The 116,957-nt window shown below is 47.4% G+C and overlaps 8 protein-coding genes, 2 long non-coding RNA genes and 1 other non-coding gene across 19 annotated transcripts; 5 read left to right on the forward strand and 6 right to left on the reverse strand.

Moving 5' to 3' along the window:
* Positions 1 to 8,109: 8,109 nt before the first annotated feature.
* NPR1 (natriuretic peptide receptor 1) lies at positions 8,110 to 22,366 on the reverse strand. The gene is made up of 22 exons (XM_019955136.2): positions 21,184 to 22,366; positions 20,306 to 20,505; positions 19,778 to 19,891; positions 19,233 to 19,368; positions 18,828 to 18,919; positions 18,096 to 18,231; positions 17,644 to 17,728; positions 16,540 to 16,660; positions 15,430 to 15,504; positions 15,195 to 15,272; positions 14,688 to 14,792; positions 14,363 to 14,434; positions 14,099 to 14,255; positions 13,668 to 13,823; positions 13,259 to 13,427; positions 12,162 to 12,308; positions 11,954 to 12,077; positions 11,728 to 11,796; positions 11,064 to 11,238; positions 10,734 to 10,832; positions 9,262 to 9,353; positions 8,110 to 9,109 (listed from the first exon to the last, which is right to left on the reverse strand). Exons 1-22 carry the CDS (start codon positions 21,893 to 21,895, stop codon positions 9,047 to 9,049), a joined length of 3,177 nt encoding a protein of 1,058 aa, XP_019810695.2. The 5' UTR covers positions 21,896 to 22,366; the 3' UTR covers positions 8,110 to 9,046.
* Positions 22,367 to 33,495: 11,129 nt separating this feature from the next.
* Positions 33,496 to 33,567, reverse strand: TRNAM-CAU (transfer RNA methionine (anticodon CAU)). Its single transcript has one exon. It is a non-coding gene; the product is annotated as a tRNA-Met (tRNA).
* Positions 33,568 to 33,779: 212 nt separating this feature from the next.
* On the forward strand, positions 33,780 to 44,386 carry ILF2 (interleukin enhancer binding factor 2). Its single transcript, XM_019955150.2, has 14 exons — positions 33,780 to 33,908; positions 34,614 to 34,673; positions 34,884 to 34,926; positions 38,644 to 38,748; positions 39,130 to 39,207; positions 39,506 to 39,608; positions 40,097 to 40,162; positions 41,363 to 41,479; positions 41,935 to 42,013; positions 42,661 to 42,748; positions 43,160 to 43,221; positions 43,300 to 43,414; positions 43,623 to 43,713; positions 43,854 to 44,386. Exons 1-14 carry the CDS (start codon positions 33,904 to 33,906, stop codon positions 44,012 to 44,014), a joined length of 1,173 nt encoding a protein of 390 aa, XP_019810709.1. The 5' UTR covers positions 33,780 to 33,903; the 3' UTR covers positions 44,015 to 44,386.
* Positions 44,387 to 44,568: 182 nt separating this feature from the next.
* On the reverse strand, positions 44,569 to 46,284 carry SNAPIN (SNAP associated protein). Its single transcript, XM_019955162.2, has 4 exons — positions 46,093 to 46,284; positions 45,783 to 45,829; positions 45,433 to 45,551; positions 44,569 to 45,183 (listed from the first exon to the last, which is right to left on the reverse strand). Exons 1-4 carry the CDS (start codon positions 46,233 to 46,235, stop codon positions 45,082 to 45,084), a joined length of 411 nt encoding a protein of 136 aa, XP_019810721.1. The 5' UTR covers positions 46,236 to 46,284; the 3' UTR covers positions 44,569 to 45,081.
* Positions 46,285 to 46,325: 41 nt separating this feature from the next.
* LOC139182118 (uncharacterized) lies at positions 46,326 to 58,202 on the forward strand. The gene is made up of 2 exons (XR_011565683.1): positions 46,326 to 46,714; positions 57,084 to 58,202. It is a non-coding gene; the product is annotated as an uncharacterized lncRNA (long non-coding RNA).
* A 4,786-nt stretch (positions 58,203 to 62,988) lies between these two features.
* CHTOP (chromatin target of PRMT1) lies at positions 62,989 to 72,488 on the reverse strand. Of its 4 annotated transcripts, XM_019955174.2 has the most exons (7): positions 72,195 to 72,485; positions 70,980 to 71,061; positions 69,515 to 69,668; positions 68,818 to 68,901; positions 66,830 to 67,016; positions 65,871 to 66,008; positions 62,989 to 64,222 (listed from the first exon to the last, which is right to left on the reverse strand). In XM_019955174.2, exons 2-7 carry the CDS (start codon positions 71,042 to 71,044, stop codon positions 64,017 to 64,019), a joined length of 834 nt encoding a protein of 277 aa, XP_019810733.1. In that variant the 5' UTR covers positions 71,045 to 71,061; positions 72,195 to 72,485; the 3' UTR covers positions 62,989 to 64,016. The 4 variants fall into 4 exon arrangements, with proteins under 4 accessions (XP_019810733.1, XP_019810762.1, XP_019810751.1 ...); XM_019955203.2 differs by lacking the exon at positions 68,818 to 68,901 and having other exon boundaries at positions 66,830 to 67,013; positions 72,195 to 72,483; XM_019955192.2 differs by lacking the exon at positions 68,818 to 68,901 and having other exon boundaries at positions 72,195 to 72,483.
* Positions 72,489 to 73,703: 1,215 nt separating this feature from the next.
* S100A1 (S100 calcium binding protein A1) lies at positions 73,704 to 77,365 on the reverse strand. The gene is made up of 3 exons (XM_019955222.2): positions 77,217 to 77,365; positions 75,178 to 75,330; positions 73,704 to 74,006 (listed from the first exon to the last, which is right to left on the reverse strand). Exons 2-3 carry the CDS (start codon positions 75,316 to 75,318, stop codon positions 73,863 to 73,865), a joined length of 285 nt encoding a protein of 94 aa, XP_019810781.1. The 5' UTR covers positions 75,319 to 75,330; positions 77,217 to 77,365; the 3' UTR covers positions 73,704 to 73,862.
* A 1,085-nt stretch (positions 77,366 to 78,450) lies between these two features.
* On the forward strand, positions 78,451 to 85,215 carry S100A13 (S100 calcium binding protein A13). Of its 2 annotated transcripts, none has more exons than XM_019955250.2 (3): positions 78,451 to 78,571; positions 79,512 to 79,705; positions 84,991 to 85,215. In XM_019955250.2, exons 2-3 carry the CDS (start codon positions 79,553 to 79,555, stop codon positions 85,132 to 85,134), a joined length of 297 nt encoding a protein of 98 aa, XP_019810809.1. In that variant the 5' UTR covers positions 78,451 to 78,571; positions 79,512 to 79,552; the 3' UTR covers positions 85,135 to 85,215. The 2 variants fall into 2 exon arrangements, with proteins under 2 accessions (XP_019810809.1, XP_019810802.1); XM_019955243.2 differs by lacking the exon at positions 78,451 to 78,571 and adding an exon at positions 79,058 to 79,349.
* Positions 85,216 to 88,154: 2,939 nt separating this feature from the next.
* Positions 88,155 to 90,371, forward strand: S100A14 (S100 calcium binding protein A14). Of its 2 annotated transcripts, none has more exons than XM_019955260.2 (4): positions 88,155 to 88,311; positions 88,687 to 88,794; positions 89,232 to 89,378; positions 89,601 to 90,371. In XM_019955260.2, the coding sequence occupies exons 2-4, from the start codon at positions 88,765 to 88,767 to the stop codon at positions 89,736 to 89,738; spliced, it is 315 nt and encodes a 104-aa protein (XP_019810819.1). In that variant the 5' UTR covers positions 88,155 to 88,311; positions 88,687 to 88,764; the 3' UTR covers positions 89,739 to 90,371. The 2 variants fall into 2 exon arrangements, with proteins under 2 accessions (XP_019810819.1, XP_019810827.1); XM_019955268.2 differs by having other exon boundaries at positions 88,158 to 88,269.
* A 576-nt stretch (positions 90,372 to 90,947) lies between these two features.
* Positions 90,948 to 98,402, forward strand: S100A16 (S100 calcium binding protein A16). 4 transcript variants are annotated; one of them, XM_019955288.2, is made up of 3 exons: positions 90,948 to 91,221; positions 97,181 to 97,358; positions 97,649 to 98,402. In XM_019955288.2, exons 2-3 carry the CDS (start codon positions 97,206 to 97,208, stop codon positions 97,805 to 97,807), a joined length of 312 nt encoding a protein of 103 aa, XP_019810847.1. In that variant the 5' UTR covers positions 90,948 to 91,221; positions 97,181 to 97,205; the 3' UTR covers positions 97,808 to 98,402. The 4 variants fall into 4 exon arrangements, with proteins under 4 accessions (XP_019810847.1, XP_019810837.1, XP_019810856.1 ...); XM_019955278.2 differs by lacking the exon at positions 90,948 to 91,221 and adding an exon at positions 91,393 to 91,594; XM_019955297.2 differs by lacking the exon at positions 90,948 to 91,221 and adding an exon at positions 96,344 to 96,470.
* LOC139182119 (uncharacterized) lies at positions 92,581 to 96,367 on the reverse strand. The gene is made up of 3 exons (XR_011565684.1): positions 96,293 to 96,367; positions 95,295 to 95,484; positions 92,581 to 93,448 (listed from the first exon to the last, which is right to left on the reverse strand). It is a non-coding gene; the product is annotated as an uncharacterized lncRNA (long non-coding RNA).
* Positions 98,403 to 116,957: the final 18,555 nt, after the last annotated feature.

Genomic DNA, 116,957 nt, shown 5'->3' on the forward strand with positions numbered 1-116,957 from the left:
TGACACTCAGTTGTGGATGTGACTGGTGATGGAAGTAAAGTCCAATGCTATAAACAATAATATTGCACAGGAACCTGGAATGTTAGGTCCATGAATCAAGGTAAATTAGAAGTGGTCAAACAGGAGATGGCAAGAGTGAACACTGACATTTTAGGAATCAGTGAACTAAAATGGACTGGATGGGCAAATTTAACTCAGGTGACTATTATATCTACTACTGTGGGCAAGAATCCCTTAGAAGAAATGGAGTAGCCCTCACTGTCAACAAAAGAGTCCGAAATGTAGTACTTGGGTGCAATCTCAAAAACGAAAGAATGATCTCTGTTCATTTCCAAGGCAAACCATTCAATATCACAGTAATCCAAGTCTATGCCCCAACCACTAACGTAAAAGAAGCTGAAGTCGAACAGTTCTATGAGACCTACAAGACCTTCTGGAACTAACACCAAAAAAGATGACCTTTTCATCATAGGGGACTAGAATGCAAAAGTAGGAAGTCAGGAGATATCTTGAGTAACAGGCAAATTTGGCCTTGGAATAAAAAATGAAGCAGGGCAAAAACTAACAGAATTTTGCCAAGGGAATGCACTGGTCATAGCAAACACCCTCTCCCAACAACACAAGAGCTGACTCTACACATGGACATCACCAGATGGTCAATATCGAAATCAGACTGATTATATTCTTTGCAGCCGAAGATGGAGAAGCTCTGTACAGTCAGCAAAAACAAGACCAGGAGCTGACTGTGGCTCAGGTCATGAATTCCTTATAGCAAAATTCAGACTTAAATTGAAGAAAGCAGGGAAAACCACTAGATCACTCAGGTATGACCTAAATCAAACCCCTTGCAATTGTACAGTGGAAGTGAGAAATAGATTCAAGGGATTAGGTCTGACAGAGTGCCTGAAGAACTATGGATGGGAGTTTGTAACATTGTACAGGAGGCAGTGATCAAGACCATCCCCAAGAAAAAGAAATGCAAAAAGGCAAAATGGCTGTCTGAGGAGGCCTTACAAATAGCTGAGAAAAGAAGAGAAGCAAAAGGCAAAGGAGAAGAGGAAAGATATATCCATCTAAATGCAGAGTTCCAAAGAATAGCAAGGAGAGATAAGAAAGCCTTCCTTAATGATCAATGCTAAGAAATAGAGGAAAACACTAGAATGGGAAAGACTAGAGACCTCTTTGGAGAAGGCAATGGCAACCCACTCCAGTACTCTTGCCTGGACAATTCCATGGATGGAGGAGCCTGGTAGGCTGTGGTTCATGGGGCCGCTAAGAGTCGGACATGACTGACTGTCTTCACTTTCACGCGTTGGAGAAGGAAATTGCAACCCACTCCAATGTTCTCACCTGGAGAATCCCAGTGAAGGGGGAGCCTGGTGGGCTGCCATCTAGGGTCGCACAGAGTTGGACACGACTGAAGCAACTTAGCAGCAGCAGCAGAGACCTCTTCAAGAAAATTAGAGATATCAAGGAAACATTTCATGCAAAGATGGACACAATAAAAGACAGAAATGGTATGAACCTAACAGAAGCAGAAAATATTAAGAAGAGGTGGCAAGAATACACAGAAGAACTATACAACAAAGATCTTCATGACCCAGATAACCGTGATGGTGTGATCACTCACCTAGAGCCAGGCAGCCTGGAGTGCAAAGTCAAGTGGGCCTTAGGAAGCATCTTTACGGAAAAAGCTAGTGGAGATGATGGAATTCCAGCTGAGTTATTTCAAATCCTAAAAGATGATGCTGTTAAAGTGTGGCACTCAGTGTGCCAGCAAATTTGGAAAACTCAGCAGTGGCCATAGGACTGGAAAAGGTCAATTTTCATTCCAATCCCAAAGAAAGGCAATGCCAAAGAATATTCAAACTACTGCATAATTGCACTCATCTCACACACTAGCAAAGTAATGCTCAAAATTCTCCAAGCCAGACTTCAACAGTATGTGAACCGAGAACTTCCAGATGTCTAAGCTGGATTTAGGAAAGGCAGAGGAATAATAGATCAACATTGGTTTGATCATAGGAAAAGCAAGAGAGTTACAGAAAAGCATCTATTTCTGCTTTATTGACTATGCCAAAGCTTTTGACTGTGTGGATCACAACAAACTGTGGAAAATTCCTCAAGAGATGGGAACACCAGACTACTTTACCTGCCTCCTGAGAAATCTGTTTGCAGGTCAGGAAGCAACAGTTAGAACCAGACATGGAACAATGGACTGATTCCAAATTGGGAAAGGAGTACATCAAGGCTGTATATTGTCACCCTGCTTATTTAACTTATATGAAGAGTACCTCACATGGAATGCTGGGCTGGATGAGCACAAGCTGGAATCAAGGTTGCCAGGGGAAATATCAATAACCTCAGATATGACACCACCCTTATGGCAGAAAGCAAAGAGGAACTAAAGAACCTCCTGATGAAAGTGAAAGAGGACAGTAAAAAAGCTGGCTTAAAACTCAACATTTAGAAAACTAAGATCATGGAATCCAGTTCCATCACTTGATGGTCAACAGATGGGGAAACAATGGAAACAGTGAGAGACTATTTTCCTGGGCTCCAAGATCACTGCAGATGGTGACTGCAGCCATGAAATTAAGAGATACTTACTCCTTGAAAGAAAAGCTATGACCAGCCTAGATAGCACAATAAAAAGCAGAGACATTACTTTGCCAACAAAGGTCCATTTAGTCAAAGCTATGGTTTTTCCAGTAGTCATGTATGGATGTGAGAATTGGACCATAAAGAAAGCTGAGCGCTGAAGAACTGATGCTTTTGAACTATAGTGTTGGAGAAGACTCTTGAGAGTCCCTTGGACTGCAAAGAGATCAAACCAGTCAATATTAAGGGAAATCAGTCCTGAATACTCATCGGAAAGACTGATGATGAAGCTGAAGCTCCAGTATTTTGGTCACCTGATGTGAAGAACTAACTCATTGGAAAAGACCCTGATGCTGGGAAAGATTGAAGTCAGGAGAAGGGGGTGACAGAGGATGAGATGGTTGGATGGCATCAGTGACTCAATGGACATGGGTTTGAGCACGCTCTGGGAGTTGGTAATGGACAGGGAAGCCTGGGTTGCTGCAGTCCATGGGGTCACAAAGAGTCGGACACGACAGCAATTGAACTGAACTGATTGTGCTCTCAGTGACATAACCCTCCTCTTCATCATCAACTATGTGAAATCTTTAGTAAAATAGGTATTTTTTATTTTGAAATTGCACAAAGAACAAGTTGGGAGAGACTTGATTAACAGTAGCAATGTCAGAAAAACTGTGGAGGTCGGGGGAGAGAGGGATATGTGTGGCCACAAGTTCCATAATAGCCCATCATGTGACAGGTGCTAGGAGGTGATAGTTCCCTGCTCTCTGTCCTCCTTAGACTTCCCCGGAGTGATTCTGCTCCAGACAGGGAGGTAGGCTGTCAAAGGGACATTGATGAACCAAGGTGAACACATAGGAGCTCACCCAGAATGGTACAGAGTTTAGAGTCATATTTTAGAGGAATCTCTAAAGAAACTAGTGATGTTATATTGCTGAGACTCCAATGGGGGGAAGGAGGGGGAGGAAGGGCAGTTAGGATTAGGGAGGCAGATTGTCTTTGGAAGAGAGAGGAGACTTTTACAGAGCTAGAAACCACAGTGCTAGGGCCAGTGGAAGAGGTAAGAGGCAGATTGGCCTTTCCATAAACATAAAGGGAATTTGTATTAAACATCCAACATCAAACAATTTATAACTCACACTGGAATGATGTTCATCAAATGTTACCAATAACTATTCAATGGCCAAGTTTTAATTTCTTCTCTGTACCTCTTTATAGAAGTATGTCATTTCTAGAAAACAATAAAGTCACAAGTTTTTGTTGTTGTTGTTGTTTGTTTTTGGCAGTGCTTGTGGGATCCTAGTTCCCCAACTGGGGATCGAACTAGGTTCTGAAGGTGAAAGTGCCAAACCCTAACCACTGGACCACCAGGGAACTCCAATCACTATCTCTTTTTTTTTTTTTAAGTCTCTATTAGATATATCTGGTCTTCAAAGTCACCGTTCAGCTACTCTATCCTTGCTTCTTCTCTCAACTATCACACAAGTGGGTTTATTAGACAAGCTCATCCTGAGCTCACAATTTATATAAAAACTCAGCTCGAGGCTCCGAAAAACAAAGGACCCTTCATCCAACAAGATGCGCCTTCCTTAGAAGGCAGCTGAAGGAGCATGGGCGTGCTTCCTTGTCTGTAAACACAAATTATTTCCTCAAAAGGAATTCTGTGATTGAAATATCTCCATCTTCTTATATCATGGAGAATATTCTAATCACAGCTGTTCAAAAATAGAATGGTCTTGGTTCCAAGTCCTTGAAAGTTTTCCAGTAGAACATGAAAGATACACAGACGTTTTTAAAAGGATTTCAGTCCCAGATAAGCGGTTGAAATGCATAACCTCTAGCTTTTCTTCTAAGATTTTTAGATCTTACCTCTCATTGAGGGGGTCTAATCATGTTGCATTTCACTTACAACCGTTCCTGGATATCAGTAACTCCTTACATTTATCATTATAGTTTGCATAATATAGACTTTTAATAATAGCAGCCAACTTAATGAGTTCCTATTACCTGCCCTTCAGTGTTCTAAGGATATGATGGGAAAAAACATAATCCTCCAGGCAACCCTATGGGGTAGGTCTTTTTTACGATCATTCCCATGTTAGAGCGACGGAGGATGAGATGATTGGATGGCATCACCGATTCAATGGACATGAACTTGGGCAAACTCCAGGAGATGGTGAGGAACAGGGAAGCCTGGCATGCTTGGAGTCACAAAGAGTTGGACATGATTTGGCGACTGAACAACAACCACGTTAGAGCAGAAAATTGAAGCTTAGAGAAGAAGTTTGCCCAAAGCTACTTGAATTATAGGTGGCAGAGGGTTGTCCCTCGAGGTCCCATGGTTAAGATTCCACCCTTCCTTTGCAGGGGGCACAGGTTCAATCCATGGTGGGGGAACTAAGATCCCACATGCCACACAGTGAGGCTAAAATATATATTTTAGGCGGAGCTGAAATTTGAATCCAGAATTAGTCTCTTAATCAGCATCATAATGCCTCTCACTTGTTAGAGGTTTGAGGTTGCTCCAGTTCTGAATCCTGAGTTCTATATTGTATGATGGCCTGGTCTTGGCCTGCTGGGAGTTTGGTGATAAGCTGACCTGATCACAGGACATTATCAATAGTCTATGTATGCCATGTGCAGTCCACATTTGAAAGCCTAAGGCAGACAGAAACAGTGGGATGGATCAGTCCAGAAGAGGTTTCATAGTGATTTTCAGATGCATCTGATTATGGAATCTTTGCTATGGAAAGGTTCTTACAGGGCAACCAGCCTGACCACTCACTCACGGGTGAAATTTGTGATAGGGAACTGGGTGGGTAGGTTTTATCCCCATCTGGACCCCCTCACTACACCTGCAGTTAGCACTACAGTTAAGTGGGTTCCTGCCCCACACCATCCCTCTTCTAAGGCCTTATCCTCCTCTCCAGCATCCAAATTTATCAGCATCTTGATGATAAACACCTCGCCTGGAATCTTTATTGAATTCCAGTTCAATGATATTAAACCTCCCGGAATAGCATTAGGTATTTTTTTAATGGTTGATTATTTTTGTATTTTGACAACTCTTGCAATTAAAAAGAAAAAAATGACTTTCAGGCTGCAAAACTGGCCTCTACTGCTAATTAGATTCCATGGATCGGTCCTGAAAGATACAAATCATTTTAAAAACATCATTACTAAACGTACTGCTATAATAAATAAACTACCCAAGCTCTTCGACCTAGAGAAAAGAGAGGATGGAGGGGGGCGTGGAGTGTGAAGATATTTGTCTTTTTCTGTCAGCTTTTGTTTTTCGGGTCCCAGGCTCTGGCACCGCTGGTTCCCTCTGCACACTGTCTACAGTGGGCCCTCCTACCCACAGCTGCACTCCCTCCCCTTCCAAGGGTGTCACGTGGGCTGATGAGATAATGTATGTGAAAGCCTTGGTCAACGGCAAGGCACAATCTAATGCCAATGATGACTGTTGTTATTATTCTTATCATACTCCAGGGAAACCCTTTTGCCTCCCACCCTCCCAGACCTACTCTGCAGGACAGCCGGCGAAACTCAAGCGAGGCTAGACAGCCCCTCCCACGTGGGCGGAGGTCCTGGCGCAAATCCGTCTCTCCTTCTAGCAGCGGGGGGGCGCTACTGCTTGCCTCAGACCCTACCCGCCTACCCGCCCCGCCACCTCCCCTCAGTAATGGCTTTCCCAGTCCTTCCTGGCTTCGGGGGCCTAACTCCGGAAGGAAATCTCCTCAGTTCCAGTGAAAGTTCTCGAGCTACTGAAGTTATCGACTCCCTTGGCCTGTCTTCACACCCACTCCCCCAGCCCCCTCCCCTCCAAGTGCCCGCAGCGGAGCCAGGCTGCCCCGGAAGGATCTGACCGGCAATTTCCTACAATTGTCTGACTGGGGCTCCTCAGTCTATCAGCTCCCCGCTTCCCTCCCCACCTCATCTCTTGCAGTCTCCCCTCCCCAAAGCCCCAGTCTCCTGGATATCCCAACCTCCACCCTGATCTGACTTCTTAGGCCCCACAGTTCTCTTTAGCATTTCCTCTCTCTTCTGGGATTGTCACTACCCTGGGGGAGGTGGAATGGGGGTTTGGGAGTCAACATGGCCTCCAGGGCCCATCAGGAAGTTGGATGTGCTGCCGTGTTACCAAGGCAACCACCCTTCTGTGTTAGGCCTTCCCAGAGCTATTTGTCCCCAGCTGAGGAGGGTGAGGATTTGACTGTGTTAGGTCCCTCTCCCAATAAATCAAATCTGACTGAGGCCAAAAATGGTGGGCAGGGAGCAAAGGATATTCTAGAAGGCTCATTAGACAAAGGGAGGACAATTTATCCTTTCTTCAGCCACTTGTGTATCAAGGAGCGCTGTCTCCAAGGCAGACCTCCAAGCTCTCCCTGGACCATCCTGACCTCCAGTGCCGCTGGGCGTGGACTCCAGGAAGAGGCTTGCAGAGGTCGGAGGAGGGGCCTGTCTGCACTTGATGGATGGTACTGAAGAAATGTCTGGCACTTTCTTTCCCCATGGGGGAGGTGAAACTGCAGCCACCTCTCCCCCGCATTCACATTCCTGCCTGCCTGCTCAGGAAGGGGGTGGGGTGGGTGGCCGGAGCAGAGAAAGGAGGGCCCTTAGCCCCACTGAGAGTTGTAAACTATCACTCACATTTGCCTGCACTGTCAGGGGAATGGATGGGCAGGTGGACAATTCCCACATTTCAACTGAGGTAAAAGGGGATCCCTATGTTCCCACCCCACCCTCCTTCTTGGCTCCCAGACCTCCTGGGGCAGGTGCCAGGACTGCCCATTCAGTCTGCACTCATTATATTCTTACTGTATGCTGGTCATTGGGTAATAGAGCAAATAAATAGAGATCTCAAAGTGTAGTCCACAGATACTGTGAGCCCCCAAGATCCTTTCAGGGGCTGTTGCTCAGTCAGTCAGTTCAGTCATGTCCAACTCTTTGCAACCCCATGGACTGTAGCCTGCTTTGCTCTTCTGTCCATGGAATTCTCCAGGCAAGAATACTGGAGTGGGTTGCCATTTCCTTCTTCATTTCAGGGGATGGATGAGGTCAAAAAGATTTTCATGGGAATTCTCTGACAGTGCAGTGGTTAGGACTTGGTGTTTTCACTGCTGTGGCCTGGGTTCAAGCCCTAGTTGAGGAAGTAGGATCCTGCAAACTGCGCGGCATTGCCAAAAAAAAAAAGTTTTTTTTCCCCATAATCCTACTAATTATATATTATTTTACCATTTTTGGCTGCAATGAAGAGCACACAGAATCTTAGTTCCCTGACTAGGGATGAAACCTGTGCCCCTGCATCAAGGGCATGGAGTCTTAACCACTGGATTTCCAGGGAAGTTTTTTATTTACCTTACTGACTGTGTTGTTATGTGCACTGATAAGGCTGGTGTCTTAGCATAAATCAAGGCAGTAGCACCAAACCAGTCATTGTCAAAAAAAAAACAAAAAACAAAAGCCAGTTTCTCTCAAGAATGTCATTGATAAAGCAGTAAAAAATTAACATGTGATGGGTTTATTAAAGTTATTTTAAATGAGTTAATAAAGACTGTTTTAACTTCTAATACAGAATATATCGATAGATAAAACCCACATAAAAGCTCTTTGGGGCCCTCAGTAATTCTTAAGGGTGTAAACAGATCCTGAGACCAACAGAGTCAGCACTGCTGGGGTCACTCATAGGCTGTTACACTGGCTCCTCAAAGTTGAAGGGAACTTTCTCACATATTAAATTGCCAGCTTGAGAAACGTCTTATTTAAAGCTGAGGGTAGAGAATATGGTTGTGTTTCTTGGCAACCCTGGCTCGAGAAAGGACACTGTCACTGGAATAAAGATTTTCATGGTCTCCACTCACAGGAGAAGCAAGGCATGCAAGCCCACAGCCCTCTGTACTTCCCTTTTTCCCCTATGTGCTGAATATCTTGTGTTGGGTCACGGGGGATTCAGGGTGCTTGTGGCCCATGTGGGCTAGGCCCAGATGTGGGCTTCCCCCAGCCCCTAGATCCATGTTTAGTCCCTTCTCCTATTTCCACTCAGGGGGTTCTTCCCCCCGCCCCCCCCCCCGCCCCCGCCCATAATAGTCACAGTGGGCACAGGGAGGGGCAGGAGGATTAAGGAATCCACATCCCACCTTGGCCTCGGCTGGGATAGGATGGAGAGTGAGTGTATGTGCCTACGTGTGTATGTGTGTGTGTGTGTGTGTGTTCCCTGGGCATGACTGTGAGTTTTGGTCCCGTCCTGTGGGCTCCAAGTTCTCCCCCATACCAGTCCTCTGTTAGAGGTAGTATCTGGTGTCTCCACTGGGGTCAGCACATCTGAGTTATTCAAGCCACTTGTTTGGCAATGTGGGGTTGCTGTGGACGGGCTGATGCTGGCATCTCTCTGTCATCTCCGGCCCAGGGAAGGGGGGAGTGGAAGGCCAGGAGGGGACCCAGGTCAGCCTCGGGTGCTACTCCCTCGCTCCCCCAGGAGCCAGTAGGTCCGAACTTTGCCTTTGCCCTGGAGGGAAAAAGAGGCCATTGCGGTGGGGAGTGATACATCCACTTTCCCAAATGGTGGGAATGGGGATGGTTGCTTGAGAAGGGGCCTGGAGGAAGGGGAGCCCTGCAGGGACCTCAAGGGGTCGTGAGGGCAGGGACTTTCTTTTCTACCTTCATTTCTACATCCCCTCGAAGCTCCAGCTCGAAACCACCAAACTCCTCCAGGACAGCCTTGGTTTCAGAAGATAAGTGGATCTTCAGGGCTGGGTAGGATAAGGGAGGAGAAGGGAGACGAGAGATGCAAGAGTTGGGAGCAGGAGACTGGGGGCCGTGGGGCTAGAAAGATGCTTTCCCACCTTCCTTTAGCCCTGAAAGCCTCCTAATTCAGAGTCCCACCCATTCCACATGGTGTCTGACCACACAGGGCTTGCCCTAAGAATTCCAGAGCTGTGTTGTCCACCATGATAGACACTAGTTACATGTGGCTATTTAAATTGCAATTAAAATGAAATAGTTAAAATGCAATAAATAAATAAAATGCAATGCCTCAGAGGCTACCATATTGGACAACACAGCTTATAGTAGAGTGTAGAGGTCAAGGGCTCAGACACTGGAGCCTGCGCTGCCTAGTTCGAACCCGAGCTTGGACACTCGGCTGGGGAAGTAATATTAACTCTCTGTGCCTCATTTGCCTTGTCTACAAAATGCTGAGAGTGACAGGACCCATCTCAAAGTTTTCCTGAGTGGATTAAACTTAATGTTATTCATAAAGTATTTTAAAAGAATCTGGCACTTAGGAGGCACTGTACAATTGGTTGCTATCATCGTTTTTTAACTCAGCACCCTCACATTAGGGTTGAGGGAGCCCAGGCCTTGGAGAGGAGATCTGCGCAGGCTGCTGAGGTCAGGCCCAGGCCTCCTGACTACTGTTCCCCGCAGCCCTTCCTTGACTCCATAGCAAACTGGTCTAGGTAATCTTAGTATTCCAGGGCCTTGTATTCAGTAGTTGCTCAATAAATGGTGACTGAATTGAATTGTGTTGACTACAGCAGGAAGCAGATCAACAGGAAGCAAGCCTAAGGGAAGAGCTGCGAGCAAGCATTTATCAGATACTCATTGTGTTCCAGGGGTTGTGCTGTGTTTTTTATAACCCCAAGACATCATCCTTTTAAAGACAAACAGCTGAAGCTCAGACAAGCTGAACAACTATTACGTGCTAGTCATGTTATATGACTTTCTCAAATAACTCTTCTGAGGTAGATGTTTAATTCTCATTTTCCAGATAAGGAAAACAGGGGTTCAGGGAGGTGTAGCAAATTGACATGAAACATCAGTTGCAGAACTGAGATTCACACCCAAGTGGGCTTCTCTGAAGCCCTTTTGACCACACCCAAGAGGGCCCTAAAGGTAAGATTCCTGCTGGAAACTGTCAGACGTTGGTCTGGAAAGACTTTTCTGTCGTTTGGCAAAGGGAGCAGCTGGGACCTGCGTCTCTGATTAGACTCAAGGTGACCTGGCCAGGTTGAACCCTTATGAGATGGCAACTCAGGAAGAGAGAGAACAGGGAGTGGAAGGCATCCGCTGCCAGTCGGGCAACTACAGCCCCCCTGCCCTCCCTGTCCCACCCAGGGGACCCAGAGTACCTTCCCCATTAGACTCCATTCGTGAGGCAGTGTTGACTGTGTCCCCAAAGAGACAGTACCGGGGCATCTTCAGCCCCACCACGCCGGCACACACGGGTCCTGAAGGGAGTGAAAGCGCATGAGTTCAGGGGAGTAGGTGGGAGGAATGGAGGGTGACCTAGGTGGGGCCAGAGGGTGAGGCTAGAGTAGGGTGCCCCAGGAGAGGCAGCAGGTGGGATCCGTGGTCCGTGGGAGCCCAGGGGTGTGTGTAGGAGGAGGTGTAGGTGTATGCGCGTGTGTAGGGAGAGCTGGAGAGCGCTGGGGCTGGTCTCCCATCTTTCGCGGCCTCACCCGTGTGGATGCCGATGCGCAGGCGCAGCTGCTCCTGGGGCCGGTGGCGGATGCGGAAGGAGCGGACCGCGTCCAGCAGCGCCAGGGCCATGCGGGCCACCTCGCGGGCGTGCAGTCTCCCGTTCCGCACTGGGAGCCCGGACACCACCATGTAGGCGTCACCAATGGTCTCCACCTGTGAGGGTCACGAGAGAGAGCAGGACCTGAGGGCTCCAACTTTCTCTTCCCAGTGTGGGCCGTCACCCAGAGGGCACTGGCTCCTAATCCACCCGTCTACCAGCCGTTGTGTTTGCTCATCCTCCATACTCCGCCCGGTTTTTCTGGCGGTTCCTGGGTCTCCCCGTGACACCTCCTCGTGACACTGTCTTTGCTCACGTCCCTTGGTCTACTTTATCTCTCTCTCTCTTTTTTTTTTTTAGTTCCACCTGTTCATTGCCATCTCCCTCCACCCACCTCATGCGCGCATGCTCAGTCACGTGACCCCATGGACTGCCGCCCACCAGGCTCTTCTGTCCATGGACTTTTCCAGGCAAGAATACTAGAGTGGGTTGCCATTTCCCTCTTCAGGATAGTCTTCTCTCTTAAGGCTCTACGTCATTCTACCCTTCACTTTTCTGTAACCCTGTCCACAACTGTCTGCCTGTTCCTTCCCATCTTTACTCACCTTGTATACGTCAAAATTGTCTATGACGGCATCAAAGCAAGTGTACAGGTCGTTGAGCAGGGTCACCACCTGGAAGAAAAGAGAATCCACAAGGGGTGAGGAGTAAGGGACCCCACCTGGGCTCAGGTGGAAAATGCAGACCCAGAAGGCAGACCTGTGAGATGGAGATGAAAAGCCAGCACAGCACACCTGGCTGCTCTCACACCTGTATCTGTGCCTGACTCACCTGCATGGGCGTGCTCTCTGCTGATAGGGCTGTGAAACCCACGATGTCACTGAAGTAGATGGTGACACTGTCAAAGGCTTCGGCCTGGACCGTCTCCCCGCGCTTCAGCTGCTCAGCCACTGAGCTGAGGGGTCAGGGACAAGGCAGGATCAGAAGATGAGCCGGGGCCAGGGCAGGGCTGGCGGGGGCACCAAGCACAGGCACTCACTGAGGCAGAATCTGGTAGAGCAGGGCCTCAGCCTTGCGCTTCTCCTCCAGGTAGGCCTGGGTACGCTCCTCCACCAGCTCCTCTAGGTTGTTGGCGTACTGCTCCATGCGTGACAGCAGGTTGTCTAGGATATTGCTGCTGTTCTCCCTGGGGACGGGGGTGGCGGAGGGGGTGGTGGTGAGGGGGAGCAGCATGCCCAACCCTGCAGTGCCCACCCCAGGCTCTCACCCTACCCAGACTTAAGTTAACTTATACTGCAGCAGAGTCCCTGGAGATGGTCAGGGTTGGGGGGCACAGCAGGATGGGAGTGCAGGGGAAGAGGGTAAGAAGAAAGTCCAACTCATCCCTGAGTCCCCAGGGTCAAGTGTGAAGCTTCAGACGTATTGGCTCTTTTGCTCATATTGTTGAACACCAGTAGGCTAGAAGGAGGTGGAGGAGATAGAGGGCTTCCCAGGTGGTGCTAGTGATAAAGAACCCGTGTGCCAATGCAGGAGACCCAGGAGACGAGGGTTCGATCCCTGGGTCGGGAAGATCCCCTGGAGGAGGGCATGGCAACCCACTCCAGTATTCTTGCTGGGAAATCCCATGGACAGAGGAGCCTGGCAGGCTGTATAGTCCATAGGATCTCAAAGAGTCAGACACGACTGAAGTGACCTAGCACACATGCACACAGAGGAGGTAGAGAGGAACAGGGATCAATTGAGAAGAGAGTGAGGGCACAGACTAGCTAAGGGGTGTGCCTGGGGGACTGGCCCCCACAGAGCAACTGGGAAAGGGGATCAATGGGTGGATGGGAGCTCCCAGGGAGGACAGAGAGGCAAAGGGAGGAGGTTGAAGTCCATTTACTCTGCTTACCAGTGAAGACTGTGGAGAAGGGGCCAGGGAGGAGACTGGTATGAAAAGTGGGTGGCTGTGGGGACAACTGGGTCCTCTGGTATTCGCAAAGGGGGCTGAGGGGCTGTGGTGGGCTGGAGCAGGATATGTCTGGGGGGCTGTGCATGGGCTCTGCCACCACAGGGATAAGACTTAAGCGTGGGATACATGGTGGCTGCCATGGGTGGAGGAGGCTGGGACGACCCAGGACTAACGCCAGCGACCTGTTAAATTTTCGCAACATCAGGCGGATCTGCTGGAAGGGCGGCCGCTCCTGTGGGTCCTCAGCCCAGCAGCGCTGCATCAACTGCCCCAGTTCCTCCAGGTGACTCTGCAGGGCCAGGGAGGGCCGGAAGGGGGGCTGCTCGCCCCGAGTCACACGCTCGATGATCTCTGTGTGGTGGGGGGAGAGAGGATGAGAGATGGGTTCAACCTGGGGCCTGTTGAGTAACCAGGTGGGGAAGCCCAGGACCAGGGCAAGGGCCAGGGAAGCCCCGCAGGGACCTGGGCCAACCGTGCTCAGGGTCACTAGCCACAGTGGGGGAGAAGGGGGCTGCGTTTCCAGGGTTCCCTCTCTCTGGAGCTGGGGTCAGTGGAGTGTGGCGGCATTAGGGGAAAGTGTGGTCCTCTCACCTTTGGGACTGAGGTCCAAACCTTCCACGTGGAAGGCGCCGCTCCTCAGGGCAATCTCCTGAAGGATGATCCCAAAGCTGTACACATCACCAGCCTGGGAACCCCGGGCAGGGGGCGAGGCCATTCGCAGGAGCTCAGGGGCTGTCCACAACTTTTCTGTGGGTCAGAGGTCAGGAGTCACAGGGTGAAGGGCCCCAAAGCTAAGGGGTGACAGGAAACAAGGATGTGGCTGGGCTGATCTGAAGACAAAATGGGGTGCTAGCGCTAGAAGGGGCTTGAGACGACTTCGTCTGACTCGGCTTTCTACTGATGATGAATTGAACTGGGAGTCAGGAAAGGTGGGCCAGAGCCCATCACAGGCCAGGCCATCAGTCTCCCTATTGGGCTGTGCTAGCCGTAGGGGTTAGGGGTCAGAGTCATGCGGAGCTCACTGGCATAGAGTGTGTGTCCTTGCTCTGGCTCTGGATCCCGGAAGCTCTCCAGCCCGTAGTCGGTGATCTTGAGCACAAAGCGCCCGTCTACCACGCAGTTGGATGACTTGAGGTTCCCATGGGAGCAAATGGCTCCATTGTGTAAGAACAGCATACCCTGGGAAGTTCGGGGAGGCAGGGGTCTGAGTGGGACCTCCAACCAGGGCCAGAGAAGAGGCCCGCCTGGCCCCTCGCCCCACACCCAGTGTGCTCTACCCGACCTACCTTGACAATGTCATTGGTGAGCGAGTACCGGAACATCCAGTCCAGGGTGATGCTCTCATTTTCCAGGATGTCCTGCAGGACAGTGAGAGTCAGCCCTGTACCCTGCACGCACCCCCAGGAGGAGAAGTGCAGGGGTCCCGCTGACATAAACTGGCAGAACAGAACAAAGCTTCGTATTTACTCTAGTGCCACCACCCTCCCTCACTTCTATTTTACAGATGGGGAAAATAAAGGTCAGAAAAAAGGAGAGGCTTTCCCTTATGGTCAGTCAAGGGCGGACTCAGGGCTGGACCCAGGTGTCCTGACACTCCCTTGTCACCCTCACCTGTAGGCTCCCACGGGGACAGTATTCTGTGAGGATACAGATGTTGGGGGGATCAGTGCAGGCTCCCACAAACCTGGTCAAGTGTTCGTTTTGTACATCCCGCATCTGCAGGTGAGAGCCAGCATCAGAGCCTGGCAGAGACCTCACTCCTCACAAATCGCCCCTGCCCTCAGGGACCCCTCACTCTTCCTAAGTCCCAATGTATTCTCTCCAGACATTGTATGAGCTTCCTGTGATTCCCACTCCTGTTCGAAAGAACCTGTCCCCAGAATCTGCTCCCTACTCCCTCTGCTTCCTAAGCCCATCCAGCGGAGCCCCTAGGAAATCTCTAGTAGCCCTTCTCCCATCTGTGATTCTACTCACAATGTGCAAGGGCCCCTCCCACGGCTCTAGGGCCCACCCTTTCCTAGGATACGCTGAGGTCCCTCCATGCTGCTTCTGTGGGCCAACCTCCCCGCATCCCCAGATTTTTCCCCAGGCCACCGCCTCCCTCCCTCCGCACATTACATGCTTCAGCTCGAACAGGACTTCCCGTGTCAGCTCAATGCGTTTCCGGTTCACACGTTTCACAGCCACGAGGTTGCCCTGAGCAAGGAGTGGAGGTGGTCACTGTGAGGAAAGAGCCCAGCACTGGGAACCCCACTGCTCTGACAGCCCACCGCTGCCCTAGAACCCTCCCCAGTCCTTCATCAGAGCACAGCCCTGCCCCATCCGGAAGACCAATGGTCTTACCCAGACTTACCTTATAATACGCTGTCTTGGCAAAGATTTGGAGTTGGCCCTCTGTGGTTAGTAGGGAGCCATAATTGGAGCCTCTCTGAAGGGGTGGAGTGCAGGAGGGATGGTCAGCCAGAGGGCCTAGTTCTCCATCCTGGCTGGCTGAGCTCTGCTGCCTCATCCTGTTCCCCTACGTCAGCTCAGTGTGTGGAATTTCAGCTCATCCTGAAATCCTCATTTATTTACTTTTTAGAAAACAAAATTTATCGGAGCGTAGTTGCTTTACAGCGTTGTGTCGGTCTCTGCTGTACAGCAAAGTGAGTCAAATGTATGTACGCATCTGTCCCTTCTTTTTTAGATTTCTTTCCCATTTAGGTCACCACAGAGCATTGACTAGAAGTTCCCTGTGTGATACAGTAGGTTCTCATTATTTACTTTAAAAAAAATGTATTTTCACATATGCTATCACTGACCTGTGAGGGAGGCTCTGTGGATGTAATCATTATCTGAGATGGTACTTTGCCAACAAAGCTTCATCTAGTCAAGGCTATGGTTTTTCCTGTGGTCATGTATGGATGTGAGAGCTGGACTGTGAAGAAGGCTGAGTGCCAAAGAATTGATGCTTTTGAACTGTGGTGTTGGAGAAGACTCTTGAGAGTCCCTTGGACTGCAAGGAGATCCAACCAGTCCATCCTAAAGGAGACCAGTCCTGGGTGTTCTTTGGAAGGAATGATGCTAAAGCTGAAACTCCAGTACTTTGGCCACCTCATGTGAAGAGTTGACTCATTGGAAAAGACTCTGATGCTGGGAGGGATTAGGGGCAGGAGGAGAAGGGGACGACAGAGGATGACATGGCTGTATGGCATCACCGACTCGATGGACGTGAGTCTGAGTGAACTCCGGGAGTTGGTGATGGACAGGGAGGCCTGGAGTGCTGCGATTCATGGGGTTGCAAAGAGTCGGACACGACTGAGCGACTGATCTGATCTTATCTGAGAGAGGGTATGTGACTTGCCCAAGGTCACATAGCAAGTGAAGGCCGAGCTGGGATGAGAACCTTGCTCTCTACCCTAACTTGTCAGGTGCTGCCCCCGTACCCAGCTCAGCCCCGTCCCCCCAGTAGTGGAGCTCTTACCCCGCTCAGGGTCAGCCGGCTGCCTGCACTCCGGAGATGCCTCTCAAGGCTACTGGGCTGCAGGTCCTCCCAGCGCACACGCCACAGCTCTGAGGCCAGTTCCTTCTCCAGCTGCATCTTCCTGGGGCACGAAACCTGCACCTGAGCCCACGTCTGAGCCCCTGACCCAGGGCGGGGGTACTCAGCAGCCCCTCCTCAGAGCCCTGGGATCTCTGCAGGAGCTGAGAGATGGGTGGGGCAGTTACAGCCTCTCAGCTCCGAGTCAGGAGGCTTGGGTGAAATTCTGCCTCACTGGAGACCTTGGGGTAGTCATTTCTCTTCTCTGAGGCTCATGTTCACGTCTAAAAGTCCTCATGTGGAAACTGGGGATCTTGACGTTTATTTCAAAGCATTGTTATAAAAATGAAAAGAAATGTGTGTGGAAGTGCCTGGCACACAATTTATGCTCAACCAGCCCTGATTTTCTTCTCTCCCTCTTTGCTTCCCTCTGTCATCAACTTTTCCTGCACCTGTCAGCCTCCCACCAGAAGGCAGGAGTGAGTCTTCCTTCTCTCTTCTCTGCTCTGGGTGCAGCCCCTGGTACATGGCCAAGCCATCATCCTTGCTCAGCTAATATGGGTCCAACACATTGCTTCCCATCTGGTCTGTACAAACAGGAAGGGAGGATAGACCAGCCTCAGCCCAGAACCCACATACTATGATGCTCCAACAGATCTGCTCCTTCTTGGATCTCCCAGATCCTCCTTGGCCACTCCTATCTCTGGTCCCTCCTCAAGTCTCCTGCATTGGCAGGTGGGTTCTTTACCACTAGCACCACCTGGGAAGCCCTTTCCCCTCCTTCTTCATTGTAGGGCTTCTGCCCTTTCCCCTCCTTCTTCGTTGTAGGGCTTCTGCCCTTTCCCCTCCTTCTTCGTTGTAGGGCTTCTGCCCTTTCCCCTCCTTCTTCGTTGTAGGGCTTTTTAGTATCTTTTCTCCCCCATCTCCCTGGGCCTTGCTGTGCTGTCCCTACACCCCTCCCTCTCCACTCTTGGTCCCTGCCACCTCCTCTGCTACTGGTTCTCTGGGCCTTCCAGCCTCAGTCACCACCCTCATCCCCAGGCTCACCTGTATATGAAGAAGGAGACGATCAGGATGCTGAGAAGGGAGAGGCTCCCCACCAAAGCCAGCACCTCCAGGGTGGAGAAGTGGTCTACAGAGGAGGACCGAGTTGTAGCAAGAGAGATGTGAGATAGACATTGGAGAGGAGAAAGAAGAACTTTTTTATATATAATTTTTTTTTTGGCCACACTGCATGGCGTGCAGGCTCCTCTCCTGACTGGGATTTGAACCCATGCCTAAACTGGAAGCATGGAGTCCTAATCACTGGACTGCCAGGGAAGTCCCAGAACTTTTTAATATTTAATCAATGAACTCAGATAGTGGATGAAGGGACAAAAAAGGCAGGTGGAGTCTCTGCGGGAAACCCTCAGTGCCAGAGAGTAGCACCTCTTCGACTCCCTGAACAGGAAGCATGCAGTGTCTCCAGAATGGAGGCCAGGAAGGCAAGGGGCAGTCACCTTGGTTGCAGGCTGGGTCCTCATTGTCAAAGCCGCACTTGGGGACATCGGGAGGTGGATACCCCAGGGGCCAGTTCAGTTTGCACCCTGACATGGTCATCAGTTCTTGGGAAGTCCCATTGAAGTTCAGAACAACCTGTGGAGGGGCAGGAGTGGTGGGTGGGCAAGGGCCCTTGGTGAGGCCTCCTGTCCAGGGTAGCAGTCCTGCCCCTCACCTACCCCGTCTCCGCTGCCAGAGACTGTGTCTGCACTGTCAGCAGCTCACTGAGCCCCTGGCATGACTGGATACAGAGAGCCTCATACCCACGCCCCATGTTATCAGAATGGACAAACTTGAAAGTGACTTAAGCGCTTCTATATTCTATATAGAATCATAGGCCCACACTCAGGAAGTTTGTAATCTGGGACTGAAGCACCCAGAAAATAGGAAAAGGCAGTGTTTTCAGTCCACATTCCCAAGCCTAAACCATATACTCCTCCTTCTGAATATAGCCTGTCTCTGCTGGGAGGGGATCCTGCCTACCTTCAGAGAAATGGGGCTTGCTGAGGGCAGGGCTGTGTTCCCTTCTTACACATGGGGCTCCCCAAGGACAACACCTGAGTCCCTATCATTCTGGTTGTTCCTCCAGATTGGCTGGATCGCTTTTATCCAGGGTCCGCTCTTATGCAGGGAGGTAGGAAGGTGAGATGTCACTCCCAGTTGGCAGTGCCTTCTTGGGGGCACAACCTTACCCTGAAGGCGCCAGTGTTAGGATCCATATCCCAGAGGGAGAAGTCGGTCTCCCGGTCTCCATTGCTGTCCATTTTCAGGTATCCTGTCACACCTGGGGGTATGGAGGATGATGGCTGTGTTTTGAGAGTGGAAGTTCAGGGACTCCAGACCTCATCTCTATCTTTTGATCTTATCTGTCTTGCCCTCTGCATATATATATATATATATATATATATATATAAAAGAGATAGATGTGTCATCAGCAGGAATGATTAGTGTTGGGCACTTAAGAAGACTTCTTGATGACTCTAGGGAGATGGGGAAGAAAGCCTAAAGGCAGCTTGGAGGAGAGGAAGAGACTGGTGTGTGTAAGTGACTGCCTGGGGCCCCAGGGTAGCCCATTCCTGCCACCTGCAGTCCCTGACCTTGGAAGCTTCGGTTCCACATCCGCTGAGTGATGCCCTCCCCATCGGTGACAGCTCCCCCGTGTGCTAGAGTCTCCGTCACCGCCTGGATGTAGAGCAGGAGCCCATCGTGGAAGGACGCTGGGATGGTGTTCACCTGCAGGGGCAGGTAGAGCTGGGCTGCTGGGGGGAAGTATGAGGGGTGCAGAGTGGGGTGCTGTGGGGCAGGGAATGGGAGGTAATGGGAACTTGAAAGAGGATGGGCGAAAATAACCCCACCCATGTACGGACAGAGAGATTTCACTACTCATAAGACACATCTGTGTACACCTGCTAGGCACGTGGGGCAGGACGTATCGTCTTCATTTTACTGATAAAGATTTGAGGTTCAGAGGTTGAACAGTTGTCAGTGCCGCCCTCCATCATCAGGAGAGACAGGGGAGCAAAGGGAAGGGAAAGAAGGGCAGGCCTGGGGAGAGGAGGGAGGCTGAGAAAGCAGGGCAGAGACCAGCAGAGGGCTGTGGAGTGGAGATTTGGGGCCCACATCACCCAGGACCCCCTCCTACCAGGCCATCCTCCATGGTGAAGTTGAACTGCTCAAGGGCCAAGCGTTTTAGCTTCTGTAGGAATTCCAAGTACTCGGGATTATCCGGCTCTTTATATGTAATGATTTTGGCAGCCTGAGGAGGAGTCAGTGGAGAGGGGAGAGCTGGTTGGATGCTGACTCTGGTCCTCCCTATACCCTGAGTGCCCACCTCCCAGAGTTGCACCTCTGCTTAGCTCAAGGTCAGATAGGACCCCATGTCCTGCATGAGGTGCTGCCTGCATCAAAGCAGAGAATGTCGACGGGATGTGAACATTATCCTGCCTCAAGGGCATTCTCTCATATTTTTAGCCTCCTAGTTCTGAAGTCCTCCGACCCTCTATGTGCCCCTGGCCCCAGCCCCCTGCCCTTCTGTCACCTAACTCCCTCCGAGTGAGCATCAACAACTCCTTTTCTGGAATCCTTTCAGACACTGAGGCACCCAGGACCCGGAAGCGATGTGCCAGCAACCCAGAGCCCCACAGCCTGGGCTTCCAAGCTGAACCCTCACCCGAAAGGCCTGGTGGGCACTGACATCCTGCCCATCTCCTCTCTCCCAGGGCCTGCGGGGAGCAATGCCATGTGCACCTTGCAGGCTTTGCCCAAAGAGGTCCAGGTGGAAGAAAACATAGTCGTTCCCACTCAGGCCAGCTTCCAGGGCCAGAAGCATGAGGGCTCTGAAGGTATCTGGCGAGCTGCAGATGTAGATAACTGGGGAGAGAGAGAAGCCAGGGAAGCCAGGGTGTCAGGGAATGGAGGAGAAACTGAAGCTGGCGGGCCCAGGGGAGGAAGTTGAGACCCTGTAGTGGTTAAGTGGAACTCCTGGCTCAGTCAAGGCTGAGCAGGAGAAAGCCGAGGGAGAAGGTGGTGGGAGGGGGAGGAGGAAGGAGGCCAGATAGGGAGAGCAGGAATGGTGGAGCTGAAGGTGGGGAAGGTGAGGTGTGGAGCAGGGAGAGCAGAGGAGGGCCAGCTGGAGAGGGGACTGGAAGACGAGAGGGCATATGGGAGCTCCGGGAGGAGAAGCTGGAGGAGGGAAGGAGGCTGCTGGGAAAAGACGGGAAATAGGGGAGAAAAAGAGGGTTAGGAACTAAGCCGGGGCCCCACTAAGTGTCAAGGTGGTAGCTGGAGGCCTTTTTTACTTCTGTTAACTCCGGAGGAATCGGTGGGAAGGAGGCGAGGGAGTGGGGAGGTGAGAATACAGGCGAGCCTAGGAAGAAGAGAGGGGACCATGGAGAAAGACAGGGAAATAGAAACTCAGAGGTGGACGGGGCGGAGGAGGCCGAGGCAGGAATGAAGGGCCCAGAGGAGGAGACGTTTGGTGCAGACGGGAGAGAGTCCCGAGGAGGGCCTGGAGGTAAAGCGGCCAGGCGGGTGTGCCCTGCCTCTCACCTCGGCCTTTACGCCGCACGGTGCGCAGCAGCATGGTGTAGTGGTCGCGGTCTCCCTCGGCGAATTCCAGGTGGTCCACCGTGATGTTGAGGCGGTCGCGAACCCGCATGTACAGCCCCTCCACCACGAAGAAGCAGGGCTGGTCGTCACCGGGCTGGTAGGCGTAGAGCACGAGCGCCTGGCGCTCCCAGCCCAGCCGTCGGTGCAGCGCCGCCACGAAGTCGCCCAGCTTGGCGTGGCTGGGTCCCGCGCGGGTGGTCAGCGCGTACTCGTCCTTGGCTCCGAAGCCCACGGCTGGGGCGCCGGCGGTCAGCAGCGGCACCCGCCAGTGCGCGGTGAAGCGGCCCACGGGGGCGGCGGCGTACACACAGCCGGGGCCCAGGAACACCGCGGGGCTGTGCTCCCACTTGAGATCCACGGCGGCCAGGGGCGCGGCGGTGTCGGAGCAGACGCCCAGCGCGCTCTCACTGCTGCCCAGCACCGTGCGGACTGTCCAACCCGGCAGCAGGTCCGGCCTCGCCTTCACCCGGGCCAGGGCCAGCTCCACCGCCGGTCCCACGCGCGCCCAAGACCACGGGTACGAGGTGTTGGTCAGAGGCAGCACCACGGCCACCGTCAGGTTACCAGCGTAGCTGCCCGGGAGCAGTAGCAACGGCGGCAGGAGCAGAAGCAGGCGCAGGCGGGCGCCGGAGGGGCGCCCGGGGCGCGGCATGGCCTCAGCGGGCACCGTGGTGGGCGAGCGCTCCCACCATGGCCTCAAGCGTCCACTCCGGCTGAGCGGCCGGTACGGGCACCGGGAGCGCCCCTGTGGGAGGGAGGAGGGGCGGAGCGGGGGCGCTCACCCCGGAGCACGCTCCCCCTCTAGCTGCGACAGTCCGCGCCTGGAGCGCCAGGGGCGCGCGACCTAGGGGTGTGCCCAGGGCTCTGCGGAGCAGGTGGGTGCGAGGAGAGCGCGGGGGCCGAGAGGACCCGAGTGTGAACCACAGGGTGTCTGTGTGTATGTTAGGAGAGAGAAAAAGAGAGCGCGAGCGAGCGCTCGGTGGAGAAGGATGGGAGAGAGGGCTCCAGGGAGGATAAGGGGAGTGTGTTTGTGTGTGTGCGTGAGCGCTTGGCTCAGGGAGTGTGCCAGAAGGGGCGTCCGGCCGGCCCAAGTCTCCGACAGTCCGAGGGGAACTGGGGAGGACCCAAGCCAAGCTCCGAACCCTCCCTCCCGGCCGCTTCCCCTCCCAGACTCCGAGACCGTAGAACCAAGCCTGGATCTTTAACTCCTTCCTCCCCGCCCCGAAGTCGTGGACTCTCCAAGCCTCTCAACCCGCTCGGTTTCCTCTAGATCCTCTTCCCGCTTCTCGGCGGGCCAAATGTGTTTCCCCTCCGAGAAGTGGTACTCGCAGAAGGGGCTCCCTCACCGGGATGGGAAGAACAGAGATAAATGGAAGTAACAGAGTGCCTCTTGCGCCCCACCTTGTCCCTCTCCTCCTACTGGCTCCGTCTCGGAAGAAAAAGGTGCAGGTTTGGGATCTTAGCCGGAGAAGGTGTGAGTGTTTGGGTGTCAGGTTGTGGGGCAGGAGGGTGACGGTTTTTGGAAAAGAAATTAAAGTAGTCCAGGGTCCCGCGACCACTCTATCTAGGATGTCACCCACCTCCCAGCTTCCAGACTGAGCGGATTAGTGGAGAAAAAGGGCCAGGTGGAAGGGCGGAGTTAACTCTTTAGTTCCCAAAAGGCCGTTGGAACGGGAGGGAGAGGTGGTGGGTGGCCGCTGAAACCAAGAGGTGTGACCTCGGGGCCGCTACGGGCGTGTGCGTTTGGTTTCTCTTAAAAAGGATATTAAAGTGAGATTTGTCGGGACAGTGGCAGACAGTGTTGGAAATGACAAGCGGAGGCGTATACTGGGGAGTGTTTGGGGGGCCCTTGACGGCTGGGCCCGGGGCAGGACAGCTGTGGAATCAGTCTGCTCCCTAGTGGCCAGAAGAAGTCATTGGCGGTATTGCGCACCAACCTCTGAAAACTTCTGCCTCAGTTCAGTTCGGATCAGTCGCTCAGGACCAAAGATCAGCAAACTTCTGCACTGTAGACTTTCAAAGGACCTATTACATGTTAAGCACCAACTAGATGCTGAAGGCATAAATATGAAGATTGTCTGTGTGTATATTTGTCCTTGTTGTTGTTCAGTCACTAAGTCATGTCCCAGTGTTTGCCACCCCAGGGACTGAAGCACACCAGACTCCTCTGTCCTTGACTATTTCCTGTCCATTGAGTCGGTGATGCTATCTAACCATCTCATCTTCTGCCACCTCCTTCTCCTTTTTACTTTCAGTCTTTCCCAGCATCAGAGTCTTTCCCAGTGAGTAGGCTCTGCACATCAGGTGGCCAAAGTATTGGAGCTTCAGCTTCAGTCCTTCTGATGAAAAGTCAGGGTTGATTTCCTTTAGGATTGACTGGCTTGATCTTCTTGCTGTCCAGTGGGCTCTCAAGAGTGTTATCCAGCACCACGGTCTGAAAGCATCTGTTCTTCAGCGCTCAGCCTTCCTTATGCTCCAACTCTCACATCCATACATGACTACTGGAAAAACCATAATGTTGACTATATGGACCTTTGTTGGCAAAGTAATGTCTGTGCTTTTTAATGTGTTGTCTAGGTTTCATAGCTTTCCTTCCAAGGAGCAAGTGTCTTTTAATTTCATGGCTGCAGTCATTGTCCGCAGTGATTTTGGAGCCCAAGAAAATAAAATCTGTCACTGTTTCCACTTTTTCCCCTTCTATTTGCCATGATGTAATGGCACCAGATGCCATGATCTTAGTTTTAATCATGTTGAGTTTTAAGCCAACTTTTTCACTCTCCTCTTTCACCATCAGCAAGAGGTTCTTTAGTTCCTCTTCACTTCCTGCCATTAGAATCTTAGTATCTGCATATCTGAGGTTATCGATATTTCTCCTGGCAATCTTGATTCCAACTTGTGATTCTTCCAGCCTGGCATTTCACATGATGTACTCTGCATATAAGTTAAATAATCAGAGTGACAATATGCAGCCTTGCTGTACTCCTTTCTCAATTTTGAACCGGTTTTGCCTGATTCTAACTGTTGCTTCTTGATCTGCATTCAAGTTTCTCAGGAGACAGGTGAGGTGGTCTGGTATTCCCATCTCTTGAAGAATTTTCCACAGTTTACTGTAATCCACACAGTCAAATATTTTAGTGTAGTCAATGAAGCCAAAGCAGATGTTTTTCTGGAATTCTGTTGCTTTCTCTATGATCCAGTAAATGTTGGCAATTTGATCTTGGTTCCTTTGCCTTTTCTAAATCCAGTGTGTACATCTGGAGTTCTCCGTTCACATACTGCTGAAGCCTAGCTTGAAGAATTTTGAGCATAACCTTGCTATCATGTTGCTGCTGCTGCTGCTAAGTTGCTTCAATCGTGTCAGACTCTGTGCGACCCCATAGACGGCAGCCCACCAGGCTCCCCCGTCCCTGGGATTCTCCAGGCAAGAACACTGGAGTGGGTTGCCATTTCCTTCTCCAATGCAGGAAAGTGAAAAGTGAAAGTGAAGTCGATCAGTCGTGTCCGACTCCTAGCGACCCCATGGACTGCAGCCCACCAGGCTCCTCCATCCATGGGATTTTCCAGGCGAGAATACTGAGCACAATTGTATGGTAGTTTGAACATTCTTTGGCGATGGAATGAAAACTGATCTTTTCCAGTCCTGTGGCCACTGTTTAATTTTCCAAATTTGCTGACATCTTGAGTCCAACACTTTAACAGCATCATTTTTTAGGATTTGAAATAGCACAGCTGGAATCCCATCACTTCCACTAGCTTTGTCTGTAGTAATGCTTCCTAAGGCCCATTTGACTTCACACTCCGAGAAGTCCAGCTCTTGGTGAGTGACCACATCATCGTGGTTATCCTAGTTATTAAGACCTTTTTTGTATAGTTCTTCCATGTATTCTTGCCACCTCTTCATCTTTTCTGCTTCTGTTAGGTCTTTACTGTTTCTGTCCTTCATCATGCCCATCCTTGCATGAAAAGATGGCTTGATATCTCCAATTTTCTTGAAGAGGATCTCTAGTCTTTCCCATTTTATTGTTCTGCTCTATTTCTTTGCATTGTTCATTTAAGAAGACCTTATCTCTCCCTGCTATTCTCTGTACCTTTGCATTCAGTTGAGTTTATCTGTCCCTTTGTCCCTTGCTTTTTCGTGTCTCTTCTTTCAGTCATTTATAAAGCCTCCCCAGACAACCACTTTGCCTTCCTGCATTTCTTTTTCTTTGGGATAGTTTTGGTCACTGCCTCAAGTACATGTTACGAACCTCTGTTCATAATTCTTCAGGCACTCTATCAGATCTAATCCCTTGAAACTATTCGTCACCTCCACTCTATAATCCTAAGGGATTTGATTTAGCTCATACCTGAATGACCTAGTGGTGTTTCCTACTTTCTTCAAATCTGAATTTTGCAACAGGGAGCTCATGATCTGAGCCACAGTCAGCTCCTGGTCTTGTTTTTGCTGACTGTATAGAGCTTCTCCATCTTTGGCTGCAAGGAATATAATCAATCTGATTTTAGCATTGAGCATTGGTGATGTCCATGTGTAGAGTCATCTCTTGTGTTGTTGGAAAAGGGTGTTTGCTATGACCAGTGTGTTCTCTTGACAAAACTCTGTTAGCTTTTGCTCAGCTTCATTTTGTACTCCAAGGCCAACTGAAAGTGAAAGTATTAGTAGCTCAGTTGTGTCCAACTCTTTATGACCCCATGGACCATTATAACGCCCACCAAGCTCCTCTGTCCATGGAATTCTACAGGCAAGAAAACTGAAGTGGGCAGCCATACCCTTCTCAAGGGGATCTTCCCCACCCAGGACTCCTGCATTAAGGGCAGATTCTTTACTATCTGAGCAACCAGGGAAGCCACTCTGAGGCCACACTTACCTGTTATTCCCAGTATCTCTTGAATTCCTACTTTTACATTCCAATTCCCTATGATAAAAAGAACATCTTTTTTGGTGTTAGTTCTAGAAGTTCTTGTAGGTCTTCATAGAACCTGTCGACTTCAGCTTCTCTGGTGTCAGTGGTTGGGGCATAGACTTGGATTACCGTGATATTGAATGGTTTGCCTTGGAAACAAACAGACATCATTCTGTTGTTTTTGAGGTTGCCCCCAAGTACTGCATTTTGAACTCTTCTATTGACTATGAGGGTTACGCACTTCCTTTCTTCTAAGGGATTCTTGCCCACAGTAGTAGATATAATGATCATCTGAATTAAATTCGCCCATTCCCATTCATTTTAGTTCACTGATTCCTAAGATGTCAATGTTCAGTCTTGCTGTCTCCTGCCATCTTGACATCCAGTTTACCTTGATTCATGGACCTAACATTCCAGGTTCTTATGCAATATTGTTCTTTACAGCATCAGACTTTATTTTCACCACCAGACACATCCACAACTGAGTGTCGTTTCCACTTTGGCCCAGTAGCTGCATTCCTTCTGGAGCAATTAGTAATTGTCCTCCACTCTTCCCCAGTAGCATACTGGACACCTTCGACCTAGGAAGCTCATCTTCCAGTGTCATATCTTTTTGCCTATTCATACTGTTCATGAGGTTCTTGCAACAAGAATACTGGAAGGGGTTGCCATTTCCTCCTCCGGTGGACCACATTTTGTCAGAACTCTTCACTATGACCCGTCCGTCCTGGGTGGCCCTGCACAGCATGTCTCAGCTTCACTGAGTTATACAAGCCCCTTCACCACGACAAGGCTGTGATCCATGAAAGGGTTGGGAGGATGAGAAAGTTATTCTGTACAGAGAAAGAATTCTGAAGTATGTTTCCTACATATTTAGGAGAATTTTGAATATTGTTATGGTCTAGAGCAAACAGTAGCCCATAGGCCAACTTTTAGACGGCAGGCATGTTTTATCCCACTTGTTCTCTCTCTCTCTTGGAATTGACCAAGAATGTGGGCAATTAAATTACACACACACACACACACACACACACACACACACACACACACACACACACACTCGTGTATGTGTAATTTAATTGGCCCCCATTTTTATATCAGCAGGTGGCACATGAATATTTAGACTTCTGACTTGTCTTAAAATACTGCAGAGCTGGTGCATCTCTCTATGAACAATCATCTGAAACCAAGCATCCAGTATTTCTTCGAGATGAGTCTAGCTCATCACAGCTCCTATACACCATGTTGACTCATTTGCATCACTGGCTGCGGCACCAGTGTATGTTTTCAACCCTGATCTAAGATATAAGTTATATGGGTGTAAGAGTGACTGAGGAGGAGAGGCAAGACAAGGCTGCAGAGGGCAGATAATGCAAGCTTTGTGCAACAGGCAAAATGTCTTTGTCCTAAAGGGAGGGCTCCAGAAACTATAGAGGTGGAGAGCAGATAGGGAGATAAAAAAATAAAACAACTTTATTGAAGTATATCTGTTATACCATAAACTGTACATTTGTAACATATATTACAATTTGATGAGCTTGGACATACACGTATGCTGGTGAAACCATCACCACAACATCAAAGTAATACACGTTTTCATCACCTCCAAAAATGTCCTTGTGTCCTTTTGTGTGTGTGTGTGTGTGTGTGTGTGTGTGTATGTATAAGAACACCTAACATGAGATCTACCCTTTCAACAAAATTTGAAATGTATAATGTGGTCTTGTTCATTATAGGGCTATATAAGTAGAACCAATTGGAATTCAGGAAAAGATGACAGCATACAAATAACTGAAGTCTAGGCAACACTGACCCATTAGTTGAGAAGCTGAAAGGTTTTGGGGGGGAAGATGACAATTTTAGTTTATTGGTTTTGAGGTGCCTATAGATACCCAAGTGGAGGTATCCAATAAGCCATTGGAATAGTGGAACTGGAACTCAGGAGAACTAGACTAGAAATCTAACTTAGTAACTGAGCTTCCCTTTTACCCATGGTGGCTTAAATAATCTGTCCAACCCTCAAGCTGAGCTGAAGAGAACTAAAAAATGGTAGATGAAATGCTTTTGAAAATCAACAGTCTAGGAAGACAGTGAGAGCATGAGAGGACAGGAAAGCAGGAGACCAGCAGTAGGAGGCCTTTTCCCCCTGGAGTCATTTCCTGATCCAAAATTGGTGGCAGAAAATAGGCTACATGGGGCAAGTGAGGCAAAAGTTGGAGTCCAAATGTCCCCAAAGATGATCACCCGGGGAAACCATCTTCCTATTGAGGCTTAGGATCCTGAAAGGCTGCACTCTTAGGGGAAACCCAGGAGTAGGGGAAACCAGAAGTAAACAGAAAGTCCAGTCTTGAAATAGTCAAAAGCCCACAATTAAGAACCAATTGATGGGTTTAAGAGCAAGTTAGACTCAAGTGAGGAGTAAGTAATGAATTGGAAGAAAGCATAGAAGAAACCACTCAGAACAAAGCATGGACAAAAAAGGAATGAAAAATATAAAAGAGGAGGTTAGAGGGGAAAAAAAGAGGAGGTTGCAGACATAAAACATATCATGAGAAAGTCTGGCTCTCCTTTATTTGGAGCCAAGAAAGGAGGGAAATAATAGGGTAGAAGCAATATTTAAAGAGACGGTGGCCAAGAAGCTTAAAAAAATATATACATCAAGCCACAGATTCAAGAAGCTCAACAAACCTCAAGATTAAAAAGAATAATCCATACCTGGAACCATCAGAGTGAAACTGCAGGAAATGAAAGATTTGTCTCTCAGTCGTGTCTGACTCCTTGTGACCCCGTAGACTGCTGCACACCAGGCTTCCCTGTTCTTCACTGTCTCCTGTAGTTTGCTCAAACTCATGTTCCTTGAGTCGATGATGCTATCCAGCCATCTCATCCTCTGTCCCCACCTTCTCCTTCTGCCTTTAATCTTCCCCAGCATCAGGGTCTTTTCCAATGAGTCGACTCATGTCCGACTCTTTGCGACTCCATGGACTGCAAACTCCAAGCTTCCTAGTCCTTCACTGATTATGGTATTAGGATCATAATTAAATCCATTAGTGAGTACCTGGCATCACTTATTTGTCATTGAAAATATTTACTATATAATACAATTTGCTGGAGTGAGAGTGTAATTGAAAAAGTCTTGGTCTTACTTTTAAATCTAAACCAAATTAGTTGGTGTGTGACACTGTGATTGTTCAGTTGCTAACTCATGTCCAACTCTTCGCAACCCCATGAACTGCAGCACTCCAGGCTTCCCTGTCCTTCACTGTCTCCTGCTCAAATTCATGTCCATTGAGTCAGTGATGCTATCTGACCACCTCATCCTTTGCTTCCCTCTTCTCCTTTTGCCTTCAATCTTTCCCAACATCAGGGACTTTTCCAATGAGTCTGATCTCCACATCAGGAGGCTAAAATGTTGGAACTTCAACTTCAGTTTCAGTCATTCCAATGACTATTCAACATTAATTTCCTTTAGGATTGACTGGCTTGATCCCCTTGCAGTCCAAATGGACTCTCAAGAGTCTTCTCCCGTAGCACAATTTGAAAGCATCTATTCTTTGGTGCTCAGCCTTCTTTATGATCCAACTGTTAAATTCATATGACTACTGGAAAAACCATAGCTTTGGCTGTAGGGACCTTTGTCAGCAAAGTGATGTCTCTGGTTTTTAAAATGCTGTCTGGGTTTGTCATAGCTTCCCTTCCAAGAAGCAAGTGTCTTTTAATTTCATAACTGCAGTCACCGTCCCCAGTCATTTTGGAGCCTAAGAAAATAAAATCTGCTACTGTTTCCACTTTTCCCCCATCTATTGGCCATGAAATGATGGGACCAGATGCCATGATCTTTGTTTTTTGAATGCTGAGTTTTAAGCCAGCTTTTTCACTCTCCTCTTTCACCTTCATCTAGAGGCTCTTTAGTTCCTCTTCATTTTCTGCCATTAGAGTGGGGTCATTTGCATATCTGAGGTTATTGATATTTTTCCCGGCATTCTTTAAAATCTTTAAAGACAATCAGAAAAAAGAGGATTCGTTACTCTCAGAAGAGGAATCATTTGACTAATAATTCTTTATTCATAGCAAAAATGGAAGCCATAAATAGTAAAATAATATTGTAAATGTGCTGAAAGAAAATGACTTCCAATTTAGAATTACATATCTAGAGAAAATGTCCTTCGAAAACAAAGGTGAAATAAAGATGTGTTCAGAGAAGCTGAAAACAAGAAAGTTAGCCACCAGCAGAAGGGCACTAATTCTCAAGAAGGAGTATTATTCCATAGTGTTGTGGATACAGGAAGGACTAAAGAGCTTTAAAAATGGTAAATCTCAGTGACCATTGTCTTAGTAAGCATTAATGTCCTATGGGATTGAAAATATATATGGAATTTAAATTCTGTAAACATATACACCTACACTTACCCAATAGAAACAATTGAATCTCACAAGAATCTTGTACAAAAATGGTCATAGCAGCTTTATTCATAAAGGCTTCAAACTGGAAACAACCCAAATGTATTAGCCCGTGTCTCAGCCAGTCAGAGGTCCTGTATTCAACACAGGAGAATGGATAAACAAACTGTGGAATATTTATGCAATGGAATGCGACTCATAATAAAAGGGAACAAATTGCTGACAGACGCAAAACTTGAGAGGAATTTTGAAATGGGTCAAGCAAAAGAAGCTAGACAAAAAAAGAGTACATAGGATGAGAGCCCTTTTATGTGAACAACAGACAAAAGTAATCTCTGATAATAGAAATTAGAATAGCGATTGCCTCTCGGAGAAGGGCAAAGGGGTATCAGTTAATTTTTTGAGGTGATAAAAATGTTTTTTGTTAATCTGTGTGGTGGATACCTGGGCAAAACATATTACTCAAAATTAATCAAGCTGTAGACTTAAGATCTGTGCACTCTGCTGTAGTAAATAATCCACCAATATAGTACTTAAAGGAGTTACACAACAATATATACAATCCTGGAGGGAGTGATGGTGATAAACGGAATTAAATTATTCTTGCATTTTTCTCGAGGAGAGAAAAGATTTTATAAAATTAGACTTTGACAGTCGAGGAGGCGCGTCATAATTTTTAGGGTAACCGCTAGAAATGTAGAAAGAGTGGGAACTCTCAATTGACAGAAGCAGGGAAAGAATAATAAACAGTAATTAATGCAAAAGAAGGCAAGGAGGATAAACAGGATTATCAGATCAGATCAGATCAGATCAATCGCTCAGTCATGTCCGCCCCTTTGCGACCCCATGAATCGCAGCACGCCAGGCCTCCCTATCCATCACCAACTCCCGGAGTTCACTCAAACTCATGTCCATCGAGTCAGTGATGCCATCCAGCCATCTCATCCTCTGTCGTCCCCTTCTCCTCCTGCCCCCAATCCCTCCCAACATCAGAGTCTTTTCCAATGAGTCAACTCTTTGCATGAGGTGGCCAAAGTACTGGAGTTTCAGCTTTAGCATCATTCCTTCCAAAGAAATCCCAGGGCTGATCTCCTTCAGAATGGACTGGTTGGATCTCCTTGCAGTCCAAGGGACTCTCAACAGTCTTCTCCAACACCACAGTTCAAAAGCATCAATTCTTTGGCACTCAGCCTTCTTCACAGTCCAGCTCTCACATCCATACATGACCACAGGAAAAACCATAGCCTTGACTAGATGGACCTTTGTTGGCAAAGTAATGTCTCTGCTTTTGAATATGCTATCTAGGTTGGTCATAACTTTCCTTCCAAGGAGTAAGCGTCTTTTAATTTCATGGCTGCAGTCACCATCTGCAGTGATTTTGGAGCCCAGAAAAATAAAGTCTGACACTGTTTCCACTGTTTCCCCATCTATTTCCCATGAAGTGATGGGACCGGATGCCATGATCTTCGTTTTCTGAATGTTGAGCTTTAAGTCAACTTTTTCACTCTCCACTTTCACCTTCATCAAGAGATTTTTTAGTTCCTCTTCACTTTCAAGAAGAGATAAGAAAGCCTTCTTCAGCGATCAATGCAAAGAAATAGAGGAAAACAACAGAATGGGAAAGACTAGAGATCTCTTCAAGAAAATCAGAGATACCAAAGGAACATTTCATGCGCAGATGGGCTCGATAAAGGACAGAAATGGTATGGACCTAACAGAAGCAGAAGATATTAAGAAGAGATGGCAAGAATACACAGAAGAACTGGACAAAAAAGATCTTCACGACCCAGATAATCCCAATGGTGGGATCACTGACCTAGAGCCAGACATCCTGGAATGTGAAGTCAAGTGGGCCTCAGAAAGCATCACTACGAACAAAGCTAGTGGAGGTGATAGAATTCCAGTTGAGCTATTCCAAATCCTCAAAGATGATGCTGTGAAAGTGCTGCACTCAATATGCCAGCAAATTTGGAAAACTCAGCAGTGGCCACAGGACTGGAAAAGGGCAGTTTTCATTCCAATCCCAAAGAAAGGCAATGCCAAAGAAGGCTCAAACTACCGCACAATTGCACTCATCTCACACGCTAGTAAAGTAATGCTCAAAATTCTCCAAGCCAGGCTTCAGCAATATGTGAACCGTGAACTTCCTAATGTTCAAGCTGGTTTTCGGAAAGGCAGAGGAACCAGAGATCAAATTGCCAACATCCGCTGGAGTTCCAGAAAAACATCTATTTCTGCTTTATTGACTATGCCAAAGCCTTTGACTGTGTGGATCACAATAAACTGTGGAAAATTCTGAAAGAGATGGCAATAGCAGACCACCTGACCTGCCTCTTGAGAAACCTATATGCAGGTCAGGAAACAACAGTTCGAACTGGACATGCAACAACAGACTGGTTCCAAATAGGAAAAACAGGATTATAGGAAGGACAAAAAGCACATAGTAATATGAGTTGATGTAAATGCAACCACAGTATATCCATATACGTGGCTGTGAAACTTTGCATAAAGGTGGAATCCGCCAGAGAGGTTGTAGAATGAGGAAAAGGAGAAGAAACGACAAAAAACGGCAGACGGCTGGTCCTTCTCTCCTGTCGCTTCCCTTGCCCTCCTTTTCTGAGCTCTCTTTCCAAAGGCTGTCTCAGTTTCCCTTCTAGTCCCTTACCATCAGTACTTTCCCTCTCTGAGTCAATCAACATACATATTCATATCCGTTTCTTCTGCCTCAAGAGCCTCTGTGAACCACATCCAGACATGAAGTGTTCAGTCACCCAAAATCCCTTCCTACATGATTTCGCTTGCCTTTTCCATTTCACTCGCTGATGGCAAAAAACAGCTTTTAAAGGCTGCATTTTTGAGGGAGAAAAAAGTAGGATTATGGTAGTTCCATTTACTGAAGAGATTTAAAACAGAACTGTCCCAGGAGAAAAAGAAATAAGAAAAACACCACTAGCAGAGGATGGTTTCGATCCATCGACCTCTGGGTTATGGGCCCAGCACGCTTCCGCTGCGCCACTCTGCTGTCGCAGTTCTTTGTGCCCCAAGAATCATATAGAAAGGTCTCTGAATGCCAGCCATCCTAACTTCTTTACACAGCGCTCTCTAGTGTCTGCAAAAGGGCGTTAACGTCTAAACCGTTCTTATTGGCTAGTTACTGACATAGCAGGCCCTTTTCATTGGCTCAATAAACCGGTTTGCCAAAGTAAACCAATAGGCACAAGCAGCGGAGTACGGCGGGAGCCAATCGCGCTGGAGTTTATTGGGACACGCCGGCAAGCTGCCTCTCCAGTTGTCGGATCCCCAGAGGAAAGGGGCGGTTGGTGTGGCTTGGCCTCCATTGTTCGGGATCTAGGACGCCATGCGGTAAGGGTTGTGGGGTGCTTTGGAGATGTTTCGGGTATTCGACCGAAAACTTTAGGAAGTTGGTCCAAAGGAGTCGGCGGACTGGAAAGGGCCATGTACCTGGGGGTTGCACGGAAACCTGAGAACTCCGGGTCTAAGAGAGGGGGAGGTCGGGGGCAGCGGAGGCGGGGAAACTTGGCCGGGGATGGGGGGTGGGGCCCAGGAGTCTAGAGGCGGTTTCGATATTCGCTCTCTGGGGGGTTCAGATGACGGGGTGTCCTCAGGTTCCAGGAGGAGCACCCCCACACCTCCTGTTTAGACTGAGACGGCTGGAACGTGTCTCATTCATCCTCAATGCCAGGCGCTTGACATGCACGATACGCCTGATAGATGCTTTTACTACAAGAACGAATAAATAAGCAGTCACATTAGTCTCCGAAGTATTAGGGTTGGCGGGGCCCGGCGATTACGGGGTGTTTCTTGTAGGGCTCTCTGAGCCTCTTTAGTATTTAATGTGGTTTGATGTGATTCAGTTATCCAGTCATGGGGAGTGAGGCTGGACATTTGGAAGGTGTAGAAGTGTAAGTGAGAATGGGATCCTGTGGATTCCAAAGGGAAGTGCAGAGCGATAGAGGTAGGTTAACTTGAAACCATACGGCCGGTATCGAGGAGATTGCTTCAACGAGGTGAAAAGAAAGTTAAAATATGTTAATAATGCATTTCTAGGGGTGACAGAGGCCGAGGTCGTGGCGGGCGCTTTGGTTCCAGAGGAGGCCCAGGAGGAGGGTGAGTGCCAGTTTTTAGCATCTGTGCCCGTTGGTTTCCGTTTCAGTCATCTATAGTTCGGAGTGGAGTAATCTTACCTGCCTTGTTGAGATCCAGCTGTAGTTTAGAAGTATTCTTCTCATGCGCTCTTGATAAATGAGTTTGGCCCCATTATGTGAAGTCAGTTTGATTTATGTGGTGAGTAATCTGGATTGTTTTTCCGCTTTTTAGGTTCAGGCCCTTTGTGCCACATATTCCGTTTGACTTCTATTTGGTGAGTACCTTGGCCACTATTCAACTGTTGTTTCTTGGAACCTGGCGTCTCCCTGTTAATGAAGTCGTATGGTAGTTGGAGTAGAAAATGGGAGGTTTTGAGTCATCTGTGTTGCTTTGCATACAAAAACAGTGTAACCTGGGTGAGGAAGATAGTTCCTTCATACAATTGACAGTAACATGATTATAATCTTTGTTCTGAACAGTTAATTGTATCACTGCCTTCAGATCAGATCAGATCAGATCAGATCAGTCGCTCAGTCATGTCCGACTCTTTGCAACCCCATGAATCGCAGCACGCCAGGCCTCCCTGTCCATCACCAACTCCCGGAGTTCACTCAGACTCACGTCCATCGAGTCAGTGATGCCTTCCAGCCATCTCATCCTCTGTTGTCCCCTTTTCCTCCTGCCCCCAATCCCTCCCAGCATCAGTCTTTTCCAATGAGTCAACTCTTCACATGAGGTGGCCAAAGTACTGGAGTTTCAGCTTTAGCATCAGTCCTTCCAAAGAAATCCCAGGGCTGATCTCCTTCAGAATGGACTGGTTGGATCTCCTTGCAGTCCAAGGGACTCTCAAGAGTCTTCTCCAACACCAGTTCAAAAACATCAATTCTTCGGCGCTCAGCCTTCTTCACAGTCCAACTCTCACATCCAGACATGACCACAGGAAAAACCATATCCTTAACTAGACGAATCTTTGTTGGCAAAGTAATGTCTCTGCTTTTGAATATGCTATCTAGGTTGGTCATAACTTTCCTTCCAAGGAGCAAGCGTCTTTTAATTTCATGGCTGCAGTCACCATCTGCAGTGATTTTGGAGCCCAGAAAAATAAAGTCTGACACTTTTCCCATCTATTTCCCATGAAGTGATGGGACCGGATGCCATGATCTTCGTTTTCTGAATGTTGGGCTTTAAGCCAACCTTTTCACTCTCCACTTTCACTTTCATCAAGAGGCTTTTGAGTTCCTCTTCACTTTCTGCCATAAGGGTGGTGTCATCTGCATATCTGAGGTTATTGATATTTCTCCCGGCAATCTTGATTCCAGCTTGTGTTTCTTCCAGTCCAGCGTTTCTCATGATGTACTCTGCATAGAAGTTAAATAAACGGGGTGACAATATACAGCCTTGACGTACTCCTTTTCCTATTTGGAACCAGTCTGTTGTTCCATGTCCAGTTCGAACTGTTGCTTCCTGACCTGCATATAGGTTTCTCAAGAGGCAGGTCAGGTGGTCTGCTATTCCTATCTCTTTCAGAATTTTCCACAGTTTATTGTGATCCACACAGTCAAAGGCTTTGGCATAGTCAGTAAAGCAGAAATAGATGTTTTTCTGGAACTCCAACGGATGTTGGCAATTTGATCTCTGGTTCCTCTGCCTTTTCTAAAACCAGCTTGAACATCAGGAAGTTCGAAAACCAGCTTGAACATCAGGAAGTTCACGGTTCACATATTGCTGAAGCCTGGCTTGGAGAATTTTGAGCATTACTTTACTAGTGTGTGAGATGAGTGCAATTGTGCGGTAGTTTGAGCCTTCTTTGGCATTGCCTTTCTTTGGGATTGGAGTGAAAACTGCCCTTTTCCAGTCCTGTGGCCACTGCTGAGTTTTCCAAATTTGCTGGCATATTGAGTGCAGCACTTTCACAGCATCATCTTTGAGGATTTGGAATAGCTCAACTGGAATTCTATCACCTCCACTAGCTTTGTTCGTAGTGATGCTTTCTGAGGCCCACTTGACTTCACATTCCAGGATGTCTGGCTCTAGGTCAGTGATCCCACCATTGGGATTATCTGGGTCGTGAAGATCTTTTTTGTCCAGTTCTTCTGTGTATTCTTGCCATCTCTTCTTAATATCTTCTGCTTCTGTTAGGTCCATACCATTTCTGTCCTTTATCGAGCCCATCTGCGCATGAAATGTTCCTTTGGTATCTCTGATTTTCTTGAAGAGATCTCTAGTCTTTCCCATTCTGTTGTTTTCCTCTATTTCTTTGCATTGATCGCTGAAGAAAGCTTTCTTATCTCTTCTTGCTATTCTTTGGAACTCTGCATTCAGATGTTTATATCTTTCCTTTTCTCCTTTGATTTTCGCTTCTCTTCTTTTCACAGCTATTTGTAAGGCCTCCCCAGACAGCCATTTTGCTTTTTTGCATTTCTTTTCCATGGAGATGGTCTTGATCCCTGTCTCCTGTACAGTGTCACGAATCTCATTCCAGAGTTCATCAGCCAGTCTGTCTATCAGATCTAGGCCCTTAAATCTATTTCTCACTTCCACTGTATAGTCATAAGGGATTTGATTTAGGTCATACCTGAATGGTCTAGTGGTTTTCCCTACTTTCTTCAATTTAAGTCTGAATTTGGCAATAAGGAGTTCATGGTCTGAGCCACAGTCAGCTCCTGGTCTTGTTTTTGCTGACTGGATAGAGCTTCTCCATCTTTGGCTGCAAAGAATATAATCAATCTGATTTCGGTGTTGACCATCTGGTGATGTCCATGTATAGAGTCTTCTCTTGTGTTGTTGGAAGAGGGTGTCTGTTATGACCAGTGCATTTTCTTGGCAAAACTCTATTAGTCTTTGCCCTGTTTCATTCCGTATTCCAAGGCCAAATTTGCCTGTTACTCCAGGTGTTTCTTGACACTTTTGCATTCCAGTCCCTTATAATGAAAAGGACATCTTTTTTGGGTGTTAGTTCTAAAAGGTCTTGTAGGTCTTCATAGAACCGTTCAACTTCAGCTTCTTCAGCGTTACTGGTTGGGGCATAGACTTGGATTACTGTGATATTGAATGGTTTGCCTTGGAAACGAACAGAGACCATTCTGTCGTTTTTGAGATTGCATCCAAGTACTGCATTTCAGACTCTTTTGTTGACCATAATGGCTATTCCATTTCTTCTGAGGGATTCCTGCCCACAGTAGTAGATTTAATGGTCATCTGAGTTAAATTCACCCATCCCAGTCCATTTCAGTTCGCTGATTCCTAGAATGTCGACATTCACTCTTGCCATCTCTTGTTTGACCACTTCCAATTTGCCTTGATTCATGGACCTGACATTCCAGGTTCCTATGCAATATTGTTCTTTACAGCATCGGACCTTGCCTCTGTCACCAGTCACATCAACAGCTGGGTATTCTTTCTGCTTTGGCTCCATCCCTTCATTCTTTCTGGAGTTACTTCACTGATCTCCAGTAGCATATTGGGCACCTACTGACCTGGGGAGTTTTTCTTTCAGTATCCTATCATTTTGCCTTTTCATACTGTTCATGGGGTTCTCAAGGCAAAAATACTGAAGTGGCTTGCCATTCCCTTTTCCAGTGGACCACATTCTGTCAGATCTCTCCACCATGACCTGCCCATCTTGGGTTGCCCCACAGGCATGGCTTAGTTTCATTGAGTTAGACAAGGCTGTGGTCCTAATGTGATTAGATTGACTAGTTTTCTGTGAGTATGGTTTCAGTGTGTTTGCCCTCTGATGCCCTCTTGCAACACCTACTGTCTTACTTGGGTTTCTCTTACCTTGGGTGCGGGGTATCTCTTCACGGCTGCTCCAGCAAAGTGCAGCCATTGCTCCCTTCCTTGGACGAGGGGTATCTCCTCATCTGTTAATAGTAGGGTACTGAGAGCATAAGTGTTGTAGAATTGTCTCTTTTTTTGTGTTGTGGCAACAGAAAAATCTGCTGTATATTATTTTTGGTAAGTAGTAAATAGTAGTTTATTTCTTGTTTAGTGTGAAATGGCTTTTCCCCGGGTCAAGCCAGCACCTGATGAAACTTCCTTCAGTGAGGCCTTGCTGAAGAGGAATCAGGACCTTGCTCCTAATTCTGCTGAACAGGTATATTCTGTTGGTTTTCTTCCTGAGATTTCATGAAGGAAGCTAGAGAAGTATATAGCTATTTGGTGAGGCTACTGTTATCAGAGCCTGAACTCCATGGATTTAATTATTCTTATTTTTTATTGTGGGTAAAGGGAGAGCATCAGGTGAATGTATAAACAGATTACATGTGCATTCATATTATTATTGGGGAATCTATCTTTGGGATCAAAAAGTTTTCTCTTCTGGCATATTCAAGGCTGGGAGGGTCAGGGTGCTCTCAGAATCCGGTGTAGGTGTTGATTCATCTCCTATTGAAGGAATTGGGGGAAATAGTCAAACTTGATGAAAAGTTGCTTGGTATTTCACCTGAGGGTATTTTTGTTTCCTGCTGTCTTTCAGGCCTCTATCCTTTCCCTGGTTACAAAAATAAACAATGTGATTGACAATTTGATTGTGGCTCCAGGGACATTTGAAGTGGTGAGTTTTTGAAGATTTAGTCCTAGGAAAGGGAAGCCATGGTGTGTGAAAGTTTCCTTGGTTCCTGTTGCTTGATTCTTCAGATGCTTATTGAAAGCCACTCTTGGAATGGGAAAGTACAGTGGAATTCCTTTGTAGTGCTGGTCTTGGGGACCAGACTATCAGCTGGCCGTAATGAATCAGGCTTTTCATTGCTCATGTTGGCATATGATTTGAACTCTGCTACTTCCAAATCTGGGTAATAAGCTTCTCACTTCTTAAGTTTTGTTTTTTCTTCCTTAAATCCCTTTTCCAACAGCAAATTGAAGAAGTCCGACAAGTCGGATCGTATAAAAAGGGAACGATGACTACAGGACACAATGTGGCTGACCTGGTGGTGATCCTAAAGATTTTGCCAACATGTGAGTGTGCCTCTCTCTGGCCGCAGCAGCAGAACATAGCAGTTGGATTCGAGGCATCTAAATGTGTGCTGTATGTGAAAGAATCTATGACCAGTTACTGCAGGACAGACTTTGCTCCCCAGGGGACATTCGGGAGTGTCTGGAGATATTTGAGGCTAACGTCTTCAGGTAGAGGCCAAGGTTGCTGCTAAGCATCCTGCAGTGGACAAGACAGACCCTACCTCCCAACCCCAAACAAAGAATTATCCAGGCCAAAATGGCATTAGTCCCACTGATAAAAATCCCTACTGTGGAAAAAAAAGTGTGTGTAAAGGAGGGGGTGTCGCCGAGCCTTCAGTTTCTCTGTTTTTACAAACTTCCCCTTGCAAAAGTGTGTATTCAGTTGCTTGTTGTTGCTCCGCAGGAATCAGAGTGCAAAGTAGCTTTGAGACATATAGAAAGTCGACTAAAATAATTATAATCTTCGTTATCTCTCTCTCTCAATCTAGTGGAAGCTGTTGCTGCACTAGGAAACAAGGTCGTGGAGAGCCTAAGAGCACAGGATCCTTCTGAAGGTTTGAGTTTGTTGCTGAACATGTAATACAGTGGTCACAGAAGCCAGGTTTATAATTATAAGTACATTTTAACAAAGTCAGGTCAGGCTAGAAGGAAGAGTGAGTGCAGAGTTTTATGTTGGGGAAGTTTCTAGTGGAGATCACCAGCGTTCAAAATCTAATTGATTTCCCTTACTTTTATTTTTATTTATTTTTTAAATTTTATTTTATTTTTAAACTTTACATAATTGTATTAGTTTTGCCAAATATCAAAATGAATCCGCCACAGGTATACATGTGCTCCCCACCCTGAACCCTCCTCCCTCCTCCCTCCCCATACCATCCCTCTGGGTCGTCCCAGTGCACCAGCCCCAAGCATCCAGTATCGTGCATCGAACCTGGACTGGCATCTCCTTTCATACATGATATTTTACACATTTCTCCAAAGAAGACATACAGATGGCTAACAAACACATGAAAAGATGCTCAGCATCACTCATTATCAGAGAAATGCAAATCAAAACCACTATGAGGTACCATTTCACACCAGTCAGAATGGCTGCAATCCAAAAGTCTACAAGTAATAAATGCTGGAGAGGGTGTGGAGAAAAGGGAACCCTCTTACACTGTTGGTGGGAATGCAAACTAGTACGGCCACTATGGAGAACAGTGTGGAGATTCCTTAAAAAACTGGAAATAGAACTGCCTTATGATCCAGCAATCCCACTGCTGGGCATACACACTGAGGAAACCAGAAGGGAAAGAGACACGTGTATCCCAGTGTTCATCGCAGCACTGTTTATAATAGCCAGGACATGGAAGCAACCTAGATGCCCATCAGCAGATGAACGGATAGGAAAGCTGTGGTACATATACACAATGGAGTATTACTCAGCCATTAAAAAGAATACATTTCCCTTACTTTTAAAATTCTGTGTTCTCAATTCTGACTCTGGACTGTTGCTGTTTTTAAAAACTTGGGAATTCCCTAGTGATCCAGTTGTTAAGATTTTACACTACCAATGCAGGGGGCATGGGTTCGATCCCTGGTTGGGGAACTAAGATCTCGTAGCCAAGCAAATAACAAATAATAACAGATAGATAGATCTGTTAGGTAAATCAATAGATAAATAAAATATCTATTCCCCTATCCTCATCCTGGATTTACCTTTGGTCATCTAATGGAAATGTGAGTGCAACTTCTGATTTTTCTTCTTTCAGTTTTGACCATGCTAACCAATGAAACTGGCTTTGAAATCAGCTCTTCTGATGCTACAGTGAAGATTCTCATTACAACAGTGCCACCAAATCTGCGAAAACTGGACCCAGAACTTCACTGTTAGTCCTTTTATTCCATTGCTGTGAAATTCGGGGGAAATTCAAAACGTGGTATAAAGTGCTATTGAATTTACTTCATTTGTTGCTATTCCACATGAGACCTTTTGGGGACCCAAGTTTACCCCCAAACTTTGCTATCTTCCTTTGTAATTTGGAAGCAGTTTTATCAGATTGCTAATGAAATTGTCAGAAACAGCCAGGCCAAGAAAGCAGTTTGAGGACTTAAGAAAAAGGACCTTTTGGAGAAAACTGGGGCTCTTTCATGCTTCCACATCTGGTTTAGGGGAGGAACAGTGGTTTGGGGATTTGCTGATCTGGGGACATGGGGATTAGTTCAAGGAATTACTAAGTTATCCTGTCCTCCTCTTGAGTTCTTGGAGTGTGGCAGTGGAATTGAATTGCTTGCTCAGTAATCGGAACCTTTCATCTTGGTGGATGTCATGCTTGTCTTCCAGTGGATATCAAGGTGTTACAGAGTGCCTTAGCAGCCATCCGACATGCCCGCTGGTTTGAGGAAAATGCTTCTCAGTCCACGTGAGTCCCTCCCTATTTGAGTGATCCTAATTATATCCTAATCCTTCTAACTACATTGAACCCAGTCTTATTCTGACAACTGTTTTTGACTGATTGTCTGGATTTTGATTTTTTTTTACCTGAAGTAATTGGTAGCTCAACTGGTAAAGAATCTGCCTGCAATGCAGGAGACCCCAGTTCAATTCCTGGGTCACAAAGATCCCCTGGAGAGGGGAATGGCTACCCACTCCAGTATTTTAGCCTGGAGAATTCCATGGACTGTATGGTCCATGGTGTTGCAAAGAGTCAGACATGAATGAGTGACTTTCACTTCACTTCAAGCAACTTAGGTTGAGGGAAAGAAGGGAACAATTCTGGTAATAGCTTCAGCTCTGTGCCTTAGGTATGGAAGTAAAATCTCGTTTTAATTTTTAAAGGTTATAGGATGCCCATCTTGTACAGTATATCCTTGTAACATTTATACATAGTAGTTTGTGCCTCTTAATCCCATGGCCCCTGTTGTGCCCCTTCCCCTTCTCTCTCCCCGTTCGTAACCACTAGCTTGTTCTCTGTATCTGTGGGTCTGTTTCTGTTTCCTTTTTGTTACATTCACTGATTTGTTTCATCATCTGTTAGGGCTTTTAATTCCTGGTGTCTCTTATCTTCAGAGTGAAAGTTCTCATCAGACTGCTGAAGGACCTGAGGATTCGTTTTCCTGGCTTTGAGCCCCTTACTCCTTGGATACTTGACTTACTTGTAAGTAATGAAGGGCAACTGGAATTCCTGATCCACCCTATGAATCAGTAGGTAGTCTGAAACCTACCATAAAATGAAACTTGGTACAGATTAAAAGAAATCTTGGAGGAATGGAGGAACCAAAAAAAAAAAAAAGGAAATCTCATTAGTGGACAAGGACAAGTAATCCAATAAAGATTCAATGTTTATTATTTCTTGGGCTTTTGGAGTATTCAATTAAATGGGTAGTTATTACTGCTCCTTTATCTTTTTCATTACTGTTATTAATGTAAAGGAGAGAAATTACTGAATGAGCAGTCATTTCAAAACTGCTTCTTGAACATGAAAGTTTTCTTCATGATGGTTTAAAGTTTTAATTTGTTTGAAGATAGAACTGCCGCTTTATGGCACACTTAGCAGATTTTCTTACAGGGACACTATGCCGTGATGAACAACCCCACCAGACAGCCTTTGGCCCTGAACGTGGCATACAGGTATAGCATGCTGCTCTGGGCTTGGGGTTTGACTGTAAGTTGTCTTGTGTGTTCTTCTAATACCTCTCCATGTTTCAGACGATGCTTGCAGATTCTGGCTGCAGGACTGTTCCTGCCAGGGTCGGTGGGTATCACAGACCCCTGTGAGAGTGGCAACTTCAGAGTACACACAGTCATGACTCTGGAACAGCAGGTATTGGTGCAGCTCTGAAATGGTCCGTTGTGCCCCCCTCTTGAATATCCCATGTCAGAAAGCAAAGGAAATGTGATCTTAGTGGTCAGAGATTTGGGGGTTCTCACAAATTTTGGTTTTGAAATTAAAAGTTTTCTTCATCTGTCATGAAAATGAGAAGGTATTTTGATTCTCCTTGCTAATTTACTCTTACTTTGATCTCCCTCAGGATATGGTCTGCTACACAGCTCAGACTCTGGTCCGAATCCTCTCACATGGTGGCTTTAGGAAGATCCTTGGCCAGGAGGGTGATGCCAGCTGTGAGTGGCCACTGTGGGACAGGGTCCATTATGATGCTCTGATCCACAGAGTAACTCCACTCAGTGGTCTCCATGTTTCCTCTGTGTAGGTCATGACTTGCATGTGGGCTGCTTGTCAAGTCACCTTTTTTCTCTTCTAGATCTTGCTTCTGAAATATCTACCTGGGATGGAGTGATAGTGACACCTTCAGAAAAGGCTTATGAGAAGCCACCAGAGAAGAAGGAAGGAGAGGAAGAGGAGGAGAATACAGAAGAGCCACCTCAAGGAGAGGAAGAGGAAAGCATGGAAACTCAAGAGTGACCTCCGTATCTCTTCACCGCCCCCTTTCTTACCCAAGGGGAAGGCTGGAGTCTAAGCTGACTGCTACTCGGCTTTATGTGGTGGCATTTCTGAGGGAGTAAGGGAGACAGGAAGATTTAAAGAAAGACTCTCTAGAAGGAAGTGTCATTCCACTGGGTTCTGAAACTGTCTTAGTAATCAGAAGTCTCCCGTTTATGACCTGTGCCATCCATCTACAGTGAAGCAAGATACCAACTTTTCTTCCTAATATTCTAGAATCCCCAGCTCCTGAAACCTCTCTCAGCCAGTACTTTGTTGTTGAAATGTTGTGAACTGTGTGTGGATTTTTTTTTTTTTTTTCTAAGAAAAAAGATTAAAGTACTTCCTAGTAGGGCTCTTGGTACTGTTTTTCCTTGGCATCTGGCAATCGTTTTGCTTCCATTTACTTTCTGTACTCTTCACTGAAAATGATACTTGAGTTTTTTCATTGTGAATGCTAGATCTCAATTTGAAGCTATATTTGAATTAATGTAGAAGACTCTTGGAACACTTCCATATACCAGAGTAAACTGGAATACCATTTATGCATTTATTGAATGAAATATTTCTAGTAACACTGCTACAGTAGTCAAGCCAGTGCAGTCAACAAAAGGGGGTAGATTGGTTATTCACCTTGACTTTGCCTGTCCTTTCCTCTCAATCCTGAGCGTAAACAAAGGAAAACTGGAAGTCACAGAGGACATTCTGCCCAGGTCCAACGACCTGGCATGTAACAGGAAGCCCCTCCCTTGTTAATGAGGCTCAGAGATGGTACAGGAAGTGGGCCTTGACACAGCTTAGAAAAAAAATGCAGAAGCCTCAACTCATTCCTGGAAGTAAGAGCCATAATAAATCCTTTGGGATCCTGAGTCCTGCTGTACACAGGTTTCTTTGGGCCCCACATAAATGGGTAAGACTCTGAAGTGTTTCAAACAAACCACAGGGCTCCCTTTTTGATGTCCCAACACCTACAGGGAGTCCTAGAGGAGACAGGCAGCTGGGGAATAGTAGTCGTGCTACACTGCGGCCGTGGGCCGTCTTCTGGCCTGTTACTTGCTTGGGGAACCAGAGGGGTATACTCCTGAATCCAACATTGCTCTCCTTCGGGCTGTTTCCTTGGCCACGCTGTGGTTTAGCCTTCTCAGCCGTTCCTGCAAAACAAGATTTGGAATCAGAAAACTGCCCTGTCAAAGGATTTAGAGCTTGCTGTCAACCAGGTGCTGGAAAATATCTTAGGCTTGCTTCATTCATCTCAAGGTTAAGAACAGTAAGTTTTAGTTGACAACTCCCTTTCCCCAAAGACTAAAAATGACGGTGACTTTCATTGTGTTGGGGACTTTATGACACCTTTTGAAAACTGGAAAGTACCTTGAATTACTGCTGGTAGGAAACTCCTTTACCTGGGCATTCTGTAGGATGTTATTGACCAAGACGACTCGTCGTCGCGCATTAAGGAGCTTCTTCACATAGGGGTCGAGATCCAGGGCCACTTTCTGATCCTCATTGATACGGCACAGTTCTGGGAGACGGAAGGAAGAGGCAACTAAACACCTAATGGCCTTGTTCTTGGAACGAGTAAGCTAGTAAATGTTATGGAAAACACTCTTTACCACATGGATACTGTCACTAGAAACTTAGGAGTCAGTCAGCAGCCCTAGAAGCAAGTGAGAGAAACCCAGCCCAAGACGTTAGCAAAACAAGGTACTGAAGTCAGCTGTAGGATCCTGGGTATACAGGGATGCTTACTCACCGGTGGCTAGGTTGTCAATTTGTTCCCGGAGCTCTACTTGGCTCTCTCTGCAAAGAGGTACGAGGCCTACACGGTCAGACAGTTAATGGAATAAAAAACCTCCCCTATGTGTTTCCCAAGTGCTTAGAGAAGCCAGCTTCTGCCTCCACCTGCACGCCCTCCCGCCAGTCGGCCCCGCCTCCAATCTGTTTCCCCGCTTCTAGTCCCACCAGAACGCTAGCGAACTCATCTTGTCTCCGCCCTTTCTTGGTCCCGCCCCTAAAAAGCCAAATCAAGGCGAGGCCCCGCCCGTTGCTGCCCTCCAGGGCACCTGACGGCGTGGACGTGAGAGTCAAGCTGCTGCACAGCCGGTCTCAGGAACTCGAGGAGTCCCTCGGCGAAGAGGTCGCGGCCTGCGGGCCCCGCCACGGGCGTCCCTGCACCGGACACAGCGGCGGAACCAGCCCCCGCCATCACGAACTGCCCTTACGCCCGGAACCCGCCGCGAAGGCCGCCGGGAACTTAAGCCGCGCCAAAGCGCCGCCAGGGGGCGCCCGGGGAGTGCCGGCTCCGACCCTGCGAGGGGTTTCTGGGAAATGCAGTCTCCGGAGCCAGAGGGGCGGGGCGGGACGGAGAGAAGAGCAGGGACAGAACCTAGAGCTACTGGGAGTTGTAGTTCTTTGTAGGCTTTGACGTGACTGGTGGAGAAAGTTTCCAGACTTCTAGAGCTGAAAGTGAAAGTGAAGTCGCGCAGTCGTGTCCGACTCTTTGCGACCCAGTGGACTGTAGCCTACCAGGCTCTTCCGTCCATGGGATTTTCCAGGCAAGAATACTGGAGTGAGTTGCCATTTCCTTCTCCAGGAGATCTTCCGACTCAGGAATTGAACCCTGGTTTCCCCTATTGTAGGCAGACGTCTGAGCCACCAGGGAAGTCCAAAGGAACCGTTTTTGGGGTGGGTACTTTTTGTTTTCTCCAAAGTTGAAAAATAATTGCTTACATACCCTATTGTTCATAGCTTTCCCATGTTAATTTTGTGGGAAATCCAAGTGATAGTATATTTCTAAATTTAAGTGTATTTTTAATGGCACTAAAACATATACAAAACTGAATCTGAATATTATTCACCCTTAAGAAGGAATGAAATTCTGGTGTGTGCTATGATATGGGTTAAATGTGAAGACATTGTGCTAAGTGAGATAAGCCAGACATAGAAGGTCAAATATTTAATAGTCCTGCTTATATGAAGTACCTACAGCAGTCAGATTCATGGAGCTAAAATGTGGTTCTATCAGAACAGTGTTGTCAGGGGCTGAGGGGAGTGGGGATTTGTTGCTCAACAGATACAGTTTCAGTATTTGTTGTTCAGTCGCTCAGTCGTGTCCGACTCTTTATGACCCCATGGACTGCAGCATGCCAGGCTTCCCTGTCCATCACCATCTCCCGGAGCTTGCTCATACTCATGACTATTGAGTCAGTGATGCCATCCAACCATCTCATCATCTGTTGTCCCCTTCTCCTCCTGCTTCAATCTTTCCCAGCATCTGCTAAGTCACTTCAGTCGTGTCCGACTCTGTGTGACCCCATAGACGGCAGCCCACCAGGCTCTGCCATCCCTGGGATTCTCCAGGCAAGAACACTGGAGTGGGTTGCCATTTCCTTCTCCAATGCATGAAAGAGAAAAGTGAAAGGGAAGTATCTCAGTCGTGTCTGACTCTTCTAGACCCCATGGACTGAAGCCTACCAGGCTCCTCCGTCCATGGGATTTTCCAGGCACGAGTACTGAAGTGGGTTGCCATCGCCTTCTCCTTCCCAGCATCAGGGTCTTTCTAATGAGTCAACTCTTTGCATCAGGTGGCCAAAGCATTGGAGCTTCAGCATTAGTCCTTCCAATGAATGTTCGGGATTGATTTCCTTTAAGATTGACTGGTTTGATCTCCTTGCAGTCCAAGGGACTCGCAAGAGTCTTCTCCAACACCACAGTTCAAAAGCACATCAATTCTTTGGAGCCCAGCCTTCTTTATGGTCCAACTCTCACATCCATCCATGACTATTGGAAAAACCATAGCTTTGACTAGACAGACCTTTGTTGGCAAAGTAATGTCTCTGCTTTTTAATATGCTGCCTAGGTTTGTCATAGCTTTTAGTTGTAGAGATGAGTAGTGGTGACAGTTTCACAATAATGTGAGTTTACTCAGTGTCACTGAACCTTACACTTAAAAATGATTAAAGTGCTAATTTTTATGTAATACATATTTTGCCACAGGGAAAAAATTTTAACCTGCATGTTTCCATATTTTTATTTTTTTCTACCCTCAAAAAGTTTCCTTACTTTTGTTTTTCATGGCTTTCCAGAGAGTTTACATCTCTTGTTGAACTCTCAACAAGAGGCACAGCCCTCTCTCTCTAAAATCCTAATGTGTTCCAGTGGCTCACAAAAAAATGGGCATCAAAATATTCATTCTTGAGATTTGATGAAATACAGTTCCTATTTTAAGGCAAGAAAACTGCTTGGGAATTCCCCAGTGGTACAGTGGTTAGGATTGTGTGCTTTCACTGCCAAGGACCTGGGTTTAATCCCTGGCCTAGGAATTAAGATCCTGAAAGTCTTTTTTTGTCCACGTCTCATGGCGTGCCAGATTTTAGTTCCCTGTTATTGTTGTTACTCAGTTGTGTCTGACTCTTTGTGACCCCGTGGTCTAAAGCACAGGCTCCTCTGTCCTTCACTATTTCCGGGAATTTGCTCAAATTCATGTCCATTGAGTTGGTGATGCTATTTAACCATCTCATCTTCTGCCGCCCCCTTCTCCTTTTGTCTTCAGTCTTTTTCAGCATCAGGATCTTGTCCAATGAGTTAGCTCTTGGCATCAGGCGGCCAAAGTATTGGAGCTTCGACTTTAGCATCAGTCCTTCCAATGAATATTCAAGGTTGATTTCCTTGAATCTGGTTTGATCTCTTTGCAGTCCAAAGGACTCTCAAGTCTTTTCCAGTACTACAATTCAAAAACATCTTTTCTTCAGCACTCAACCTTCCTTATGGTCCAACTCTTACAGTCATGTGTTTCCCAGGTGGTGCTTGTGGTAAAGAATCTGCCTGCCAATACAGGAGATGTGGGAGCCATGGGTTTGCTCCCTGGGTCAGGAAGATCCATGGAGGAGGGAATGGCTACCCATTCCAGTATTCTTGCCTGGAGAATTCCATGGACATGGACAGAGGAGCCTGGCAGGCTACAGTCCATGTGGTTCTAAAGAGTCAGACATGACTGAGCAACTAACATTTTCACTTTAGTTCTCTGACCAGGGATCAAACCGGTACCCTCTGCAGTGGAAGCACAAAGTCTTAACTGCTGGACACCAGGGAAGTCCAGTGGCCTCTTCTCTTCCCTCTTGTGTTCAGTCTGTGTCTGCATTATGAGTTAACCAGATCTTTACCATGTCAGAAATAGCTGCTCAACCATACATTTTTTGTCTTCTGACACCAGCCTTGTAATTCCTTAGAAGATTACATTTCTTTCTCAGTCCTGTAAGGCATTAGAATGACTCACCACTCACCTTATGCATGCAGATATCTTTGGCAAACTTTATGTGCAATACCAATATATTATTCCCTTAAAGCTAGCGATTGCAGTAGGACAGACTAAGTCAGATGACCTGCAGAGATGCCTAATGAAAGTTCTTAGCTTAAATGCTTACTTATGACCTAATTAATATTACTAGCTATCTTACTTGTATTCTGCCTATTTTACAAGATTACTGTTTATTCCATTACCAAATGTGTGACTAAGCTGCCAATGAAAATAGTGACAACTAGGCAACTTGAAACAATTGACCAAATATATACTTCTATAAGATAAAAAAATTGTAAAAAAAAATCAAAAATAGTATAGCATAACTCTCTATATGAAAGAAACAAGAGGGAAACATTATCTAGGCCATAACAGACTAGTAAGACAGATGGTCCAGAGGCTTTTGGATACTGTTAACAGGGGCCTAGTCCAGTAACAGCACCTTGACTGGCCCATCAGTGAATTCCTTGCCTGACTTGGGAATGAACAGCCTTCTTTATGGTCCAACTCTCACATCCATACATGACTACTGAAAAAACCATAACTATACGCACCTTCGTCAGAGAAGGCAATGGCAACCCACTCCAGTACTCTTGCCTGGAAAATACCATGGACGGAGGAGCCTGGTAGGCTGTAGTCCATGGGGTCACGAAGAGTTGGACACTTACTGAGCGACTTCACTTTTACTTTCATGCATTGGAGAAGGAAATGGCAATCCACTCCAGTGCTCTTGCCTGGAGAATCCCAGGGATGGCGGAGCCTGGTGGGCTGCCGTCTGTGGGGTTGCACAGAGTCGGACACGACTGAAGTGACTTCGCATCAGCAGCAGCAGCATATGCACCTTTGTAGAGGACTGGAAAATAAAGGATGTTGCCCACTACCCAGTTCTATAAGAATAAGTCATTAGCCACTGCTGTCAGAGACCTACAGTACATCCAGAAAGGAATTCAGGATAAGGATGAGGTATTTTGTACTCTGGGAAAACTGGGAGAACTGGCCCTTAGTTCCAAATTTTCAGGAGAAAATTTTATGAACTCAGTTTCTTGCATCTTCCCCTAGTTAGACAAGTACTAAAACTGTACCCCTTGGTCAAAAATCACATAAGTTCTAGCCTTCCCCCTTAGCTCTTTGGAACAGTCCTCAGAGCTTTCTGAAAGACTGTCTCCACCTTACAATTCCTAGATGGGTTCGAATAAAATTTTCCAGTTCTTTCTTAGATTGACTGTTGATTAATTTGTTTTTATTGACAACTTCATCCTCAGGAATTGCTATTGCTAAGTCGCTTCAGTCGTGTCTGACTCTGTGTGATCCCATAGATGGCAGCCCACCAAGCTCCCCTGTCCCTGGGATTCTCCAGGCATGAACACTGGAGTGGGTTGCCATTTCCTTCTCCACATCCTCAGGAATAAAGGTGTTTAAATCACTGTGGGAGAGTGGTGGTCAGCAGCTGCAAACCTGAGACCCAAACCATGGCAACTTTTAAAACCTAGCACAGTTTTTGCTGTTCTTTGTGTTCGTTTCTCTGTATTGTTCCCTCTAGTGATTAAAGGTGAAGCTCTCAGGAGAGGCTGGGGTCTTATTTTGGGAGTAAGCAGCAAAGCAGTGGGTAGCTAGGGCAACAACAGCCAGCTTTCAGTAAAGGAAGCCCAGGGGATAAAGCAGCGTGAGTGTTGAAGAGGAAAGGAAAAAAAGTCAAGTCCTTGGGTCCGGTGCTAGGGACAGAGAACAGGGGCTGGCCTTGGCTGGAAAAGAGGTGGATGGCCCATGTCTAGACAGGAAGCCCCCAAGTTAGGCCACGGTCCTTTCAAAGATACGTCTTCAAAGTAATGTCTCCAGATTGAGAAGACAGAACAAAAAACTCTGGGACACTAGGTAAATTAGAATTTCAGATAAACAACAAATAAATTTTGTAATATAACTATCTTATCTAGTAATTCTACTTCAAAGGCTGGTTCTCTGAGGAAAGTCACTCTGTTTTATTTTCATGCTTTCTTTTTCATTCCTTATCACCTTGAGTTAGCAATTTTTTTTTTTTTGAGTTAGCTGTTATATCTCATGAGGACATTGTAATCAACCTCCTGACTGATCTTCTTGCTTCTAGTCTCTCTACCTTCCAGGTCAGCCTGCACTCTAAAATATCAGTCAGATTACATAATAAGCCTGCTCAGGGAAAATAAGTGCTGAAAGGGACTTTAGAATCCATGTTTTCTTAATTCCTTGGACAGCTCTGTGAAGGAGACTGGGCAAGAGTCTTCCAGAAACCCTGACGTTTGATAACAGGTTGAAAGCTGGTGCTGGTTCAATTATTCATCTTCTAAACACTTATCAAATTCCAGGGATAGTGGCACTCAGTTCTCCCCTCAAACCGCACTTCTCCCCGCCTGTGCCCGCGTCACAGTGGTGATCTCCTAGTCCTTGGCTTTCCCCCAGAGGCTGAAGGAAACGCAAGTCATAAAAATGCCCCGTTTCTTCTGTTCCTGAGCTCCCAGCCCCTTGTTGCTCAGTCGCTCAGTCGTGTCTGACTCCTTGTGACCCCACGGACTGCAGCACACCAGGCTTCCTGTCCTTCACCATCTCCTGGGGCTTGCTCAGATTCATGTCCATTGAGTCCGTGATGCCATCCAACCATCCTCTGTCGTCCCCTTCTCCTCCTGCCTTCAATCTTTCCCAGCTTCGGGGTCTTTTCCAATGAGTCAGCTCTTCGCATCACGTGGCCAAAGTATTGGAGCGTAAACTTCAGCGTCCGTCCTTCCAATGAATATTCAGGGTTGATTTCCTTTAGGATTGACTTGAATCCTAAAGAACTGGCTTTCCTTTCGGATTGGTTTGAACTTGCATCCGTGGACAGTGCTTAGGTTGCCTTGTCCCCTCTTGCTGGATAGCTGCAGATGGTTCTGGGGGTACGTCCATAAGAAATCTCTGCACCAGGCTATGCTGAGTGCTGCTGTGGCTCAGGCAGTACAGCTGTTGTCAAATCCAAGTTTGTGTGCCTGATGAACAGTGAGGCTGAAACTTCACAAGTTTGGGAGTTTATTGCAGGGCCATGCAAGAAGAACAGGATGGCTCATTCTCAAAAGACCTGAACTTCCCAAAGGGTCTCAGGGAAGAGTTTTTAAGGAGAAGGTGGGTGAAGGGAGTTTTGGGTTGTGCACAGTTCTCTGATTGGTTGATCATGAGGTAATAGGGTAGTGTCTCAGGGGTTAATATATCAGTCATCATGCTCTAGTTGGTCTTGTGACTACAGTCTCATAGTCATCAAGCAATTAATTTTTTCCATTTGGTGGGAATCTTGGCATCTGTAAAACAGCTCAGGAAATTTCCATCAGATACTTTTATCTAGGCATTTTAGGGAGAAACTTAAGATTCTGTGATTACCATATGGCTGATTTACTGTTTAAATTCTTACCAGTTCTCCTGGCCCAACTCTTTTCACTCAATTCTTTTTTTTTTTTTTTTTTTTTAATGTTTAGAGTTGTTGTACTATTTATTTATTTATTTTGGCCATGCTACATGGATTGCAAGATCTTAGTTCCCTCACCAGGGATTGAACTTGTGCCCTTGGCATTAAAAGCACAGAGTCCTAAGGAATTGCCTGCCAGGGAATTCCTTCACTCAATTCTTGAGCCAGGATTTTGTGACCCAGGATTTTGTGACTGGGAGACTACAACTTTTACAAGGAAGAGGCAGGCAGAGGAATTAGTGGGCGGGGTCTGGCAAAAGTAGGTCCTACGGGATCTTATTTTATTGTTCATTACAGTGTCCTCTTCCTGGCAAGCTCAGGCTTCAGTAGCTGTGGAACCTGGGCTATAGAACCCAGGACACCTGCATGTAAATAAAATGTTTTTCTATCATAGGCATTGTTGTATGCTAGTTTTAAAAATCAGTCCAGTTGTTGGGTGTGTGGTCAGTTACCTTCCCAGGTGGTTCAGTAGGTAAAGAATCTGCCTGCAATGCAGTAGACTTGGGTTCAATCCCTGGGTCAGGAAGATCCCCAGGAGGAGGGCATGGCAACCCATTCCAGTATTCTTGCCTGGAGAATCCCATGGAGAGAGGAGCCTGGCAGAATACAATCCATAGGGATGCAAAGAATCACACATGACTGAAGCGACTGAGCACAAGCATGGGCTCGAGAGCACAGGCTCAGTAGCTGTCATCTGCACGGGCTTAGTTCCCTGCAGCATGTGGGATCTTCTTGGATCAGGGATCGAACCTGTGATCGACCTGGGATAGAATCTCCTGCATTGGCAGGCGGATTCTTTACTGCTGAGCCACCAGGGAAGCCCTAGCACTTTTCTATGTATGAAAAGAAGCAAGAGTCTGGGCTTGTTCAAATAATTCCTTTGAGGGACTTCCCAGCAGACCAGTGGTTACGACTCTGCACTTCTACTGCAGGGAGCATGGGTTCCATTCCTGGTTGGGGAACTAAGATACCATGGGGCAGGAGGGCAGTCAAAAAACAAAAAAAGGTGTAAACTATTCCCATGCTCTTTCGTTATCAAAGGATAGGGCCAATATCCTGTTTTTCTCCATCCCGAATCCCCTCACCGTGCATCCTTGGGGCAGCTGCAGTGGCTGAGAGCTCGATGGCTAGCCTCAACATCACTTGCTTACTGAAAAGGCAGGGCATTCTTGGTCCACAGCAGGTTAAGGGCTGTCCTATAAATGCCACCAGCAACCCCCACCCAAATCTTTCCACTTTAGACACCAGCCTCCAGGCTAGCTCAGGCTTACCTATGCTTTTGCCAGACTGGCTCTAAGTCAGAGATTCCCATGACCCGCTCCTGGCGAAACTCAGATTTGGCTGCTTGCCACTCAAAAGCCAACATTGGAGACAAGTGATGGTAGGAATGGAAAGCTTGCTTTATTTTGGTGGCTGGCAACTTGGGGAGATGGCGAACTCGCATCCAAGAACTAACTCGGAGGATTCTGGTTTGACCGTGAAGGTTTTTAAAGGGAAAATCGTTTGGGGAGGGGTTCGGAGTCTTCATTCTGCTGTGTGTGGACTTTCTTCTAATTGCTTGGTGGTGGTAGTGCGGTGTTCCTAGAATCTTGTGCTCAGCTTGAAGTCCCCATTCTCCACTTGGATGGGGGCCTTAGTTCCTGCTGAAAAACTCAAACGTATTTTGTTGGAAAGAGTGTGAAGCTTCCACGCCCTCTCCAGGCATGACATTCTCCCCAAATCTCCATGTGCTCATCAGCTGTAAACTCTTAGAACCAAGAGAGCTTCTGGTTTTTAGGAAAATTTCAGTACATACACATGAATCATCGGCCTTTGGTGATTAATAGGCAACCTCCAGCCCTTCTCCCTTCCATGGAGGCTGGGGAGTGGGACTGAAAGTCCCATCCCTCTAATTACCAGGTTGGTTCTCCTGGTAACCAACCACTATCCTTTTGTTGTTCAGTCGCTCAGTTGTATCTGATTCTTTTCTACCTCAGGGACTGCAGCACGTCTGGCTTCCCTGTCCAGTCGAAACCACTTCATTAACAAAACTCAATCTCCAGCCCATCTCCCCTCCCCAGAGGTCTGGGGAAGGGAATGAAAGTTCCAAGGTTTTAATGATTTGACTGATTGCCCTGGCAACCAGCCCCAGTCCACCCCCTTAGACTTTCAAAAAGCCACCTATTTAACATAAAAAAAAGACATCTTTATTAGTCTTTGTTGTTGTTTTTCAGTCCCTCAGTTGTGTCCAGCTTCCCTGTCCTTCACCATCTCCTGGAGCTTGCTCAAACTCATGTCCATCGAGTCAGTGCTGCCATCCAGGCACCGCATCCTCTGTCATCCCCTTCTCCTCCTGCCTGCAATCTTTCCCAGCATCAGGGTCTCTTCTAATGGGTTGGCTCTTCTCATCAGGTGGCGAAAGTATTGGAGTTTCAGCTTCAGCATCAGTCCTTCCAGTGAATATTCAGGACTGGTTTGATCTCCTTGCAGTCCAAGTGTTTTCTCCAACACCACAGTTCAAAAGCACCAGTTCTTCAGTGTTCAGCCTTCTTTACGGTCCAACTCTCACATCCATACATGACTACTGGAAAAACCATAGCTTTGACTAGATGGACCTTTGTCAGCAAAGTGATGTCTCTGCTTTTTAATATGCTGACTAGGTTGGTCATAGCTTTTCTTCCAAGGAGCGTCTTTTAATTTCACGGCTGAAGTCACCATCTGCAGTGATTTTGGAGCCCAAGAAAATATAGTCTCTCACTGTTTCCATTCTTTCCCCATCTATTGGCCATGAAGTGATGGGACCGGATGCCATGATCTTAGTTTTCTTAATGTTGAGTTTTAAGCCAACTTTTTTACTCTCCTCTTTTACTTTCATCAAGAGGCTCTTTAGTTCTTTCCTTTCTGCCTAAGGGTGGTATCATCTGCATATCTGAGGTTATTGATATTTCTCCTGGCAGTTTTGATTCCAGCTTGTGCTTCATCCAGCCCGGCATTTTGTATGATGTACTCTGCATATATAAACAGGGTGACAATATCCAGCCTCGAAGTACTCCTTTCCCAATTTGGAACCAGCCCATTGTTCCGTGTCCAGTTCTAACTGTTGCTTCTTGACCTTTATACAGGTTTCTCAGAAGGCAGGTAAGGTGGTCTGGTATTCCCATCTCTTTAAGAATTTTCCACTATTTGTTGTGATCCACACAGTCAAAAGCTTTATCATCGTCACAGGAAATACTAAGGACTTTAGGATCTTGTGGCAGGAACTGGGACTGATGACCAAATATATAATATTTTTTGTGTAAATTCCATCATAGCACTCTTGTTTAGTTGCTAAGTCATGTCCAACTCTTGCAGGACCAAATGGACAAGAAGCAAAAGTTAGAACTGGACATGAAACAATGGACTAGCTCAAAATTGGGAAAGGAGTATGACGAAGCTTTTCATACTGTTCATGAGATTTTCGAGAATAGCTATGACAAACCTAGACAGCATATTAAAAAGCAGGGACATCACTTTGCTGACAAAGGTCCATCTAGTCAAATCTATGATTTTTTTCAGTGGTCATGTATGGATGTGAGAGTTGGACCATAAAGAATGCTGAGCACTGAAGAACTGGTGCTTTTGAACTGTGGTGTTGGAGAAGATTCTTGAGAGTCCCTTGGACTGCAAGGAGATCCAACCAGTCAATCCTAAAGGAAATCAGTTCTGAATATTCTTTGGAAGGATTGATGCTGAAGCTGAAACTCCAATACTCTGGCCACCTGATGAGAAGAACCAACTCATCAGGTTCATGATGATGCTGGGAAAGATTGAAGGAGGGAGGAGAAGGGGAGGTCAGAGGATGAGAAGGTTGGATGGCATCACTGACTCATCACTTGCTCATGAGTTTGAGCAAGCTCTGGGAGTTGGTGATGGACATGGAAGCCTGGCATGCTGCAGTCCATGGGGTCGAAATGAGTAGGACAGGACTGAGTGGCCTAACACATACTCTTACCCCCACTACCCGCATCCAAGCTCGCTCTGCTTGCTGATAAATCTGAGAGACTAGGGGTTAAGACAAGGAAGGGACTTTATCTGGGGAACTGACTGAGAAGATGGGAGGCTAGGGCCTCAAAATAACCATCTTGTCGAGGTCTGGATGCCAGGATCTTTTGTAGACTTAGAGAGAAAGAAGCAAAGTCAAAGAGAGAAGGCAAGTCAAAGGCAGAAGAGAGAGGGAGAGGCAGTGGGGAAGTAAAGTGAAAGGGTCTTCAGTCTTGCAAAACATCTCCAAGGGCATGACCAGTTTATGGAAGGGCTGTGTTAATCTCTTCTGTTCACAGGTGGGCAAGGTCAGATTAAGAAGAGGTGGCAAGAATACACAGAAGAACTATATAAAAAAGATCATGACCCAGATAACCACAATCACTCAAGGTGATCACTCACCTAGAGCCAGACATCCTGGAATGTGAAGTCAAGTGGGCCTTAGGAAGCATCACTATGAACAAAGCTGTGGAGGTGATGGAATTCCAATTGAGCTATTTCAAATCCTAAAAGATGATACTGTTAAAGTGCTACAGTCAATATGCCAGCAAATTTGGAAAACTCAGCAGTGGCCACAGGACTGGAAAAGGTGTTTTCATTCCAATCCCAGAGAAAGGCAATGCCAAAGAATGTTCAAGCTACCACACAATTGCACTCATCTCACACGCTAGGAAAGTAATGCTCAAAATTCTCCAAGCCAGGCTTCAACGGTATGCGAACCATGAACTTCCAGATGTTCAAGCTGGTTTTAGAAAAGGCAGAGGAACCAGAGATCAAATTGCCAACATTGCTTGGATCATTAAAAAAACAAGAGTTCCAGAAAAACATCTACTTCTGCTTTACTGACTACACCAAAGTCTTTGACTGGGTGGATCACAACAAACTGTGAAAAATTCTTCAAGAGATGGGAATACTGAAGGAGGAAACAGACAGAGCTGGTCTCCATCTTAGGCCAGGCTGCGAACATTAGGCTACACGCATGGTCAGCCTCCCAGTGGACTCTGAACTTGGTGCCCGGTGTCTATAGAAATGGCATAACAATGGAAAACCAGACCCCCCCCTCCCCCCATAAAAGAGCCTCAGGACTTGTACTTGGACTTTCTGTTGCCTAAAAGAATATGCTAATTATCTCTGTAACAGAAGAAAGTGGTAAATTCCATTATGTTTATTGGGATATGACCACAGGCCTATTGATAAATGTCCACTGTTTATCTAGTCTTGTGACACATGAATCATGGGTTAACTTTGATTGTATCTCTCTCTTACCTTGTCCAGACTAGTTTCAAGGAATTTGGGGAGGTGGGTTTGAGCAAATACACTTAGGGTGTGGAAGGTTTTCACAAAAACTGGTTGGGGTCCTTGGCTAAGAGGAGACTCTGCCTTGGGCCCGCCGGTGTAATAAACTGCACTCCACTATCTGCATTGTCCTTCTGAGTGAGTTTGTTTCCTGGAACGGATGGCTACAACACAGCCATGAAATTAAAAGACACTTGCTCCTTAGAAGAAAAGCTATGACCAACCTAGACAGCATATTAAAAAGCAGAGATATCACTTTGCTGACAAAGGTCCATCTAGTCAAAGTTTTGGTTTTTCCAGTAGTCATGTATGGATGTGAGATTTGGACTATACTTGAGAGTCCATTGGACAGCAAGAAGATCCAACCAGTCAATCCTAAAGGAAATCAGTCCTGAATATTCATTGGAAGGACTGATGCTGAAGCTGAAACTCCAATACTTTGGCCACCTGTTGTGAAGAACTGACTCATTGGAAAATACTCTGATGTTGGGATAAGATTGAAGGCAGGAGAAGGGGATGACAGAGCATGAGATGGTTGGATGGCATCACTAACTCGATGGACATGAGTTTGAGCAAGCTCTGGGAGTTGGTGATGGCCAGGGAGGCCTGTCGTGCTGCAGTCCATGGGGTCGCAAGGAATTGGACATGACTGGGTGACTGAACTGAAGGTCAAATTCTCTCTCTAGGAGCTGAACAAAGGCCCTTTAGTACACTCAGGCAGAGGGGCAGGGTCCTTTGAGGCAAGCTATTATGTATGATTGTAACAACAAAAGCAATGAAAACCAAGTCAAAGAAGCACTTCCCAACTTGGAGTCAGACTTGGCTTTCTCTCTGCAGCACCCCCTACCACATGTTTCAAAGAATCAATTCTGACTCTATGTTGAAACTATTTCTTTGACTTGCTTTTTGTTTCTGTGGTTATAGTCACACACAGTGTCATGCCTCAGAGGATCCTGCTCCTCTGCCTGAGTGTACTAAAGGGCCTTTGTTCAGCTCATAGAGAGATACTCTGACCCTGCTCACCTGTGAATGGCTACAAAAAGGAGAGATTAACACACCCCTTCTAAAGCCTGACCATTCTAGATCTTTTGCAAGGTTGAAGACTTTCTTACTTTACTTCCTCAGGGCCTTTCCCTCTCTAGTCTGCCTTTTGACTTTAGCTCCTCACAACTTCCATCTTTGGTTCTATAAAAGCCTGGCATCCAGACCCTGACAAGATGGTCATTTTGAGACATTAATCTACCATTTTCTTGGTCAGCCGACTTTCTGATTGAAGTAATATTCCTTGCCTCAACACCTTGTCTCTTGGGTTCGTTGGCCTGTTGTCTGGCGAGCAGAGTGAGTTTGGACTTGGTAACCCATAGATGTGTTTAAATCTTAAACTGAAAGTCACCTTACACTAAAAGGTAAAGAAATCAAACCAAGACTAAAGGGGGAATCAAGAGAATCCTTTAAAGAGGTTTCATGGTACCATAGATACCACAGGTCTACTGGTCTGCTCACACAGTAAGAGGCCCTGTCTGGTGGTTGGTGGTAGATTGCTGCCACCGTCACAGGTCCCAGAGCCATCCTGGGCCTCAGACTCTACCCTTGGGGGGTTGGGGGGGTGGGCGGGGATCATCCTGCCTGGGTGAGTCACTAGAATGGGTATGGTGAGGTCAGAAAGCCCTTTTAGGCAAGAGTGTAGGCCATCCAGCGGCCCCTCAACACCTCTCCCCTTGGCGCTACCAACTAAAAGTTAGAAGCAGAACATGAGTTTGGAGATGTGAGATTTCCTAATTAAGAAGCTAGAGGTGTTGCCTGGAGAAGGTCCAGGATTAGAAAGATGATATACCCCTATTGTGACACCTGTGTCTATATGTGAGTGTTTGGGGGGAACGAGAGGGAGCAGGTGGTAGGTTCTTAAAAGTCCCTAGGGAACTGGAAGATTGGGTGCCCTTGGCCTTCTTCACATTGCCTGGAGAATCAGTGGGAGAGGTAGTGGGAGGCCTGGGGTTGCAGTGGGATGGACAGGAGAGGGGACACAGAGGCCAGGCCAGGCCAGACAAGGTCTCCTCCCAGGTCCCAGCCTCTCTGGGCCCCGTGCCTCCTTCTAGGAGCCTCCCACCAGGCCTGCCCCACTTACAGTGCTGGTCTGGGTGCTGGTCACTGCTGATAGGTGAGTACTGTTGCCCAAAGCTTGGCCTCTCTGTACACTGGTGCCAGTGAATCAAATCCCAGTGTCTTGGGTGAAGCCGAAAACGAAAGCTTTCTTGCTTTGCCAGGCAAAGGGGACCAGTGGGCTTCTGTGTCTCCCCTCCAGAGAACTTGATGAGGGGTTTAATAACTGGAAGGTAAGGTCCCTGACAAGATCAGAGTGTGTGTAGGGCTTGTACTCTCAGGTGGCTGGTCTACTAATCTTGAGCTTTTCTGGTCCCTTTAATCTTGTGTATGCTCAGTCAGGCTCAGTCTCTTTTGTGACCCCATGGACTGTAGTCTGCTAGGCTCTTTCTATCCATTGGATTATCCCGGCAAGAATACTGGAGTCGGTTGCTGTGTCCTCCTCCAGATCTTCCTGACCCAGGGATTGAACTCGAGTCTCCTGCATTGGCAGGTGGATCCTTTACCACTGAGCCACCTGGGAAGCCCCTCTCCCCTCAACTTTAATTATGACTCAGGTGATTTCTTGGCTGTTCCTCCCTTCATTATTAACAACTGTTCGAATATGCCCTTTGGAACGCAAGGGAGGTCATGGAGTCTTGCCTATTAAATGGGCAGAAATGCCTCCATGCCTGGGAGCCCCACAGGCCGCTGCTCAGTTTCAGTACACCTGATGAGGCTCCAGGGTCCTGGGGACAGGAGAAAGGGGCTGCCACTTGGGCTGATGGGGGCTGGAGCCCTTCCTCTGCCAGCCCCTCTTGCCTGGACACTTAGTTCTTCCCAGGGTATGAGGCCAAGGGGAGTGGGTACCTGTGGTGAAGGTTGGCTTGGGCAGCAGCACTTCCAGTGGCTTTAGCTCAGGCATGGGGTCATATGAGGGAACTAGTGAGACAGCAAGAGCAGGCCAGGAAGAGGAGTATGTCTCATTCCTTCTCCTCAGTGGTTGCTCAGGTCACCCCTGACTCCTCTGTGACAGGAATCCCAGACATCAGATAACTGCTGAGGATGTGGCTGGTCCAGGTTCAGACCAGCTTTTTTTTTGACTAACCCATCAGTTTTCTCGACTCCATGGTCTTCCTCCCTTTAGCCCATTTTCATATTCCACCATTCTGTGTAAATCACCCCATGGCACTCTCTGGCTTAAATTCAATGACTTCCCATCACCCAAATTACAAAGCCAAAGGTATTTAGCAAGACAATTATGCTCCAGGCTACTCAATCTGGTCAGTTGTGTCTCCCACCCTACTATGAAGGACTGCTGAATGCCTTCCCGGGCATACATCTGAGACCTCTGTACCTTTTTTTATTGTTCTCTCCTTCAAATATTCTTCCCCCGTCTCTGTAAAACTTTCTCTTGAGTTTAATGATCCATCATCAGTCTCTTCTCTGTACTCTCAGTGCCTAACAAATGATGTGTTCGTGTCTGTAAGTCCTTGGCAGATGGTGGATGAATGAGGAAAAGGCTGACCCGGGAGCTAGGCTGACTCCACCTAGGCACTCATTAAGACGGAGTTTGGCAGAAGTGGGAATAGGTCTCAAGGAGATTTGGAACTGCAGTGAGCAACAGGTGGGATTGCAGGGCCCATGACTGGCAGGGAAGCTCCTTTACTCACACTGGACATTCTTTCAAGGTAGGAGGAGAAAAAAGGGGGAGTGGTTAGAGGGATACAGAAGAGAAGGGGGCTTAAGCTACAGTGGTCACCTCATTGCCCAGCTTCACTGCGATCCACAGAGCAACCCCTCACCCCCAGGATGCCCCAGTGCCTCTTTCACCCCTTTTCTTACAGAAGATCTCAGTGGCTTACAGATGGGACCCAAGATACCAACTTAAAAATATCCTGAAGAACACATGCATGTTAGTCATCTTCTGCTAAGTTCAAAGTATTTGGGAAGGACAGTGGTAATGGACCTCAGAAATTCGGTCATACCAAACTGTGTGGCTGAAGAGGGTAAAGGGACCCACTCACCTTGCAGCTCCCGCCCTTTCTCCCAAGCATGTCCAGGAAGCCCTGGAAGTGAAGATCTCAAGGTGTAGCCTGCCCACTGCCAATCAGTACCTCTGCAACAAAAGTCTTGGGGGTCTACTTGGAGTCAGAGTTATAAGGAGCTATCTTTAAGATTAGCCTTGCCCACACAAACATATCTTTTACTCTTTACAATGTAAAGGTTATCAACGTATGTCTGGGCTGAAGACCTCCAGTCCCACGTTCCATTTAGTTGTAATATAGGAACTTCAAAACTGGGTCAGGTTGGTTATGTCAACATGACTCTCCCAACCCCATATGGTCTTTTCAAACTCTCCCATCTACCACTAGACTACTTGCTTCCCCACCTAGAGGTTAAATAGGTGAGGTCATATAGAAGGGATTCAAATTCAGGTCTTCCCAACCAAAATTTGCTTCCCAGTCTGCAACAACACACACAGTTTAGGGTACTAAGTAGCTCAATGTAACTGGTTTGATTGGAGGTGGTTAGTTTCTTCTTTTCCCTTAAACAGCACTGGGGAAAAGGGAAACCAGTCCTGGGAGTACCAGGTATTGCCTTCTGAGACTTTAATGCTTTTGAGCTTTCTATGCATCAAATGAGTTAGTACTTTACTTTGTACGGTTAATCTTGCCTTGGGGATTATTCAAAAGAGGGAAAATTGTTCACTTTCTGCCCCAAACTCACAACCTGAAGGACTCACAACTCTACAGGGGTAGAGTTGAAATATTGTTATAGTGGCCATAGCATTTCAAATAGCCCAACAAATAAAGAGAAAGTCCTGGCTGGATTTGAGAGAACAATTTCTTGTTATCATGAGCCAGAAACAAAAGATTCTACTGAAACTGAATAGTTGACAGACTATGGTTGAACTTTAACCTTCGTGGGGAGTTGAGAAGAGGGTCAACAAATGGAGAAGCCCAAGATTGGTCTGGGGTAAACAGAAGGACAACAGCACTTCAGCAAGGTTATCTTCTGACCCCTCCCACCAGGTATCTGTCATCCATTTTCAGCCCTTTCCCTTCTGAGGCATCTGCCAAACCAAAAGGCTTTCTCCTCTTTTGTAGGATGTTAAGCCAACCCCAAAACATCCCTTAGAGCATGATGCAAAACCAAGAGGGCAGGTTTATAAATCTCATTTCCTGGGTAGAAAGTGCACATATCCAACCCAGCACAATGGTTAAGTGGTACAAACGTACACGGTAATAACTTTAATTAAATCAGAGCTGCTAGCACGATTAACGTGTTTGGTAGCCCTGTAGCTATGTCAATGTTCCCAATTTACTAAAACATCAATGTGGCAGAATGCATTTATGAGCTCCAGATTTTCTGAACACTTTAGAGGCTTTTAAAAATAATGTAAAACAGAATTCTCTCTCAGAAACTTAGACGTTAAGGTGGAACGCTGGTGGGCTCTTTTTGGGACTTTTTCACGGGGGCACCAAAATGAACAGAGGAAATGTTAGACTGTCAAAGCATATGACAGATGAGGGGAGGCAGATGGGGGAAGAGGGTGTACTAGCCACAAGGCCAACACATTCATGTTCAAAGAAAAGTCTGGGTGAAGGAAACCCCTCCCCCCCAAATAACAAAACAAAACCAAACCCCAGTCAGAGGGGGAAAAAAAGGGTTTCATACAACATAGTATCAAAAAGTAAAAGGAACACACTAGATGCACAAACTGGTGGCAAGTCAGTCCAGAGCCTATTATGATAGGTCCTTTCAGTATCAGTCAGCTTTCTTCCCATCTGTTATCCTAAGTTATTTACAGATGTGTGACTTGAACAAGAGTCTTCCAGGAGGGTGGACAGGCTTCAGTCATTGGTTTCGGGATCTGTCTGAGCCATGTAGGCATCCAACTCAGCATCCAGGTGTCCTTTTGTTTTCGACATGTACGCATCCAACTGGTTGTCCAGCTGCTCCTTGGTCAGTACAGGGCGAGCAAGGGCACCTCTCCCTCGTCCACGGCCTCGGCCTCTGCCTCCAAAGCCCCCTCTTCCCCGACCTATCATACCCCGACCTGGCCCAAAGGAAAAAGAAGAGAACAGTTACAAGTATGTTTAATGGGTACAATGGTAAATGCCCCTCAGAGCAGCGGGGCCTAGCTGAGAAAGGCTGAAGGGCAGGGCAAAGAGGAGAAATCTGGAAAAACAGGAAACACACTGGGTAGAAAGCAACACATGGAAAGCACACATAATGAATCCCTTATTACATGCTCATCTCTAAATGCTAATTTTTTAAATTCTATCAAAGGGAAAATAACTGGTAATTAAAAATTTCTTAATCTCAAAATGGAGAAACTAAAAAATTTGAGACTCACTCTATGTTTATAATTAAAATGCAAATACATTATAGATAACTCCATTTAGTAAGATAGGGAGGAAGTAACAAGGGCACAGAGAAACCGGGATGTGAAGCTAGACAGTTTTCAAATTAAACTTTATTGGCGATCCTTCAGAAAAATTAGCTCATCTCTCCTCAAATTTATCAAACCTAAGGAGCTGGCTGATCCTATGTCAGGAGACTGAGGAGTTATTCTGACATAGGAACAATTAAGGGAGTTGGGAAAAAACACTTGGACTAGTTCCAGCCATTTGGATCTCCTGATTCTATTCACATTGTAACAATTACGGTTATCTGAGAGGTGGTTTCAATTCACTTAACAAAACATACCCAGCTTTCTGAAAAGCTACTTTAGACTCCTCCCCACAAAATCCTTGTGATGTCTCTCTCAGAAACCAAGTCAAGATAATTTGAACATGCTATTTCATCCTGAAACCCAAACTAGCTTGCAGTTCACTCAATAAGCCAAGCAACATATAATGTGAGAGAAGAAAATAAGCCCTCAAGTTATCAAATGTCCTTTCTCAACAGTTATTATCCCCTGGCTACTTCAAGGTCATAAATTATGGAAGACCCACCACACACTTTAAAAGGACCAAAGCAAATATACACAGGGGCTACAAGAATATACGTATTTTTTTCCTGGACAGGTGTTGTTGGGAGTTTTCCACTAAGCTCTAAGCCAGAAAACTCCCATGAGATTTGGTATTAACAACAGCAACACCATTAAAAATTCTTTTCCAATCTGGGCCATGAAGTCACAAGACAAGTATCACTAAGTCTGAAGGTAAGATTATCAACAAGAGTCAGTTAATTAACTGACACAATACCATCTTGCTTTTTCTACTGTGATGGAAAAATCTCTGGTTTTGCAGAGACCCAAACTCAGTCAATACCTATCTCCAAGTCTACCGTCTTTTTAACTCTGCTTTACTTTTGTTCATCCCCCTCTTCTCTATTATTAGACTCAAAGTGGGGTTTTGAGCTACGAGGTGGATTGTGTGGTGGTGGGGTAGGGACAAAAAAAGATAAAACCCTTAACTGACCATCTTGTCATTTTAATAATACACTTTAAATTTGCAAGAGCCTGAAAGAAGACTGCATATAATCTGGCTCTGTAACACATACCTCACTGTTCTTGGAAAACCCATGACAGACTTTCACACTACCAGCATGTGTATTTAGAATATAAGCCAGTTTCATAAAACAAACAAGACAAACAAATAAGCCTGCCTATGACTTGAAGCTGTGCAGAAAGGTGGCTCTGAGTTTTGAAGGGAGAGAAATAAGGGGAAGCTAGTCTCTGAAGTTGGTAGCTGACTAACCTCTACCACCGATTCCGCCACGACCCATAGCTCCACGCCCTAGGCCCCCTCTCCCAGGACCTCCACGACCTCGAACACCACCTCTTCTTAAGCCCATTCGGGGAGCTACGGCTCGTCCACCTCGGAGCAGGTTTTGACCTTGGAGAGGAGGCATACAATGTATATGCAGGTAAATCCAAGAGAGACAAAGTAGATTCTAACCAAAGGAAGGCGGTGAGGGTTAAATGAGAGTTAATTCAGTTAATTTTTAGGTTGGGTGGGGCAAGCTGCACACTGAGTATGAACAGATTAAGCTGCTCTTTATTCAATCAATTAAACAAGTCTGACCACAAATCCATTTTTGGAAGAAGTTGGCAGTTAAATAAATTAGTAAGTATACACATTAATAAGTATATATTGAATAATCACAGATAGGTGCCTAGCATCATGATAGATTTAAAAATAAATGATATGATTCCTGCTCTTAGCATATTTTTGCAGGGGACAAGAACTATACAGGGAACAGTATAACAGTGCCCAAAATGTTACATATATTTAAGAGCTATGGGTCAACTTGTCCTTTTTTTCCAGGTGTAACAGTGTTTCACTAGAATAGAACCAGGAACAGATGATTAGTTAAGATATAGGCCAAAAGACCCAGAAATTTCTTAATTTGACTTATTTCTAGAACTTGAACGTGCTCTGATTCAAGCAGCAGCAGGGTGTTTTAAGATGGAATGGAGATGACATGAATTACCTGTTGTTACGCAGGTCATAGCCTCTCACCATTGCACATTATCAGAAAAGGAATGGTATCGATAAAAGACATGCAGCACTATTAAAAATACGTGATTTCAAAAGTTATTAATTATATTAATACAAATTCAGGCTTAAAGATGTTAAACAAATGTGTCCATAGCAGCCCAAGAGAAAAGGGAAGGGGATGGGTCCCGAACAATTGTCAGGTACACAGCACTGACCTCGGAGCGACATCCCGCCCCTAAGCAGGGTTCTTGTGGCACGTCCCCCACGAAGTCCTCCTCTGGGCAAGCCTCTCTGGATAATGGGCAGGCCTCTTCCTCCGATTGCTCCCCTGGCCAAGGCCCCTATGGGTCGGCCTAACCGTGCCTGGATGTTACTCTTACCCAGGCGCTGCTTTAAGCTCTTCTGGAAGAAAAGGTGTTAGGGAATTGAGATCAAAAAAGCAATCCAATGGGATTTAGCAACTAAAAGTGCAGAGAAAAAGAAGCGAGATGTCTGTGTGGTGGGAAATAAACCTGCACTTGCTGTCAAGGATCCCAAACCAGAAGCAAGCCTTTGCCTCAGAACACAGTGTAAGAGAAGCAGAATTTTGATCCAGAGCTTCTAAGAAGCTTGAGTATGGTTCCATGAAATTGGCATCACCACAAATTATCTCACTAGTTTGGCTACAGAAGTCATATACCACTACTTGGAATGCAAGTTTTAATAAGTACACTATATTTCAAATCGTGGATTCTGCTGATTTTGCACCACCAGTTGACAATGATATGACTTGATTCATACCTGCCCAAGGACTACCACTCTCTTCAAAGGCTTACTCAAACACCATAGGAAGTTCATCACACTCTGGGCAAAATTTAAATTATAAGTTCATTTGAATTCTTGTGACATAAGAACAAGTTTGATTTCTCAGTCAAAGAGGCCAGTGTGTCCATTTTTCCTCTGAGTATCTATCTCCAGACGGTCCACTTTTTACCTTAAGATGTAAATAAACACAAAAAAGTCAAATCTCCTTTCCTTACATATTTTCAATAGTGATAATTCCATGTCTACCTTTGCAAACAGCTCCATTAAGTCAGTGTAATGACCTTTAATTTATAATAAACATATAACTCAAATATATGTCCATAAAAAACCAGCCAAACCTGCATTAGAATTGAGTTATAATCATAAAACTCAGGGTCACATGTGAGAACAAGGATATACCATACAGATTTTTCAATATATCTGTCCCTCAAAGAGAAACCATGAAAACAAGATCTCAGACAATTAAATTCCTTCAAAGGAATGGATGACTGTATCGCCTTGAACACCAAAGCCCTAGCAAACCTGTTCTCCTAAAAACACTAAGTCAATATGAATGAAAATAAATTATGTATCCTCAGGCTTCACATACAAGTTACTACAAATGATTTTCTCTGCAACCATATGCTGTGAATTATTATTAGCATGAGATTACAAACTGCTTATCAGAGGGATAGGCTCTGAATGACACGAGGTCAAGACTTCATTCTACAAGTCTGTTGTGCTTGGTCATTCCAAGTATATCCTCTCAAGATCTGTGCTTTAAGGGGAGCCTATATAGTACTTAGAAGTTCTTCTCCCTTCCCAGTCCTGCCTTGCCACCAACCCTATTCTCTACCTTAACAAGAAGCTCAAGTATGTCAGCTATGCCATCTAGTTTCCACTCTAGAGCTGTGCTTGCTATAGGCTAAGGTATCCACTAGCCACACGTGGCTATTACACACAAAAAAACTTAAAAAAGTAAAATAAAAAATTTAAGCCCCTCAATCACACTAGTCATATTTTCAGTGCTCAACAGTCACGTGGCTAATGGCTACTGTACTGGAGAGCACAGATATAGATAGAGCATTTCCATCATCACAGCAAGTTCTATGGGACACCACTGCTCTAGAGGCTACTTTCTGCACAGATTATATTTAAAGCTTGTTAAAATGTCCTTTGGAATAATATGTCAGACTTGTCTTCAGCAATTTTTAATATTTACTCTTAGAAAACAGTGGTGCCTTTTACTGCTTTCCTGAGTCAGGGATGAATGCAGCCACTCCAAGGCTTAAGGTAGCTGAAGCAGAAGGCCTTGTTTATTTTTGGTCAATGAGCCCAATGGTTCAGGATGGGGGTGGGAGTTATATTTAACTGCTGATTTTATGCACAGCCATGCAGTGCTTCCAATTAAAGTCCTTACAGTTGCATGGCACCGCCCTCCAGACGCCCAGCCACAGCTTGGACATATCCTTCCACAGCCACTGTCCGGACTTGCATAAAAAGTCTATGAATAATAAAGAGCAGGTTTTATTTCAGATCTGAATAGGATTATTTCTTAATGGAAATTTGAAAGCGAACCCACTAACTCTTAAATTACTCAGTGCTGTAGTTCTATTTTACTGACAAGACTTTAGGTGCTGTGGAGATGAGGGTCACCCTACTCTTTCCACTGTTTAGCACTGAAAACCTTTGACTAAGAGGCCTTTCAGATTCCCTGTACTAGGGAAGCAAGAATAAAGTCATTTCCCTAATTTGTAAATAATTTAATGGGGAATATAGGACTTTTGAAGATCATCTAAAACAGAAAACTAAAAATTCTTTGTGGAAAAGCCAGTCAATCTATTCTTACGGGCAAAGGATCAGAAAACAAGAGATTAATACTCATTGATAACATAGAAACAGGCCACATTGATGGCAAACTCCCTAAAAGAGAAAAACAACAAAAAGTTACTTATTGGTACCTGCCCAAATGGGAATCCTCTGAGCTTCTCTCTCCTCCAGAGAAGTTCAGCTTTTGCCCTGAGCCACCTCATAATTACCCATCATGTCCTGACAGCCTCAGTGGACTGCCTGACAGAGATCAGCTGCTTCTGGAGCATTATGACCCATGCTCTCACCTGCTTAAGTTTTAATGCTGCCTGGACAGAGGGTCTATTCTCCATCTGCTGGGCCAGTCTTCTGTTTCTGGCACTGGCTAGCTGCTGCTGTTGCTGCATCGAAGCCCGAATATTCACTGGCATCGGCTGTTTGTTCTTCAGCATATTAGTAAAGCTTCAAGGTCGAACAAAATGGATGTTTAAATAAAAGCTATTTACAAAACATTTATTGGCATTTTCATGGCTTGCTAGACCAGGAGCTCCAGATCCCACGAACTTAAAGTGGTACACTTAGATCAATGCTGATGTGGGTTCAAGACTCCTCTGCTTCCACAAACTTGCAAGAATCAGAAACTCAGAAATGCAGCTAAGTGTAGCACATTCAATCAAAAGTGATAACAAGGGCTCAGGTAACGGCTTTTAGAGGTGGAAAGCATGAAAAACACGCAATAAGCAGATATGATGACAAGAGACAGAAGATGTAGTTTCAAAGACGGACAAAGCAAGCCAAAACCTCAGGAGACCTGAGGGTGCTATTTTACGGGCAAATATACGGAAGGACAAGAGCACCTTCAAAGCCCATGAAAATGATATACCCACATAAATTATAAGAGCATATCACATTTTCGCATGTATTTGGTCACTTGTAATATGCAAATATAGAGAATCAGAGTAACACACCCTAAGAGATAAAGAGAAGTAAATATGCTTCAGAAAAGACAAACATAAGTAAATCATTTAGTGGCTAATACCAGCTTAATAAAGTCACTAGTCAAAGGCACTCAATGAACAAAGCTCTCAGACAGAAAGTGCCTTTAAATACTATAACTTTTTTTTGTATCAAATGATATATTTTTTCTGACTCCAAAGTATAACTTCTGAAAAGGTTAGTTCAATCATCTAAGAGCTTGTGAAGACACTCTTCTATTACTCCTGTCAAGTTAAGTTTAATGGGATGAAAGAGAACACTCAACTGTAAAAGAATTGAAAACAAAAACAAACTAAAGCAGAGTGGAAAGAAAGTGAAATGGAGCAAAGCAAGTGCCTCTTACAAGGCCCAAGAATGACATTCAAGGGCCTTTGGACATATTCTTAGCTTGCTACCTGCCTCTTACAGGCCAGACACAACACTGCTGGCCTTGGACTGGGCAGCAAGCCTACTGCAGCTAGGGTCATGCTACCGAGCTGCACCACCCCTGTATCAACGTAAAAATATGTGAAGAAAAGGGAGGGTGTGAGGAGTCTTTTTAAAATACATCCCACCAGATAAATATTTCAGATAGCATAATATAAAAATCTACTGATAAGGGGTTTTGAAACAACCGCCCAATTTGTTTTGTGTACCACATACGATGCAACTAAGAACAGAGGTCTGTAGCCTTCTGTTGGTATTTAGTTTAAAACAGACTTTTGTGCATTGGACCCCAGCGCCAATTTAAGTAATGTTTTCTTATGAACGAGCTGAAGTTGCTGTTGGCTGCCTCACCGCTCATTTAGAGACATCTTGGTGGTGCTTTTTAGCACAACTTTCGGCGCGGACTGTGCAGCCATCTTCAAATCCCGAGAATCTACAAAGGACAATGGGCAGAATGAGCAAACCAGAACGGCGACTATCTCATTTCAACAAGACCGAAAGACCCCAAAATGAATGAAAAGGCTTGTATTGATGACTATCAACAATCACACCAAAACTCATTTCAGGTACTGAAACAGAAGCTAGTTACTTCAAACTAATAAACTCCTGGGGCTTCCCAGATGGCGCAGTAGTACAGAATTCGCCTACCAATGCAGGAGACATGGGTTCTATCCCAGGGTATGGAAAATCTCCTGGAGTAGGAAAATAGCAACCCTCTCCAGTATTCTTGCCTGAAAAATTCCATGGACAGAGGAGCCTGGAGGGCTATAGTCTATGGGGTCGCCAAGAGTAGGACACGACTGAACACACACACTTTGAGTTTCAAGGCCGCAGGACAAAAAATATCTGCCCAAGCCTCCAAAATGGCAGACCCAAAGCAAGTGTTGTTAAGAGTCTGGTTTTTTACCAACAGCGGTCCTTCTCAACCTTGGCGGCAAGGAGCTTTAAAAAAACAAAACAAAAAGCACTCAGAAGCCTGGGCCCACACCATTTCAAGCACAATCTCTGATGGTGAAGTCTGGGGATGAGCCATTTATAGCAAGGGAAAATACGTCTACCTCGCTGCTTCTCACGTGCAGCTAAAACTGAGAACTACTGATCTAGAGAGATGACACAGGTATACCAATTTCGCAATCACGTTAGGGGCATTAGCAAGGGCCTGGCGACCTGGGGGAGGAAGGGAATAGGAAAGATTTCCTACACGAACATTCCCCTGGGCGTGCGCTCCCAGAGAGCGCGCCACAAAATTTAACCCTAAAGCCGCCATTACTTTCCAACTTTACTTGAAGTCGTGTAATCCTCCTTTCGTCTCAAACCTGTAAGGACCGCCGACGTAGCTCAACTCGCCAACGTTCCTTTTTCATCCCTATCAAATTCCGACCTTTTCCATCAATCCCGCGACGAGTTTTCCAGTTCGGGGTCTCCCCCGCCTCCCTCTTCTGGGCTCCGCCCCCTTCGGGGCCTCCGACTCCTCTATTTGCTTCCACATCCCACCAGCTCCTGTTCCGCGTCTGCCGGGCCCCTCCGTTCCCCCAAACTCCTGCCCTCCTCACCAAAGACACGTACCGAAGGAAACGGACGCCAGTGCTCCTCCCGGGGCTGCCACCACGGCTGCGGCAGGCGGGCCGGAGGCCGGCCGAACCTGAGTTGACGGTGGAGGGGCTCGGGTTAACTTGGTGGGCGGTTGGTTAGATGTGTTAAGCGGTAGATTGTTAAGTTAGTTCGTTGCTGCTGGCTGGTTGTCCGGTCGGCCGGTCCGCCTGCTCACCCGGCCTGCTCTTTCCTTCCTTTCACTACGCCGCTGCCGTCAACTCCCGCTCGGTGTGGAAAACAAAATGGCCGCCACGTCCAGGGCAGAATGGGACCGGCTAAAATGGCGTCGACGCAGCTACGTCAGACGTCAGATCCGCCGCACCCCTAGAGGGGCGGGAGAACTTGTGCCACGCCTGTGCGGGGATTAGGGCGGAGCCCTAGGGAGAAGGCGGGACTTTAGCAAAGGCCTTGTCCGTATTACACGCAGCGCCCCGCCCAGGGAAGGGCGTGGCCAAATGGTTTTGCTCTTGGGTTTTAAGGGGCTGCGGATGATTAAGTGATTTGCGTCTCTGGGGCTGATTTAATCTCTGTGAAAGAGTGGTCCGTATTTTCTCGCGCGTCCTTCTGCCCCTGAAACTAAGACAGAACAACTAAAATTCTTTAGGCGGATGTGCCTCGATCTTTCTTGCGGACCACTGGGCTCGAGGAGTTTGCACTCGGGTAGTTGCACTCCCCTTATTCACCCCGGGCCCGGGTCAGAGAATTGTAGATTATAGCAAAAGCCCCAACGGAGGCCGGGGGGGCCAGTGGTCAGAGCACACCTCTACTGGGTTCTGCGCCACTCACCACCGTCTGTCCGTATTTCCCTCTTCACTTCCCTCCCCAGCTTGGCCCGAATATTGTTAAATCCTTATTTTGTGGGGCCTTTACGTCTCCCCTCCCGTTTCCGTGTCCGCTCTCGCCGTTTTCCGTTCGTGTGGATTTTGATGCAGACCTATACGGGATTTTTATTATGCCTTGACACACAATAAAGGGCTCAAATATTTGAAGAATGAGTGAATGAACACATCTTCACCCTTGCCCCCAATATAAGCGCATCAGATCCTTTCATTTTCCTTCTTAGCATATATTTGTGAGTTTAATGTTTTGGTATCCTTACTGGGCTTTACCTATGTGACGTTGAGGGTTGTGTGTTGTTAGGCTCACTGCTGTGTCCCCAGCTCCCATACGATGTCTAGCACATGGTAGGTCTTAAGTAAATACTTGGAAGGTTGAAGGGAAATTCTGCCTTTATAGCTGAGACGCTGGTACACGTATTAGCTTCATACATCCTCCACTTCTAGCTGGAACCTTGAATCCCAGCCTTCCTGGGCCTTCAGCATTCCTTAAATAGGAAGATGCAACGGTCCCTTGACCTATCTCCAAAAAGATCTCTCCTCAAATAAGGCAAGTTGTGAGTGAGCAGCCTTCATTTCCCCACCTACTCTATACTGTCCACCTACTCTATGCTGTTACCAAAGGAGACAGACAGCAACGGGCGGCTGGTGAGACAGAAGCCTTTAATGAAAGAGGAGTTGCAGGCCTGGCCCACTATTCTTGCGCCCTTGTTGGTGGGGAGGGAAAAGTAAGGTGAGGGGAAGCAGGGTGAAGGAGCAGGCATGGCAGGGTGGAGGGGACGAGCGCTGCCGCGGGGCTGTCTCCTCAACTGTTCTCCCAGAAGAAGTTGTTGCACGCCACCGTGAGGGCAGCCACCAGCACCACATACTCCTGGAAGTCCACCTCTCCATCTCCGTTCTCATCCAGCTCCTTCATCACCTTGTCCACAGCGTCTGCATCCTTCTGGGCCTGTGGAGGGAGGAGATGGAGAGACAGGTATACAGGGAGATGAATAGCACTGAATCAGGGGCATGGGGGGAGGGGTGATTGGGGAGAAAAAGGCAGAGATGAGCAAGAGGAAAACTACTTATAATTATGGGACTCTTGTTTCCTTCCTCAAAACCAACGAAACATTTGTGGCTTCCGGTTGCCTACAGAATTAGCTCCCTAACAAGGCAGAATAATAAAAACAATTACCATATGTTGAGTGCCTACAATGTGACAAGTTCTGCACTAGGAGCTTTACAAGCATTCTCATTTAATTCTAGCACAATTAGAATGAAGTGGGTTTCATTATTCCCATTCTAGAGAAGAAACAAATTGACAGTTAGTGGTTAAAGAACATGCCCAAACTCACACAGCTAGAAAGTAATAGCATCAGAATTTGAACCCAGGTCTCATAAAATCTAAAAGCTGATACACTTTCTACTGGTTTCTTTTCTGCATCCTTCAGTTCAATCAAAACTACTGAACATATTCCATCTTCTTTCTCCCATCCTCTTGTTCAGATATTGTGCGTGTAAGGTTGCTTCAGTCGTGTCCAACTTTTTGTGACCCTCTGGACTGTAGCCTGTCAGGCTGCTCTGTCCATGGGATTCTCCAGGCAAGAATACTAGAGTGGGTTGCTGTGCCCTCCTCCAGGGGATCTTCCTGACCCAGGGGTGTCTCCTGTGGCTCCTGCATTGGAGCGGATTCTGAGACTGAGCCACCTGGGAACACTTCAGATACTGTACCTCCTCCTAAAATGTGTTTACTTACTCTAATAATCTTCCAGGGGCTTGAGTGCCACCTCTTTGGAGAGGTTCTCCCACTGCAGTTAGGTTAATATTCTCCCATAATCCTTTCTGACACCTCTGTTAAGGCCCTGGGTGCTTCCTGGTGATCAAGGTTTGCTTTCAAGTGTCAGTCTTTTCCTTCTAGGCTGTGTGTTTTGTTATTGATGCGTCTACACATCGCCTAGCCCTTAACAGGTGATCAGTAAATCAGGGCATTTTGACTTGAACCCAGAGGAGTGGGGGGCGGGGGGAGGGGTAGGAGACGGATGGTTGGGCTGAGCTGGGGTGGGGAGATGGCAGAGAGGAGCATACTTTGTTCCCCCATCCCTCCCCAACTCCACCCTGTACCCCCACCCTGTGCTCACATCCAGGAAGCCGGAGAGCTCCGTCTGCAGCAGCTCTTTCAGCTCCTTCTTGCTCAGCTTGTACTTGTCTCCCTCTTTGCCCGAGTGGGCGTGGAACACATTGATGAGAGTCTCCATCGCCGTCTCCAGCTCAGAGCCCATCTCGAAGCTTACCTACCCACGTCCCATCATGGAAGTGAGCTTGGACCATGCTTAGGGTACCTGGGGTTGGGGTAGGGTCCCACAGCTCAAAGAGCCATGAGATCGGATCCCCACCACAATTCATCTTTCCTGAGATTTTACACAAACAGAACTTCTAGACTCATTCTCTGAGCCCTTCAATCCATACCCTAGCCAGAAAGAGTCAGGGCTTTGGGCATGGAGGTGGAGCAGCTGGAGCTGGGCTCACTTTAGAGGCCTAGAGTGGACTCTGCTTGGCTCCTGGCTGCCTGGACAGACACTGAGGTGGGTGGGGCAGGCAGGCGGGGGTGGTCACAGGACCCAGTTTGGCTTCCTCTGGCTCTATTTTTACCCTTGGATTGCCTGCCTAGCACAGCCAAGCTCTGCTATTGGGGATGGTGGGCTGGGCTCCCTTCTATAACCTTGACTCTGTGGCCCACCATAAACAAGGAGTCAGCCTGGAGCCCTTGGTCAGCTTGGTGGAAAGGGTGGCAGTCCGAGTGGATGGTCCAAGATTCATGGGGAGGGAGCCTGAACATGTCACTTTGGCTTCCCTCCATTACCTCTAGTTTGGTTCCTCTTACTTCTCTGCAGAATCAGCCCTTCTACTGGGTAGTAGTGGGAAGGGAAAGAGGAATGTCTGAGCCTTTTCCCTGGAGCCAGGGCTCCCAAGGAAGGGGAGAAGATACCTGCGGGATCTTGTCTCTGCTGTTGGCCGCTCCTGTCCCCAGGCCAACTTGGGTGATATTAGGACAGTGGCAGCAGGGAGGATGGGGCTGGGATGTGTTTGGGGAGATAAAGGCTGAATGCATGAGATCTTCTAAATCCAAGGGGCTGGGAGAGAGGAGGGGAAAATGGAGGGGTCTGTTGAAGAGAGGGGACTACCAAGGCCTCTTTCCCTTGGCCTTGGGACAGTTGGCCCCTCCACAGCCTCCGGGGGCAGCTCAGGTATCTCAGATCAGGTATCCCCATCCTTCCCCAGGCCTGAGGGGTCAGACAATGGGCTCTGATCAGATGACATCCTAGCTCTTCAATGGAGCCCTTGTATGTGTCACCTGAACTCCGGACATGAGAAGCGGTTGTCACAGAAACCTGGGGGAGATGGAACCCAAGCTGGGGCTGATAGAGGGGATAAGGAGGAAGAGGGAGGGGTGCTCATGGCTCAGTTACCAGCCCCATCCAGGAAGGGCACCTAGAGGGTGCCTGGAGACCTCGAGCAGCCTGGGATTTTGCGTAGGGGCCATTTTGAAAGGACTTTGGCAGGGAGGGGGTAGACAGAAAAACAAAGGGAAAGAACGAGAGGAAAGAGGAGCCGAGGTATGGGACAAGAAAGAGGAGGAGGAGAAAGGGAGGTCATATGAAGGGAGGGTGGGAGTGGGTAGAGTTCCCTAGTGCCCCCTCTTCCTGGTATCACATGGTCCATGCTCTCGGAGGGAACCTGGGCAAGGCTGGGTGGGGTGGCAGATACACAAAGGCTGCTGGTGGGTGGGTGTGCAGAAGGAGCAGTTCCATCTGCTTTCTTATTCTTATGCCACTGGAAGCAAGGCAAGAGCTGGTTCTCCTCTCCAGCACCTGGGAGAGGGAGGGAGCTTTGTGGGGGCTCTTGAGGGCTGTGTGGTAGGAGGGCCGGGTCTCCTGGAAGCTCAGTGGCTGGGATTCCCACTGGCTTCCTCACCCGCCAAGCTCCCAGATTTCCCTCTGACCTTCAGTTGCCTCCCCCCAGCACCTTCCAAACAATGTCTCCCCCAAATCCCAAACTCCTCTCAGACCCTCAGGGCACTGCAGTGCCATCCGCCTCAGTCTCCTGGAACCCTGCTGAAGCCCCCTCTTCCCCAGGCTGGCCAGGGCAGGGAGCAGGGCAGATGGGGCAGGATACTCACTGTCAGCCTGGGAGCAGGTTCTGGACAGGCAGACGAGGCTGCAAATGTGGCTCCTGGAGCTGTGCAGGAAGACCTGTCTTCAGCTGTCCTTCCCCTGCGACGCCCCCTCCGCACCGGCTCCACCCCTTCACAGACAGACACCCAGTGGGGCGAGGGGCCAGGAGTGGACAGAGGCGCCCTCTGTCTCCTGGGCTGAAACAGGCTGCCCTGTGTCCTCTTCTCCAGCCTTGGATGCCACCCCCACGCAGGGGCCCCAAATGGCAGGGCCCAGGAGGAAGGGAGGTGGGAAAGGTCCTGGGAAGAAGGAACACTGAGAGGCCTTCTGGACTCTTCCTCCCATGCTCCACCCTCCCCTCCCAGTAATAATGGGTGTGCAGCCGGGCAGAGAGGAGGTGTGTGCACCTGACTGAGGGGGCTCATCTTGGAGGGGACTCCTCGGTGAATAATTTAGTCTTGGGAGTCTCCCTGAGGGGTTTCATCCTGACAACCCCACTGAGGGATTTCAATCCAGGGTCTCCTCTGTGCGGGGCACTCAGCCTGGGTCCCGCTCTGTTTGTCGGGTCTCAGAATGGATCCTCTGTGGAGGTCTTGGGCTGCAGGATCCTTAGTGGGGTCTCATTTTGAGGGGCCCTCTGTGGTGTTTCTTAGATGGGACCTCTCAGTGCTGAGCTCCCCCAGTTGTTTTTCCAATCTGCAGTGCCTTCTCCCAATGGCAATAGGCTGCTGCTGCTGCTAAGTCGCTTCAGTCGTGTCTGACTCTATGCGACCACATAGATGGCAGCCCACCAGGCTCCCCCGTCCCTGGGATTCTCCAGGCAAGAATACTGGAGTGGGTTGCCATTTCCTTCTCCAATGCAGGAAAGTGAAAAGTGAAAGTGAAGTCGCTCAGTCGTGTCTGACTCCCAGAGACCCCATGGACTGCAGCCCACCAGGCTCCTCCATCCATGGGATTTTCCAGGCAAGAGTACTGGAGTGGGGTGCCATTGCCTTCTCTGCAATGGAAATATACATACACCTCATTAGAGAAGGGGGTATGGTGGGCCAGCAGGCTCCCTGTATTGGGAGTGATGGGATCCCAGTATGCCTGATGAGTGGGATCTGGCCAGGCAGCTCCAGGGAGTCCCCTCCCTCACCAAGTGGAGGCAGGTGGGCTGGGTTGTGGGGACCAGGGTTCCTGGCCTGATTGCTGGAGCAGGGGTGGGATGCCGTATGTGTGATTGGGCAGGTCTCCTCTCCACAATCTACGACGGAAATTTGACACCTCCGGGCTTGGGAGGGGCTCTCTCCTCCTTCCTGGAGGTTTATAAACCACAGCCCTGGGGCTCCTGCTTGCTGCACCCCATCTCCTTGCCCCGGTGAGTCTTTCCCTTTAACCCTGGAGGGAGCCTGGGGAGCATTTTTTTCCGCCCTGGGCTCCCAAGTCCCTCCCCTGGACCTGGCTTAGACTGGGATTCAGGAAATGGCTTTGGGAAATGCAGCAACAGTCCTCACAGAGGGGAGGGGGTGGGCTGGAAAAGGGAGGATGAGTGGGCATGGACCCAGCCGTCACCCCCCGAGTCCCCCCTCCACCACTGCCTCCGGCTGTGAGTGCCAGTACCCAGCCCAGACCGCTGTTTCTGGGAGACGAGGGTAGGGAGGGCTGTGGGGTCTTGAGCTCCACACTCTGCCCAGCTGCCCCCGAGGGGAGATGTGCGTGGGGCGACAGAGAGGCGGGTTCTGTCCAGACCGAGCCAGCCCTGACCACAGCTGGGCATCTGCCAGACCCTGGCTTCTCTGCTGGGAAGAGCGGCCAGTGTGTGTGTGTGGGGGCGGGTGCAGTGCAGGCGGGTGGAGACCCAGGTCCTTGCACAAACAAGCTTTGGAGACAAACAACCCCGTGACCCTTTGAGGCTGGTGAAACTCCAAGAAAGGGTCCTTGGGACTAAACCCCACGAGAGGGGCCACACGAGACTGAGAGGAGTCCAAAGAAAGACCCCAGTCCGAAAGCCTCCTCCCAGATGGAGGGGTCTCCAGACTGAGGGACCAACGCACAGGGGTCCCTGAGACACGGATACAGCAAAAGGATCCCCAGACTGTGAGACCTAGAGAGGAAGGGGTTCCTGGAAGTGAACATTCCTGCCTCCTCACGCTGAGGTACCGTTGCCTGGTCCCTTGCCCCAAGCTCCATCCCCTCATCCTTGTCCCTTTTCTTCTTCCCTGTGAGGCTTCCTCAGGCAGAGACTTGAGGTGGCAGCGCCAGGGCAGGGGCCTCTGGCCTGTCCTGACTCTCCCTTCCTCTCCTTCCCCCTCCGGCAGGCCAGCCCCGTGAGGACATCAGCCCCAGCTGCAGGGTCCTGATGGCAGCCGAGCCACTCACTGAGCTGGAGGCGGCCATTGAGACAGTGGTCACCACCTTCTTCACCTTTGCAGGGCGGGAAGGCAGAAAAGGCAGCCTCAGCGTCAATGAGTTTAAGGAACTGGTCACTCAGCAGTTGCCTCACCTGCTCAAGGTGGGTGGGGGTCTCTGGGCATGCGGTTTTGGGAGCCAGGGACTGAAGGACACTGGGTCCGTGAGGAGATATTGCTGAGCATAAGGTGACCACAGGTGGACTGAGAAGAAGTGTGTGGCAACTGCATGTGTAAATGGTTCTGGCTGTTCTTGCCTGGTGTGTGTGTGACTAGGTAATACTATGAGTGCATGTGTGTTGCTGCAAAGGACTTTGTGCTCCTGCCAGGCGATGCTGTTGGGTTCTTGTTGGGTCTCTCTGGTTTCATTTTCCCAGCACAGGACTGGACCCAGAGCTGGTTTCCGGAAGATTCATAGGCCGTCAGAGCTGAAAGGAGGCCAAGGGAAAATATGGTCCAAAGTCCTCACTTCACATGTATAGAAACTGAGGCTCAGCTATGGGAAAGGGTTTGTTAAAAATAAAAACACAGCCGAACTCACAGAGTCGCAGAATCTCAAAGCAGGAGGTTCCTGTAAGTGGTTTGTGGTTATTCCCCGCGCTCTCTGGGAATCCCCTCGGTAATGCAACTGACACCATCATTCTTTCTCTCCTACTTACAGGATGGGGTAGGGATTTACGTTTCATCTTCGTTGGGTTGGCACATCATCCCAGGCTGTTCAGTTTCATTTACATCCTTTCTGAAAATTCACAGGCACACGAAAGTGTGTGAATATGGATTAAAAAAAAAAATCCCTACAAACTAGTCTCTGAAATGCATAGTCTATCATCTGGAATATCTCCTACATCCTTAAACTTCTCCCTTCCTCTTCTCACAGGAAACGTCAGGCTCTCCCCTGAAAATACAGCATTCCCTGTAGCCCTGTCAAATAATGACTGGTTTTTCTTCCAAATCTAATTCCTTCTGGGCCTGGAAATTCAGGTAGTGACCTCTTTGCTTTTCATTGCAACTTCCAAATGATAGTTTCCTCTCCTTCTCCTCCCCCACTCTCCCTCTCCTGTCCCTGCTCTCCCCATCTCTTCTTCTTTTTTTTGGCTGCACCTGTGGCATCTTGTGGGATTTTTTTTTAGTTCCCCTGACCAGGGGTCAAACCCAGGCCCTTGGCAGTGAGAGCACAGAGCCCTAACCACTGCACTGCCAGGAAATTCCATCTTCATCGTGAGACACTCATCTCCTTGGAAGCTCATATATACGCCTGCCATTCTAATTGTACACCTTATAGCTCTTCAGCTTCTGGCTTACTGTTTTTCTTCTCGTCATTGCCACTGTCAGAATCCACACAGACAACTCATTCCACACCTGGGCCTTTCGATTTCTTCAATTCCTTACTTTCAAGGATTCTGTCTTCCTGCATCTCAGCATTCTTGCCTCTCTGCCCCACTGCCCTGTTCATGATCTTTACATCTTGTCATTACCAGTGCATCGTCTCCACAATCTCAGTTTCAGGCCTGTCTTCATCGACCACCTCCTGCCATTCCATCCACTCCATCCCTTCACTCCACCATTCTGACTCCACTGGAACCTTCAGTCTCTTGACCTTAATTAACACTTTTCCATCTTCCATCACCATCCCTCAAGACCTCACTTCCCTTCTTACTCTGCTGGGTTCTAAGGCTCACCACTATAATCACTTGCTCAACTCCCCTTGATTCTCTTTGTTTCTGTCTTAGTTATTTGGCAAAATCTCAAAATCCGACATTTCAACGCCATTAGCTTGCTGGTGAAACCCACCATTCTGCGGCTGAATTTGGCTGGAGAAAAATATACTTCCACGTTGACTTGTCTTACTTTAAATCTATGACTGTTGGCAATGCCTGGTCATTCTCCATTCCCCTACTTGATTCATTTACCAGCCCTTTCAGATGATTATTTCACAACTTTTCCTTTCTCCTCAACTCCAGGACCTCTTCTCATAATCTCCTTGTCACTGAGAATTTTTCTCACTGAGAAAATAAAAGCCATCAGGAAACTTCTATGTGCTTCCTCCCCCAAATTTACTAACTGATCAGCGCATTTCCTGCCTGCCTTCATGTTACGGGAATGATCTCTCTCTGCTTTTAAGGCTGGTCCCTCTGCTGGTGGCGCTAAATCCCATTCCTTCTCACCTTCTGAAAGACATAACTCTCCCAATTCTTCCTCTCTTCTCTTGCATCATCAAAACTTCCCTCTGTAGGGACTTCCCTGGTGGTCCAGTGGTTAAGACTTCCCCTTTCAATGCAGGGGACACGGGTTCGATCCCTTGTCAGGGAGCTAAGATCCCATATACCTTGTGGCCAAAAAGTCAAAACGTAAAGCAGAAGCAATACTGTAACAAATTTAATAAAGCCTTTTAAAATGGCCCACATAAAAAAAATCTTAAAACTTCCCTCTCTACCGCCCTTGACCCTGTAATTCCCTCCAGCTATGCCTTACACCTCTGCTCCCCTTTGTAGTAAAACTCCTCAAAAGCAGGGATAGTTATTTATACTTGCCGTCCCTGCTTTTCCTCTCCTGGTTCAGAATGCACATCCCCCAGGGGTCTGCTAGACTTACTCCTCATTTGACTCAGATGGCACGTCCTCAGCGTGGCCCTCCTTCGCCACCGAGCACAGAAATCACCTCCTGTGCCCTGTACCTTTGTTATTGTTGAGTTGCTCAGTCGTGTTGACTCTTTTGTGACCTCATGGACTGTATCCTGCCAGGTTCCTTTGTCCATGGGATTTTCTAGGCAAGAACACTGGAGTGGGTTGCCATTTCCTTCTCCAGGGGAGTCTTCTCGACCCAGGGATTGAACTCTCATCTCCACATCTTCTGCATTGCAGGTGGATTCTTTACTGCTGAGATACCAGGGAAGCCTAAGACATCAGGACTGATATGTGCTTAGTCGCTCAGTCGTGTCTGACTCTTTGCGACCCCATGGACTGTAGCCCACCAGGCTCCTCTGTCCATGGGATTTCCCAGGCAAGAATACTGGAGCAGGTTGCCATTTCCTGCTCCAGGGGATCTTCCCAACCCAGAGATCCAACCTGCACCTCTTGCGTCTCCTGCATTGGCAGGTGGACTCTTTACCACTGTGTCACTTGGGTAGCCCTCTGTCCCCTTTACCCTAGAGCTGTTTTCTTTCAGGACAGTTTCTTCACAACAGCCTCCATTACATAATTTAATTTAATTTATTTTTAAGATATTTATTTACTTATTTGACGGCGCCAAGTCTGAGTTGCAGCATGTGGGATCTCGTTCTCTGACCAGGGATTGAATCCAGGCCTCCTGCATCGCGAGTGTGGAGTCTTAGCTGTTGGACCACCGGGGAAGTTCTTCCATTATATAATTTTATGTTACCAAGAAGTAACATGTAATTTCCTTCCTTTCCATTGGAGGAAACATTCTGATTTTCATAAAGGGGAGGAATCTGCTCACTGCTTTATTTTCAGCACTTAGAGTGGTGTCTCACTCTTAGGTGGTGTTGGTTGGTCGCTCAGTCTTGTCTGAATCTTTGTGACTCTACAGACTGCAGCATGCCAGGCCTCCCTGCCCTTCACTGTCTCCTGGAGCTTGCTCAAACTCATGTTCATTGACTCAGTGATGCCATCCAACCATCTCATCCTCTGTTGCCCGCTTCTCCTCCTGCCCTCAGTCTTATCCATGTTTTCTTCCATATCCTTCAGTTCAGTTTTCTTCACAAAAGCTTAAAATATAGTTCTACATTTTTCCTGAGTGCTTTATTTTATATTTTTACTATTCTCAGTGGAATCTTTCATATTATATTTCCAAAATGGTATTTGTTTTTGAGTATTAATATTATCACCAGATACTTTATCATTTCTAATAGTTTTTTTGGGGGGAAAGAAATACAGAATTGTAGCTAAGAGCATAAGCTCCGAGTTAGACAACCTAGGTTCAAATACAGGGTCTAGTTTGTCATCTGTGGTGAGTACTTTAATCTTTCTGAGCCTTGATTTCTCACCTGTGAACTGGACTCGTACCGTTCTTGTTGGATTGGTCTTGCATTTATTCAGTCAGTATTTATTGAGTGCCTACTATGTTCTGTTCTGACATTGACCTAGGCTTTGGGTTATAGTAGTGACCAAGCCTCCACTCTGTGCCAAACACTTTCCCAGGCATTGGTAACACGGTGGTGGACAAGATGGACAAGGGCCCTATGTTCCTGGAGCCTTTCATTCTAGCAGATTATGAAGACTGAATGATGTAAAGCATGTAATATGTTCAGCATAATGCTTGGAACAGTCAGAACTATTAAATGCTTACACTTGCTGAAATGTTAGCTTTTATTGCTCTTTTTGGTTTTTCCTAGGTATACAGTTATCTAATTGCTAATATTACAAGGGGTGAATTTACATCCTCTTTCTTAACAATTTTACTTTTTATTTCTTTCTCTTGACTAATTGTATGTTTCCCCTCTCCCTCCCCATGTAACACTTGCAATTGCTTTCCCCTGGCAATGCTTATAGTATTTTACAGTTAAGTGTGACTGTGTCCTTTAAAAAAGTCTGTTGAGCTCTTCTATGAATTAGTTTCGTGCCATCTATAGATCTGGAAAGCCGCCTTAGCCTTCATCCAAACGTTGATTCAAATGTTGGGCATGCGCTGTGCCTGAGGCATCCTTGTCTGGTTTGACATGGATCTGTTGTTCAACAGTCAACTTTTCTGTTGTGGTTATCCATCTGGCAACAAACCCTTTGATCACGGTGGTCCAACTTAGAATATCCTTAGATTTCACAGGTCTGCTGGGAGAGACTTTGCCAAGGACCCCCTAGAAAACCAGATACCTTGTGTCCTTGCCATTCCCCTGATCTACCAGGCTAGTGACCCGGCTGGAAGAATGAGAAGGCATTAGGGTTACACAAGCAGGCAGCAAAGTGCTGTGAATGCCTCCAACTTTCTGTGAGGGAGGAGGGTGGCCTGAGAAGACTCTGAGGGTGGTCAGAGGGAGTCCATGCCTACAAGGGCTCCCCAAGTGTCCTTGGGCTTATCCCAGGGCTGGTGCAGTGATGTGCTGAAACCTCCTGGTACCTGCAGTTGAAGGCCCATTTGTGCATCTCTTCCCCTCTCTGCGTTCAGTGACATCACGTTTATGGTTCACAATCCCCCATGGTGGGTGTATTTAGACCACAGCACACACTATAACCAGGTTCCCCACTTCCACCCTTTGCTTCCCCCTGGAGTCGGGCACCAGGGCAGTGCCATGTTGAGGCTGCAGCTTCATCCAGAAGGTGTGAGGGTAGCTCTAGTGCTCTTTGAGGGAAGGGAATAGTGACTGGCAATTCTTCCCTGTCTCCCTGTGTCCAAACAGTCATTTCTAACTCTACTGTTTGCTGTGGTGTCTCCCCAGGATGTGGGCTCCTTAGATGAGAAGATGAAGAGCTTGGATGTGAATCAGGACTCAGAGCTCAAGTTCAGCGAGTACTGGAGGCTGATTGGGGAGCTGGCAAAGGAGATTAGGAAAGAGAAGGCCCTGGAGATCCGGAAGAAGTGATGCCAGCTGGCTGGGATGGGGGCGGGCATGGCATGGCTGGGTTGAACCCCACTCCCCTCAAATAAAGCTTTCTCCTTGAAACACGGATGTTGCTTATTCCAGACCCATCCTGATTTCTTCTCTTGAGACCAGGGGGGTGGGAAAGCTCTGCCCCCACCTGAGGGCAAGTCCAAAAATTATGAGCACCAACATAATTCGTCTTCAAATATTCTGCAGCATCAGGTCTCGAACAGGTAGGTGCTCAGTAATACACGGTTGATGAGTGAATATATGAAAGGTAGACTGAGATCTCTGGGACATGTGAGGGTACTTATATCCCGCCAGCTGCTCTGGGGCTTGGTCTTGGCTTTTACTTTCTTATTCCTGGGGTTTGTGTCCTTGGATGGTAATGATAGCAGTGAACATGTGTTGAGGGCTTGGTCTGTGCCAGGAATGGTGCTGAGCATTTTCTTGCATTAGTTAATTCTCACAGGCTGTTGAGGGAAGTACTATTTTTAAGTCCTGTATCAAAGAAGAGGAAACAGATTTTGGAGAGGTTAAGTCACAAAGACAAGAATAGGTGGAACTGGAACTTCCCCGGTGGAGTGGCCAAGACTCCACGTTCCCAATGTGGAGAAACTGGGTTTCATCTCTGGTTGGGGAACTAGATCCCATATGCTGTAACTAAAGATCCTGCACAGTGAAGGTCGAAGATCCCTCGTACCACGACTAAGACCCGGTGCAGCCAAAAAAAAAAAAAAAAGAATAGATGAAACTGGGTTGAAATTCCAGAGCCTCTGTGATGAATTGGGATCGTCTCTCAATGGGTACACTGGACCGGGTTCTCGTCCTTCTTGGCTGGAGAGGCATGCGGTTTACACTATCTGCCACCAGAGGGAGCAGGGGTGGGGCAACTCAGCAGGTGCTGCCTTCCAGGGCCTGGCACCGCCTTACTGTCAGGAGGCTATCATTTGAGGCCGCTGAGTCCAGAGGAACGTTTAGTCTAAGACAGTCTCCTCATCACACATCATAAAAGGGTCCTAGATTGAGATTTGCCCTGTAAGTACCCCTGGACAGAGAAACCTCAGAGGGAACCCCAGGCTGGAGCTCTGAGGGTCTACTTGAGACATTCCAGAGTGGCTCCCCCAAGACAGATACCCTAAGAGGGACGCCCAGACTGAGATATTAGAGACCTCGGGCTGAGGCACTCTTGGAGAAACACTGCGATTGAAATACCCTCAGAGGGGTCCCCAGATTGAGACCCTTTCAGAAGAATTCTCAGAATAAGACACTTTGGGGACTTCCCTGGTGGTCCAGTGGTTAAGAATCCACCTTCCAATGCAGGGGATGTGGGTTCAACCCCTGGTTGTGGAACTAAGGTCCCACATACCTCGGAGTGCAGCCAAAAAAAAAAAGAATAAGACACTTCCAGAAGGGTCCTCTCATTGAGACACAGACACCCCTGTGTGCTTAGTCACTCAGTCATGTCCAACGCTTTGGGACCCCATGGACAGTACCCGCCAAGGCTCCTCTGTCCATGAGATTCTCCAGGCAAGAATACCGGAGTGGGTTGCCATGCCCTCTTCCGGGGATCCTCCCAACCCAGGAATCGAACCCAGGTCTCCCGCATTGCAGTCAGAGTCTTTACTGTCTGAGCCACCAAGGAAGCCCAAGAACATTGGAGTGGGTAGCCTATCCCTTCTCCAGGGGATCTTCCTAACCCAGGAATTGAACCGGGGTCTCCTGCATTGTCGGAGAAGGCAATGGCACCCCACTCCAAGAAGGCAATGGCACCCCACTCCAGTACTCTTGCCTGACAAATCCCATGGACGGAGGAGCCTGGTAGGCTGCAGTCCATGGGGTCGCTAAGTCGGACACGACTGAGCAACTTCACTTTCACTTTTCGCTTTCATGCATTGGAGAAGGCAATGGCGACCCACTCCAGTGTTCTTGCCTGGAGAATCCCAGGGACGGGGGAGCCTGGTGGGCTGCCGTCTATGGGGTCGCACAGAGTCGGACACGACTGAAGCGACTTAGCAATAGCAGCAGCTCCTGCACTGTAGGCAGATTCTTTACCACCTGAGCTACCAGGGAAGCCCAATTGAGGGCAAAAGTACAGAGGAACCCTGGAAGGAGAGAGACGAGGGAGGGACACTGTGAGATATGCCTGGACCTCAGAATTTAGGAAAGGAGCCTAGAGACTCTGGCTCTGAGCTTCGCCTGATCACACTGACTCCCCTGCCTTCTTCCTCCCCATGGGCTGAGGAGGGCCCCTGGGGTTGGGCTGAGTCCCCCCCACCTCAAACTCCGGTCCAGGCTCCCTGGATGTCGTTGTGGGTGCTGGATTGTGTGTTTGGGGGAAGGGGGTTGCAATGCAGCCTCTGTTCAGGGAAGATATGGAATTCTGAGGGAGGGAGGAGCAGCTAGCCCAACCAGTTTGGAGAGGTTGTTAGCTGACAGATAGCCTGCGTGCTAGCTGCTCTGGGAACTGAAAGGAAGTCCCGGACAACCCTCAGTCGGCTCCCTCCTCCAGGCTGCCCTTCTCTGGCTCCTTTCTCCTGACCCAAGTCTCTTCCCTCAGGACTGGGGAAGGCTGGGGTCTGGGACCTCAGCAGGCTTGAGTGTCGCTATCTAAATGGGCTTGAGGGGAAAGGAGTGTGTGTGTGACACTTTAAAGGACAGAGAGGTCCCTGGGGACATCTTTCAAGCCACGTGTCCTTCATTCCCCTAGGCCACAAAACCCGCCCTGACCAGCCTCTTCTCCTTTCCTGGTGGTTGACTCAGGGCCTCTCAGAGCCCCTCTGCTTCTCTGTCTTACTTTTCCTCCAGGCCTTTCCTCCCAGGCTTCGCGCCACTGTGTTTCCAAGTCTTCCCTCTCTCCCTCAGCAGCCTCTCCTCCCCTTTCTTCCCTGGACTCTGCCTGCTGGTCTGGGGCCAGGGGGATCCCAGACCCAGCTTCTCCACGATTCCCTCCTCTCGGCCAGGACGGGGCGGGCTCCCGGAACTGCAGCCAATGGAGGTGGGGCCCTAGGAGGTGGAGCCCCTACTGCAGGCTCACAGTCCAGGCGGCAGCTAGAGCTGGGTGGCCCAGCCAGAGCTGGGAGGCCCAGCCCCCTGCCTCCCCTCCCTCCGCCCAGGTATAAGAGCTGAGCTCAGGTGAGCTAGCTTCTTCAGTCCTGTCTCAGAGGCTGCCAGCGGGTAAGGAGACCCAGGGCTTTTCACCCAAATGGACTGAACCAGCTTCAGAGGGCATGCTTAGCCTATCCTAGCTTAGTCTGGCTGGGGAAGGTCTGGGGGACCAGGCCCTGGAGGCTGGGGTGTGTGTGTGTGCGTGTGTGTGTGTGTGTGTGTGTGTGTGTGTACAGAACAGTGGGGGGCTGAGGAGAGGCCTCTAGATAGTAGGCCTGGGGCTGTGACCTTAGCTCCTGGAGCCTGGGCAGGGAAGGGCTTATGTGGTGTTGGCTCTGACCCCCTGGGTGAGGCACAGAATATCTGGGGTGCAGCCAAAGGGGATAGTTGAGCAAGAAATGCTGAGTTCTCCCCTTAGCTCAGCTGCCCCTCTCCTCTGAGCAGATCATGAGCCATCAGCTCCTCTGGGGCCTGCTGTAGGACGACAAAACTCTCACCACAGGGCCAAGCGTGTCGAGCATCATGGGACAGTGTCGGTCAGCCAACGCTGAGGTGGGCCCATTCATTCCTGACCTTCCTGTTCCCGCTCCTCTCCTTCACCCTGAGGGTCTGTGTCCCCCACTGACTTCTGTCCCCTCACCTTGGCCTTGCTCTGCACTCCAGACCCTGCCTGTGAGACCTGAACCTCCTCTCTGGTGCCCACACAGGGTGATGAAGATGGGCCCCCCTGATGAGGATGCTTGGGCCTCATGCTAGGACCTGCCCTGCCTGGAGGCTGGGGGAGGCGGGGAGGAAGCCTTGTCCAACCCATGGCTGAGGGCAGAGGACAGTGGGGGCAAAGGGTGCTGGATGCTGGGCTTTGGGGGTGGGCGAGGGCCCATGGGCCTGTCAGCTGTCTTATTCTGTTGGCTCTGTCAGGCTCCTGGGGAAGCAGGCTGTCATAGGGTGGGTGAGGCCTCCTTAACATGGGTGATGTCTCTTGTCCTTAGGATGCCCAGGAACTCAGTGATGTGGAGAGGGCCATTGAGACCCTGATCAAGAATTTCCACCAGTATTCGGTGGAGGGTGGGAAGGAGACGCTGACTCCCTCCGAGCTCCGGGACCTGGTCACCCAGCAGCTGCCCCACCTCATGCCGGTACTGAGAGAGTGAACCCCGCCCCAGGCAGTACCCTGACTTCCCAAGCAAGTGCTCCAAGACCCCACCCACGCTGCCACAGCCCCTGGCACTGGCAACCCCTAGCCCTTCCTCTGTCAATGCCAGGCAGGCTCAGGTCCTGCTTCCTGCCCCTGGGCAGGGTGTGGTGGGAAGGTTGAAAGGTACTGCCTGTCTGAGCTGTGGTGTCTTCCCTCCTTGCAGAGCAACTGTGGGCTGGAAGAGAAAATTGCCAACTTGGGCAACTGTAACGACTCTAAACTGGAGTTCGGGAGCTTCTGGGAGCTGATTGGAGAAGCAGCCAAGAGTGTGAAGCTGGAGAATGCTGTCCAGGGGAGCTGAAAACCTTCCCCTGGAATTCTGGATGGGTCGGGTGGGATGCTGGGGAAAGGGGACCTTAAACACCTCTCTCCACCACCCCCACACTATTCCCCAGCCCCATCTGGCTCGCCTCTGCAGGGTTCAGGTTCATAATGGCCCTTCTGGGGCCTCTGTGCACTTCATCCCTGTGGAGCTTATGAGTCCAGGGGTCCCCACCAAGGGGAGGCTCGGGGAGCCGTTGGGGCCAGGGACATATGTGGAAGGCTGCTGGAGGGTTGAGGGTGGTGTACGGGCCACATCATTTAGTAGTGGGGAAGGGCAGAGAGGAGCTGAGCTGTGGGAAATGATTTGGAGGGTGTGGCAATAGGGATGGACATTTGGTACTAAGAAGGGTCTCTATGAAACTACCCCTCCTAATCTCTTCCCCAACCCAAACTGTCCAGTGCTCTCCCTCCCTGTCCCTAGCTCTGCTTCAGCCTCCTCTCAGGACCCTGTCTCCCTGGCTTAGGAAAGGGGAAGGGAGAAAGAGCAGGCTCGGGGAGAGGCTGAGGACGGGGACTTGGGAGTGAGAGGACCAGCTGGGCGCTTGGGCATTTACAGGATGATGGTTGTTTTGTATCATTTGATTAATAAAAAAAATGGAAAAAAATGAAAGATGTTGTCTTGATTGGTCTACCTCCCATCCCAAGGGTCCATGGGTAAGAAGGAGTTGGGGTGAGTGCGGGTGAACAGCAGAGTCATTGGGTGGCAGGGTTCATGTGGAGGTGCAGTGGTCGGCAGCGGAAGTGACTGGGGGGACTCACACTCTCCCGTGAATTTGGGTTGAGGAGGGCACCAGGCCTAAAAGGTGGGAGACCTGGTCCTTTCTGAGGATCAAGCTGTACTTTGCCAGTGGCCTGGCCTTCTGGCAGGAGAGCGGGGCATGTATGCACACGTGGGGAGAAGGACATGAACCCAGGTGTGCTGGGGCCTGCATGACTAGCAGCGAGGGAGCCGTGAGGCTGCGAAACGGGCTGACCGACCTGGGGTTGAATCTCAGCTCTGCCGCTTACTATCTTTGGAACTTGGGGGCATCATCTCAGAGTATCAATTTCCTCATCTGTAAAAATGGGATCGGACATGTGATGTGACTACTCAACAGAGAGGCTGACGCGGAGTGAGAGCCCAGGGAGCTGAAGTCACTGGAAGGGGGGATGGGGCCCTCCTGGAGTCAGCTTTTGCCTCTGGGACATCCCTGACCAGTTTCCTATGGTATTTCAGAGAAAGGGATGGAGGGGTCGTTTTCAGAAGAATTCTCTGTTGCACATGAGGTCTTAGGGATGCATGCACTGAATGGGGAAGACAGGAGCCACACTCTGGATCCTTCTGACTGGAGCTGACAGAAATGGGCATTACTCTTGAAATCCCAAACAGTCATATTTGCTGTGGCCAGCCAGGCTGGCCTGGAATGCTAACTGAACTTGTCTGTCAGGGGCCGCTGAAACTGGGCTCCCAGTGACCCCAGGTGAGTAGGGCAGGTGACTGTCCTTCCCTTCCTTTGTCGAAGTTGTAAATTCTGCTTGGAGCCTGGGGGACGAGGAGGGTGGGGTTGGGGGAGCGACACCTCTACCACTCCCTCTGGGGTGGGGGCGGAAGGGTGTTAAAAAAGGTGTGTATCCCTTTAACAAGGGCCCAACCCCAGGGCCCAGTTGAGAGGGAGTTCAGTGACTACCTCCCCACCGAGCCAGCTCCGCCGGGCAGGGCCGGGAGGGAGTGGGACAGAATCTGGGAGTGCAGCGGGGAGGAGTCCTGGCTGGGCTGAGCGTGGGGAGCTGCTTGGCAGTGCCAGAGCCCAGGCCCCAGAGCCCTGCAGGAGAGGAAGTGGACCGAGAAGGCAGGTGAGCACCTCAGGCCCATCCTGGGAGGTCTGGGGCTGCCGGAGGGGCCCCCGCAGGCTTGGGAGGCCGGGACAAGGGGCGGTGAAGGGGGCCTGAGGAGAGGGGCCCTGCAGGGACTGAGCAGGAAGGTTTCATTAATTGTTAACTTTCCCCCAAAGCCAGTTTGGGAATGGAGCTTTCTAGTGGGGTCGGGGGCTGGAGAGGGCTTCAGAGGAGTGGTTGCAGTGGTGAGACCCCCTTCCCCAGCCCAGCAGCTGCCTGGGATCGTCTCCCTGGGTTGGGCCACCGGGTAAAGTGTTGAGCTTTGCTCCGATTTTCACTCACAGTTCAGGGCAGATGTGTGTTGGTGGGGGTTGGGGAATAGCCAGACCCTGGACACAGGCCTCGCTGGGCTTTGAGGCCTGTGTCCTGGAACAGGTGATAAAGTCCAGGAGGAGCCAGCAAGGGCCGAGGGGGTCTGAGAGCAGCCTGAGGAGGGGAGGCAGCTCCTGGGTGGCCTCTCTGTAGCTCTGACTCCAGCAGGTCCCAGTGGTCTGAGACCAGGAGAAACCTGGGTGAGGCCCCCTGGAGCCCGAGTTCTAGGAGAGGGGCTGGGAAACTGGGCAGCTTCTCCTCTACCTCAGGACCCAGGCAGGTTCTGGCTTGACTTGCTTTGCTCGGTGGAGCCACCGGCCCTATGGAGCATTCCCCTGCCCTGCCCTGCCCAGGAGGGTGGCGGTGGGGGCAGGGATGCTGGGAGATGGAGCCCCGGAGTGCTGGGGAGCAGGGCTCCCACTTTCCCCTTCGGCTAGAGAGGCGCCGGCTGGGTGTTGGTGAGGCCAAGTGCAGCAGTATGTGTGTGTCCATAGCAAGCTCCTCCAGCGTAACTTGTCTGGAAAAAAAATTCAGATAAACAGGTTTCTGCCTCCAGCTACACACTCTGAAAGCAGAAGTGTTTGGAAGGTAGATGGGTCACCCAAGCAGAGAGGTTCAGAAATGGCAGAATTCCTTGATTATGTATATTTGTGTATTAGATGCTGTGAGTTCTGTGAGGGTGAGGAGGGGTGCGGCAGGGACACCTGTTTGAGATATTCTGGGACTGGGAAAAGAGCTAGAGGAGGGGGGACAGACAGTGGAGTTGTAGAGGCTGGAGAAGTAGTTTGGAACAGCCTTGCATATAGAGCAAAGCATTACCAGCCTGGTGGTAGATTTTGCCTTCCTGTGCTTTGCAGACAGCTGGGGCAAATGAGTGAATTAAGAAAGAAACGAATGAGTGAATGAATGAGTCAATGAATGAATGAGTAAGCAAATGAATGGTGGATACAGGAGTGAGGTCAATGGAAGGGATGCAGAGAATGCCAAATTTAAGCTTGAGGGTGGACTAGGCTCTACAGGAGAGATGACTAGGAGGGATAGGAGTCCAGGGACATATCCCAAAACTTGGGAACAATTTAAGACTCAAGAAGTATGTGTGGAGTGGGGAAGAAAAGGTGAGTTTTAGAGGGTGTGGGCTCCATGTGGAAGGGGACTGGGGAGTTAAACAGATGAGGGGGTGAAGAAGAGGCCCTTGGAGGGGTGGGGCCCAGTGCCTGGGGGTGACAGGGTGGGGCTGGAGTGACTGAGACCCAGGAAGGTGGTGTCAGGGCAATTTGAGCTTTTGGAGAAGTCAGCAAGCTGGGCTGAGGTGGGCGGGGTGGGGGTGGGGGCCTCTCAGTTGCTCAATGATGAATCAGCCAAGGTGAAGACAATGAGAACTTTGCCGGCGGGTCGGGGCCCCAGCTGAGAGGGTCCTCTGCAGGATGAGTCCTTCTATTTCTGCTTTTTCTGAAGGCTGTAGTATACAGTCCAGCTCCCCCATCACTCTCAGGACAGGATCTGCTTAGAGGAAAGTCAGTGCACTAGTTACCTCCTGCCCCGCCCTTCCCAGGGAGGGGCTGAGGGGAAGGCCCACCACCTCCCTTCCCCCCAGCCCCTTGTCTGGGGACCCTGTGGCCTGGTAGGCAGGAGGGGCAGGTGGCCTTGGCATGGGTGTAGTGAGGGCCTGTCTCCTGGCCCCCAGGGGAGGGAGGTGATGACACCTGACTATTAGCCTCTGATATCTTTCCTTCAGAAAAAAGAAGAGCATTTTTTTAACTCCGGAGTTGTCCAGTTGACTAGAAGGTGGGGTGGGGGATTTTGGGAACCTGGGATCTGAAGCCTACCTCGCTGGGTGACTGTGCGCTTGACAGGAGGTGCTGAGATGTCTCCTGGGAGCTCACCTATGTCTTGCCAGATAGAGGCTGCTGCTGCTACTGCTAAGTCGCTTCAGTCGTGTCCGACTCTGTGCAACCCCATAGATGGCAGCCCACCAGGCTCCCCCGCCCCTGGGATTCTCCAGGCAAGAACACTGGAGTGGGTTGCCATTTCCTTCTCCAATGCATGAAAGTGAAAAGTGAAAGTGAAGTCGCTCAGTTGTGTCTGACTCTTTGCGACCCCATGGACTGCAGCCCACCAGGCTCCTCCATCCATGGGATTTTCCAGGCAAGAGTACTGGAGTGGGGTGCCATTGCCTTCTCCGTTTACAGATCCTCAACCTTCTAAAAGTGACCTGCCTCAGTATGAGCTTGCAGTCAAACTATATGTCTAATATGGTGTCATTTGTCTATTTGTTACTTGGTTTCTTTCTTTTTTTTTTTGCTTTTTGTTACTTTTTTTTGGTGTCATCACTTCAGTTTGATTTAGTCACTCAGTCGTGTCTGACTGACTCTTTGCGACCCCATAGACTGCAGCCTACCAGGCTCCTCCACCCATGGGATTTTCCAGGCAAGAGTACTGGAGTGGGGTGCCATGAGACATGGTAAAAAGGAAGGGCAGGACTGGGTTCCAAGAAGGCAGGTGGTGGGAGGGAAGTGGGTGACCAGCAGGGAGAGGGACAGTGGCACATTGCCCCCAAACCCATTTCTTCCCATTTGCTCTCCTTTTTTATTTTAATCGTTTATTTATTTACTTATGGTTGCACTGGGTCTTTGTCCATGTGCATGGGCTTTCTCTAGTTGGGGTGACTGCAAACTACTCTCTAGTTGCGCTGTTCAGGTTTCACTGTGGGGGCTGCTCTTGCTATGGAGCACAGGCTGTAGGCACGAGAGCTTCAGTAATTGCGGCTCAGGCATTAGAGCACGCAGGCTTGGTAGTTGTGTTCCCTGGGCTTAGTTGTTCTGTTACAGGTGGAATCTTCTTAGAACAGTGAACAAACCCATGTCATTGGTGGGCGGATTCTCATCCATCCTACCACCAGGGGAGTCCCTCCCTTTCCTATTCTTATTTCCCTCAGGATTCCTCATTTGGGGAACAAGGTCTGGGATGGGTAAAGTCAAGGGTTCTCTGAACTTTCTCCCACTCCCAAGGTTAGTTGGGAGTAGTTGATAAAATTCTTGCTGACATGAATGCAGCTTCAGGAATTCTCAGGAATACTGGTCAGAGGCGTGGCCCATTCCGCATCCGGGGGCAGGAAGGCAGACGGTTCACCGGCTGAAACACTTTTGTCTTCATTTGTGAATGTTAGAGCGTTTGTATGAAAGTCTCACAAAGGTGTGAACATTGAACCACACAATTACACACAATAAAGAAAGATGTCTTCCCTGGTGGCTCAGATAGAAAAGAATCCGCCTGCAGTGCGGGAGACCTGGGTCAGGTAGATAGATCCCCTGGAGAAGGGAATGTCAACCCACTCCAGTATTCTTACCTGGAGAATTCCCTGGACAGAAGAACCTGGCGGGCTATATACAGTCCTCGGGAGTTGCAAAGAGTTGCACACAACTGAGCGACTAACACTTTCATTTTTCACTTTCACTGGAAAAAGAGTAGGGTTTCCTATATTTCTGGTTCCATATTTCATCTTTCTGGCCACAGGCCAGATGGTCAGATGGACGAGGCTGCAGAGAGAAGGGGAGAATACCTGGTTAGAGTCGCCTCAGCCTGACCTCTCTCCCTCTCAACTCTCCTTCCTTCCTGCATCCTGGCTTTGTCCTTCTGAACTCACCCTTCCTTTAGAAGAAGTTTCATAGAAGAGACATCTTATCAGGGACCTTGGCTGCCTAGTGTCAGGGCTGGAAGGAGGTGAAATATTTATAGAACCTCTACCTTGAGCAAGGCATTGACCAGGTCATGTGGGCCAGGGGAGATGCAGAGATGGTTGTATATCTTGGGTTTTAAAAAGTGGTCCCAAAGTCTCCGTGTCCTATTGTTTGGTTCAGGAAACGCAGTGGCTGCATGTAAGAAACACCATCCTTGCGTCAAGGAATGTCTGGTGTCTGAGGAGAGAAGATCTTAGAAGAGATTGCAGCCATACTAGCTAGTGGGCCCAGCCGACAGCGGCTGAGAATCTGTGGGAGTCAGGGGAGGGGGGTACTGACGGCAAGGGCCAGGGCAACCTCCCCCAGGAGGTGGGGTTTGGGCAGGCTTCAGCTAGGTGGAGAGGGCAGGGTAAAGGGCCCAGGAAGAGGGATGGAGGGCCAAGAGGGGATTAGAGAGCAGGTGGCAGGGGTGGGAGCTGTGGTGGGCCAGGGAAGCGGACCTCCCTTCCAAAGCGAACCACGGGATGCCCTGATAACGGTGTCCATCGTCCAGAGCCAGGACCAACGGGCAAGGTGGCTGCAACTCATCCTTGGGCTTGGGGGTGGGAGGGAAGGCTCATTTGCCAGGGTTCACTTGGGGGGGCTCCGGGCATGGGTGGTGACTCACAGAGTAGATCCGCCTGCTCCCCTCATATCCTGTTATTCTGTTGGCTGTATCCGCTTGGAATGTGAGTGCCTTTTGTCCTGGGGCGAGGGGGTGACGTGTTGTAGCCTCTGGCTGGCTTCGGAGGCTCCATCTCCAGCTGTCTCCAGCTGGGGCAGGACCAGGCCTGGCTCCTCCTTAGGTAATGGGGTGGGGGGGCGGTCCTTGGATCCTGCTGTATATTTCGAGGTGGGTATGAGGGAGGTTAGGCTAGCCGGGGGTGGGTGGGGGCCTGGTGTATCAGGATATTGTTTAACCAGAGAAGGACAGCCATGGCCTGAGACCCTGAATGTACCGTCCTGGAGCCCAGCCGAAGGATTAGGGAGATCCTAAGTCTGCCTCCTGCTTTGTGGCCTGGGGCCAGGTCTCAGGCCACCCGGGGGGGTGGGGGACATGGCTCCTGTCCCTCCCCAGCCCCCGTGGCCCATCCTATGAGTTTCTAGCTGATACTTGTTCCCGGGGCAGGGACCCTGGGTAGGCTGGGTATGGAGAGGGCAGAGGGATGGGTGCTGGCACTCTCTGTCTTCCCACGGATCCTCTCTTCTCTCTGGGGCTCTGACAAGCCCAGTGCCTGGGGCTGGGGAAGGGCCTGGAAAACCTGCTGAGGCGGTTGAGCTGGAGATCACCTGGATGAGAGGAGACACATAGTTCTCATTCCAGGCCCACCTCCACGTTCAGCCTGGGTCCTTGGGTTCTCCTTTCTCTCCCTCCTCCCGAGGTCCGGGGTCTGGCCGGCTAGCATGGGGGGGCAGGAGCCCAGGGGGTGGGACCAGCGGGAGGACAGGGGCTGGGAGACCTAGGCAGAGATGTGGTCTGTGAGCTGTCCTCTCTTCCCCTCATCCTGGCGCCCAGGCCCTGTGAGGCGTGAGGCAGTGAGATGGCGGACTCCTACACGGAGCTAGAGAAGGCGGTGGTCGTCCTGGTGGAAAACTTCTACAAATACGTCTCCAAGCACAGCCTGGTTAAGAACAAGATCAGCAAGAGCAGCTTCCGGAAGATGCTTCAGAAAGAGCTCAACCATATGCTGACGGTGAGCTTCCCCCGACCCAGGGGCCTGGCCCTCCTCAGCCCCCAAAGCCCTGTCCCCTCTGAGTGTCCTTCCCGACCGCTTTCTCTGTCCTTTCAGAGTCCTGCCCCCCCCCCCCCCCCCAACCAGGGTCTCAACTCCACGCAGGCCTCTGTCTTCAGCGTGCCCAGGCCTGAGCCAGTGAGGGCTCTGTTCCCATTTTCCGAAGGCAGCAGCAGCCCAGGCCTGGGGTCCTGCCTGGGGCCGCTGTAGAGCTGCCACATCAGCACTGCTAATCCTTGATTCTCCCCCAGGACACGGGGAACCGGAAGGCTGCTGACAAGCTCATCCAGAACCTGGATGCCAACCACGATGGGCGCATCAGCTTTGATGAGTACTGGACCTTGATAGGCGGCATCACTAGCCCTATCGCCAACCTTATTCGTCAGCAGGAGCAGCAGAGCAGCAGCTAGAGGCCCTCCCGCCGTCCCTCCGCCACGCCCTTCCTAGGCTCCCTCCTCAGCCTCCTCTGCCCACCCAGGCCCGTCCTCTCTTCTCCCCCTAGACCCTCCTAGGACCATAGCGGAACAGGGTAAGGGGAAACGTCAGGGCCCCTTTGTGAGTGTCTCAGTCTGGGGGTGCCTCCCTGTGGGTCTCAGTCCCTGGAGCCAGAGGACCCTGGGGCCCCTCTGTGACAATGCTGTATGGGGACCCAAGAGTTTCCCTACCTGTTCAGTCCATCTACCCTTCTGACTTCCGATGTTCCTGGCTGATTCCAGGCCTCTCCTGACCTCAGAGGTCAGCTTGCTGCTTCAGGTCTCCCGGGTTCCTGGCAGCACCAGCAAGGACTTCTCTCTCGCTCTCCCTTCAGCCCCTCTGCTGGGTAGAGGAGATTTCCAGGGATTGTCCTCCAGCTGCCTCTGCGTCTGGGAACAGGGTCTGGAAACAGGGTCGAGCCCCCTCCCTCCTCTTCAGCCACTGAAATGGGAAAAAGGCTTGATCTGGAGTTTTCCTCCCCCTCACCCAGTCCCTTTGTCGTGTTTATTAAAGCCTTTCCACTCCTTGGAACCTCCTCTTGTTTTGGTGATCTTTGCCAGGGGCCATAAGGCAAGGGAGCAGCAAGGGGGAATCTCATGAGAAACCCCAAGGGCAGAGGAAGAAAGGAGGACTCTGGGACCCTGCAGGTGCTGTCAGCAATGGGTCAGCAACTTCTTCCCTCCTCCTTGAAGGGCCAAGGTCACATGTCCTTACCTCTGGGCCCTCATAGCCCAAACTCAACTCACATTCAACTTCTGGCACACACTGCATCCCATTTAGTTCTCACTGCAATTCCAGGAGAGAGGGGCCACGACTCTCATGTTGAGTCATGAGTAGGACTGAGATACTAAATTCTCATCCATAGATGATTCTAGTACACAGAGAAGTTTATGGGATGAGGAAGTGGGGTGCAAAGAAAGAGGGGTGTGGGAGGCAGAGTTAGGCGTTACACCTGATGTGGGGGACAATGACAGCTTCTGTGTTTCTTCCCTGACATGGAAAGACAGCACATGCCCCCAGGAGAAATAGGGCAGGAGTTCTAGCCTGCAGGGGTCTGGATCAGTGGTTTCCAACTCCAGAAAGTGTACCCCAAGGTTTAAGATTTTTCAAAAGATGCACAGTCATAAACAGTTTTACAGTTTTATTGGAATCCTTTACAGATCCTGCTGCTGCTACTAAGTCACTTCAGTCGTGTCCGACTCTGTGCAACCCCATAGATGGCAGCCCACCAGGCTCCCCCATCCCTGGGATTCTCCAGGCAAGAACACTGGAGTGGGTTGCCATTTCCTTCTCCAATGCATGAAAGTGAAAAGTGAAAGTGAAGTCGCTCAGTTGTGTCTGACTCTTTGCGACCCCATGGACTGCAGCCCACCAGGCTCCTCCATCCATGGGATTTTCCAGGCAAGAGTACTGGAGTGGGGTGCCATTGCCTTCTCCGTTTACAGATCCTCAACCTTCTAAAAGTGACCTGCCTCAGTATGAGCTTGCAGTCAAACTATATGTCTAATATGGTGTCATTTGCCTATTTGTTACTTGGTTTCTTTTTTTTTTTTTTGCTTTCTGTTACTTTTTTTTGGTGTCATCACTTCAGTTTGATTTAGTAACTTGGTCGTGTCTGACTGACTCTTTGAGACCCCATGGACTGCAGCACGCCAGACTTCCCTGTCCATCACCAACTCCCTGAGCTTGCTCAAACTCACGTCCATCGAGTCGGTGATGCCATTCAACCATCTCATCCTCTGTCGTCCCCTTCTCCTCCTGCCTTCAGTCTTTCCCAGCATCGGGGTCTTTTTCAATGAGTCAGTTTTTTGCATCAGGTGGCCAAAGTATTTGATGTCAAGGAATATTGGCTTGTTACAAAGTCATGAGGCTGTCTCTGTAACTTTTCTTCTATGAGTTTTATAGTTTCAGGTCTATGTTTAGGTTCCCATTTGAGTTAATTTTTGTATATGGTGTAAGGTAAGGGTCCAGATTCATTCCTTTGTATATGAATATCCAGTTTTCCTAATACCATTTAAGAGACTATCACTTTCCCATTGTGTGGTGTTGATATCCTTATTGAAAATCATTCAATCAAATATGTGAGGGTGTAGTTTTGGGCTCTCCACTCAGGCCCATTGGCCTGTATGTCTGTCTTTTTGCCTGTCCATACTGTTTGGATTACTGTAGCTTTGTAATGTGTTTTGAAATCAGGATGTGTGAGGCCTCCAGCTTTATTCTTCTTTCTCAAGATTGTTTTGACTACTTGGGGTCCTTTGAGATTCCATATGAATTTTAGGATAGTTTTTTTCTATTTCTGAAAAAAATGCCATTGGGATTTTGATAGGGATTTCATTTATTCTCTAGGTCACTTTGGATAGTATGAACATTAAACTATATTAAGCCTTCCAATCCATGAATCTGGGATGTCTTCCCTTTATTTGTGACTTCCTTAATTTCTTTCAGCAATCTTTTGTAGTTTTCTGTGTACAAGCCTTTTGCCAAGGACTTGATGTGGTAGTTCCTTAAAGCCTAAGTTGTGAGGATGCCATGAAAAATCCCGGAGGCAACTCAGAATAGAGCTCCCTTCACTGTCCCTGGTTTGTGCCTGGAGACCAACACTTTACCCATCAAGAATTTAGAACAGCAGGTGGGAAATGAGCAGATGTGTGACCCCAGTTAGCCGCTTATTTCTAGAGGGTTCTAAGTGTAACCCTAGAGCGCTGGCGATGATGCTGAGCTTCAGTGGAGGTCAGAGAAGCTTACCAACAGTCACTGCTTGAGCTCCAGGGCCTGGAGCCAGAGAGGCCCCAAAGGAACAAAAGCAGCCTCTTCGAGGTCAGGCAGCTCAGCTGGAGGCCTCCCTGGGGAGTGTTGGGGCCAGCAAAGGGCCAGGCTTTCTCCCTCACCCAGGAGTCAGGGACCAGATGGCGTGAGCAGGACCTGAGCAGAGCAGGGGGATGGGGCCCAGAAACAGGCTCCTGTGGGGGTCCCACAGTGGAGCTGAGAAGGGTCCCTCTGTCTGGGGTCTCACACTGGCCTGCCCTAGTATCTAAACTATTGGGACTAAGGCGGTGGGTACCCAATAAATTGTGCCCATCAAACCCATCTGTCTCCAGGCTTGTCATTCTACAGGGCGAGAACCTGGCTTATCTTCCCACATTAGGGTAAGAACCCTAAAACCACCTGGGTCAGCTTTTGTATTTCCTATACATTTTGATTTTCTGTTCCATTTCTATTCCTAGTAAAGTCCCTTTCAGAAAACAAAGCAGTCCTTTCTGTAAGTCCAGTGTTAAAAGTTTTAAAAAAACTTTTCTCATCCAAGGCTCTTGTGGTCCTCCTGGCAGCCCTATGAGACAGGAATCATAATCCACATTTTACAGATGAAGATATCGAGGCTCAGAGAAGTGACATGATTTAGTTAAAGACACACTGCTGATCTGACCAGTGGACCTGCCGCTCAGGCCCCTGCTATTCCTAACTCTGTGTGGGCTGCCCAAAGGGCAGAGGCTGTGTCTGTGTCTTGGCCCCAGTGATTATGAAGCATTTAAGCCCCTTATAGGCCCTGGATGGTGGTCGTGGTTGCTTCTGCTGAAGAAACATTCATTTGTTTATTCATTTACTCATTCAGAGCATAGTTCTTTGGGGTCTTCCCTGGTCCAGTTGTTCAGAATTCGAGCTTCCACTGTAAGGAGTGTAAGGAGCGTGTGTTCCATCCCGGCAGTGTGGCCAAAAAAATAAATTAAAAAAATGAATATAGTACTTGTATGTGCCAGGCACAGTAGATAGTGCAGTAAAAAGAGAAGGAAAAATATGTTTCCTGATTTTATGGGACTTACAGTTTAGAGAAGACAACAAATAACCATGCAATCACACAAACAAGTGGATGATTACAAACTGAGGTCAACTGCCAAGCGATCATATTTACAGCAAAAATTTTTTTTTCCCTGCATCAGGCCTCTTGTGGGATCTTAGTTCCTGGATCAGGGATCAAACCTGGGTCATGATAGTGAAAGCACTGAGTCCTAAACACTGGACCATAGGGAATTCCAAACACTGGACCACAGGGAATTCCTTATAGTATTTTTAAACAAAGAAACCTGATTTAGTCTGGGAGTGGGGAGTGTCCTTGTGGAAGTGACTCTTGAGATTTAAAAGATGAGCAAAAGTTATCCAGGCAAGGGGAAGATTGTGAAAGTAAAGTTGAGGGGAAGAAGTGCTACCCAAATAGACCATCATATGCAAAGTTTCTGTGGCAGGAAGCTCCTTTTTACTGAGGGAAAGTGCGTGTGGCTAAAGCCCAATAACAAGATGAGGCTGGAGAGTTCCCTCAGGGGCATGCTAAGGATTGACAGCCACTGAATGGTTTCTTTCAGCAATGTGAGTGTGTGTGTGACTGTGTGTGTGTGTGTATGTGTGCACACACGCGCGCGCACGCGCGCGCACTTGGGTGTGTGATGTGCCCAGATTTGCATTTTGAAAAATTTCACTTATTTTGCCACATGGAAAAGATTAAGAGAAGGGGTAAAGTAGGGGCAGGGAGACCAGTGAAGAGATACTTTAACAAATAATAGTTAACTGTTGCTGAGTACTTACTCTATACGAGGTTTCTCTGGTGGCTCTCTGGTTTTCTCCAGTGAAGGACAAGGAAGCCTGGCCTGCTGCAGTCCATGGGGTCACAAAGAGTCAGACACAACTGGACGACTGAACAACGGGTGACTCAGTGGTTAAGAATCCATCTGCCTAATGCAGGAGATGCGGGTTTGATCCCTGGGTCAGAAAGATCCCCCAGAGAATGAAATAACACCTAATTCCCCTATTCTTTCTGGGAAATCCCATGGACAGAGGAACCTGGTGGGCTGCAGTCCATAGCATTGCAAAGAGTTGGATCAGACACGACTTAGCAACTAAACAAACAAACGTACTCTATACAGGCACTGTTCTGAGTGTTTCACACATACTAAATCCCTAATCCCCAGAACCCAATGAAGTAAGTACTTCTGTTATCCCCATTTGACAGGTGAGGAAACCGAGGCACAGAGAAGTTGCATAACTTACCAGAGATCATACGACTGATAAGCGGTGGGGCCCAGGCAGTCTGATTTGGGAGCTGCGGCTCTCAGCTACGACTGTCTCCTGACCTCCGGTAGAGAGAGTGAGCATGCAGGCTCATTTACCCCAATCAGCATGTGCTTGTTTAGTGCTCATTACCTGCCGGGCAGTATTCTATCTCTGGGGAGCTTGGAGTCTAGTCAGGTGGAGATACGTGAGCAGCAAGCAAACAAGGAAATCATGTGGTGTGTAAAGAAGAATAAAACAGAGATGAAGAACAGTGAATTGTGGGGAGAGGGGTGGTGGGGAGATGTGAGAAGCAGATGCATTTGTGAGAGATTTAGGGGGTAGAATCATCAGGTCTTGATGGATTGGGCATAATGGACCAGGGAGAGGCAGGTGTCCAGGAGACCAATATTTCTGACTTGTGAAACCAGATGGATGGTGGTGCCATTTATTGCCACAGGGAAAACTGGAGGCCTAGATTTGGGGGAGTAGGTGTGTGGAAACAGCAAGTTTAGTTTTATGTAGTAATGTCAAAGGAGTCGTTGGATATACATACCAGAGTTCAGAGGAGAGGGCTAGATTGGCAGGTTGAGAAGCAGAGACATATAGATGGAAACCTAAGCATGGGGCATGGATGAGCTTGCAAGGGATAGAGAGTGAAATGAGAAGAGAAGAGGTTCTGTCTAAAGAGCATCTGCAATTCTGACACCAATTCCAATTTTAGAGTGTGAGTTTTTCCCCCACTTCACCAAGCAGGGTGTCCTAAACTCAGCTCAATTCTGACACTAATATCTGCCAGGAGACAGCATCAGACCTACCAGTTAAGGGTTCAGTCTTACAAAACGTCCCCCCAAACCCTCCCAGTTCAGTTACCAATCGAAAGTCTGCCTATAAAGAGAGGTTTTCACAACCCCTTCTTTCAGTACTAAAGCACAGTTCTCTTCCCCAGATAGTCACGTGGCATCTCCCTCATCTACTTAAGGTCTTTGGTCAAATGTCACTCTCCCAATAGAACCTTCTTGATCACTTTATTTAAAATTGAACCTCTCCACAGGCTGGTATACCCTATCCCCACTGCCTGCTTTATTTTTCTGCATGGCACTCATGACCTCTAAAATTCCATGTGCTTTTACTTTTTCTTCATTGTTCATTGCAAGCACCACAAGGGAAGATTTCATTGTCTCGCTTGTTCACGGCAGTGTCCCCCAGTGCCTAGCACATAGTAAGTACTTAATATTTGTTGGGTTTTCCCAGGTGGCTCAGTGGTAAAGAACCTGCCTGCCAATGCAGGAGATGCAAGAGACTGGGTTCAATCCCTGGGTTGGGAAGATCCCCTGGAGAAGGAAATGGCAACCTACTTCAGTATATATATATATTTTTTTTACTTTACAATATTGTATTGGTTTTGCCATACATCAACATGAATCTGCCACAGGTGTACACGTGTTCCCCCTCCTGAACCCCCCTTCTACCTCCCTCCCCATACCATCCCTCTGGGTCATCCCAGTGCACCAGCCCTGAGCATCCTGTACCATGCATCGAACCTGGACTGGCGATTCATTTCACATATGATATTATACATGTTTTAATGCCATTCTCCCAAATCATCCCACCCTTGCCATCTCCCAGAGAGTCCAAAAGACTGTTCTATACATCTGTGTCTCTTTTGTTGTCTCACGTACAGGGTTATCGTTACCATCTTACTAAATTCCATATACATGTGTTAGTATACTGTATTGGTGTTTTTCTTTCTGGCTTACTTCACTCTATATAATAGGCTCCAGTTTCATCCACCTCATTGGAACAGATTCAAATGTATTCTTTTTAATGGCTGAGTAATACTCCATTGTGTATATGTACCACAGCTTTCTTATCCATTCATCTGCTGATGGACATCTGGGTTGCTTCCATGTCCCACTCTCCAGTATTCTTGCTTGGGAAATCCCATGGACAGAGGAGCCTGGAGGGCTATAGTCCATGGGGTCACAAGGACCCGGATACAACTGAGCGCGCACACACACACACACACACACACACACACACACACAGTATTTGTTGAATAAGTGAACTTCCATGTGGATGACTCACAGTACATGAAACTGACCAAGTCCACCAACAAACTCCTGGTTTTCCCTCCTGATCCGTTTCCTCAACCCCACCTCCCATATTAATGGTGGGGGAGATGGTGATGGACAGGGAGGCCTGGCGTGCTGCGATTCATGGGGTCGCAGAGTCAGACACGACTCAGCGACTGAACTGAACTGAACTGAACCATCTGCACATGTTCAAGGCAAATCCAGAAGTCTTCCTGGGTTCTTCCTTACATCTTACTCCCCATACCTAATTGATCAACAAGTCCTTTTATTTAAAAATAAATCTCAAAATATTCACTTCTTTCTCTCTATAATGCCCTTCCCATCACCTCATTAATTTTTCAATTAAAAATTAAAAAAAATTTTCTTTTGGCCATGTGACATGCAGGATCTTAGTTCCTTGACCAGGGATCAAACCCCTGCCCCATGCAATGAAAGCACAGAGTCTTAACCACTGAACCACCACCCTTCCCATCATTTCAAAGCCATCACTATCTCCCTGTCACTGCAAGGGCCAGTATTCTCTGCTTCCCACAAATCCTGCTTCAATTCGTTCTTGAAATAACTGCCAAGGTCATCTTTTCTCCTTCTAAAGGAATGCCCATGACCCATATCCATCAGTAGCAGCAACAAGAACAATAAATTAAGAAGCAAGGTACAGAGAAGAAAGAAAAAAAATTAATCACTATCCCACTGTCCAGAAATACACATTAACCATTTGTTCAATATCATTTGGTGCTCTCTCTATCAGTACAGATAGCTAGAGAGACTGATTGATTACAGAATAAAAAGTTATAAAAATGGGACCACAGTACACGTTATTTATAATAAAAAGATATTTTAAGTTTTGCTTGTAGATAAAAGGGACAAGCAGCAGCGGGGAAATGAACAAATTATTGAATTTCAGGTAAATTATTTTTCATCATGAGAAATATTAATGTGTAAAAGAGTCAGAGATGAAAAAACAACTCCTCATCACCTACCAGAAGGATGAGGAAAACAGTATATTTATGTTTACTTCCATTTCCCCTCTCCCAATCTACCAATTGCTGAGAGTTATATTAGTTAATTTTAAAATGTTGACATATACAATATTTATATTCTGTTTTGTAACCACGATTTCCAAGGCAAGTTTAGTTTTAGTTCTATGAATTCAGCACTCACAAACAGACCTTTAAGCCTGGCTTCATTTCAACATCCTTTATTTGAGTAATTATTTGGTTGATTGGATTTCAAAGGGCTCTTGGCTTCTGCATTTCCTGAGTTCTTTCAGCTTGAGACTTGCTGCTTGGCAGGGCATAAAATTCTCAGGTCCTACATTCTTTCTCTCTGTACCCTGTAGATATGGCTCCTCCATTTGCTGCTGATGTGAGTTCCATGGGAAAATCTCAGGCTAAACAACTTTTCCTACCTTGTCTATGGCTTACTTTCCCTTCATGGACGCTCTCTCCTTTCATATTCTTTTTCTACAATTTTCATGATGAAATATTTCATGTATATAGAAAAGTACAGAAAAGAGCACAGCATCCAATTATAATCTTTTCTGAATTTAAACATTAAAAAATATTTGCTTTAGGTCCCTTAAAACAAACAAAACTTACAGATCTAGGCGAAGGCCTCCACGTGTAATCATTTATTGCACTGACCTTCTCCACAGCTGTAGCCAGTGTTGGGGAGGAAGACATTTTCCTCTGCCCTCCTAGGTTCTTCTGGCTGGTCTAAGAATTAAATTGACATGAGACCAATTAACAGGAGAAAATAAAACAGAAGTCTAATAATACGTTTATGTGGGAAAGACCCAGGAAAACTGCATATTAGTATCTCACCAGAATGGTCAAAACCCTCACTTTGAGTAACATCTTCAACTAAAGACAAAAGAGGAATTTAGGGAGCAGTGGTTTGGAACTTCAGAGAGAAGGAAGACAATTCAGTCGGAGATGGAAAAGCAAATATTTGGTAAATAAATGTTTGCTGGGCCATGACAATGGGATAGGAGTGGACTCTGATCTTGCACTACCACACCTAGCCTAGATTCTTTGCAGATGTCTTTGGTGATAGCTCTGTTTTGGCTTTTGTCTAAATTCTTTAGGCAGGGCTTCCCTGGTGGCGCCCTGGATAAGAATCCATCTGCCAGTGCAGGGGGACATGGATTTGATCCTTGATTCCAGAAGATTCCACATGCTGTGGAGCAACTAAGCCCATGCGCCACAACTACTGAATCAAGCCCGTTCTCTGCAAAAGGAAAAGCCAGTGCAACGAGGAGCCAGGGCGCTGCAAGGAGGAGTAGCACCCCTCCCTCCCCCACCACTGCTGGCCGCAACTAGAGAAAACCCACGAAAAGCAACAAATATCCAGCTCAACCAAAAAATAAATATAGACACTTTTTGGCAGCTAAGGGGGAGGTAAAAAGGTGCAAAGAGCTGGTTCATTGGAAAAGACCCTGATGCTGGGAAACATTGAAGGCAAAAGGAGAAGGGGGTGGCACAGGATGAGATGGCATCACTGACTCGATGGACATGAATTTTGAACAGACTAAAGGAGACAGTGGAGGACAGAGGAGCTGGCATGCTGCAGATCATGGGATCTCTAGTTGAACACGACCTAGTGACTGAAGAACAACAACAAAAAAGAAAGACTTCCTGAATCTTATGTTTCTTAAAATTAAATGATTTATGATTTATGATTTAAATCATAAAATTTATGATTCTCTTGGTTAAAAAAGATAATTTTGATCACCTATATACATATTCCTAAGCAATATGTTATTTAGTATTGCATGTTCTTGCACTTTAAGTAAACAGTACCGTAATGCAGAGATTCTTTTGTAGCTTCCTCTCTTGTTTTATCCAAACTGATGGAGTTGATTTGTTTTCATTGCTGTATCATATTTCATTGTTTAAATATGCTCTAATTTATTTCTCTATACTGCTGATGAACACTAGAGCCCTTTTCATTTTCTTTCTATTTCTTTTAAAACTATTTTATTACCTATTAATTAAATTTTTTATTGTATTATAATAAGGAAACATAATTATAACCTGTGTAATAATGATTCTTTGGAGCCGATTGAGACTTCTTTTGCATCCTAGAGTTTATTCAATATTACATGATCCACATGTGTTTATTTTCTTTTTGTTGAGTGGAGAATTTTATATATATATATAGACTAATAGTATGAATTTACCAATAACATCATTCAGCTATTTTATATTTATGTTTATTTTTTGTCTCCTTAATCAGTTTCTGAGAAGAGTGTATTACAATTTCTAACCATAATTTTTATTTATTTCTTCCAGAAGTTTTGTTAGCTGTTGCTTTATATAGTTTGAGGCTATATTACTGGTGTTTGTATGTTCATGATGTTTGTATTTTCTTGTATTATGTTCCTCTTGTTTCTTATATGTTCTCAACTTGAATTCTCTTTTATCAAACATCAAAATTACTTCCCTGATATTTCTTTAAAACAACAACAGCAAGTATTTATTTATTTATTTGGCTGCAGTCAGTCTTAGTTGGAGCATGTTGGATCTACTTCCCTGACGGGGTGGAACCTGGGCACCCTGCCTTGGGAGCACAGAGTCCTAGCCATTGGACCACCAGAGAAGTCCCCCTGATATTTCTTATGCTTTATATTTACCTGGTATATTTTCACCTGTTTTTTTTTTTTGTTGTTGTTGTTGTTGTTCAGTCACTAAGTTGTGTCTGACTCTGCAACCCCATAAACTGCAGCATGGCAGGCTTCCCTGTCCTTTACTATGTCCTGGAGTTTGCTCAAACTCATGTCCATTGAGTTGGTGATGCCATCCAACCATCTCATCCTCTGTCCTCCCCTTCTCCTCCTGCCCTCAAATCTATCCCAGCCATCAAGGTTTTTTCCTATGAGTCAGCTCTTCGCATCAGGTGACCAAAGTATTGAAACTTTGGCTTCAGCATAAGTCCTTCCAATGAATATTTGGGGTTGATTTCCTTTAAGATTGACTGGTTTGATCTCCTTGCTGTCCAAGGGACTCTGAAGCATCTTCTCCAGCACCACATTCTGGTTTTTTTTTTTTTTTACTTTAAAATATTTTAAATTTAATGTTTTTTTTTTTTTTTTTAACACAAAAACATTTTGTATTGGGGTATAGCCAATTAACAATGTTGTGGTAGTTTCAAGTGAACAGCAAAGGGAGTTAGCTATATATATCAGTTCTGTTCAGTTCAGTCACTCAGTCGTGTTCGACTCTTTGCGACCCCATGAATCGCAGCACTCCAGGCCTCCCTGTCCATCACCAACTCCCGGAGTTCACCCAGACTCACGTCCATCGAGTCAGTGATGCCATCCAGCCCTCTCATCCTCTGTCGTCCCCTTCTCCTCCTGCCCTCAATCCCTCCCAGCATCAGAGTCTTTTCCAATGAGTCAACTCTTCGCATGAGGTGGCCAAAGTACTGGAGTTTCAGCTTTAGCATCATTCCTTCCAAAGAAATTCCAGGGCTGATCTCCTTCAGAATGGACTGGTTGGATTTCCTTCTGTCCAGGGGACTCTCAAGAGTCTTCTCCAACACCACAGTTCAAAAGCATCAATTCTTCGGCGCTCAGCTTTCTTCACAGTCCAACTCTCACATCCATACATGACTACTGGAAAAACCATAGCCTTGACTAGACAGACTTTTGTTGACAAAGTAATGTCTCTGCTTTTCAATATGCTATCTAGGTTGGTCATAACTTTTCTTCCAAGGAGTAAGCGTCTTTTAATTTCATGGCTGCAGTCACCATCTGCAGTGATTCTGGAGCCCCCAAAAATAAAGTCTGACGCTGTTTCCACTGTTTCCCCATCTATTTGCCATGAAGTGATGGGACCGGATGCCATGATCTTTGTTTTCTGAACGTTGAGTTTTAAGCCAACTTTTTCACTCTCCTCTTTCACCTTCATCAAGAGGCTTTTTAGTTCCTCTTCACTTTCTGCCATAAGGGTGGTGTCATCTGCATACATGTAAATATTTAAAACATTTCTTTTAAATGTTTCTCTTGTTGCAACATATTGCTGAAAATAATTTTAAACCCAATCTGAGAATCTTTTAAGAAGTATGTTTCTTTTGTTCATCTTTATTACAGACACTGGAACTTCCCTGATGGCTCAGATGGTAAAGAATCTGCCTGCAATGCAGGAGACTCAGGTTCCATCCCTGGGTTGGGGAGATTCCCTGGAGAAGGGCATGGCAACCCACTTCAATATTCTTGCCTGGAGAATTCCATGGACAGGGGAGCCTGACGGGCTACAGTACATGGGGTCTCAAAGAGTCATACAGGACTGAGCTGATAACACACATTACAGATATCTATATAGCATTAAGACTTATTCTGCCATTTTATTTTGATTTTTCATATAGTGTGCTTTTTAAGTCATTCCCCCCCTCCTTTTTTTTCTTTCTTGCTTTCCAATGGATAAAGCCAACTTTCTTCTTATATTTCAAAAGTTATACCTTCTAAATTTAAAAAATATTGTGATTGCTTTAACTCAACCCCACGTTCCTCCTTGGAATAATTTCTAAGTGTATCATTCATTTTGTATTTCCCTTAACAGGAAAAGTACTTTTTCACACCCTTGTATTCTTTTAATCTTGTCCTTTCCTCTCTCTCTTATACCATCATCTTGACAGTCCCTAAAATTCAGGTTGATTCTTCTTTTGCTTAAGTCCCCAACCAAATGCTAGCTGTCTTGTCCTTCAAGTGCTTTCCCTCAGGCTGACAACAAAATTCTGTGCCAAGTCCCTTTTCTTTTTGCAACTATAACCTGCAGCAGCTGGAGACTCTGCTCTCCAACTAACCATTTCATTCTCTCTCTCCCCATTGCCTTTTGGCATTTTAAAATAATCATATTTTATTTTATTTTATTCTTTTGCCACACTACACAGGTTGTGGGATCTTAGTTCCCTGGAGTTGTCCCTTTTCCTCCCTCTCCCCTGAAGTGGAATCACAGAGTTCTAACCACTGGACTGCACTGAGGATATTTTTTAATACCCTCACATTTGATTGACTATTTGGCTCTTTGCAAGATTTCTTTGAATATTTTAAAACATTGTGGTAACCTGCTATAAAGCACAGGAAGGTCACCTGGCACTCTGTGATGACCTAGATGGGTGGGAAGGAAGTCCAAGAGGGAGGGGATATATGTACACATATAGCTGATTCACTTCATTGTATAGCAGAAGCTAACACAACATTGTAAAGCAATTATATTCCAATAAAAAAAGAAAACTAGGGAAAAAATTTGCTGTTTTGTCTTCTTGCATTTAGTGTTTCTGTTGAGGAGTCTTATGTCACTTTGATTTTTGTTCCTTTGTATTTCTTTTGAAGATATTTAGAATTTTATCTGATTTGATGTTCTTAAATTTCAATATGAGTTTGAATGTGTTTCCCCCCTCCCCCATCTTAGTTACCCCAGTTACCACTTAGCAAATGCCTTCAATCTGAGACCTTTAACCTTTCTCTAATTCTCAGAAATCTATTACCATATTTCTTTAGCTATATCTGTCCCCTTTTTTTCTTCCGCTCTTTGGGGAATCCTATTATCCTGATCTCACACTTTTTATGTCATTTAGCATCTTTTGAAATATTCTGTCTCTTTAATCTTTTCATCTGCCCTCTGGGAGACTTTATTTTCTTGGGTTCCAAAATCACTGCAGATGGTGACTACAGCCATAAAATTAAAAGACGCTTGCTCCTTGGAAGAAAAGCTATGATGAACCTAAACACCATATTAAAAAGCAGAGACATTACTTTTCTGACAAAGGTCCGTATAGTCAAAGCTATGGTTTTTCCAGTAGTCATGGATGGATGGATGTGAGTTGGACCATAAAGAAGGGTGGGCTCCAAAGAATTGATGCTTTTGAACTGTGGTGTTGGAGAAGATTCTTGAGAGTCCCTTGGACTGCAAGGAGATCCAAACAGTCAATCCTAAAGGAAATTAGTCCTGAATATCCATTTGAAGGACTGATGCTGAAGCTGAAACTCCAATACTTTGGCTAATTGATGTGAAGAACTGACTCATTGGAAAAGACCCTGAGGCTGGGAAAGATTGAAAGCCGGAGAAGGGGACAACAGAAGATGAGATGGTTGGATGGCATCACCAACTCAATGAACATGAGTTTGAGCAAGCTCTGGGAGTTGGTGATGGACAGGAAAGCCTGGCGTGCTGCAGTTCATGGAGTCGCAAAGAGTTGGACACGACTGAGCATCTGAACTGAACTGAACTGGGAGATTTCTTCAGCCTGATCTCCCATTTGTTCTTCAGCTGTGTCTATCCTTTATTTTTTCCCCAATTGTCATGCTTTTAATGTCAATGAATATGTCTTTTATATTGGATATGTCTACTCAGTTATTTTTTTATGGCTTCTTGCTTTTTATTTCTATCATTTGTTCTTTATATTTTGAGGATATTTATTATCTTATTTTAACTTCTTGGTTCATCAAGTTCAACATTTTTGCTCCAAACAGTTTAGGTTGCTCTTTTTTCTATGTCATTATAATAGTTAATCACTTCAGGTTCTGATTATTTTGGCTTGCAGGTATACGTTTCCTGGGCTGGGGTGGGATTTGTTCTCAGTCACTGTGTCTGCTGATGGTGCTGGGCCCCTCAGCCAAAGACACCAGAGAACTAGGGTCACTTTTTTCTTTGCTGCCCCTCTACTAGGCAGCACTGTGGGGAGGGATATACCTCCAAACTTTAAGGTTAAACTCTGGGAAGAGGCAGTCTCTTTCATCCTCCAGCTCTGGGGATTTACAGAAGGAGGAGGCTTGGCTGCCTTAGGTCAGCCCACACCTGTTTTCATCAGTTTCTTATCTTGACAGGGCTTTTATGTTGCCCTGTTTGTAGTCAGCTGCCGAGAGTTCTTGTCTTTCCATGGAGGCAATCATCTTATTATCTTTTTTCTAATCCTGAGATCTTAAGAAAAATGGCCATAATCTTCAATTTAATGTTGAGTAAGGTGGTAAGGCAATGGCACCCCACTCCAGTACTCTTGCCTGGAAAATCCCATGGACGGAGGAGCCTGGTAGGCTGCCGTCTATGGGGTCGCGAAGAGTTGGACATGACTGAGCGACTTCACTTTCACTTTTTAACTTTCATGCACTGGAGGAGGAAATGGCAACCCATTCCAGTATTCTTACCTGGAAAATCCCAGGGACGGTGGAGCCTGGTGGGCTGCTGTCTATGGGGTCACACAGAGTCGGACATGACTGAAGCGACTTAACAGCAGGAGCGGCAGCAGCAAGGTGGTAACAGTGGGAACCCTTTCCTTGTTCTTGACTTTTATAAGAATAATTTAAAGCATTCATTTACTATTGAGAATGAAATTGCAGTAGGTTTTTGATAGATGCTCTTTGTTCGTTAAGATATTTCTTTCCATTCTTAGATCACTAAGAGTTTTTATTATGAATGAGTATTGAATTTATTCTGGCATCTGTTGAAATAATCATATAATTTTAATTTTTAACCTGTTAATGAGGTAACTTACATTAATACAGTTAAAACCATCTCTGTATTCATGGCATTGACCCAACTTTTAATCATGATGCATTTTTCTTAACTGTAATGCTGGATTCCATTTGCTAATAGTTTATTTAGGATTCTGCATCTGTAAGCATAATTGAGATTGATTTCTAATTTTCTTGTCTCATATGGTACATTTCTGGTGCTAGCATCTAGGGTGATCTACTTAGTCCACAGATTTGGCTGTGTAACGAATACCAAAAATAGCAGAGGCAAGGAGAAGGCAGAAATTGATTTGTTTATCTTGTACTATCTGGAGATTTGTGGTATAGGGCTGGTTTGGTGGTTCTGCTCAGCTGTCTCTGGTTTGTATGGTTCAAATGGCACATCTTTATTTCAAGCAGCAGTGAAGGAACAATGGCATGTTCTCTGCTATTAAGGGCATGAATCAGAACTTACACATATCAAACAAAAAAACAAACAAACAAAAGTTTCGCATATCACTGTTACTGGCTGGAGTTGGGACCGAATCCAGGTTCAGCTCAGAAGTCAATGTTTGAGAGACAAGGGTTGATGGGAAAGACAGATGCTTTATTCAGGATGTCAGCAACCTGGGAAGATGGATGAGTGTTACCCAAACCATCTCTCAGCTGCCAGTTAGATGGAAAAGGATTTTATAGGGAAAAACTGGGAACTTTCAGGGTGTGCAGGCAGGGGTTACATGCAGAACAGCACAGTCAGCTCTGACCAGCATCTCAAAACCGGCCATACAGTGACCTGGTCAGTAACATCCGTAATCTACAGCTCCAGGGTTGATTTGTTCACATTTCCTTAAGGCCCATTTCTGACATTGGGCAAGCTGTAGATATCAGTACTGCTCAAGATGGAGCAGCTTATATCAAGGCTACAGTTTGGTCATCATGCAGCTAGCCGTTTCCTCCTGGTGATGGTTTTAGTATTCACAAAACAATTCAGGAATTTGTGCTGGACACTGGTTTCCATGTCTTTCAGGAGAAGCTAGGATTTCTGGGACTGCCAGATGGCTGACCTGTTGTTTAAATTGTTACTGGTTCTCCTGGCCCAGCTTCTATCTTTTGTTACTATATATTCACATTCTTTCAATCCTTGAAGCTTGAGCTGGCTTTTTGTGACTCATGGAATGCCTGGGAGACCAAAGGTTTCCTATGAAGAAGCAGCAAGTGGAGGGCATGGATGGTGGAGTGGGGTTTGCCCCGGGAAGGCCCCACAGTTTCCTGCTCTGTTTCATCACTTTTATCTACTTCTCTTGGCCAGAGCTTAGTCATGTGGCAGGGAGGACTGGGGCCTGTGGCCTTTACTTGAACTTAAAAGTAAGCGTTCTTTTGCTACAAGAGATAAGAGGAGAATAAGTAATGGGACAACCAGCAGTCTTTACCTCAGAGACTATTTCGTATCTGCCTCATAAAGTCTGGTGCTGCTGCTGCTAAGTTGCTTCAGTCGTGTCGGACTCTGTGCGACCCCACAGACGGCAGGCCACCAGGCTCCCCCGTCCCTGGGATTCTCCAGGCAAGAACACTGGAGTGGGTTGCCATTTCCTTCTCCAATGCATGAAAGGGAAAAGGGAAAATGACACGACTCTTAGCGACCCCATGGACTGCAGCCTACTAGACTCCTCCGTCCATGGGATTTTCCAGGCAAGAGTACTGGAGTGGGGTGCCGGTGCCTTCTCCACATAAAGTAAGCTAGGCACTATTTTCTCTTTTTCTGTTTTCTGGAAATATAAGTTTTGTATAAGACTTTTTTTTCTTGGCTATTTGGTAAACGTCGGCAAAAATCGTCAGGATCTGTTTTATTTTTAATTTTTATCTTTGTTGTGTGGATTTATACTAGTGATCAATTTCTTTGATAGTTACAGGGCTTCAGTCTTCTTAGTCCATGTTGATGAGTTATATATATGTATGTATTTCTCCCCTGCAAAACTGCCTATTTTATGTAATTTTTCAAATGTCACGCTCAGTTTTATCCGGGGAAATCCCGGTTAATCTGTTTTAAGAGTTTGGGCCTTCAAAATCATTTTTCGTTTATTGAGTACCCCAGGCCACCACCAGTTTAGCACCACATTTTATGCTAACTTTTTACTTCCAGATTTTCTGAACTATGCCAGCCCCATAAACTAAAGTCCCAAATCTGCACAAAGACAGACCCAAGGTTAAAATTTCTCTAGGAAACCTATTTTCCCCCATCCAGAGTCCAGGTCAAGCTATAGGAGCTTCCTTGTAATCTCATTTTGCTGGTGGGAGATTTTCCTTTCAGGCCATTCTTTCACTGAGGAAGCAGTCCTTTGAGGGTCTTGCTTCGTGTAAGGGGCTTTCCAATCCCCAGATACTTGCAGATAAAAGACTCATTTCTTCTCAACTGGTCCCTAAAAACTGAAGCCCTTTGTTTCTGAGACTAGAAACCACCCCTTCCCAAGCACAGCTGTAGCATTAACTCATGCTCACTCTTTATAGTTTCTTCTTTGCTTTGGGCCTCTGAAAATTTCCTTTCTTGTGAGCTTAGCTATGAATTAGAAAAAGTACGAATGCTACATCTCAATCAGAGGGAGATAGAAGTCTGATTCTTTTTTCTTTCTTCCTTTTTTAAAATGAAGTATAGTTAATTCACACTGTTGTGTCGGTTTCAAGTGTCAGCAGTGATTCAGTTACACGCACACATTCCACACATGCTTTTTCAGATTCTTTACCATCAGTATAGACTATTACAAGACACTGAGTATGGTTCTTTGTGCATACAGTAGATCCTTGTTGTTTACTTCTTCTGTATGCAGAAGTGTGTATATACTCATTGGAGATTTTTCTGTTTCCCGAGGGAGGATTATATTGCTATAAACGTCTCTCTCAGAACTGCTTTGCTGGGTCTCGTGGGTTTTGGATTGCTGTGCTTTCATTGTCATTTGCCTCTACTTACTTTTTGGTTGCCTCTTTGATTTCTTCAGAGCTCCATTGGTATTTGCTAACATATTTTTTAGCCTCTACGTATTTGTGTTTTTTCCAGTTTTTTTTTTCTTGTAATTGATTTCTGAGCTCATAACCTTGTGCTTGGAAAAGATGCTTGATATCATTTCAATTTTCTTGAGTTTACCGAGGCTTGGCTTGTGGCCCAGTATGGGATCTATCCTGGAGAATATTCCGTATGCACTGAGAAAAAAGTGTATTCTGCTGGTTTTGGATGGAATGTCCTATAAGTAGTGCGTATGTGTTAATCCCAACCTCTTAATTTGTCATCCCCCATTCCCTTTGGTAACCATAAGTTTGTTTTCTAGGTCTGAGTCTATTTCTGTTTTGTAAATAAGTTCACTTACATCATTTTTAAATTTTATTAAACATTTTTGATTAGTTAATAATTTTTTCGCCTCACTGCGCGGCATGTGGGATCTCAGTTCGCAAACGTGGGATTGAAGCCATATGCCCTGCATTGGAAGCTCAGAGTCTTAACTACTGGACTGC

The sequence above is a fragment of the Bos indicus genome, chromosome 3 (genome assembly GCF_029378745.1).
Source record: "Bos indicus isolate NIAB-ARS_2022 breed Sahiwal x Tharparkar chromosome 3, NIAB-ARS_B.indTharparkar_mat_pri_1.0, whole genome shotgun sequence".
Taxonomy (NCBI): Eukaryota; Metazoa; Chordata; class Mammalia; order Artiodactyla; family Bovidae; genus Bos; species Bos indicus.

Bases quoted from the DNA above. Each gene is read 5' to 3' on its own strand.
- S100A1 (XM_019955222.2), bottom strand. From the start codon at position 75,318: ATGGGCTCTGAGCTGGAGACGGCGATGGAGACTCTCATCAATGTGTTC. The intron at 74,007-75,177 runs GTGAGCACAGGG...CTCCCTCCACAG, and splicing joins AGCTCTCCGGCTTCCTGGAT to GCCCAGAAGGATGCAGACGC.
- NPR1 (XM_019955136.2), bottom strand. From the start codon at position 21,895: ATGCCGCGCCCCGGGCGCCCCTCCGGCGCCCGCCTGCGCCTGCTTCTG. The intron at 12,078-12,161 runs GTGAGTGCCTGT...CTGACCCCTCAG, and splicing joins CTCTACCAGATTCTGCCTCA to CTCAGTGGCTGAGCAGCTGA. The intron at 11,797-11,953 runs GTGAGTCAGGCA...CTTTTCTTCCAG, and splicing joins CAGAGAGCACGCCCATGCAG to GTGGTGACCCTGCTCAACGA.
- S100A13 (XM_019955250.2), top strand. From the start codon at position 79,553: ATGGCAGCCGAGCCACTCACTGAGCTGGAGGCGGCCATTGAGACAGTG. The intron at 79,706-84,990 runs GTGGGTGGGGGT...GTGTCTCCCCAG, and splicing joins AGTTGCCTCACCTGCTCAAG to GATGTGGGCTCCTTAGATGA.
- SNAPIN (XM_019955162.2), bottom strand. From the start codon at position 46,235: ATGGCGGGGGCTGGTTCCGCCGCTGTGTCCGGTGCAGGGACGCCCGTG. The intron at 45,830-46,092 runs GTGCCCTGGAGG...ACCTCTTTGCAG, and splicing joins TCTCACGTCCACGCCGTCAG to AGAGAGCCAAGTAGAGCTCC. The intron at 45,184-45,432 runs GTAAAGGAGTTT...CTTGTTTTGCAG, and splicing joins ACATCCTACAGAATGCCCAG to GAACGGCTGAGAAGGCTAAA.
- S100A14 (XM_019955260.2), top strand. From the start codon at position 88,765: ATGGGACAGTGTCGGTCAGCCAACGCTGAG. The intron at 88,795-89,231 runs GTGGGCCCATTC...TCTTGTCCTTAG, and splicing joins GTCGGTCAGCCAACGCTGAG to GATGCCCAGGAACTCAGTGA. The intron at 89,379-89,600 runs GTACTGAGAGAG...CCCTCCTTGCAG, and splicing joins AGCTGCCCCACCTCATGCCG to AGCAACTGTGGGCTGGAAGA.
- S100A16 (XM_019955288.2), top strand. From the start codon at position 97,206: ATGGCGGACTCCTACACGGAGCTAGAGAAGGCGGTGGTCGTCCTGGTG. The intron at 97,359-97,648 runs GTGAGCTTCCCC...ATTCTCCCCCAG, and splicing joins AGCTCAACCATATGCTGACG to GACACGGGGAACCGGAAGGC.
- CHTOP (XM_019955174.2), bottom strand. From the start codon at position 71,044: ATGGCTGCACAGTCCGCGCCGAAAGTTGTGCTAAAAAGCACCACCAAG. The intron at 69,669-70,979 runs GTGAGGCAGCCA...TCGACCTTGAAG, and splicing joins AAGATGTCTCTAAATGAGCG to CTTTACTAATATGCTGAAGA. The intron at 64,223-65,870 runs GTTAGTCAGCTA...CCTTTGGGCCAG, and splicing joins TGGCGGAATCGGTGGTAGAG to GTCGGGGTATGATAGGTCGG.
- ILF2 (XM_019955150.2), top strand. The intron at 34,927-38,643 runs GTGAGTACCTTG...TTTCTTGTTTAG, and splicing joins TTCCGTTTGACTTCTATTTG to TGTGAAATGGCTTTTCCCCG. The intron at 39,609-40,096 runs GTGAGTGTGCCT...CTCTCAATCTAG, and splicing joins CCTAAAGATTTTGCCAACAT to TGGAAGCTGTTGCTGCACTA.